At 35.2% G+C, this 110,529-nt stretch overlaps 5 protein-coding genes and 1 long non-coding RNA gene across 7 annotated transcripts; 4 read left to right on the plus strand and 2 right to left on the minus strand.

The window, feature by feature from the left end:
- Positions 1 to 4,837: 4,837 nt before the first annotated feature.
- Positions 4,838 to 12,798, plus strand: LOC102806009 (scavenger receptor cysteine-rich domain-containing group B protein-like). The gene is made up of 3 exons (XM_085508344.1): positions 4,838 to 4,925; positions 11,656 to 12,250; positions 12,362 to 12,798. The coding sequence occupies exons 2-3, from the start codon at positions 11,674 to 11,676 to the stop codon at positions 12,610 to 12,612; spliced, it is 828 nt and encodes a 275-aa protein (XP_085364470.1). The 5' UTR covers positions 4,838 to 4,925; positions 11,656 to 11,673; the 3' UTR covers positions 12,613 to 12,798.
- On the plus strand, positions 7,081 to 8,563 carry LOC146734062 (uncharacterized). The gene is made up of 2 exons (XR_014931707.1): positions 7,081 to 7,234; positions 8,472 to 8,563. It is a non-coding gene; the product is annotated as an uncharacterized LOC146734062 (long non-coding RNA).
- On the plus strand, positions 12,666 to 25,025 carry LOC100368335 (uncharacterized). Its single transcript, XM_085508515.1, has 20 exons — positions 12,666 to 12,765; positions 13,222 to 14,070; positions 14,211 to 14,305; positions 14,832 to 14,945; positions 15,105 to 15,207; positions 15,552 to 15,733; positions 15,860 to 16,063; positions 16,463 to 16,564; positions 16,791 to 17,079; positions 17,334 to 17,531; positions 17,621 to 17,864; positions 19,911 to 20,088; positions 20,457 to 20,636; positions 21,050 to 21,093; positions 22,552 to 22,584; positions 22,908 to 23,031; positions 23,179 to 23,277; positions 23,629 to 23,800; positions 24,428 to 24,670; positions 24,893 to 25,025. The coding sequence occupies exons 1-20, from the start codon at positions 12,666 to 12,668 to the stop codon at positions 24,955 to 24,957; spliced, it is 3,618 nt and encodes a 1,205-aa protein (XP_085364641.1). The 3' UTR covers positions 24,958 to 25,025.
- An 8,092-nt stretch (positions 25,026 to 33,117) lies between these two features.
- Positions 33,118 to 43,607, minus strand: LOC100368482 (E3 ubiquitin-protein ligase parkin-like). Of its 2 annotated transcripts, XM_006819158.3 has the most exons (9): positions 43,352 to 43,607; positions 40,192 to 40,416; positions 39,664 to 39,747; positions 39,065 to 39,180; positions 37,405 to 37,541; positions 36,120 to 36,181; positions 35,197 to 35,334; positions 34,533 to 34,737; positions 33,118 to 33,493 (listed from the first exon to the last, which is right to left on the minus strand). In XM_006819158.3, the coding sequence occupies exons 1-9, from the start codon at positions 43,583 to 43,585 to the stop codon at positions 33,384 to 33,386; spliced, it is 1,311 nt and encodes a 436-aa protein (XP_006819221.1). In that variant the 5' UTR covers positions 43,586 to 43,607; the 3' UTR covers positions 33,118 to 33,383. The 2 variants fall into 2 exon arrangements, with proteins under 2 accessions (XP_006819221.1, XP_085364471.1); XM_085508345.1 differs by lacking the exon at positions 33,118 to 33,493 and having other exon boundaries at positions 34,605 to 34,723.
- Positions 43,608 to 44,403: 796 nt separating this feature from the next.
- LOC100368636 (cilia- and flagella-associated protein 74-like) lies at positions 44,404 to 83,895 on the minus strand. Its single transcript, XM_006819149.3, has 35 exons — positions 83,742 to 83,895; positions 81,875 to 82,019; positions 80,217 to 80,357; positions 79,511 to 79,714; positions 79,078 to 79,251; positions 78,625 to 78,735; positions 78,356 to 78,458; positions 77,791 to 77,948; positions 76,545 to 76,788; positions 76,292 to 76,459; positions 73,174 to 73,353; positions 72,465 to 72,583; positions 72,026 to 72,092; positions 71,268 to 71,357; positions 69,874 to 69,997; positions 69,711 to 69,757; positions 68,770 to 68,920; positions 66,913 to 67,035; positions 65,573 to 65,775; positions 64,308 to 64,558; positions 62,740 to 62,827; positions 62,093 to 62,266; positions 61,503 to 61,636; positions 60,929 to 61,205; positions 60,524 to 60,682; positions 60,152 to 60,303; positions 59,575 to 59,700; positions 59,137 to 59,302; positions 55,565 to 55,684; positions 54,582 to 54,737; positions 53,248 to 53,443; positions 50,590 to 50,805; positions 47,360 to 47,490; positions 46,706 to 46,840; positions 44,404 to 45,614 (listed from the first exon to the last, which is right to left on the minus strand). The coding sequence occupies exons 2-35, from the start codon at positions 81,994 to 81,996 to the stop codon at positions 45,516 to 45,518; spliced, it is 5,109 nt and encodes a 1,702-aa protein (XP_006819212.1). The 5' UTR covers positions 81,997 to 82,019; positions 83,742 to 83,895; the 3' UTR covers positions 44,404 to 45,515.
- A 2,182-nt stretch (positions 83,896 to 86,077) lies between these two features.
- On the plus strand, positions 86,078 to 103,780 carry LOC100370942 (uncharacterized). Its single transcript, XM_085490552.1, has 9 exons — positions 86,078 to 86,171; positions 89,322 to 89,655; positions 95,093 to 95,163; positions 95,514 to 95,622; positions 96,367 to 96,494; positions 97,165 to 97,388; positions 98,311 to 98,479; positions 99,208 to 99,355; positions 101,222 to 103,780. The coding sequence occupies exons 2-9, from the start codon at positions 89,432 to 89,434 to the stop codon at positions 101,232 to 101,234; spliced, it is 1,086 nt and encodes a 361-aa protein (XP_085346678.1). The 5' UTR covers positions 86,078 to 86,171; positions 89,322 to 89,431; the 3' UTR covers positions 101,235 to 103,780.
- The last annotated feature ends 6,749 nt before the right edge of the window (positions 103,781 to 110,529 follow it).

Below are 110,529 nucleotides of genomic sequence, written 5' to 3' on the forward strand. Positions count from 1 at the left end.
GGAAGGAATAGCATCTTCATTTTGGTCAAATTCTGATTCTCCGTCAGAAAGGTCTGGATTGGTCGTTATCTTCATCAAGGTGGTTGACTTTGGCTGAAGTGAAAATGCTATTGTTTGAAAATAGCGGGCCTGTGAAATCACACCATTCATTCGGATCGTTTGGTAAACTTTTTCCACGTAATACAATTGCTTGAGACATGACAGGGGAAATTACGAATACATTAAAACTTTATAAATCGCTTGGAATAATCGCAAAGTGAAAGGCATGCCGCTGTCATTTCAAAATTTAAATGAAGTTTCATTGGTTTCTTTTGTTTTAGCTACCTAGCAGCACTTTCATCTGATTTCAAAATCTTGTTTTGATATTTGAATAGTCTTGAAATATTGTGTACTCATCATGAAAACATCAAGAAATATTTCAGAGGACGAGGCACTTGCAGAAGAAATACGAAAGTAGCCGTACGTTTACAAAAAACCTGAAGGTTACCAAGAAAATATCTTGTCAGAAATGCATGGAGAGCAGGCCTATATCAAACAGGATCAAAATTAAAGCTATCGTTACGGTATGGCCAACGTTTCTGGACCTACAAGGAGAACAACCCCCTTTTTACTTTAACGTAAAATTATAAATTCGAACATGAAAAATGGAAACAAACCGTTCTTTCGTGGAAAAATATTGAAGAACGTGAGCTGCTGTGGTTTGCGTTTGTTGGCGAGTCGCGTGTTGTTGGCATGGCTGCCACGCACGGTCGGGCGTGATGATCGGATTGCGACGCTGCGAATTTCTGGACTTTTTTCTCCCAAGCACGAGCACTTTCGCATACAAAACGCTAGACATTGCAGTGTAATTGTAACAGTACCGCCTTGGAGTTAATTTTGTCGTTTCACTAAATTGAAAATTGCTAATTTTGTTGTTGGCTGTTAAAAATAGGGGGACCGCGGCCCCCTTGCCCCCCCCCCTCTAAATCCGCCACTGTTTCAAGTTCAGCTTGATGTTTTCTGCTTTCTCGGTTGTTCAATTTGGGACACAGATAGGTTGAGGGGGTTATTAGATTCGACACCACATAGCTTGAAATGATGTGGTCCAAATCAAAATTCACTACGGCGACCTGGCCTGAAAACATGTCGTCAACATTCTTTCTGTGTATTCATTACAAATATGACGTCAGAAAATAACGGTAACAATTTGTATAGGGCGCAAGCTGTGCCACCGTGTATGTTTAATGTACTTTTTAGTCATATATTTGTTTTCTTTTTTTTCAGAGGCAGCAGTTATGTAATTTTTAGTTCAAAGCATGGTTGATTGTCAGATAGGCTTAAGTCAGGCTCAAACCAGTCCTTGGCAACTTGGCTGGCAATGTTGCTGTTTTGATGTTCGGAACAATATGGCGGTGAAAGTAAATATTTGAGATAGCTAGATTATCGCATCAATGAGCAATAGCTAACAGCGATGCTGATTGTACAAGGTATAATAATAATAACACATGAATAATATATCATCATTCCAGATACTCTGTGTTCATGAAAGGTACCGATATTTACATATCTCGATTACATAATCAGGCATCCTACAGTATACACTGAAACGTGACGCCTACCCTGGCGAGAGATTTTATATTATTTTTCATAGAAGCGGTAATAAATTTTCCGAACAATCACAGGCATGGATGAACATAATTTAGATATAATCTGGACGCTCAATCTGCATGGCAGTGGCATATCTCAACCTATCATTTGAATTTATTCTAATACGTCTTTACAAAAAATACCATTATCCATACCCACGGCTCTTGAAACATACTGTTGGTCTTCAACATTATAATAGAAATATGTGTGGAAATTCATAATCGTTATGGCCATCAGATTTTAGCCTGCAAATCGCATTTCATGACGATATATCTTGCCACAGTGTTCCACTAAATATGTGCCTGACTAGAGTGTGTAGCCCCATGATGGTAGTGATGAGTACACACCTCTCAGTGGCGCCGGCACAGGGGGCCCCCTCAGAAACCCTCTGTGTCAGCACCCCCCCCACCCCCCAATGCAGGATATCGCGTTTTAGGTGGTCTAGACCCCTTAGTAAGGTCGCGCCTTTGGCGCAAGATTTGTGAGTAGGTGAGCCTCTATGCAAAAATTGGTGCCGCTGCATTTGCCGCTTAACAGGCGACATACGCTCAGGTTGTTTGGAGTAGCAAAAAGGTTTGCCGCATGCGGTTAATACAAAAATAAATCTGTGTAGTTATTGAGTCGGCTTGACCCACATTCTAGAACCATGGGCTTCACATTAGCTACCGTTAAAAAACACCCATTTTGTTGTAAAATTTGCAATTTGGATATAAAAAAAATAATTACGAACACTCCCCATTACACGTAAATCAGGCTGCTAAACAGAATAACATATCGGACCTTTTTTTAACCAGCGATCTGTGGATGTTTGCATAGATGTACTATTATGCATTAACAATATATGTGCATTATCTGTGTTTGTGAATAGACTCAACAATTCTACTCTCAGACTGGACAGCTGTAGGCTGTCATGCGTATAATTCTCAAAAGATATTCCAGACACATTGATAACAAACACTGTGTACACTTTATATGTAAGCTGTTGCACACTGTAAACACTGGCGGGTCCAGAAATTCGGTAAGGGGGGCACTTCTATTGACGTGGCCTCTGGAGGGCTGGGTTTGTCGATTCATTTGTCATTTTTTTGCGACTGGCGCCCTTCCCCTAAACCCGCGCGTGGTAGGAGAAATAGTAATCATTTCTGCAACGACTATGCTTTCAAATTTTACTGTAGTGCTTGTTAGAATGAGGTCGCACAGTTTGATTTACGCTGTCATTTTGATTATATTTTTAAAATGATTATTCTTTTAACGTCGATAGGAACTTCGCATCACACGACATATTAATAATACCAGATTAGTTTTAGGTACGCCCGACTGTCGTCAGTCTACATAAGACAATGTTGAAATTGTAATTTCTGTCATGACATGCTATTTAATATGTATGTTTATTCACAAACCGAACTCTGTTGGTGCAAGTACTCTAGCGGTGCGTCCAAAGAACTTCATTCTAATTTGTTATCTGTCAAACTCTCAAACTGTTGTTGCTATGTATATCTCAGTTCACGCTCAGGGTGACACACTTCTATAAATTTTGACGATAATAGAGATGGTATACAGTAGAATAGGATTATGGAATGGGGCGTGACAAGAGCATTGCCACGGATGGTGTATGCACATGGAGCCCAGGAACTATGTACAACTGTACGCAGTCCCTATGAGCGTGTGTGTGTGTGTGTGGGGGGGGGGGTAGCGGCTGGTATCTTGTGTAAGAAATAGACAAGGAATGAAGGCTCCAGTGAGCTCATATTTTTTAAACTGGAAAAAAACAGACGAACAGAAAGAAAAATGAAATCTATAAAAAATACCAGGTTGAAGAGTATTAGTTGCTCTGCCTTACCTATATTTTACCTATATCTGCAGAATAAATCAAGAAAACTACACAAATTGACTCCATTTATGAATAATTAACGGTTGGCCCGATCGCCCGGCACAGTTGGAGGCGTGGCCTGTTCAAAATGTGCCAACAACCAATCACAGTACCGGTTACGAACCAGTTGAGCGAGGCTAACCGAGTCGTAACCTTGGTGTGGTTCGTAACTAAATATACAACCCGTGGTGATACTGCCTGCATAGAAGCTAACAACACCATGAGGGCTGGGGCTGGGTCTGCTGGTGAGATATTCAGTCAAACAAACGACTGTCCTCTGTGGTAGAAAGATTTCTAACGTGCATCTAGTGTTGTGTGGCAGATTACTGTGATGTCGGATGATACTGCCGGGACAGCATATGTAAAAAGGCACAGGCTGAGTTGTGGACAAATGAACTTTCAGTGAGGGGGGGGGGGAGGTATGATAATATTCCAAACTACTGCGTCTATATGCTTTACAAAAGCAACGTTGACTTGGGTAGGTGCATGGTGGGGAAACACAGAATCAACATTCTATAATCAGCTGCTCTTTCTTCTGTTTCTTCCTCCTCTATGAAATATACCATTGATGTTAGAGGTTGTGTTTGCGATAGCTCTTGACAGTGGGGGCCACAAAAATCTGGAAAAGGTGTTTCAACTTATCACAGTTCCTAGCTAAGTCTCTTTTTTGTCAACATGTATATTCCATCCTTTTCATCAATTGTTTTCTAGAAGATTAAACCTAACAATAAATCGGGTGTTCGGCCATTCTCCATAATCAGAGAAGTCAAATCGTTCAGTTCAGTTTCATAACTACTTTCCCTTGCTTAGGGATCAATGTAAGGCTGTATGCGATCATTGATTTGCTTCGTGGTTTCTTCTGGATTTATAAACAACATCACAAAACCAGTAAAAAGACTACCCAAATTAGGTTGAAATATGGTATTTTTCTTTTTACTCTTGTTGGTTTCAGTCGCCACACAAATTAATAATTAAACTTCACACTTCCAGTCATAGCTTTAGATGGCAAAAATAATATTTATAATAATCCATGACGTAAGTGGATATTTGCCATAACACATGGTTTAATTATTAGATCATGCACCCTCCTGGACACGTGGTTAGGATGATCCCTGGAAATAAATAAATTAAGCACATTTATTCAAATGCGCTGCCATATATAGAATGTTTTGAGCGCAATCAACATCTGCGTCGTACACAATTTTGGGCTAATCTGCACTGGCTCGGAAGGTTGTAAATGATTAGCTAGTTTGAATTTGCATAACAATACTGACAATGGACGTGCATTCAACGCCACAAGTTTTTTTGTTTTTTTTAGCCAATCAGAATTCATCTTCCGAGCCAGTGCAGATCAGCCGACAATTTTCATCCTCATCTCAGTGTAGCAGGGCACGGAAAGAGGTTTCCTGTGACTCGCTTGACAACTAAGGTATGTTTCGACTATAATAATACCTGGTCATACTATGAAACAAAACCGTACATTCATATTACTATGGGTATTCCATGTATTTCCAACCACTTAGCGATATGCTCTTCTCTATGAATCATTACATATGTGTTAGAGGGTGTTTTTGGAATGACGCTGGACACTGGGGTCTACTAAACTCTGGGATAGGGATTTTACTTCTGCACAGCTTGTCATCTATCTGAACTGTTTATCACTGTCAAACAGCGTTTCATATGATGTATGAAAAACGAAAAAATATGAAAAACAAATGTTAAAATATGAGCATTTAAGTTCAATTTGAAAGCATTTAAATTTAAAAGATGAAATACGGATGTTAAATTTGAGCATTTAAGTTTAAAATGTGAGCATTTAAATAACAAATATGAGAAATAAAATTTGAAAGTTATTGCGATGGTTAATTTGAACATAGGGGAAGCATAACGAAACCTGAGTTTCACACCCGGTCGAATTTCGGGTGAGGCGAATTTGCGGGCAAAATCCATGCAACGACGAGTGAACACACCCAACGGACATAGATACAAACCACGTCTATTCAATGGTAATCGTCAGTTTGATAGAAACATCTAAGTAAACGTAGCGATGAGGGTAAACACGCGGACATACAACGAACGGCATAATTGCGTGAAATTAGTTTGGAACTGTCGGTCCGTTTGATTGATTGTGCGTTTGTCCTGCCAGACATCTGGTGCCGTCGATTGCTTGTTGGCCGTTATAACTGTAACAACAAACTGGCTACATTTTAAAAACAATCAGCGACGAAAAAGCGGAGGTTAATGAGACAAACCATTTTACTCAAAGGAGTGGTAACTGTGATCTCATTTGTGTAGAAGAAACCCGGAATGTGACACGTTCGTATAAAAACAAGATTTGGATGGTAACGGTTCGACAATTTTCGAAATATACCGATAACTAAATCCTGTAATATCCTGGAGCTGCCTAACACCCCGGCCTGGCAACCCAGTCTGGCACCCATTTGAGTTCAGGAAGTAGAAGTTTCTCTGACCACGCGTTGAGTGTGTACAGTCATCATTGTTGTGAAAAACATTTGTGTGTGTGCAATAGTCCGGGAAATTTTGTTTTAACAAAATAAAAAGGTGTTTAGAGCGACTACCGTTGTCTTTAATCAGCTTCGAAAATTTTCCATATTCTATATGCTCTGCCATTGAGAAAATTACACTAGCTGACACTAGACCATTCTTCAGTGCAACGGGATATCTGTTCGTTTAGCTCAGAAAATTTCTTAGCCACCACATCCTCCAGAAAGAGATATACCGTGTTTTAACGAGGGTAACAGTTTATTCTGGGTCCGTTGCTCTTTTTTTTGTGTCGGCGTTTAGTCTTTGTGTTGTTTTTTTATAGTTGGTGTCATCAAATTTGTTGTTTTCAGACATTAGGATTTGTATCGACACAGAAGAACTATGCCCCCTATAAACTAGCCTAACACAAATGTGCGTCACCAATACAACATTCACCGTCACCTATTTATATTACGTGCAGTGGACGGTTGGGCGTTATGTTTGCTACAATGTATTTGTTTATCATAATTGTCTACTCTACTAATCAAAACATAACCGTTTACAAACCCTGTCGCCGACACTGGGACACGTTTCGATCTGACTAATTTCACGCAATTGTGACGTTTGTTGTACATTGAATACGAATGATAAACTTCCTTTTTACATTCCTAAGGAAATAGCCTTTAGAAACTCTGTGGGTGATGGTACAATTTGCATAGTATTTGTGCATATAAAATTACGACCAATTCACCATGTAAACAACACAAAACGAAGCGAAGGAAAACAAAAAAATAGCACAGTTTTTCTGACATTACCCCCACCCAGTTGCTAGTGGTCCATCCTCATTAAATTAATATGACGACCATGGCTATGGTGGTTACACGTAGCCCAATTATTCCAAAGTACTCACATTTTTGCAAGGTTATTTTACACATCGGTACGACCATAGACCCTCTAAAAGAGGGATGGGAAACTGCCGGCAAAGATCAAAGTAAGCGCGAGGGGTGGATGTACGATGTAAATTGGTACGGAGAACTGTTTATTTATTTTAACTAAGATGCTTATCGGCTGTCGTACATCCGCCTGACGTCACACTGTCAACAAAGAAGCGCCACCACAGTGATGCTATCGACACTTTCACTTGGAAGCGTTATTCCTGTTACTCAGCTACTTCGCTTGTATTCAACAAATTTTTGCAGTTCCTTGTGATATTTTCGTGTGTTATGTGTTTAACAGTCTACATATTCATATCAGGTAGGTAAATGATACATTTTATTTCAGTGAAACGGGAAAGTGTTGTTTGTGATCGTTGGCGAATGTTTTGTACAGCCCCGGGCAGTCATCATGTTAGAGCCCAACAATCAATGACGAACTTCTAACCCGTTTTCTCTGCAGTTTGATTACCAAATCGATTGACATTTCTTAGTCTCGTATTTAGATGCCTTTAACCATATTGTCCTATGCTTATTTTCGATATACAGCTACTTTTTGTGCAGCAAATTCACTCTGAAATCATTGTTGTAATCGCTCTCCCCCCATTGCTGTATCGACTTGGTACACTTATCCCAGAACGTTTATGTCCCGCAATACTTGTTTTCAATAATTTATAAGTCCACAAAACTATAAAATTTTATTTTTAGAACACATTCATGTCAACGTGAGAGATACGTTTTAAAAATACATTGCATATTTACGATTCTCCGGGGAAAAGAATATGGCATACATGTACTCAGTAATGTTGACTTTCCGTGCCGCCATCTTTTATTTTTCGATGGCTGGGGTCAATCGATTTTCGGTCTTTGTTGTTTCGCTAAAAGAAAACATGTCGGCTGCTTTATATACATGTTATTCGTGTCCCTTTAATTAAAACAGTCTTGGTTTTGGGATAATATGTGCAGCATTTTGACGACTCTGAATCTCCACGTTCGCCCTTGGTTTTTAGTGCTGTAAATGTTCATATCATAAAAAAAATGGGTCAAGTTTGAAAAATAAAATAAGGCATCTGTCAGTGTTTGGTTGGTCATTTTAAATGAAAATTGTACTTCCTTAATTGCAATGATCACCCAGGGAGAGAAATTGGGGCCTATTTTCTCTAAAATACTGTTGCTAGAATTATAAGATATAAAAATTAATAGCCCACTTGCCTTGGAATAACATTTTAAGTGTTTGCTTTATTACATCTTAGATATTAAGAGTGTGGTGTGGGTAACAGTCCAAATTGTACTGATTTAAAAAAAATAGACTCGAATCTTTCTATGGCTTTTTTTGAGAAACTGGCAATTTAAAATGTTGTTCAACTCACTATATTACAGTAACTTAGTTATCTTATACCAATTATCGTTGGTTCCATATGGTAAAGATATCTCAAAATGACCTGGTAAATATATATAGTGTTACCTTATGTAACCAAATAATGCTCATTAAACATTATTAGCTTTATGCACATTACAGTTCAATTAAAAAACAAAAACAATTTTTGTTTATTTTGTAGCTCATCATGCCATATAAAAAGGGTCTTGGGTACAGAATAAAGAATTTTGAAAAAAAGAAGAGTTCCAAGGCAAGACTGAAAAAGAAGAAAAATGTATCTAGTCAAGGTTTGTCATCTCCCCAAACATACAATCCCCTTGATGACTTTGCTGGAATTGCCATAAATCATTCTGACCATGTGCCAAACGGTCATGATATACAAGACCACACAGTGATGGAAGCAACACCACATCACAATGATATTGACATCCTGCAACCTGTCAGTACAGACAATGATGCAACTGAAGAACATCCCCTTCTCAGACAATTTGCTGAAATTGTGTGTGACCACCCAGACAGTAGACATAACAACATATCTTTGGATTCAACACCAGGACTGGATGTCGCCCATTGTTTGCTGTCCAATTCCCCCAGTGATAGTTGTACTGATAATTTTGGTACTGTGACAAATATTGCATCTTCTGTGTCTCCTCCACATTCTCATCTGCCATCTATCAGTTGTGTACCCACATATATATTGCCATATTATTACATCAGAGAAGGGGTTGAAAGATGTTCTCTCCCAATTGGTTGGGTTTACCTTGCTGATGATGAGTGTTTACAGTTATCGTACATTGTGAAGAATGCGACAAGACAACCTGAAATTACAAAGAACATATCCGTGTACAGAGATTTAAACTGGTCTGTTGCAATTCATGGAGAAGATTGTGGGAAGCGAAATATATTTTCACATGTACCACAGGTCATTACTGGGCTGTCAGCAGTCTTGGATCTTCTGAACACAGTCAATTCAGCAACTGTGTGCATTGGTAATCCTGACAGTAAATTCCACCCATTGGCAGATTCAAGACATGGTATTTTCAAAAGTTATGGAAGAAATGGCAAGATTGTTGGAAAACAGCAACATGTAACAATACAAAACAAAGCAGGGACAATGTTTCATTCCACCATTAAAGCAGCAGACTGTCAATTAATATTGGAAGGTAACAAAGAAAGATGTCTCTTGCTGCAAATTCCGAAACACTCTGTATGCTATGCATTGCAATGACAGTAAAAATACATGTGAGCAAAACAAGTCGGTCAAACCAGGTAAAACTGAACATTTTAGTCATGTACCACTTTCACAACTATCCCACAATGAATTATATGAAAGAACTAAAAATATCATCCAGGCGAAACGAAGAGTTGAGGTAAGAGAAGGGAGGCTGAGACAGAGGCTCCAGGCCTGTATTGAAGAAAACGGAGTCGGAATGGGTCTATGGTACGACGAATGAACCAGTTTTTAGTGAAATTAAAGATAGTTGCCGTCAAAATGAGTGAGTTTGTTATGTTTCAAATGGGCCTTTGGAGTAGAGGTAGAAATCAAAACAAACCACAGACCAAATGTACAGTAAAAGGCCATTCGCTATTGTTTCAAAGAGTCCTGTTATTTTAAATCTGCAAAACTCTACGCGAATATTGTCTTGTCTAGTACCAATGTTAGAGCATATTTTACAAATGCTAGGGTGGTTTTCTCAATTCTTGGTACTAGACGACTGTATAAAATCGAAATTCTGATACATTTTCTTTATTGTTAAATTGTCCCAACGCAAGACTGATCAAGAATCGCAACAGTATTACATTATCAACTGCAGTGTTTGAAATACCTCGAAATTGTTCACCAACTTTGCCAACTACCCCCACCCCTCACACCCCAACCCACGAGATTTTGGGTGGGAGTGCTCCTCAGCCAGTTGAAAACTGAGTCCAAAAAGATCGACTCAGAGAGTGCATTTTGTAAACAAAATTCTGTTTTCATCCAAAAATGCCTTATTTTTTTTCTTCTAGAATGGCCCTACAAGCAAGTTATTAGCATTGCATTGCAAATTAGTATGTTCCATGCACACCAAATCACTCTTTTTTAATGAAAGGAGACGACCACGAAGGTCTGAATAATGTCTAGTCTCTTTGATCTCGAATTTTATCTAGATCTGAGAAGTGAGTGAGAATCTAAAACATATTCCGTTTCGTTAATTAAAGCACACCGCGAACAAAATGTTACCAAACCACGGGGCATGTTAAGTTTTCTTTGTAACCCGCCAGACTGGAAAATTGTATCAACACATTTTCATCCGCCATATAAATGGTTCAACATGGCGGTGACTCGCGGTTCTAAACCATTCGTTGTGGGAAAAATATACTTGTCTGTGGGATGAACCCTGGGAGACAAATGTGTATTCGGTTGAATTGACTCTCCCTTCGGTGGAATATTCCGCGCTATACAGGCCAATCAAGTGACACGTGTAGCATGAGGAATATTCATCGCGTCATTTGCATATTATGTTCACAGGAATGCCAGCTAAGCGCTGTGTTCAAACTTACAGTTTTGAAATAAAAATAAACTGAATGGTAAAAAATGTTTAACGTTTAAATCTCATATTTTAAATTTAAATGCCCATATTTTGAATTTAAATACTCATATTTTAACATTCGTTTTTTAAATGTTAAATTTAACTGCTCATATTTTTTAATTAAATTGTCAGATTTCAATGCGTCATAGTTTTAATTATGGCTCTAATGGCACGCAATAGTTTTAATTGTAACTACAATGTGTGTAAAATTGATCGGTGTAACTTTTTGTTTCTATTTAAATATGCATATAACTTTATTAAACTGTGTGAGACAGGTGCTCATCAGTCTACTGCCTACTTTTCTCTAAATTACTAGAAATAGTTCGTTAGGTTATGCAAACAATTGCTGAAGTACGTGTAAACTTTCATTGGATGTTAGATAATGACACATCAGTTTCGCACTTTACTAATTTATTAAACATAACACGCAAATGCGCAAATTACACTTGTATTGTTTAATTGCATTTTGTGCATTAATTGCATAAGTTTCATTCCGCTGCATCTGGAAAACCTTATTTTATCCAATTTGCATAATATTAAATAGCCTGCATGTTAATACAATTTAATTTTGGTGTACCTTTATAAATTAATGACCGGATATAATTAATCGTCCATATGTCGCCATTCAAAAATCAGCATACAAGGTATAGTCAACATAGAGTATTATACACTAACTTTGTTAAGATATATTTATTTAAATGTATCCGAGTTATTATGCAATTTTGTTTAATAAAGGTGGGAGTCTGTTTGCATTTCGATTTAATTTTATTTGTAGCCCAATGTTTTGTTCTGTAGGAGGAAATAGTGTCAACGATGAAAACGTGGCCCAGGGCATTGTGCATTTTGTTGTTATTCAACAATGTGTATTGTACAACAATTTCAAGTGACATCACGGTTGATACTACACTCACACAGTCTGGGAGTCCGTATGAGGTAAACAATGATATAACTATCAATGACGGAATTACTTTAACCGTTGATCCTGGAGCAGTCATACATTTCAGCCCTGGGAAACGATTGACAGTGGAAGGGGTTTTAAGGGCTGAAGGAACGGATGTTGACCGGATTACACTATCAACGACCCAAACACATCCGGGAACTGATCTGAGTTATGACTTTGGCGTAGCATCCATTAGGTTAGTTGAAGGGGGAAGCCCTGAGAAAGGAAGACTAGAAGTCAATATTAATGGGAAATGGGGAACTGTGTGCAACAATGGATGGGGGCAACATGAAGCAGATGTGGCTTGTAAACAACTGGGTTTTGATGGAGGTGTATTATCATCATTCACTAGTGGTAGTGGTAATATCTGGATGGACAATGTGGTTTGCACTGGCGTTGAAACGTTATTATTTGAGTGTCAACATTCCGGTTATGGGCAGAACAATTGTGGTAGGTTGTGTTACTAAATATTTAAACTTTTGTGTAGGATTAGATCAGACTTGTTAACGTTGTATGCAAATAATTTGTCGGTTATATGATTGTATGCCTTGTTTGTTATAGATCACAGTCAAGATGTGGGATTGATATGTGCAGGTAATCAACAGCCCAGCAGCGTTTTACACAACTATTGGGGAGGTGTTGCTTTCACTGGTAATTCAGCAATCACTTCTTCCCTGAAACATGTTGATATAAGTTTCACATCAGGAAATGTGCCATCAGATAGATCGGGAGCAGTTGAAATTATTGGAAATCCACCAACATTTGAAAATGTTCGAATCGCAAATTGTCTGTCGAGTCGAGTGGAGTATTAGTTTCATCATTGATAGGTTATGTGGATATAAAAGATATTGACATACAAAACTGCATGAACGGAATCACAGTGTCAGGCATTGGAGGAAGTATTGATATCACGAACGTCAATGTATTGTCAAACTATGGTTATGGCATGGAAATAAATCCACAAAGTAAGAATTTTATTCATTTTTGACATTATAAAAGGTATATCAGGCTTACTTACTGAAAAAATAAATATGATTGTATTGCGTTAAGACACTAATTTATTTGAATTAACGTTCATTTCAAAAAAAATTGGCAATATATTTCAATTCAACCAATGATAAATGAAAGTATATCATCCTCATAATTAATACTCATAGGCCCTGAAAGTCTAATTGATATTACACAAAAACATATGGGCTGGAAAACAAAACAAAAGGATAACTACTTGTTACAAATCAATACAACTCGAAATAGTAAGCAGGCATCATTTGAATATATGACCGATAGAAGTTGTTCACTGGTGTTTGTTAGCAAATTTTGAAATAAACATTGAGGGCTGTATGAATACCACAGTAACATTATATTAGTTTAAGATTCATACTATTTTACATAATGCATTTCAATTGTTTTAAAACACACAGCTGTAGTGACAAGTGACCTGCGCGTGAGTATCAGTGAATGTGATATAGATGACAATGGAAGGTCAGCTATTGCCTATTACGGTAACAGTAAAAACCCCGCTGACATTGAAATAATTGTGCATCACGTATCATTACATCACAATGGCATGTTACTCTCATCATACACATATGATGGAGATGCAGCAGTATCACTAGATGCAGGTGTGACAACATTTCATATATCAACTAATGACTTCACTGCAAATAGCTTTGGTGCCATTAGAATTAACACTCAAGAAGTAAATAGTCCATATATTTTACCAACTACGTGCATCAGTAACAATCATTTTGAAGGCAATGCTGGATGTGAAGTGATGCTACTTGAATCTGAACAGGAGACAGGTGTTGTATTTATTGATGGAAACACGGTTATACACAACGTCCTTGGAGATAATAAGAGTATTGTTAGGCTGCACAATGTAGTTGCTTACGTTAACAGGAATCAATTTATTTTTAATGTTGGACTGTATCTACTTCATTGGTCACATGATTCCACGCCAAATGGTTTACAGGAATGTAACGCCAATCTTATGCTCTACAACAAAGGCATCAAGCCTGGGCGAAAATTCACCTTGGTAACGACCGGCAGTGGAATTACTTTCAAAGATAACCACTTTGAAAATCCAGCAAATGATTTTGAGTTTAGTGGGGAGAGTGGTAGCGATGTCACATCAATTGACGTTATTGATAATTGGTGGTCTATAGACTCTGCAGCAGATATCAAAGCGAAAATACGCGATAGCAGTTTCGTCAATGGGTTTCCCCATGCAGAGTTTCTTCCATTTAAAACGACATCATCTGTCAAAAGCAGTAAGTTGTGGTAAATAGTTGTATAGAACTTAGTTAGAATTAAATTTTTTCTTCAATACCAATCTTCTCATACTATACGTACTAGTTGATTATATTGACGCGGTCATTCTATAGTATTAACATATATAGGTTATTTGCAGATCAATGTCCAAATGGCTATGTTCTACTTGAGAATAATTGCTACAGTTTACCTGAAGGGTCAGTGTCCATTAATGATGCGCGACTAAAGTGTACAGTATGTTGATCTTGATTTTTTCTACATAGTCACTTGCTTTGATGTATGTTATATCTTCTAGTGTTTCGGATGAGTGAAGTTTACAATTGTTTATGTTTTACCATGGGGAAGACAATGCTTTTTTTAAGCAGAACATTCCAGAAACAATTTTCAGTAACCAATCAAGAACTCTTATAATGGAAGTTATTAATTGAATGATAAATCATACAATCCACGTACGTGGATGTTAATTGTATAATTGGTTCAGTGAGCGGTCTCGAATTTGAGACAGGGTTACGCCAGGTATATATGTCATAAACATGTAAAATGTGAAAGAGACGTATACAACCATTTTATGTAATCTATTGTCCATGGATATACTTTGAATTGATTACATATACTTGTGTCATACACTCATTTTAACATGTATAACCAGCATAAGTATCGGCCGAGTATAAAAGGACACGTACAATGATCTGTGATGAAATCCACTATATTTTTTTTTGCATAACTTTATACTATATACAATATGATTTGTTCGTAAAAGGATATAGGTGGGTCCATACCGACTTCCTCAGATGAGCTTGCTGTTGTGTCTGTCATAACCATGCAAGGGTCGTTATGTATTGAACAGTTTCAAGTATGGATCGAAGATCAACCTGTAAGTATGATTATTTGAATAGTATATGGAATGTTTAAATGTATTAAGACCGTGTTCTAAAATGCGATAATCGTTTTACAAAACGCATTTCATGCTGTGCCTGTACCAACCTGAACTAATATAGTCTGCAACACTGAAAAATACTATATTTTCATTTAGGATTGCAAGTTGTTAACAGTTACTCTAAGCACTGGTAATCATGTTCTTGGTATCATTGATTGCTCCGAGAAAATTCCAGCTATGACTGTATGTAAGATTCCAGGTAAATACGGATTAATACACAATATTTCCCGTCTTTAATGTCTTTGATGTGTCTTTACTTTTTATTTTTCATTTATTTTATTTTATTATCCAAATCTCAGAAACGATTAATCAGACACTTGTGAAACTTTGTCAACTTGTAGACCTTGAGTTAACCATTTTCTCCACTACCTTGTGGGTCATTTTGGAATGAATTGAAAGTGGTCATTGTAAACCTATTTAGAACTTTAGTGGCGACATGTCTTTTCCCTTTATATTGAATATTCCGAAAATAAGTGAAAAACCAAAAATTTGCAAATTACAAACAGCTATTCCTAACTGCCACTATTTCTATTTCGGTTATAGCAACTAACAACTGTCCTGGTCAATGTTCGTCTAATGGCGTGTGTGTTATTTACACATGTAACTGTCATAGTGGATGGGAAGGAACCGATTGCTCATTATTCCATTGCCATGACGTTAATGATTGTTCAGATGCGGGGATGTGCGTGGGTCCAAATAATTGTGCCTGTATTAATGGATGGGAAGTAAGTACAGATAAAACGCATACACTCTATACAGAGAATGACATACATGCTGAAATAAAGACACCAAATGCTTAACAAGTAAATTACCCCAGTGTGCAACACTGTTGTGCAATTCTTTGTTTGCAGGGAGAAGATTGTTCAGAAAACTCATGTGACGGACTTAGCAGCTGTGATGAGTGTTCCTTTTCTACTGGATGTGGTTGGTGCGATACAACACCGACATGTATGTCAGGAGATGGCAGTGGTCCCGACCAAGGAAGTTGCTTATCTTGGTTTTACTATTCGTGTATCACACTTGGCAATGGTCCAGATTGTAGTGCGCATATAATGGTAGTATTAATGTTTGTATTATTCGTGTAGAATAATACTTTAATGTAATGTGTATTTGAATCATGCGTGTGCAATATACTAGACATTGCATTCACAGTAAAAATTCACGTTCAGTGAGGTATATTTTATGAGCGTATGTTCTACAATGTTGGACGATGGTTCTCTTGTTTGGAGATGTTCCATTCCGTTATCCACATCTCATACAAAACTTTAAAATGTGCTTGTAATGCGATTGTCAATGCAATGGTTCTATTCAATCTATTACTGCATGTTTTAATCAGCTGTCGTTTAAGTAATTTCAGAATGGCACATTGGGTTATTAATTACATAATATTACTGGTGGTTCGATGTATACATGTTTTTTTAATCAGTCTTAGTGTGATGATTTGTTTTACATAGAGTATTGATTGCGAAGACAACCAATGTGACTCTACAACTGGGAATTTTTTCCCTGGCAGTTGTCCGACTTGTCATGATGTCGAACATTGTTACAAAGATGAAGTGAGTTAATCCCAGTTAAATTAAATAAACAAATAACTTGCTGAAATGCTGAAAATAAGGCATTGCAATTAAACAATCCGGGCGAAAAATATACGTTCTTGTCTGTTTACCTAACTTGCTTCCGGGTTATCTACATAATTCATCCCAGTATCATTTATTGTAGTGATGATTACCTATTTAATACAAATTGAAGGGATAATGCCTTCATCTATTATTGTTATTTTAGCCAAGTGGTTGCCGGAGCTGGGACGAATCTACATGTCCTGATGGTGTAATTCATCCGGATTATTCAGATCCAACTCGAATCCTGAATTCTGCATTAAAAGACAACGTTAAACAAATCGATGTGAATGATGCTGTACTGTACTCGTGCCCTGCTTTAAATGTCAATGATGAAGTCGACGATTCTCTGTTGATTGTGACTCGGGACATAATTAATGTTCAAGAAGGAGATATCATATCAAGTGCCCAATCTGAAGGAATCCTTCACGAAATATTGACCCTGGTTGAACTGAGTAAGAATAATACCATTAATGTTATATAGTGTTAATATCCATATAGTTATATGAAAATATTGTGAACCCCACTTAAAGAGCAATGTGTGGACAATGATATTTACAAATAGTTAACATAAATAGGAAAATATAGATGCAAGCTTCAGCCAATACGTTGACGAACCATATCATGTAATATCTTGTGGCCTGATTACTTTATGCTGTTTTGAAATAGAAAGAGTTTTCGTCTTTAATTACATTTTGTATATTGTTAGACCAATATGAAATCATCCTTGGTTATCCTGCGGACTTTGAAGATGTCATTGCATATGCTGACTTCAGGCAAGAACTAGAACCTGCTCCAATAGACGACAGTCTTGTACATGAGAATGGGATCAGTGATATTATTGCCTCTGAGCTGAGAACAGGAGGTATCACGGTTGATGGTGCGACTGTTCATGTTATAGATGACAGTAAGTATATATCAATTCGAACCAATGCCCAAACTCAGCAAAGTGACACATCCCTCAAAACTAAGCAAAGTTTTCATGTCTCCCTGTAGCAACTAACGTTTATAAATGTATGGGAAATTTCTATGAAGCTATTGGAAATTCTACACAACCTGTCAAATCGTATTTCATTGCTCACCCGGTCGGTTTAGTCTTTGATGAAGGAGACATCATTATTTCAAATCACAGCAATGGTTTCTTAGCAGATGTCGTAGGTATTGATGATGATGAAGTTAATGCAACTTTTGTGCGAACACAGGTTACATATTGCAGTACTGCTGCAACTTTCCAACCAAGGTGAGTTGCTAGATAGTGTTTCTTGTTCATTGCAGTCTCTTAGAGTATTTGACATTAATATAATATGTATTGACCAATGATTGAATATGTGTTCAGTATCCTCTGCTGGACCTTCAACCATTTAATTCACCCTATGTCATTTTGGACCAACGCATGATAGGTAAACTGCCAAGGTAAATTTTAGTTGAAATCACATTTTCGACCAGACAACACTGAAATGAAGGATTGCCTTGGAAGTTGTGGTGATTAGTGTAATAGACTATTGATTGAACTATTATTCCGGAAGAAGGTACTATAGTTCATAGCATCACAAACCACCCACCACCGCTATTTGATATTAATTTAATATTTAATAACTAATATCCAATAAAATAATACATACATAAAAAAACATACATTCTACTGCCATGGCTATGTTAGGCATTGCTGTCTGGGGGTCTTTCAAGCAATAGAAAATAAAACGGGAGACATTTTCAAAATAGGGCCGCCATTGTATAATCACTGTGTACTCTATATTTGAAAGGTTAATTATTCACTTAGAGCTCTCAAATCATGAATTTTCGCAGATGTTGGCTGTAGGGAAAGTATTTAAATAAGCACAACTATCTTGATATCATGGTGCAACTTGCTGGATGATATGGCAAATAAACATTGAAGACTGGCTGTCTCTGAATCCTATATGCATTAGCAACAATAGCAAAGCATTGTGTACATGACATTGGGACATGAGGTTATGATTGGAAAAGTTAGTTTTTCTGGCTTGCTCTAGCCCTAGAATGTGATTTATTATTTATTAATTGGGATGAAGAAGTGTAGTAGTGACCAGATGTACATTTTGTGTGACAAAGCCTTTTTTCTCAGATACACCTATGAGTCCACTTTGAAGAGTTGAAGTGTCATGGAGTGCAGTCTTGTGGGATTTTTCTTAACTGAGTACAAAACCTGTGATCTCAGAACTGATAGTCTAAACTGACAATGCTTTAACAGGGTTTCTTTACATACGCATTTGACTGCCAACTGCTGTGCGTATTGGAAAAACCATCCGTGGAACTAACGGAAGCACAGACGAAATCAAAAACCTTGTAGGCTGCTCTCTTCAGGATATACTTCACTGACGACTGGTGAATCATGTATAAATAAGCGTCTTTCAAATTCAAAAACACAATGAGGTCGTTTGGTTTGAATTATCTGATAACATGTGAGATGACCATCTTATTTTTTGTTTAAATTTAATAGATAGTTTGAGAGGTGGTGATATTTGGCTTTCTGAATAAATCAGTACGTATTTCAGATCCAAAGCTACCATGTAGTCGTTTGATTCTTTAATTTAATTTAATTTAATGCATAGATTGAGAGGTGTTAGTTCTACTAGCGGTTGTGCATTAACTGTTGATTTTTAAACTAGAAACAGTTGATCATAGAAAGCAAGATTACTTGATGGACACAGAATGATTACTTCCATGGAATAGATGCAGTCTCTGGATGAATTGCTCTTTTGATTGAACTGAATAGTACTACCATTAGGGGTGGTACACACAATAAAATTATTCAGTATCTCATTCTGCGTTCTATGACAAAGAGTAAACGTATGAATATGACGCTGAGATACACATAACCATGGACAAACGAACGCTGAAATGTGTGGTTGAGGCGATGGTTCCAGGCATTCTACTGACGTATAACCATTTTGCACGAAGCAATTCTGTGTAGGTAGAAACCAACTAACCTGTGCAATGTTTTGGGGGGTTTTATGTAATTATATTTACATCCTCAAACAAAGAATGTGTTTTGTCAAAAATTATCTAATAGTTTAAATAGGAAAATTCTATGTATGATAAACAGGTTAGTTGTAGCAAATTGTAAAATACAGCGCTTTATTATTTATTCTGAAATTAACACTTTTAACAGGCGACTGCAGGAATTTCGGGTGTCAAAATCCATGTTATAATGTTATGTTATAGTTCTAATTAGTGTAAACTTTGTATTTACCAAATAGTCATGTTAATGTGCATATGTTATTCCATTAATTTGCATCATGTGTTAAAGTATTAAGACTGGAATACACCGCGTATCTGATGGCGCTGAAGTAAATGTTGATCTAACATGTACTGGAGGAAATAAAATACCTGGTCTCCTTATCTTGCCAAAAGTGCATTCAAGCGACTTAGACATTTCAGTAGGTGACACAGTTGTGAGCAATCCAAGTTTGGCCTTTATTGGAAAGGTGCGTATATACATAATATCTTATTGTGAAAAAGAACTAACATTATTTGTTCACTTTCAAACAAACTTTTCTTAATTATTTCCATCAGTTTGTGATCGAAAATCCTTGCCAATGAGATATATAAAACACAATCCCTCGAGTATTTTATTATAAGTCTGTCAGTAAGAATGGCATGCTCACTTAAAAATTCTTTGATAAAATCTTTATATAGCATCGAAATATACAACATGAGCTGTGCACTGCAGTGGTTGTAACATTGACAATAAATAGTTCCAAACGCTTTTTTACAAACATGATCATTAAATCATTGACAGTTGCATACTGGAGTGAGAATGTTTACCAATGATATACCATCCTTATTGTATCAGGTCGTAAGTTCTCGTACATACAATGGACATGTATTTATAGAGCTGTTGGAAATATCCACCGACTCCGATCTCCTGTATATTGACGTGAACGACTTAGTTCCTATTTCGAGACGTAAAAGATTTGCAAAAGATCTAGTCTTGAGACCAGGGTTCAAATTAAAAGAATCAATTACTCTCTCGGTATGTTACTTACATTTATTTATTTATTTATTTATTTATTTATGTCATGTAAGAACATTTTTTTCAGATCATTCGTTTATCCCTGTAAATTTGCAGTTTACTATTTGTTAAACCCACACACTCAGTACCAAAGTATTGTGTAAATGCTACATTTTCGATAGTTGTGTTAAATATGTACAAATACGGGTGTCATTTAAACACGCACTTCAAACAGATATTTATTTCTCTTGTCAAATCTCAATTAATGCAGATTTGAAACGAGATATTCGCTATATACGAAATTGCTTCAAAGGGAAATGTATTCTTAGGTAAAAGGGCCTCCAGCTAACTCACTTGTTTATTGGTCAATCTAAACTATTATTTAAGTTGGAATTAAAAATAACCGTAGATATGCTTCTCTCTCTACGCTGAAGCACAGCAGCTCCTGGAAGGCAATGCACCAGTGTCTTGAGCAGTGGTAAGTGGTAAGTGGTAAGTATTTGGAGTGACTAATAAACTAGGGGATAGCTGGAAGCAGTTCCTGTAGTTTATGACGTCACTTCAATTACTACCAGGTTTGATAGATATGTCTAAATTAGTTCGTGTCTGTTCATGTCAGAGTTCATGTCCGAATCTAAGAAGCAAAGCAACATACACCACATCTGCCCCAAGCTCCATGCAAATTCTGGAAGAATACACACACAATCGATGGTAGCAAGGGTACCCAGTGTCAGGAAGACGTCGGGTGTAATCCCGTGGTTGGCTAAACACTCATCATTTTAAAAAAAAGAGTACATAATGTCCACTTGCCTGGTTGGTGGCATATATGGTTGGGAATATAGCGTCCAGTCGAAGGGGACATAAAGCTGTTGGTCCCATATGCTCTGTACTCGTAAATATTCACATCATCTTTGTGACCCTCACCTGAGAATTCTAATTGGTTTCCATGCCTTTTATCTGGGAATTAAATAAATTAAATAATACAAAACTGGGTAGGCGTAAGATATTTTATTCTACAAAAATGCCTACACACTGAAAAATCTGAAGTGAACAGACATAATTGAATGACAATGCCTGATTGCAAATGAAATCATAGTCTTGTTTGCCTATTGATTGATGTGACCTGCCCAATAATTTCACTTGGCTATATGTTTACAACTTTCGTTTCTCTTTTTCCATGCTTTCAAAAAAGTTTGGATGCACGTTTATTAGTCAAATACCACGTTCTTGCACTGTATGGAGTTGCTATATTATCCATTATTGTAATTTGGGACAACCCTTGATATTTGTCTCGTAGTGTAGTATAGTTGAATGAAAAAAAAAGCCTCTCATGAGGTCTTTGGTACTTTGGTACTTAGCACTGAATTAGATTATTAGTTCATTGGATGGCTAAGTCAGCTTCCTGCATCTCCTGTCCAGTCATCAATGTGCCAGTATACAAAGACGTTCAGCGTGTTGAGTTGAACTATCACTGCCATTAACACCAGCAGTGCCAAGTAGAAGTACTCAAAACAGGTACTCTACAAACTGCACAGGGGTTGGCTTACTGGGTGTATTGGTATGCGTAGATATGCATCATTGTCATGAATGGTGGTGAATGAAAGATATACAGTAACCATACAGTAACTCCAGCAACTGACACTGACTTGCCTGGTGACAGAAATTCTACTTACAGGCCTGGTAGCAGTGTTGGAAACAGTCATGCAATCACGTGGGAAAACGTGTCTGACTGTGATGCGATCCCCGTTCTTGCTTGTGATCATAGTTTGAAATGTCTCAGTGCAGTGAGTTATTTGTTTGGTGTTATGTCAGCTACACTTGATGTCACCTCTTATTTAATATGTCGATTTCATACATAACATTATCCACGTTATCCACATTAGTCATACAACATTAAATAGATAAACTAAAAATCCTATTCAATCTATTCATATAGGCTGGCCCAGTCACATACACCGTTACTCCTAAGGTGATTTTCTCGACTAAATTTTCTTTCGGGTTTGCGGCAAGTTGGTATCGGGGTCTTACACGTGTTGGAATTGGATTCGATGGAAGGCTCACAGAGTCTGTTAAAGCTGTATTGAAATGGAACCAATCGTGAGTAAATGTGTAAATAAGATGATTGTGATATGGAATTCCTTATACTCAAACGCATGTGGTTCGCAATGACATAATGTAAATTGAAGGAACTGAAATACACGTATCCATACCAATAAAAACAATTAAATAAGTTCGGTGGTTATATATACTATATCAGAATCCTGATCCTACCAAACTGCCATTTCTACATAGGGGTAGTAAAAAATGGTCGTACAACCTAGTTGATGTAAGTGTACTAACGTTCCTGATTCCAGTCATCAATATACCGGCATGTCTACATTTTGTGGTTGATTTCAAAGCAGGCATAGGATATGAGGTATGACATTGTTGTATGTGAATGATCTAATGATCCTGACTTAAGTTAGCAGCCATAAATGAATGTACCGGTACATTTTAATTGATAAATAATATGGATTTTTATGAACAAGTGTATTAGGTTCAATGTAAATTGTCCTTATTTCAGATTAAAGGGTCGCTTACTGGGGAAGTTGGAGCCTCTGCCAGTTTATCAGCTGGGGCGGAATGGAGGAAATCGAAAGGAATCCGAATAAAATTTCCAACGGTATTATCGTTTTTTAAATCTTGCAAGGAGATGCTAATTTAGAACATATATATGTGCTTTTCACTACATTTGCGTAGAGAGAAATAGGTCAAAATTGAATATAATTCAAAATAATAAAGTTCAACAATTTGATTTAAATAAATACGCAAATTGTTAAAGATGACTCACCAACATCAAGTTGAAAGAAGTAAAAACACTCAAATGTAATTAGTCTTTGTTTTAGCTGTGCATAGTAAACCCCGTGCTAAATTCACACTAACTACTCTACTAAGGTACGTGTTGTAGTTTTATCGAACATGCCATACATGCCAGAAATGTAATGCCCATTTCAATTTGCTCATTACAAAACAGCTTAACTTCAAACCTATCATTAAAGCCAGTGCATCATTTCCCGAATCCGGCCTTGCTAGTGCATTTTCTAATGCAGCTGTTATTCCAAAATTTGAAGCTCGTATTCCATCCTTCATGAAAGAATTAACGAAGCTATTGCAGAAGCTGCCTTGGTGGCTGAAAAAGATATTAGGTAAGTTACAATTACAAACACTGATGGTAAACTATCATTACAAACTATATATAATTTTGATATCGATCACTTTGTTTTGCAAATTGTGGTATTGAGAAGAACACCCATCCCAGCTTTGGTTAAGACACTTGACAGAATAATAATCTCGTCCAGTTGACAATGAATCTGGTTTTCGAAAGTTCGAGCATGATACAAGCCATGACGAACTAGTACATGCTAGCAATATTACTTTGTGATCGAGGCTTTCATTACGCAATATATATGTGATGTCATTATATTATGGATATAATGATGGTTTTTCGAAGGTTGTTCGTTGTTCTCGTAATGTCTGACTGATATTTGACTGATATTTCTGACTGTGCAATAATGACCACTGTCTAATTTCAAATCATTTGCTAGGAAAGGAAATAATGGGATTGGACTAGCTTTAAACTTTCTGTGTGCCGACAAGGTTTTCTACATACATATACAAATTTGGCATACATTTTGGGGTATATGATATTACGTATGTGTTTACACAAATTGAAACTATTTTTTTGAAAATGGTGATAATAAACTATATCAAAATCTAAGCTCAGACACAGTGTAAATATCTTTGTTCATTACATTTATTTTTGTCATTATTAGGAATCAAATCCAGTGATAAAAACGCACTTGGGATAACACTTGACATAAAAACGTCAATTGAAGGCGAAGCAACTGCGGCACTTTGTGATGGAGCGTGTGCAGATCCTAAAGAACAGATCAGAGTGGACATGGAAGGCGGAATACCTGGCATAACAAGTGATGCAAAAATTAAGCTTTTCCGATTTATCGACATAAAAAAAATATTTTTACTATTGAGACTCCAGATTGGTATGGCACGAAAGGGTAAATTTAATTTATATGACAGAGTGTCTTAACTAATTATGCAGTGAAACAATTGCTCTATGATTAGTCTGATTGCTAGGAGTGAGAGTTGTACAGTTTTGTATATTAATTGTTGGTTTTCTATTCCAAAGGAAGTAAACATGACGATGTATATTATGCATAATTGAACGATTGTACAAACAAATCTTAGTGCTAAAATGTGAGTTTAATTTTTCTGTTTAGATGGTGTCTTCCATTTTTTCCTTGTTGTCTGTGTCCTGATGGTTCACCTGGCATATTGGATTTGAAAACAAAAGAGTGTTTAGGCTGCAAGTGTTGGTGTGACCCACCACAGAATACAATTGAAGGCACATTGGTAAGGTCATACAATCTGGTTATTATAGACTTTGTTTGTTAATTAGTATTAAATGCTATCTTTACATAATTACCTATGATTTATTTTGACGATTGTTTTTGACTGAATCTGATGCTAGGATAATGCATTACAATGTCACATAGCCTTTATGATAAGAAGATGGTTTCATAGATGACTTTCTTTTTTTAGGAAAATGATATTTAGCAAATAACAGTGTTTGACCATGTGTGGCTTGGTACATGCATATTGTGTGGTGTACATTTTTGTCTTTTTTTTTTGTGACTTCGGATTACGATTGTCGAATTGATTCTTCACTTGCAATATTTGTGATAAACCAGAATAGCCAAAGATGCTATATATTAGATAATAAGTGGAGATCGTTTTCATAAGTAACTATTGAAAATAGCTAGACGTTTCGAGCAATGGGTCTTTATCTTTAGCACAGAAGGCATTTAAATGTATTAACAAAGATACCCTATGTGTCTGAATTAAATGGTGGTATTCATGGCTGATTATGTACTCAAATCAGTAGATACCAAGTTGAAGTCCAAAATGTCCACACTAATGGGTGTGACTTTGGGGATCATCGAAGATGCTGATAACAATATAGCATATGCAATAATGAGATAAATATGTATACTACATATGCACGTTTCTGCACATTGATATTTCTGGACGGAAATGTTTGTTCTGTTTTCGTCATAAAAGTTGTTATCCTGTTTCATTTTTGTTGAAACTAAATACTATACATCTGTGAACGATTCAGAATGCATCAAAGACATATTCAATGCACTGGGGTGATACGTTACATAAAAAAGTTATAGTTTATCCATTTGCAAAAGCAGCAATATATGTGGATGGCGCAAGTGATTTTATAATTGTATAGTATATATATGTTATTGTATTATCAGATAAATAATATCTGATTTTACCGGGAATTTGTGTCATATTGTAGAAGAAAAATGGAGAATGCGAGTGTGAAAAATGTCCAGATGGCACGTTGAAGAACCCAAACATTGTTCCAGAATGCCCATGTAAGTGTGAGAATGGGACTACCATGGAGATGAATGACGACAAAACATGCCCAGTAAGTATTTTAAACTATTCAATTGATTGCAAATATTTCTATGCATGGGAATAACTGTAAAATGTTCTTGATATATACATTTGCATGTGTGGATTGTACCTTGAAATTCATTTGAATACTTTCTTTCGAGTCTGTTATCTTGTTATCAATTAGCGACAGTCTGAGAGTGTAAATAACAGACCGGGAATTGACTAGACGAGACGAACCAGACCTTTACGAACCGACCCCCTAGTAATTTGGTGACTTTTAAAAAGGTCGATACTGAAAACGTTTCATATATTTAAGTTTCTTTAGGTATGTCTAATTGAGAAGCGTATTTAATAAGAACATTTGGTTGAAAATGAGCATTACTAGTATGTATTACTGTCAAACTGTGATGGGCTGCGAGATCACCTCCATAATTAGGCATATATACGAGACATAAATATGCTAATTAATATGCAGAATTTCGCATATTCTCAATTGTGTTTTGCACACAGGTATCAAAGATAAAAATCTGAGCATCATAGCATGGGCCAACTGCAAAGGGTTGTTCATTTTCTAGTTAATTTCTGTAGCTGTTGTTCATATTATAACAATAAAAGTATATTCATATTTCCTCTGATAAAAAAATCACATTTCGTAAACCCATCTACATGCACTTATATAAATGACAGGTACATTTGAGAACAACTCTTATTTTCAGCATCAATGTATACAATGAATCAATAGATTCGAGTGTTGCCTATTGAAAATGCTTACTTGGCAATTCATTTAAACAGAAACTGATGCACATCCACAGTTTTCTTTGGAAACATCAGACAACGTTAACGATTCATGCACATCTGTTAATCGTGTGAAAAAGATACATGAATGTCTGGTTTGTCAATAGTCACTGTCTGTATGTACTATGTGCCGTTTTTTGCATTTTTCTCCAAGCACTGTTAATTCAAGTATGATGCGGTTAATTATCGGTTAATTATCGTGTTGTTAAACTAATCGTTAGGTACCAGGGATCGGGGGGGGGGTTCGCAATCTTTCGACTGAGCAAAGACACACACACAGGTAGAATACGTGTCAACTTCTAGACTCAGTCGTCCGCCAAGACTCCAAGACAGAATGCCTCAGGAAAAAAGTACCCCCAAGACTCTCTCAAGGCTGACCCAAGACTGCCTTCGTCCCATAGAGATCTCTCTCAGACTGACCAAGATTCGCTTTATTCACTTCTCATGCCTCAACCAATTACGAGGGAGTTTAAAAGCTTAAGGCGTAGCCTCCAACCATTCCACTCATATAGCCAATCACACGAAGTACATAACACTAATATCTACTGATTAATCGTCTACTATATTAATAAAATACACATACCAAACTGTCAGAAATAGTTTCAGTCAATGATTTCAGTTCTGACCAAGGCGCCGCATAGGTCTAAATGGTGACAGATTATAGAAATGTGTTGAATGATATAAATCAGATATAAACTAGAACAGTTATAAGTCGTTTCAGTGGCTGATCCTTTAGACACATAGAAATAAATCATAACACAAGTTCGAGTTACTAAATGTGGAAGTCCAACAAAAACAAAACTTGAAGTTCTGTTAACTGAACCTTGAGTTACAATTGGGGCGTGGTTTCACTGAAGTGGGCGTGGTTTCCGAAATATGGGCGTAGTAATTGTTGTAACTTGAAGTTTCGTAACTCAATGTTCGTTACTCGATATCCGTAACTCGAACAATTCAGCATCTCAACATAGAGCTCATCAAAACATAAAGCAGTCGACCGCCCATCGTCCAGTACATTTATATGCACTGAATCTCGTCCAGTGATTTAATGTTATGCAAGTCAAAATAAAGGATAACAGTATTTATTTATTTATTTATTTATTTATTTATTTATTTATTTATTTATTTGCGAACATTTATAAATTTCTCATTCGGTCATACTAAAATCAACAACGAAACGCGCGAGTATCCACCGTTTAAAAAAATCATCAACGGGAACTGTTCATATAGAGTTGGTTCGTCTCGTCTCGATCCTGTTTTTACATTTTGCTTCAATAAGCTGTCGTTCATTGTGTTACAAGGAACTCACGACTTCATAAATGTCATCTTGCATGGTATTTTTATCCATTTCCAACTCTCATTTTATGTATCCCAATTCCTTACAATGTTATAGTGTGAATGTCCGTGTCCAGATGGCACTACCAAAATTGTGACTAAAGATGGATGCCCCTGTTTCTGCAAATGTCCGGATGGTTCTCTCGGTAACATAACCAGATATGGATGTGAATGTGATGATGATTGTGTATGTGAGGAAGATGAAGTTCAAGTTATAATAGATGGTGAATGTTTTTGTAGACCAAAGTACAAATGTGGCATATACCCAGTGTGTGTCCGTGGAAGAAAAGGCGAAAACTGTACTGAACCAGATTGTACACCTTGCTCTTCATATCCATATGGTACGTTGAACAACTTCTTCACATGGATTATGCAGAGTGTCTGTTTTTGCCATTATTATATCAGCAATGAACAAAAGAAATACTCATTAGGGTTGACTTAGTGCAAATTTTAAGTTACAATAATTACTATTTGAATAATTCACAACAGAATGTTCCGGACATGGTACATGTGTTGCGGGTAAAAAGTGCACTTCTAAGTGTAAATGTGATCCGGGATGGACTGGCAATTGTTGCTATAAAAAAGGTCAGTATGTGATTAAAAATTCCCGAGTTGATAACTTTTGCGCAGGTATCATTTGCGTGCTCGCTCATAATGTGTTAAGAGCAACAAACCGGAAGAAGATCGAGGCTAGAGACAAAATTTCCTTGGGCAAAAGAAATACGACAAAATAAAAGTGTCAATGTCTTTGAACTAACACTCATCAGCCTCTGACTATGTATCATCCAAATATGTCTAAACAAGAACAACACACATGTAAAATTTGTTTGACCAAAGCAGAATAATTTTTGGATTTGCGTGGTTCAAAATCTATGTAACGTCTTATTTAATCAGTAAAACTCGCACACATATATACCTTGTACTTTTCAGTTCATCTTCTCTGCAACAAATCGTCCTTTTGATTCACGTTTCCCTCTGTCTTATACAGATTGGACTGTCATATTTTGTACCCACATTCCATATTTACTCCGCATCTTTAATAAATTGTTTCAAATATTTGCAAGTAGGTTACACATGCACAAAGAGAAAAGACATTGGTCCCTGTCAATTCTCTTTGTTTACCAATTTCATTTCGTCTGTATATATCTTTTTCTCAGATGGCTCTGATGTAAGGGATCCCCATATACGAACATTTGATGGACTGAAGTATGATTTCCAGGGCAATTGTTCATATGTTCTTGTGCAAGACTGTATACATAAAAATCCAGATTTTGTAATAATTGCTAAACACCGTTCTACCAAAATGCGTCATGGTAGGCATTATGCAGTTGTTCATGGTGCTAATATTTTGGTCGGAAATGACTATGTAAAACTGCTTCAAGGCAGAGAGGTTCTGGTAAGTCTTAACGCTGTTTTTGTAATTCCAAATTTCTTATTTGCCCAAATGAATACCTTAATACTTTGCTGATTTTGTTGTACAATACCTCACTACTAAAATAAGCCAATTAATTTCACTTTCAGTCAACCACAGTGCCGAATCAACATATGGAGTAATTTGTTTCATCTCAGAATATATGTAAAATGTATTAAAACGTTTATTAAAGCGAGTTCGAAGTGTATGACCATCGCAAACAATTCTATTATTGCATTTACTTTTCAGTTAACATTTTACACATTAGCATTTGTACCAGTTTAATCTGCTCCTAACTATGACGTAAACACATTTTCTTTGAATAGTAAGTTTTAAAAGCAAATATTTATATTTCGACTGGCCAGAACAAATTCTCTTAAAGTCTGAAATTCAGTCTGAAAACATCAATCAACAAATATATTCCCGTATTACAATTGTCACAGTTTACAACACATCGATTTGTAATCTCTGAAAATGTATCTACAATTCACTGTGCTTCTTTCAGTTACATGTATGGGCGAAGTCCTTAATTAAACTGTGATAAGTAGTTTGTGGAGGTTATTTAAAATGTTGAACTATTTCTTAATATGATCTTCGTATATCATGTTTGTGCGTGTATTAGGTTAATGGTGTTATTTCCAGCAACAAATACATGAACCTCAGCTCTAACCTTGTGATATTCACTACGGACATTGAGGTCAGGGTGAAGGTGATGCAAAGTTTGGAAGTAGTATGGGACGGTGACAGGAATCTCCATGTTTCGATTTCGTCCAAGATGTCTGGAAAAGTGTGTGGTTTATTAGGGGACGATGACAATGATGACACTGATGATTTTATTAAACCTGATGGCACAATGGCTCAAACTATTGAAGAATTTGGAAACAGTTGGCTGGTGCCTGGAAGGTACGTAAACTTCTAGACTGAAAACAATATTACAGAGAACTTAATTTATATCTTCAACAAGTTCCACATCCGCGAGAAACGTGTTATCACGATCAATGCATTCAATATCACTGTTCGATTCATAGCAAAGTCCATCGATACAAAGATCCCTTTAACACGCGTACATTTAATCCTATATAGAATGTGTGTTCTCAAATGCTAATCTGGTAACGTTATTTGTATTCACAGTTGTAATGAATAAAGAGAAGACACAGGATTTGTATAACGGCTGATAATCACTACAATAGTTGCATGTGTGCATGCTTCATCCCTTTAACCTGTTAAGATTCAAGAAATATATACCCCATGCACAAAGACATATGGATATTTAATGTATTGAACACGTGTTTTATTAAAAACTACGGATGATAGTTAACACTGATGTTCATAGCAGTTATGGCTGCATGCTGAATAATTGGGGCTCGAGGGTACATGTGATAACATTTTCGAGTTTGTCAGCAACTGGCTTGCTATTACCAAATGTTTATGATATATTATATTGTTTCTCATTTCAGTGGGATTGGCACGTTAACAGAAATATAGGTTTGGCATACGGATAATTATATGCATATATATGTACAATTACTGTAACAATAAATAAATGGGGAATACAAGTAACAAAACACTTCGTGTATAATCGTGTTTTCATGTATAACCCCAAAACACAAGTGTAATGCAATTAACATAGATATGAATGAAATGTATTGAAGTAAAACTTGTGTTAAAAGTAATGAAAATATGAAATGTATGCCAGAAATCAGATAAATATCCATGTGGGTGAATTACGTCTGTATTGTTGGGGATGTTGGGAAGATTGCCGAGAAAGTCAAAAAAGGTTCGTTTGCAAGTCGGAAACATTGTGTGGGCCGGCGTGAATACTTCTCGCAAAATCTTTAAATTGGTTGCAAGTCGTAAAAACTAAGTTAGTTTGAAAGTCATGAATATTGCTTGGAAAGACTTGTAATTTCGGTGGAAATGTATAACAGATGATCTGACTGTTTATAAAACTGGGTATTCATACATGTTTTTGGGTGTCTCAACATTTTCGTGAAAGGTTGGAATTCATGTCACTAAATGCTTCTAGATAGTCATAAATGTTTGCTGGAACATCGCAAAAAATACCTGAAAATCAGTTGGCTGAAAAGTTTTAAAATGTGGGTAGAAATGTGTAAATGTTAGATCAAAGGTAGAAAGAGTTGCCTGAAATTGTTATTAAATAAAATTAAAAACATCACCGACAATCTTAAAACTTAGAAAAGTCGGAAGAGCAAAGTCGTAAGGTTGTAAACGTTCGGTGGAGGTCATATTTTTCCAATGAAATTTGGGGGCCTAAAATGGCAATTGTAAACTCGTGTTGACTGAAAATCGAAAAAATCGTAAAGCTGCGCGGGGTGTAGAAAAACTACGAAATAGCCGGTAATCGTAAAGGTTGTCTAGATGGTCTCAGCAGTCAGGTAACAATTTGTAGAAGTTGCATGGGAAAGTCGAAAAAAGATGCAAGAAAAAGCAAAAAGTTCGAAGTCGGACAAGTTGAAAATAAAATAAAAAACGTTTTGTTTGAAAGTCATAATTGTTGTCTGGAGAGTCGTTAAAATTTGGGTGCAAAGTGGAAACAAATTCCTGGGAATGGGTGATTTTCCGTACAATTGCGAGATCTCGCGAGATGCATGAAAGACGCGCGTCGAACGTCTGCCGCAAAAATCGAACGATTTGATTTTGAACTAGAATTTCTTTATTTCGTAGCTTACATTGACCGGCCGATCTTCAACAGAGAAATATTGCTTCCGAATACCCTTACTTAATCGAAATTGCCTATCAAATGTGGACAGCACATTATTAAGCATGGAAATGTCCCCGAAATACTTTCGCGTTTGTCGAATCCCACGCGATGTTTGACGCGTCTACGACGTTATGACCTTTGTTTGTCCTGTTTTACGTTCGATTTCACGCATAATGCGTGATTCTCGCAGTGAACGGAAAATGGTCTATTTGGAAAGTCGAACTGGTCGATTGTAGACTGGAATGTAGTTGTGAGGAATGATGTTAAAGTGGGGGTCAAAAGTTAATTAATTGGAAAGTCGTTCAAATGGCAGAGAAAATCGAAAAAGTTGGACGGAAAGTAGGAAATGTTGCTGGAAACTCGTAAATGTTGACTACAAAGTCGTTAAAATGTGGTGGAAATTTCATTGGAAATTCAGTTGATTTGAAAGTTGTAACTATCGACTGAAAAGACAAACGTCTTGGTTACAAAGCCGAAAAAATAGATGAATGAATAGACATATAAACTAGGCAGCAAGGTTTTGGTCTAAAAGACTTGTAGTCGAAAAACGTTATATACATGTAAGCTATACAAGTCGAGCAATTGTTGTAAAATATGTCCGAAGAGATCAGCAGTTGGTTGCCTTTTTCAATAGATTTTAGACAATGGAAGATGTAAGAAATGGAGTTTGAAACTTAAAAGGTAAAATGAGTTGTAGTAAAAAAGTTCAAGATCACATTTTAATCTCACATGCGTTTTTTTTTTCATTACAGGCAATAAAACACAGATTACCAAAATTAGTTGAACATTTCAACATTTTATTTTTTATCAAAATAAGTATGCAAAAATTATAATTTACTACAATTATTTATTACCGAGTGTAATCTAGAAAAATTTCAGTAATTTCTTTAATTCTAAGTCAAGGCTAGTGCTCAAACAAGCAAGGTGTTGATATTACGTCCCAGAGTACATTGATGTCTTCACACTAGCCTGTATGCATGATGGTTTTAACCATCGTTCACAAAGGTTATAAAATAACTTTCATCATTAAAAGCTCATCTATTTATCCAAACCAGTGATCAGCAGTACAGTTAAGATTCCATTCTTTCTGACAAATCCAGCACCATTCAAAATTGCAGTTGGGACGTGGACATGCCATATGCATACAACCACCTGATGTATGGTTAAACAGAACAAGAATGAAATCCATTAAAATGAGATTTATGCTTATGAATGGTGGATATTTAGAAGGAAAGACAACCTCTAATAAACATATTTATACAATTGAACAAAACCAATAATACGTTGAATATTTTACCAATTCTACTTACCAGTATTCGTTTTGCAGCTTTTGTTATCTTAAATATATCAGAATTGTAAACACTATGAATACGTCCAAGGACGTTTATTTCTGTATTCATTTGCATGTTGGAATATCTTTCCCTGAATACAATTTACCAACAATTTATAGCCACCACTAAGCACATTTGCTGATATCAATATATTTACGATTTTACCACATTGGTGACATTTTACTAACTTCGACAGAAGTAATTCTATCAGCAATTTTTTTACTCATTTTATTTTTATTTTTATATTTTGAGAACTGTTTTATTGATGAAACCAATCCTGTGCATAATCTAAATGAAGTTAGGAATGTCAGTATTAATTATTAGTATATAGCAAAAATTAATATTCACCAAATTCTAAACAGTTATTCGAAAAAAGAAGTATTGTCATCAAATGAGCTATGTTTTGGTATCTTTGGAAATGACATGACAATTTTCTGTTGAGTGCATCGACCAATTGCCCATTGTTGATGGATATCCAATAAGCCATATCAAATAGAACAGGCATGATAGGACAAATCCAAATAATCAGCTCAATATGTAAAATAGGACTAAAAAAATAATGGTGCAAAATTATTTTAACTATATTGAATATAGCATCTTGGTCTGTCAAGGAAGCTGAAAATTGGTACATGCACAATCTCTATGTCGACCAATAGCAGGAAAGTTTTTATAATTAGTAAAAATTACCAGCTCAAATTCAAATGTTGCTTCACATGAATGTGATGATACTACTCATTTGATTGACATTAAAATCATTATTAATATAACCAATTAAATGGCAATGTTCATTTTATAAATACATTGTAAGGATATTCTACATTGGAAAAATGCGATGAAAGTTATTGTACACTAACACTTACTATTCCTTTCAACAGGGACTTTACACTTAGGGCATGGTTTGGTGGTTTTTCTTATCGTTTCCCTTGCTTCCCTTTCCCATCTTGCTCTCTCAGCCTGAACAGGATCAATGAGGTCTCCAGCTGTGGCACCCCCTGATGGATTTTCCAATTGCTGATAACACTCCCCTGAATGGTATTCTAGTAAACAATGTCTACAGAATAAAAACTGTTAAGAGTAAATAATAATTAAATGATAATCAAAGGAAAGTAGATGTTATGAAATAAACTTAATTATGCAATTATGCCATATTTACCGGTACTCTAATAGAAGCTTGTGAACTCATTTTTATATTCATTATTTTAAGGAATCAACAAGAAATCTAAAATATAACTTTTTACCAAAAAATACAAAAATACTCATCAAAGATATCATCACAAAATGAACAAATCTTTGAGAGGTCTACCCAAGGTACATATACGTCGAGTATCAAAGCAATCAGGCTTGTAGTTTTCAAGAAGAAGCCAAAAAGTAAAACATTGACACAGACGATGGTGGACAATCACTTGTATGATAAGCTCCGCTCGACAAAACCGACAGCGGAGCTAAAAACAAATCTTGAATTTATGAAAAATACCCATCAGTGTTCTAGTAGAGACATTAGATTAAATGTATGTAAACGAATACCTTGCATGTTTTACAATGTATTTTCCTTATTTGCATATCAGGTATGGACAATCCTTCACCACATCCAGCATTAGGACACAAGACATCACCACTTTGCAATAAGCATTCCTCTGTGGCAAACCTGTGATATTTTTCATACTATGGAGATAAGCATAGACCAAAGACTTGGGAATTGAGTTATTGACGAAAAATAAACACTGACAAACACTCACAGACAACCAAACTGAAAGTTGATACGAAAGAATCAACTGGGTTTAACAGAGCAAAAAATGTTACCATGGTAACAACCATTAAGTATTTGCTCATTTGTATAGTTGTCCGAGAGTTATAAAGAGTTTAGGCATTTATAAAATCCCAAATATACAATGTGTAATCATTATATTTGTATATGTATCTCTGCCACCATGAGATCTTATGCTTGTAGTGAATTGCCATGGTGATGTCAGATTTTTAAACCCGACGAAAGCATACAGGATGTTTGCAGAATCTGGCTGTTCTCAGAATGTGGGAATCTATTTTTTTTAAGTTCCATAGCATAAATGGGTGGCAGTAAGATAAGATAGCTGTCCACAAAGTGTTTATATTATTATTTGTTGTAATTATTTCTTTGTAAATTATAACTATTTCACCATAACACGACAAAAACATGACACAAGAATATGCTTAAAGCGATGAAGTCGTCACCTGCGCATGCCTCAGATTGCCGAAGCATGTCATTGTTTACAAACAAGTGTCTACCCATGAGCCTTTACATTTTTAGCGTGAGTTGCTATCATCGCTTAGAACTGAATTCCCGCATATGCGCAGGTGACGACCCTCTCGCTTTAATAAATGCACTACAAAATGGCAGTGTGTGGTGGCAGAGAAACTTTCAGTGTTATAACTGTACGAAGCGTTGGGAAGAAGAATGAGTCTGTACATACCTGTTGTTGTCCCATTAACCTGAAATGATGAATTTCTTGGATAAAAGAGTTTTCACATCCAGCTGAAAACAAAAGCAAAATAAACTTAATATTGTTATGTTCAAAATAATATGTCAAGGAACAGTGACTAACAGGCAATACGGGATTTAAAATATTGCTTTCACACACACTTCATTGCGTATACTTTTTTTCAGCATGTTGGAAAATGTTGAGTCAATACAATTGCTGAATATGTATAGATTTAATTAGTTTAAAAAAATAATAAAAACAAGCCATGCATGGCACAGTCCCTGTTAGTTATCAAATTTAAGATATATAGTTTTGTTTGTAGTAATATAGTTAGAACATAGACATGTCAGAAGTATGGATCCAGAAGATGATACTTGATTACCGGGGGGTATGATGAATTTCTAACATTAAAATGATTGACATCTTGTATCTGATCGTCAGACGAGTACTTGTCTATATTGAGAAATATTGCTCTGGAACAGCATTAATTAAAACAAAATGGCCACCAGTCGATCATTTTGAATATGTATAACATAATGTATAATGAATTTATAAAATTTGAACGTAATCAGTAAAATCATGGCAGAGATATGGCACTAGAACTGCATTCATTAAAACAAAATGGCCACCCGTCGGTCATTTTCAATCCAATCTGAAAAATAAAATGAGGTGCATCAAGGTCCCATAATGTCCAATGTATGTACCAAGTTTAAACAAAATCCATCCATAAATGCTTGATTTTGATGATTTTTTAGCACAAAAATGGCCGTCACCCGGCCATCTTGAATCAGATCGTGAAACAAATTGATGTGCAAATGTATAATATTATGTATGATGCATGTGTGCAGTTGGATTGTGATTGGTCCAGGTATGTCTAAGATACAGGTCTGCATGCACGCATGGATGCATGGACAGGGGGACTAATTAAAATTTGTGTTCACTATGTCAAACAAAACATACTGAAATAGTTAATAAGTATGCAAATTAGCTCATTAACAATCACATATTATTGTAAAATCTTAATTGGAAGCTGCAACTTTTATTAAAATGGTACAATGCAACAAATGGGATGCATCACATATAGGAGCATGTAAACATATGAGAAATGTTGAAATTTTTTGTTCTCAATTGTTCAAAAAGAACGGGTGCAGATTCCATTATCTGGATTTAATCAGATGTAATATTGCTTGATTTAAGCATCTCACACACTATATTTTCAAATCAATATATTTGAGTATATCAGCATAGACCAGAATATAACATTATATGATCTTACCGACACATCCAATTGTGTACCCATACTGTGGTGTCTGTATAAACTGTCGCTCGTTAAGTTTTGTTGAAGAATAACTGGTAAAACATGGTATGCATATTGCATGGCTTTGTTGGCATGGAAATATCAACACTGGATCACTACAAAAAATATAATAGAACTTATATAAGCCTTGCCTGTATTAAGACATTCTTTGATGCTTTATAGGTTGTTTCAAAAATGATTCAGATATTTAATATGCAAATCAGCTAATTAACTTATGCAGTTTAATTACAAAATAACGTTAGACATTCAACAATATATCATATAATGTTTAGCCCATTTGAGCAATTAAACTGTTACTAGGATATTAACATTCTGAAAGTAGTTAATTATTACACAAATTACCTAATTTATATGCACACATTTGTACCAAAATATTACCAGATCTAGAATTGACAAGTCATTGAAAATGACACAGTCCCCGTTAAATTTTTGAAAGTTCTCTTTGTGCCTGTCATATTAAAGCGGAGGGGTTGTTGTTGTGCATATGTCCCACATAAGGTACTAGGCACATGCAAAGAATGAACGGAATCGGTCCACAGGATTCTGAAATATAACTCTGGACAGACTGACGCACGGACGAACGGACACGCGGATGGACGGACGGACAGACTCAGGAACTCACAGACGGCCGGGGACATGTATCCTAACATGTATGATCTATGTACTAAATTTGAATGAAAACTGAGCATGTCCAAAATACAACATTTTCAAAAAACAAGATGGCTGCCAGTCGGCCATCTTTGATCCAATTGTGAAATAAATCGTCATGGACAAGTATCCTAACATGTATAATCTATGCACCAAGTTTGAATGAAAACTGACAAAGCATGTCCAAAATACAACATTTTCAAAAAACAAGATGACTGCCAGTCGGCCATTTTGAATCGAATTGCTAAACCACTGCATGTGCATATGTCCCACATAAAGTACTAGGCACAAGCAAAGAATGAACGGAATCGGTCCAAGGGATTCTGAGATATGACTCCAGCCGGACGCATGGACGCACGGACGAACGGACGGAGACCGAATTATAAGTCCCTGTTTTCGGACTTCGTATCCGAGTATCAAATTGAATCCCAATTTACCTGGTAATTGATGAGATATTGGTGAAACAAGATTTGACACACACACATCAATACAGACACACATAAGTAGGACATTAGCCACCATGTGTGCTCCATAAATGGGAGCCAAAAAAATTGACAATGACATTTTACAGAAGATAAATATCTGACAAAATGTTGTATATGGATTTATAACACAAGAGTGACAAATCTAACTTCAGAATTTCAGATTTTGTTTTCTTAAATTCCTTGATATATATATTATATATTAACTGTATTTACTATTAATGGATTTCATGTTGCAATTTACACGGTAGGTTTTAATTTCACAGGTATATGAAGTAAACAATACATTCTTTTGTTAAATTTGCATCTTTAGCAATCTTTGATTTACTGTACTGTATATCTACAGCTAACAGCGGAATAACAAACAATAACCCATGCTAATAATTGTACAGCACTTTCAGATTTACATCATTACAATTTTCAAAGAACTTCAGGAAATACTAAGCACTGTACTGACAAAGAGAGACAGAAAAGAGAATATATAGTACCTTGTATCTGTACAAGTTATACAGGAAACATGTTGTGTATTCGTCTTAATTAAGTACAAAACCGCAGCTCGTTCCATTAGCGATGTCTTGTGAGAGGCACATTTGAAATAAAACTCCTGTAAATGAACAGACATAATAATCAGTCATCAGGTAGCACAATCTAGCCTTGTTATTGTTAATATATGGGATTGTTGCACTTGTATGTAATCTTGCAATAAAGACTACCGGCAATTAAATAAATAAATAATAAATCTGAGACAATCTGTGGTGATATCACTATTTTATGAAATGCTATATTTATTAGAAAAATGGTTAGTTAGCAGGGATGAAAGCACACAGCTTGGTCAGATTATTTCATGGTTTGAACCCACAAAGCATGGATCAAACATTTAAACATTGAAGAAAAAGATTTCTGATGCAAATAAAAATTGCTCCAGCATATATTATGACTTACATAAAACAAATTTAATGTGTAAAAACATCTTTGAAAGAAAATTGGTAGTTTGAATACTAGTAGACCCACAAGTAGAGATTGGTTCTGAGATATCTCCTCTAAAAATTAAATGACATCCCATTTTTCGTAACACATTTTTACTCACGGCTGTATTTCCATGACAACCATCTGACTGGCATGTACCATGAATTCTCATTGGTCGGAGCACATCATCCCAGCAGGTCGGGTCCTAGAAATATATTCAGAGTTTTACTATTTTGCAGTAACAATCAAAACACAAGATTTAAAAAAAGTGTATTTTAGTTTTTCATATATTACCATACATAACAAAACTATAATATCTAAAATAAACTGAAATAAAATGCATATAAACTGACATAACATGCCCACCTGCATGTTACTGCGAGTTCAAAATATCACTCAATGTTAAACACTGAGGGCGCTGTCTCCCATTATGATGTCATGCACATGCTTTAGATAGTAATTTTTGTAAAATTGGTATGTTTTGAATACGTGTTTTAGCAGTTAGTTTAATCATTTTAATTCCTTCTGAGGAATTTTAAGTGTTTCAATAAACTATTTACTATTTGCAACCCAGTCTTGCTACTTCCGGGGAAAATGGTCTATGCATTAAGCTTTACTTTCACTTCAGCTTCACCAGCTTCATTCTTACCTGTTCAACAATGAATGTCGCAGCCTGGCATTGCTGACAACAGACACGTAACTTTCCAAGTCTGACATCGGCACACATTTTGCAGAAGACATAAAAATGCGGTCTGTGATCTGAAATAGAGGATTCTAGACTGGTGTAACTTTTTCTTGATGGCTTTTCTATCCCTTTGTCATTTTTAACAGTAATAATTGCATGTATGATGCTATGTTGCCGGAGATTGCATTCCTGTAATGATACAAGAATATATATAGATTACTAGATGGGACTGCAAGTTCCTCAAATTTTAGCCAGGTATATGTGGCTACCATGAAAATAGGGCAAAGTATGCACAAACGCAGTACCAAGATCGTATTGACCGATGTACTGATTGAGAGCATACATGGAGGGTATAAATTAGGGTATTTAGCGAGAGAAAATACCCAAGCATAAGTAAGGTTATTTATCTGCCCCAAATATGCAAATTTTACACAGAGAAGTATCATATTTGGTACAAAATATCTGAATGTACTGTTAGTGACCTCATTATATCATGCTTACATGAAAAATGTGCTACAAAATCGATGTTTTTATCACGTTGCTATGTAAATTTCCAATTTTCCCAACGTGTTTTCTTGAATTATACTACAAATGTACTATTTTAAGAGGTGATGTCTCAAGTTTGATTTGAATGCTATGCTGCAATGATGCGCAAAATGCACAATAAATTACCATTTTTGGCAATAATAATTTGTGTTAGTACATGTACTTGTACTTGTTCCAGTGTTTCCCTGTTTTGATCAGTTAATCAACACTCGCAATCACTATGAACAGTGCTCACAGTTATGGATCTTGATTTAGTTAGACATTTAAGCTAGTTTATTAAGTTTCGGGGCGGGATCACAGTTGGAAATCAAAATCATCTAGCTTGGTGACAATTTCGGATAGAACTAATAGAAAATACGTCATCTTCAGATTTTGAAGTCTTATCAATCGCTATAAATTATCAACCAAGTTCAATTTTGGAGCAATTTTCAAGCGTGAGTGGCGCCCTCACCAGCCGAACGGCATCAGACCTTACTGTCAGAATAGTGTACGTCTCGTCTGCAAGATCAATACTTCGAATTTGCAAAGTTCACGCCTTTTTGCAATGAGTTCAATGAATATTCATTTTGGTGGTCATGGTAACACCATCAATCATGAAATTAAGGTACTTGATATGTGAATACCACTTAAAACTTGAGACAAAGCTGTGTTTGCATTGTCGGCAAAAATCATGAACTGTTTTCAACAACTTGAAGATGATAAACATTTGGTGGAAATTTTCTAGCACTCTATCACACATTATATAAACAAACAAATAAACTCTACTGTGAATGGTTTTCTTTGATGGCTGTCACTATCTGACGTTCCTGCAATTTGATTGGTACCGACAAAAAATCATCAGGGGAAGTGAAAAACTACATTGTTCTGTCAGGCGTGTGTTGGGTTTGGAGCACTGCAGAGGACACAACTCACGCAACTTGTTTGAAATTTAACTCAAATAAAATATTTGCTTGTTTGATTGTGTGTATTTTTATTCTCATTTTAATTGTTTGTTTCTATCCACATCTGTATTGCATTTTAGTCAAAATCACAATAGGGATACGCAATTATTATTATACAGCGTTGCATAGACTACCGGTAAGCTTATTTTGTATTTTTTATGATCGGCATGAGGCCGATTGGGTGGACAAACGTGAAGCTTTGGACAGCTTATCGACGAATATGAAACTGTCTAGAAATCATGAATGTTGTATCATAGAATTTACTCCGTTTTCATACACTTGTATACTACAAGCAGAGTAGGAAATCTAAACTACCGTGTAACCTGTGAGTAATTGCTCTTGCCGCCGTGATAATGAGATGCGTTCAGAACTATATACAACGTAAGTCATTGTTCTATGTGTAAATATATATATATAAACTCCGATGTTGTGTAATTTCTATCGTATATTATTTCGCCGTTAATAATTTCAAGCACTCCAATGTTATGTAATTTCTATCGTATATTATTTCGCCGTTAATAATTTCAAGAACTCCGATGTTATGTAATTTCTATCGTATATTATTTCGCCGTTAATAATTTCAAGAACTCCGATGTTATGTAATTTCGATCGTATATTATTTCGCCGTTAATAATTTCAAGAACTCCGATGTTGTGTAATTTCTATCGTATATTATTTCGCTGTTAATAATTTCAAGAACTCCGATGTTATGTAATTTCTATCGTATATTATTTCGCCGTTAATAATTTCAAGAACTCCGATGTTATGTAATTTGTATCGTATATTATTTCGCCGTTAATAATTTCAAGAATTCCGATGTTATGTAATTTCTATCGTATATTATTTCGCCGTTAATAATTTCAAGAACTTCAATGTCATGTAATTTCTATCGTATATTATTTCGCCGTTAATAATTTCAAGAACTCCGATGTTATGTAATTTCTATCGTATATTATTTCGCCCGTTAAGACACATACATTGAAAAAACATGTTACTAGTTTTTGAATGTATTACAGTCTGTCGTCGACCCCCACACCACACACTCCATCAGCGCCCCGATGGCGGACTTCTTGTCGGGTTTCAGTCAGTTTCACTTTTGATCGTGATTAATTCGATATAAATGCAGTTCTTTACCGGAAATCGCCAGTTCGTTTTCTTTGAGTTTAAAAATGACCTACAGTAGGGTCGGCATGGTTAGTCAGTCGCCGGTACGTTCGCCTCCCACTCATAGGCAGTTGTACCGGTTGCCGCTGATTAACTAAGCAGACCCTTATTTTGGGTAATTTTTTATTATCCAAGAAACGTCCCTAGCAACAAAGGGACAAAGCGAACCACACAAATGCTTAGAAATATGATCGTGGTGCAAGTTGGTTTGGTGCGAGTTGGCATTGGTGCGAGTTAGCATTGGTGCGAGTTGGTCTGGTGCGAGTTGGTTTTGGTGCGAGTTGGATCGAATAATCACAACTGTCCATAGCCGATTTGTTCAAAGGTGTCGGAACACAGGGATGTTACAATAGCAAATGCAAGTCGCACTGAAAGTCATAAGGACGCATGTAATGGTTGTATGCGATAAACAAGACGTAACTGGTGTGTTGACGATCTTATTTTAGGTCTTCTTAAAAGTATCCGAACTGTACCTGGATAGTAAATTCATCGTGAAGCTCACGACCAGACAGTACCAATCGGAGATTCGGCCACACTGCAGCGCCATCATGATCATCGCTGCGGTTTGGATCTGGAGCCGACGTCGTATCTTCTTTAACCTGTTTATTGATTTCTGTTTTCAATTTCCTTATCGTCCATGTGTCGCTGACATCAACATTCAAACAGTCGCCTGTACTGATTTGAATCTGTAGCGAAAATGTTGACATCTTTCGGTATTTCCGGCTTTGTAGAGTTCAAAGATCAAACACTGGGAATGATATTACCATAGGTGGCGCCTTTCCACGTCCATTACTGCTCGACGACTTTAATATGGGGATTTTATGTAAACTAAACTCATAATGGTTAACTATGCTTCATAATTATAGGTAATTTACGTTCAGAACTTGTGATATAGGGAAATATTGGATTTAACGAAGAATTGTAGGTTGTATGATTATATTGTTGGACTTTCCATTAATTTTGCAGGGAAGTTTGTTTTGATGATTGTTCTACTGTTTTCGACTGCAAGCTGTAGAAACCATATTTTATTTTCACTGTGTGCTACGACAAACGAATTGCAGATATTCTCTACAAAGGGTCTGTAAGGGAATGAATTATTCTTTAAAAAATGTTGTTTGTGTTAATATAAACTTTAAACTTGTCCATTGTGGTTTTTATCTTTGCCAACATATTCAATATGTTAAGTGTGTCTGGAATAGCATAAATATAATCACGTGTGAGTGCGTTGTTTTACTTTGAAGACGAGTTTTTCTTTGAAGATATGACGACAGTGTCAGTCAATCAAAACATTCAAAAATTCTCTTTATTTGTACATGTTTTGTGACACATGTAATAAAGTTTATTTTCATGATAACAATGAACAAATACATGTACGTAGAAAATAAACTTTAGTTCAACCAAAAAAACTTTGCTCATTCGCCTTCAACTGAAATTGAGGAAAACAATATGTAGTAAGTTTATTTGGGGGGGGGGGGGGCTACAGCTTATATACAGACAAGCGCACACACACACAGTACAGTAAATATTTAGTTATGTGCATTATTAATGACTTTATTTTACATTTGAATCATAAGCAACATACACTAATAATAGTAATACACATAAAATGCTTGTATAAAAACATGGAACTATGTAGAAACAATATTTATATTATTTACATATTAAACAACTGCTTCAATAATATGAGGTTATTATGAGGATACTGAAAAGTATGTACGAAGATAGTACAGCGGGAGTATCGACTGACACGTGTACTGTCTGAGTGCATACTTCGCAGTATCCTCACAATAACATTATTATTATACATCTTTTTCTCCCAATGATACATCATGGGAATGCCAAAATCCAAAAACAGAAAAAAACAAAACAAAAAAAAACAGAATTAGCGAACTTCTTTGTGTGGAGTCCGGTCAAACCCTGGTGACAGCCATGTTTGTTTTTATTATTAGAGGACACTTATGCACGTAATTATTCCATGTTTGGAATTCGCATTTCCTAATATGGTAGGATGAAAATACCCCGTAAAATACAAATAAGTATTTTTAATGTGTAAACAAATAACACATCAAGTCATACAATAGTGTTGTGTGACTGAAATGACTATACAAATACTGGTAGTGTACATGGACTACTGTCAAAGACTTTATTTTCGCTTGAAATTAATTTTCGATATTTTCGCTGAAGAAATGATTGAGTGAAAATTAAATCCAGCGAATATACCTTTATCCTATATTTTACGTTCCACACGTCAAAAATCAGTGAAAATAAATTCCATACAAAATGCCCGAAAAGTCTTTTCAGCAAAAATAAATTCCAGTTAAAATAAAGTATTTTACAGAACTACGCCATAGATGTTTACAGTGTGTTTTGTTTTACATATAGACCAACAAATTGAGTGTATGTACACACTCTGTCACACTGTCATACTCTCGGCGTCCTGAATACGAACATGCACATCCTTGGAAAACATCAACACAAAAGTCATAAGAATCAAACAAGCTTTGAAAACAAAATTGAAAGGAGCTGTCTTGTTGGGATCTTCATATATTAAAGTTTAATAGATGTATGCACAACAGTGAAAATAATTTTTAAGTATGGTGTTTATATAAAAGTTACTTATAGATACATATTAACAACTTATTCTGAAACAACCATAGCACGTAGAAGAATGTTGTATCTTTCAGCGATGTCCCCTTTCATGTTCAGTATAATGCTGGACTCCACGATCGAATTTGGCTGAAATAAACAAAACCAAAAAAAGTTAGTACCAGTATATATATTATAGATTTCATTGGCTGAGTTAACTAGAAAGGATGATTTGTTAAGTAGTAATGTTGGTAAGAAAGTTTTGTTGATACATAAGTTGAATTATGTACCTCGTTTCTTTTTTCAATTCATTTTGTACAGTATAAGTACATGTTTTCATTGACCTCTGACACAAACAGATCAATATTGTGAAAGGGTTAATTATTCACTTGGAAAATGCGCTGAATGTAAAATTGAGCATAGAACACATTATCTAAATGATAAAACTGTGAATTTAAAACCCACTGAATATGCCTGAAATGGTAAATCAGCAAAATTTGAACCCAGTGAAAATTTAGTCATTTTACAGTACTCAGTGTTTACTTTGCATACGCTCATTAAACATTTGTGTTACAACCAGAGACAGAATAGCATGATTATTTCATGCACATGCTGACTGACTTATCAAGGACGATTGTTAGAAGTGCAGCCTTGTTTGTTGTGATTGTGTCATCTACGGTTGATGTCTTGAACGGGACTTCCTGTAGTTGATGTGGAATTCAAAAAGAACACAAAGATAATATGGATAACTGACAGGTGTGTATTGTATGCATTAGCATACTTGGAACATAGATGCAACGCATACATGTTAGTTTGTCCTCAGTTGTATCAACCTATCACAGTTGTCAAAGTGTGCACATTCGAATTTCATGTAAATAACATTTTTATAGGATTTCATTTATTTTTCAATTCATAATATTGTATCACATAGCACCCATTTTGAAAGCAATCGCTCAGCGACAACTGTGGTGGTTCAGGTAACATGTAGCTGTCTAAGTCAAACTAACTAATAGCTTATTTCCCTATACAACTTATGTTAAAAGATACATGATTGGTTGTTTTTATAATTTGAGGTATCAATGTCCAATAAGTTTGCCTTATATATGCTGAGACAATTTTCTAAATTTTTGCCTCGAAATAGGTGTCTCTCATCTCCAAATTGAAGCCCTGGTAACGCCATGGAAGATGCATAAAATTAAGATACAAGTAAAAACACAGTATAACTGTACAGTTTTTCTTACATCATGTCCAGCAGGAGGTATCCACGTGATTGTAACACTCTTTGTTGCACCCGCTTCCACCATTCCTTTCTGAGTATCTATCTGGAATCCTTGTACTGCTATGGCATTGACATTGTCAAATGCAAACTCACCATTCTAGTAATAAAATAAATAAATAAATAATGTGAGATTATTAGGAATGAATGTATATATGAAAGTAACTGATGGTATTCTTGTAATATTTGTTATTTTGGATAAGTTTCGTGTTGGACAATAAAAAAAAACATGTTTTGCCGGGATTGTGATTGCTTTAGGTTATGTCTGCCATTCTGTGTATTTTGTATCCAATAAAATGAAAATTACATTTTTTGTTTGTCGCAATGACTCCATATATGTTTTCCTTTGATATAACGCAAGAAACAGAACAAAAATTATTCCAAAACAAATTGAGTTTGTATTCAAGATAGAGAGAATTACTGCTAGGAATTTCCATGGTTCAAGAATTTTATGGAATATAAAATTTTATGATTTTTATTGACATATTTTATATTTATCTAGCAAAACTGAAGAGTGATGTGCCTCTGCTAAAGCTAATCTGTGTTTATTATCTTCAGAAATTGGGCTAAGTCATGGCAAAGTCATACTATTTACAAGACAAGAATTATATATACCAACCTTTTTCTGACTGACAGCTGTTGTTCTTATTGCACCAACTTCTATGGTCCGATTTGCTGGTTGATTTCCTTCTTCCTTGCCAACACTACGAAATGAGAGCAGTATTGGAATAGCTGGCGGCTTCACTTCACCTGTGTTAAGAAACAATTTACATTATACTTTCAGATCAATTGCATTTCATAACCTCTAATGATTCAATGCAGAAAATGACATACAGTGAAACCTGCCTGAACATGCAGTAAAACTGTCTAAACTGAACACTAGTACAGTAAAACCTGTCTAAACTGAACACTAGTACAGTTGAACCTGTCTAAACTGAACACTAGTACAGTAAAACCTGTCTAAACTGAACACTAGTACAGTAAAACCTGTCTAAACTGAACCCTGGTACAGTCAAACCTGTCTAAACTGAACACTAGTACAGTAAAACCTGTCTAAACTGAACCCTGGTACAGTCAAACCTGTCTAAACTGAACACTAGTACAGTAAAACCTGTCTAAACTGAACACTAGTACAGTAAAACCTGTCTAAACTGAACACTAGTACAGTAAAACCTGTCTAAACTGAACACTAGTACAGTAAAACCTGTCTATACTGAACACTAGTACAGTCAAACCTGCCTAAACTAAACACTTGTACAGTAAAACCTGTCTAAACTGAACCCTGGTACAGTCAAACCTGTCTAAACTGAACACTAGTACAGTCAAACCTGTCTAAACTGAACACTAGTACAGTCAAACCTGTCTAAACTGAACTCTAGTACAGTCAAACCTGTCTAAACTGAACCCTGGTACAGTCAAACCTGTCTAAACTGAACACTAGTACAGTCAAACCTGTCTAAACTGAACACTAGTACAGTAAAACCTGTCTAAACTGAACACTAGCACAGTAAAACCTGTCTAAACTGAACCCTAGTACAGTCAAACATGTCTAAACTAAACACTAGTACAGTAAAACCTGTCTAAACTGAACCCTGGTACAGTCAAACCTGTCTAAACTGAACACTAGTACAGTAAAACCTGTCTAAACTGAACCCTGGTACAGTCAAACCTGTCTAAACTGAACACTAGTACAGTAAAACCTGTCTAAACTGAACCCTGGTACAGTCAAACCTGTCTAAACTGAACACTAGTACAGTAAAACCTGTCTAAACTGAACACTGGTACAGTAAAACCTGTCTAAACTGAACACTAGTACAGTAAAACCTGTCTAAACTGAACACTAGTACAGTAAAACCTGTCTATACTGAACACTTGTACAGTAAAACCTGTCTAAACTGAACCCTGGTACAGTCAAACCTGTCTAAACTGAACACTAGTACAGTCAAACCTGTCTAAACTGAACACTAGTACAGTCAAACCTGTCTAAACTGAACCCTGGTACAGTCAAACCTGTCTAAACTGAACACTAGTACAGTCAAACCTGTCTAAACTGAACACTAGTACAGTAAAACCTGTCTAAACTGAACACTAGCACAGTAAAACCTGTCTAAACTGAACCCTAGTACAGTCAAACATGTCTAAACTAAACACTAGTACAGTAAAACCTGTCTAAACTGAACCCTGGTACAGTCAAACCTGTCTAAACTGAACACTAGTACAGTAAAACCTGTTTAAACTAAACACTAGTACAGTAAAACCTGTCTAAACTGAACACTAGTACAGTCAAACCTGTCTAAACTGAACACTAATACAGTCAAACCTGTCTAAACTGAACACTAGTACAGTAAAACCTGTCTAAACTGAACCCTAGTACAGTCAAACCTGTCTAAACACTAGTACAGTCAAACCTGTCTAAACTGAACCCTGGTACAGTCAAACCTGTCTAAACTGAACACTAGTACAGTAAAACCTGTCTAAACTGAACACCAGTACAGTAAAACCTGTCTAAACTGAACACTAGTACAGTCAAACCTGTCTAAACTGAACACTAGTACAGTCAAACCTGTCTAAACTGAACACTAGTACAGTCAAACCTGTCTAAACTGAATACTAGTACAGTAAAACCTTCTAAACTGAACACTAGTACAGTAAAACCTGTCTAAACTGAACACCAGTACAGTAAAACCTGTCTAAACTGAACACTAGTACAGTCAAACCTGTCTAAACTGAACACTAGTACAGTAAAACCTGCCTAAACTGAACACTGATACAGTAAAACCTGTCTAAACTGAACTCTAGTACAGTCAAACCTGTCTAAACTGAACTCTAGTACAGTCAAACCTGTCTAAACTGAACCCATGTACAGTCAAACCTGTCTAAACTGAACACTAGTACAGTAAAACCTGTCTAAACTTAAAACATATATTTTGCCATATTATCTCCATAGATTCCAGCGTTTACAATTTTCTTAATCCCTTCGGTGTTCAGTTCAGACAGCTATATGTTTCACTGTAATGGTTTAACTATGACATGAGAAATACTGAAAGGTTATGAAATATAATTATCATGATGTCTTGCACAGAACATTGAGGTTGTCTGGAATTCTAGCTATACCTATGTATAGTATCATCTGCTGTGAAACACGATATTTCACTGATTTTATTTCAATTTGTAGTAGCAGTGCTAAGAAATATCCATCTGTTTTAGTTCCTAATATTGAATCTAGCAATGCATTTTTCAAATGCGTTACATGTAAAAGAATTTTAACATTTCTATCAAAGTTGTCTTGAACACAGCAATAAACATTACAGGATTACGATATAATGAAACAGGCTTGGTATACGAGATTCAACTATGCAACAAAGCTACCAACAGTGTTCCGATGGTCAAAAAACACATTCTGAACAACTGTGGTACAAATTTAGTTAAATCCTGATGGTTTCTTGACGGATACACATGCATATTACTTTATGCTTTGTGCTTGTGATTTATGCATCATAAACATTAATAAGACCAAGATTTACCTACTATAACTTTCATAGAAGAAATGTCAATTTGTAATAAAGCTATTCTATTCTATTCTATTCTATTCTATTCTATTCTATTCTATTCTATTATTTAAGATAAATAGAGGGTTTTGACTTCAAAATAATTTGACTTAAAAAAATTGAACTTAGGCAAGCTTTTATATGGATGAATAAACTAACCAAGTTTGATATTGTTTGGATTGAAACTACTGAAGTTATTGCACACAAATGCTGAATTATTAACAACAATACTGGCAGACAATAGCTCTGGCATTATTTCTATTAAAATAAACTGAAATACAACAATGCACTATTAGATTACCTTCCTCTTCCTCTGGTAATGGGGTGGCTGCTAATGATTCCACACATGTTGTTATTTCATCGCTTCCTAATATGTACATTGTGTGTGCCCTTGATTTGCCTTTCAGTCGTATGACATGCGTCTCATTTTGTCCAAACAATGACAACCTAGCACCATCTGAATAGTAATCACTGGAGTGATCTGGACAAAATGTCACAGTGATTTCCTTGCTACCACCTAAATTTAAATGAAGTAAAGGTTTGTAATTAATACGTACAGCAAAGCATATAAAACATGACCACATGATTAGTTAAAAACTCTATGCAAAATCTGATGGAAAATAATGACGAAGTATGTATTATATGTAAACAAATCAGTTCCCAATCTTCTTAACCGATATTATTTGAAAGTGAAATTATTAATAGAACGCATTTAGTATTTAGCCGGAAATGTGTATATTCGGTCTCGATCCCCACGCTGTCTATTGTGGTTGTTTGAAGAGTGTAAATGCTTTGTATCATACTAAACTGGTCACCAAATTTAACAACTGCTTTCTCGTTTTACAATACAATCTGAATGAGCTACGGACAAGCCGAAATAGGTCTCGATTGCATACAGCGCCAGCAGTGGCCTTTCCTGCGTCCATGGGCCCAGTAAAATACTGAAAGATTCTAATGAGGGAATAATAAGAGCACTAAGGGGCTCACAATCAATTCCTAGTACAGTCAAACCTGTCTATAGCGGCCACCCAAGGGACTTTGAAATTTTGGCCTTTATAGACAGGTGGCCTTTCTATACAGGTTCACTAATTTATTCATGAATATTAATTAGGCACTGAATGTATTAAAACGGATCTTGCAACCCCATTTGACACACTATTACACTACTGTACACAGTATCCAAACACTTTATTACAAATAAAAATGTTGATTTTAAATTGTATTATGTAAACTAAAATCATTTCACAAAAAATCGATCATTGCACAATAATGAGTAGTATGAAAATTATTTGAAGATTTGTACAGTAAAGTTGATGTTCAGCAGCAGTTTGAGTCTCATTTCCTACTAAAGAAATCACTCAGCTTGCTTTGCTTAGCTATTCTGAATTTCTTTGTTTCTTTAAATATCTATTGTGTCTGGTAACTGTTCTAATAAATCGGAATGTTTCTGGGCTATAGCAAATTCTTTCAAGGAGAAGGAAGAGGGACAGTTAGCAGTGCTTTATTGATCCCTACAACGTTACGTATACGGAAAAAACACTTATCTATTGTATCCTTCCAGTTACATGTATGTGACAACTTGAAAGTTTCCTCCCAAATCACAATTCCCTAAACATTTCGTTCATTTTTTTTCAAACATTTTCTCGACCTACCTCACTTACGAAATGGTTCATCCCTAATCAAAACATTACTTTGCGCAATCGAAATCTGTGCGACTTCCATGTTATTGTACTGGTGCAACAATAGGAACATGTGAAATATGCCTGGCGGCTTTGGCCGGCCATGGAGGTAATAATGGGCCGGCGAACTGGGGTCAATTTAACATCATTGTTAAAAGCATCTATTGTTACATGTACCGAGGCTGTAGCGACCAAAAAAAAAATTGTTGAACGAATTTAGTTTAGACAACGAGACGATACTGCACACACATTCCCTCGCAGTCATCGATACACACTAACGCACGGCTAACGGAAACGACTCTTCTTTTTGACCCGAGTTATCATAACCCCGGAAGAACAAGAACGCACATGCGCAAGGCTAATTAGCATAATTTATTTGGATGGATAAACAGGCATGGCCGTTGCGTTGATTTTTTTACTTTTTGCTATCAGTTCCAGTTACATGCGTATTTATCGGTATTTATAGGAGTTCAAAGTGAATAAATATCGATACTAAATAACAAGTGAGCTGTTATGTTTTTTTTGTTGGTAATCAATTCGATCGGGGATTTACCGTCGGCATTCCGATTCACCCCAGCCACATGCATAGGGACTGTGACTGTGTCCTGGCGACTCGCAACTTTTGCGGGTCGTCATCGTTGTGATTGCTCGATTCATTAATTGAACAAAATAGTAAGTTATTCCAATGGTATACATATTTCAACAAAACATTAATGACAGCATGTTTTTTTATCAAGACACTTTTAAATTCGTAATTATGTTTTTGGCGTTCCATAGCCATCGGTACGGTGTGCTTGCCGTGGTGAACTGAATTATAAACAAGAATAAAACATAATTGCCGAAGCCATCGGTTGAATGAAAGGTGTGAAAACGTGCTAACTTTGTCCTTTGTGAGCTTATTAGTTGTCTGAGGTGGAAGGCAGTAGTCTGCAAGACATCCGGGAACTATGTCCGTTATATGCAGTTCAACTGTTCATTGCGGCCGCTGAAGCGTGGCCGTTGGCCGCGTTAGGCAGGTGGCCGCTGTAAACAGGGTACTTTACATGTAAAATGCGTAGGGACTGTTCGGTTGTGACCGCTATAGGCAGGTGGCCGCTATATCCAGGTGGCCGTTAACACAGGTTTGACTGTAGCCTAAAAGGTTCACCATAAAGCACTATAGTAAGCTATGCATTCTAATGGCAGGAATCAAAAGTAGAAACAATAAGGGCACTGTGTATTGGTGCATGTATGCAAATGCCTATTACTAAATTAGGTTGTAAAGAGAAATCAACAATTACCTGGTTCAATAGTGCCTTGTGGTGGTGTACAATCAAAGACGCTCCTACCATTCAGATTCGCTGTGCCAACCAATGACTTCATTTGGTGGTCTTCTTTTACAAATGATGGCAAACTCTGTTGATCTTTTTGTTTTGTCAGTGACAGACTGTCCAGCTTTATTGCAAAATCAACAGATAATGATGAAGTATTTTCAATCTGAAAGTATAAAAAAACATAAATCTCATGATTATAGCGTTCGCCTCATTGCAAACAAGTTGTTTATGTATGCATATAGTTTCAATGTGACCAATCTAGCATGTTCGAAAGGTTTCACCATGTATTTCTAGTAGCCCAAAGGGTTTGCTAAGAGTTTCTAGTAACCTAAGAAGTTCACCATAAGCTTCTAGTAGTCAAAAGGGTTCACCATGCATTTCTAGTAGCCTAAGGGGTTTGCTAAGAGTTTCTAGTAACCTAAGAGGTTCACCATGAGCTTCAGGTAGTCAAAAGGGTTCACCATGCATTTTTAGTAGCCTAAGGGGTTTGCTAGGAGTTTCTAGTAACCTAAGAGGTTCACCATAAGCTTCTAGTAGTCAAAAGGGTTCACTATGCATTTCTAGTAGCCTAAGGGGTTTGCTAAGAGTTTCTAGTAACTTAAGAGGTTCACCATGAGCTTCTAGTAGCCGAAAGGGTCCACCATGCATTTCTAGTAGCTCAAGGGGTTCACTAAGATTTTCTAGTAACTTAAGTGGTTCACCATAAGATTCTAGTAGCCGAAAGGGTTCGCCATGCATTTCTAGTAGGCCAAGGGGTTTGCTACGAGTTTCTAGTAACCTAAGGGCTTCATCATGAGTTACTCGTAGTCAAAAGGGTTCTCTACGAGTTTCTAGTAACCTAAGGGGTTCATCATGAGTTTCTAGTAACCTAAGGGCTTCACCATGAGCTTCTAGTAACCCAAAGGGTTTGCTAAGAGTTTCTAGTAACCTAAGGGGTTCACCATGAGCTTCAGGTAGCTGAAAGGGTCCACCATGCATTTCTAGTAGCTCAAGGGGTTCCCTAAGATTTTCTAGTAACCTAAGGGGTTCACCATGAGCTTCTAGTAGCCGAAAGTGTTCACCATGCATTTCTAGTAGCTCAATGGATTCTCTATAAGTTTCTAGTCAAAGAGGTCCAACATAAGTTCCCTGATCACAGTTTAAAATACTTCACTTTGAGCTTACAGTAGTGTGTAAGGGGTTCATCACCAGTTTCTCATATATTTAGTAGTTACCCAAAAATTTGTAATAACTAAATGCTAACTATACAGGGGAACCATAATATACAAATATATGAAACAGTCTCAAGTCATTCAACTTACCTTGAATGTATCGATAGTTTCTTCACCAGCTAATACATATCCCATGTCTAGTACACCATTTTCTACAGATACTGTTACTTTGGGGCTGACACCTTGGCCTTGTAAATTTATGGATAAGGTAGACGTGGGAGAGCAGATGTCTAACATTTCATAAAACTGAAACAATACAAATCAAATGGTATTCAATGATTATAAATGACGACATAATGTAAAATGCAAAAATTTTCATCACTGCAAAGTTTTACGATTTCATAATTTGGGGATTGTTTGGAAGGACTAAATTTCATAAAAAGCCAGGCAAAATTTAAAATATTTCACTGACACTTGAAATTTGTAAAAATCTGTATCACTAAATTCCTGTAATACAGTATAGGGAGGAGTGAAAAAGAGACATAGTAATTCAATGGTATGCCCAATTCTTGGGGGCGAACTTCCTGGCATTTTCAGTGTCATGTTGAAAACATGGGCCGAAACTCTCAGAAAACTGTACTTTGGGTCAGTTGTTGAAACTCCCCTGAACAGTGTAACAAGATTACCCCTATATGTGCAACATATAAATTTGTTTGTTCAGGATAATATCAAAGTTGAGTTGAGCGCTGTTCTTGATTTTAACGCAGAGCCCATAGGAATACATGGTACAGTGGTGAGTGGTATAGCACCGTAGAATGTTCTGTGATGTAGCTCCACCCCGAGGATGGACCTTGGATGCTGAAGTGAGATAGAGAACTATGAGATTTGTTTTCTTCCCTCAAATAGTGTTTTTATTTCTCCCCTCATGGTATCTATTGCTCTATTGTACCATAGTAATCAGAGCAGCAGATACAATGACGAGAAAGAATGGAACACTATTTGGAAAGGAATATACAATTTTTGTGATTCTCTTGTTTTCAACATGATCTTCTTGGCCATTTTTGTCTAGCAAGGTTGAGAATCATTCTGTTCAATATAAAAAAAAAGTAAATTCTTATTACTTTTTTACTTACAATTTTTCCTTGTTTAGGCGTAAATGATATAAGTAACGTGTGCGTTGTATCGGGCGGTAATGGACGTAATGCATTCAGTAAAACAAATGGACCAACAGGATCTAATAATGATGATTTCAGCTGATGATACAGTAAAGGAAAATGTTCCTGTAAAGCTGAATGGTAGAATTCATTTTTTTTTCTTACCTAGCATTTAGCAATTTTGTCATGTGTTTTCTTATAATTTATTGTTAATTTTTGACTGAATAGACATATTTTAATAACAGTTTGCAAGTGCCTGGAAAACAGAGCAGATCTTATTTGTGAAAGGTGACCAAAAGTAGACAGTCTTCAAAAGTTTAACGCCAACCAAAAATAAAGTCAGAGAATGATTATGTCATTCATTCTATGCAAATGTGTGCTGAAAACTTTTGTGTGTGCATTAATATTATAAAAGGCTGAAAGTATTGATTAAAATGGATTGGTACTAACACATACTTGAATACCAAAGTCACTTTTGACAAAATAAACACAATTTTTCTAATTTGTTGTCATCATTTGAACAAGAATTTTGTGCATTATAGAAAAAAGTATAACGAATTTGAAAAAAATGTTTCACCAAAGTTTTACATGTAGTTCTCAATGGGAGCTAGTAGGGGGTCAGAAAATGTATCAGGATTTCTTGTTTCAAATATTACTGAAGGATTTACCACCAAACACATTTTTGAGCACAAGTATTTATTTCATCATTTTTTCAATGTAATAATAGCTGCCATAGGGAGGGTTTAATACTATGGAGATATCATTATAACCATGGAAACATGCTGTAGTACATGTGCCTGATTTTATTTAAATTTGATTTTCTCATTCTCTTTAAGTAGTCAGCAATGTGATTGAGCAATTCATTGGTGAAGCACATCGAATCTTTAAAATCAATTACACAAATACTTTATCTGCAAGTTATGCATGGTTTAAATCTTAGATCACTTACCAATCATAATCTGATATTTTGCTGAATAAACAATATAATCTAGTTGAGTCATATTTCTAGTAGATTGAGGGATCACCATTAAAACTATTTAGTCTAGAGGGTTTCAGGCATCAGGTAATAGTAGGCTAAAGGTTTCAGGCATCAAGTAATAGTAGGCTAAAGGGTTCAGGCATCAAGTAATAGTAGGCTAAAGGTTTCAGGCATCAAGTAATAGTAGGCTAAAGGTTTCAGGCATCAAGTAATAGTAGGCTAAAGGGTTCAGGCATCAAGTAATAGTAGGCTAAAGGGTTCAGGCATCAAGTAATAGTAGGCTAAAGGGTTCAGGCATCAAGTAATAGTAGGCTAAAGGTTTCAGGCATCAAGTAATAGTAGGCTAAAGGTTTCAGGCATCAAGTAATAGTAGGCTAAAGGTTTCAGGCATCAAGTAATAGTAGGCTAAAGGTTTCAGGCATCAAGTAATAGTAGGCTAAAGGTTTCAGGCATCAAGTAATAGTAGGCTAAAGGTTTCAGGCATCAAGTAATAGTAGGCTAAAGGTTTCAGGCATCAAGTAATAGTAGGCTAAAGGTTTCAGGCATCAAGTAATAGTAGGCTAAAGGGTTCAGGCATCAAGTAATAGTAGGCTAAAGGGTTCAGGCATCAAGTAATAGTAGGCTAAAGGTTTCAGGCATCAAGTAATAGTAGACTAAAGGTTTCAGGCATCAAGTAATAGTAGGCTAAAGGTTTCAGGCATCAAGTAATAGTAGGCTAAAGGTTTCAGGCATCAAGTAATAGTAGGCTAAAGGTTTCAGGCATCAAGTAATAGTAGGCTAAAGGTTTCAGGCATCAAGTAATAGTAGGCTAAAGGTTTCAGGCATCAAGTAATAGTAGGCTAAAGGTTTCAGGCATCAAGTAATAGTAGGCTAAAGGTTTCAGGCATCAAGTAATAGTAGGCTAAAGGTTTCAGGCATCAAGTAATAGTAGGCTAAAGGTTTCAGGCATCAAGTAATAGTAGGCTAAAGGTTTCAGGCATCAAGTAATAGTAAGCTAAAGGTTTCAGGCGTCAAGTAATAGTAGGCTAAAGGTTTCAGGCGTCAAGTAATAGTAGGCTAAAGGGTTCAGGCATCAAGTAATAGTAGGCTAAAGGTTTCAGGCATCAAGTAATAGTAGGCTAAAGGTTTCAGGCATCAAGTAATAGTAGGCTAAAGGTTTCAGGCATCAAGTAATAGTAGGCTAAAGGGTTCAGGCATCAAGTAATAGTAGGCTAAAGGTTTCAGGCATCAAGTAATAGTAGGCTAAAGGGTTCAGTCATCAAGTAATAGTAGGCTAAAGGTTTCAGGCATCAAGTAATAGTAGGCTAAAGGGTTCAGGCATCAAGTAATAGTAGGCTAAAGGTTTCAGGCATCAAGTAATAGTAGGCTAAAGGTTTCAGGCATCAAGTAATAGTAGGCTAAAGGGTTCAGGCATCAAGTAATAGTAGGCTAAAGGTTTCAGGCATCAAGTAATAGTAGGCTAAAGGTTTCAGGCATCAAGTAATAGTAGGCTAAAGGGTTCAGGCATCAAATAATAGTAGGCTAAAGGTTTCAGGCATCAAGTAATAGTAGGCTAAAGGGTTCAGGCATCAAGTAATAGTAGGCTAAAGGTTTCAGGCATCAAGTAATAGTAGGCTAAAGGTTTCAGGCATCAAGTAATAGTAGGCTAAAGGTTTCAGGCATCAAGTAATAGTAGGCTAAAGGTTTCAGGCATCAAGTAATAGTAGGCTAAAGGTTTCAGGCATCAAGTAATAGTAGGCTAAAGGTTTCAGGCATCAAGTAATAGTAGGCTAAAGGTTTCAGGCATCAAGTAATAGTAGGCTAAAGGTTTCAGGCATCAAGTAATAGTAGGCTAAAGGTTTCAGGCATCAAGTAATAGTAGGCTAAAGGTTTCAGGCATCAAGTAATAGTAGGCTAAAGGTTTCAGGCATCAAGTAATAGTAGGCTAAAGGTTTCAGGCATCAAGTAATAGTAGGCTAAAGGTTTCAGGCATCAAGTAATAGTAGGCTAAAGGTTTCAGGCATCAAGTAATAGTAGGCTAAAGGTTTCAGGCATCAAGTAATAGTAGGCTAAAGGTTTCAGGCATCAAGTAATAGTAGGCTAAAGGTTTCAGGCATCAAGTAATAGTAAGCTAAAGGGTTCAGCATCAATTTCTAGTAATCTAAAGGGTTCAGCATCAATTTCTAGTAATCTAGCCCTTCAGCATTAATTTCTAGTAATCTAGGGGGTTCAGCATTAATTTCTAGTAATCTAGGGGGTTCAGCATAAATTTCTAGTAATCTAGGGGGTTCAGCATAAATTTCTAGTAATCTAGGAGGTTTGGCATCAATTTCTAGTAATCTAAAGGGTTCAGCATCAATTTCTAGTAATCTAGGGGGTTCAGCATAAATTTCTAGTAATCTAGGGGGTTCAGCATAAATTTCTAGTAATCTAGGGGGTTCAGCATAAATTTCTAGTAATCTAGGAGGTTTGGCATCAATTTCTAGTAATCTAGAAGGTTCAGCATCAATTTCTAGTAAGGTAAAAGGTTCACAATTCATTTCTAGTAGAAAAACATCATGATTTGACATTTTAAAGTGATAACAAAGGATACATCAACTTGCTGATCTGATATGTTTTGTATGGTGATAGACTTGATGATATTCTGTCCAATGGAGACTTCACCAAAGTCGGTAGTTGTTCTACCGTGATTAGATATAACAACCAAACATGGCTTCACAGTGGGACAATGAACTTCCAAATACAGAGTGTTATAAACGCTGAAAAAAAAATTACATGGAAATTGAATGGAAATTCTTACACAAAATATGAAGACAAAACTGCTGATAAAGTAGATAGAGATGGAAAAAAACAACTCATAATGAAAAACAACCTGGCCACTTAGTTGCATGGACTCAAAATAGCTAGTGGAGGGCATATGTTGAATTAGTATTTTGTTATTCTGACACTGCAAAACTTTATAATTATGATACATTCTTTGGAATGTTTATGATCAATTATAACATCTGCAAGTATTGAATATTGATCTCACCTGTATGGAAGAGTTCCCGGATCACCAGGAATTCCTGAAGCCACAAAACATGGAATGGAGTAACTGCTAAAATTACCCTTGTAACTACGCAATAAGGAACTCTTAGCTGCTGTATAGTCATTGGATCTGTCAATAAAACACACAGTAAAGTAACCTTTGAGAACTGATCAATTTTCTACTATTTTTTGGTGCAAAATTTTATTTAGCAAAGTACAAAAGAGATATGTATGATGTTACTGAGTTACCAACAAGTACTGTAAAATACTTTATTTCAGCTGGAATTAATTTTCGCTGAAAAGACATTTTTGGGTGTTTTGTATGGAATTTATTTTCACTGATTTTTGACAAGTTGAATGTAAAATATAGAAAAAAAGGTATATTCGCTGGATTTAATTTTCACTGAATCATTCCTCCAGCGAAAATAGCGAAAATAAATTCCAAGCAACAATTATTCTATAGTATATGCAGGAAGACATAACATCATGAAGGTCACTGTGACATTGTACTGTCAGAGGTCATTCTATGAGTCTAACTGCAGGACTTTACAGTAATATGTATGATAGGCAAAAGTACTCACTTTGGGTCAATATCTTCGGTATTTGGTGGTGTGATTGCCCTCGGTCCTGACGATAATGTAGGACTTGGTGCTTTTCCCATCGGTATTTTACATTTACCAAGTGGTGACTTATTGGCTGCACCTTTCTTACCAGGTTTACCTTTCACTTTCCCCTGAAATACACAATAGGAATGAAGTGTATTTCACTTATATATTAGTTATATATGTTATATATAGTATAACAGCATTCATTCAATTATTATTAAGTAGTTTTCTACTTAAAATGAATTACTGTGAGATATCAGTATTGAGACAATAATCGGTATTCCAACCATGCTATACATGCAATCCAAGAGAATAAAATGTCCCTTTTTAATTGAAGTGAATACTTACATCAGCAGCAGCTTCAGCACTCCTAATTGCCGCAAGTTGGGCTTCTTCAAACTCCTTTCTAGCCTTGGCTTCAAGATTTCTCGTTATCATACGCACTGCTTCTTCTCGTATGGCAGAGTCCGTTAGTAGAGGTTGAAATTTCACAGAGATAGCTTGTTTCTACAAAAGAAAATAAATCTGTAACTCAAATGTTTATGAATTTGTTAACTTAACCAATGAATTATATATAAAGTTTGAAAAATTTTCATTTTTGTAAGTAACAGTGAATTATAATATGAGTGCCCTCAGTGGCATCCAAAATATTTCAAAAACTACTTAATGCAGGGCGCCCTCAACTTATATGTGCATGACGCACATAGTGCCATCTAGCCTCACTTTGAACTTTGATTGTATCTTATGATTTACCTTTCCAGGGTGGACAGTGCCAACTCTGGGAGACACAGTAAGCTGAGTGTCCTCTGGCAGTACAAATTCAAACGACGTTGGACCAACAGGAACAATATCACCTTTGCCAATTCTGGGTACTGGATGTGTGAATTCATTGGCACTGGTATGCGAGTTGACTACGTGGAATGAAGCAAAGGACGCATCATCTATCGCAGTGGCAGCAAAGTGGATTACCGAGTGAGAGAACTCTAATGGGGGATGCACTCCAACAGCTTTACATTTAATCTGGAAATCTCTGGAAATATACAATAATTAAAACAGAGTTTACAAATAAACACTACCAGTACTATTTCTTCAAAAGGACAACTCAGGCTTAGCACTTGAATATTAATTACATCATGAATATGCATGAGTTTATAGAAATAATTTGAATATCATACATCATGAATATTATTATTAATTAAAAGTATTGAATATGAATTACCTCAACATTATTAAGGAAAAAAGGGTTGTTTTTTTCTGGACTATCTGAAGTTAAATTTATTTATATAAATTCTAAATGAGTTATGAACAAATTTGAAGCATTATTTACCTATTAATGCCAGATTTGCAAGTTAACTCAAAGCTGTATTCCTTGGCTTTCTTGGCATTAAATATAATATCCAGTTCCAGCGTTTCCAACGGCAGTAACGTACCAAATCCATCGTTTGGCTGCACCTCTACAAACTAGGACCATATATAACATTTGTTCAGTGTGGTGGCACAATAATGAACATAATTTTTATAAGGAAATAACAAAGTTTACATTAATTCTGTTAAGTCAAAAACAATTATCCTGAAATGTTTGAAAAAATATTGCTAGTACAATGTGCCTTTTATCTCTTTTTATAATATATGAGTATTTTAGGCAAAATCATGAAAAAACAGTGTAAATCTTGAACTACTTTTTTTTTTCTTTTGCCTGATACCATGTTGCCAAAGATATAAAAAAAAATACTTTAATTTTAAAATTGCATGTAATAAATTAATATTTTAAGTGGAATTCAGAAATCTGAATCGTAATTGAGAAATGACATCCCAACATTATGATTTTATAACCATGAACACCAGTGGGCGCTGTTCAACTTTGACAATCACACACGCAATCTTCATTAAACAGACTATGATATAACAAATACTTACATCAGGCAGACTGACAAATCCAAATGGCTGTGACAAAATGGATTTATTGGTGAGTTTGACAGTAGTCACGACTGATTCATATATAGTACAGTAACCAAAGTTTATAAACTCTGTGTCAAATTCCATATCAGAGTTAGTAATTACTGCATGCACTGTGAATGGGACAGGTACAGTCTACAGAAATCAAACAAAATTAAAATGAGTCAGCAAAGCTTGTTAAAAATGTAATGATGGAAAATCGGTTTTCAAATTCAACCCAGTCACTTTTATGTACATTCAACTTTGACTATCAACATACTGTAAAATACTTTATTTTCGCTATTTTCGCTGAAGGAATGATTCAGTGAAAATGAAATCCAGCAAATATACCTTTTTTCCTATATTTTACATTCAACTTGTCAAAATCAGTGAAAATAAATTCCATACAAAACACAGTCTTTTCAGCAACAATTAATTCCAGTTGAAATAAAGCATTTTACAGTAGTTCCTTACATACATATGTAAACACTTTGAGCTAAGAGTGTAATTCAAATAATTTAGAAATTTTGGCACTTGTGAATAAAAAAATTTCAATATAAACTTTTCCTATAGGAGTAGAATATAACCTGTCACCTTTGAACTTTGAACTCATTTCTACATGTACTTACCTGGTCGGCGACACGTATTGTCATTGGCGCTTCTAATACCCCAGTCTCTTTATCAAAGTACTTCCCACCTTCTTCAATTAAAGAATGTCTGCAATAGATCAGTATGAGAGCTGAGTAATCTAAATATATAATATTAGTGCACATTTCGTCTCTAATCAGCTTGTTAGTATAGAGTGTTTTACATTATCAAAAATATGCAGAACATGCTGTGAGCATCCTACACCAACTAGGTTGATCAGTAAAATTAATAATTTTATGGTTATTATGAGAATAACACACTGTATGCACTGAGACAGTAAATGGTTGATTGACCTCCGCTATGCATCGGCAGATATTCACACTGAACAATTTTTTTTTTTAAATATTTTTTGTGCCAGGCGACAGTTTTCGGACATTCAGTGTCACTGTTGTCTCTCCTGACTTTATTTTTTGTACGTGCAAATTGCAAGTGCTAGTGACGACACCTAGTGCATTTTGCCACAGAAGTCATATTCATGTTTGGGACTACATGACAGGGCCGTGTGGCCATCTCGATGTCAAATGGCAATTTGTAATGCGCTATCCTGGCATCAACCAGGCCCGGTCGAACACAAGCACCTGCGGACCTTAACCAAGGTTCCCCCCAAAGTTGCATTCGTTAGTGAATGAATCTCAGCCAGTGGAATTGGCCTTCCCATTGAGTCTGTAGTACACTTACCCAGGGTAGGGGGTCGACCCTTTTGATGTTCAGCCTAAGGTAGGATTTGAACTTGGGTCTACCGATCATGAGTCTGATGCAACAACCACTATGCTACCAGTGACCATACTTTGCAGTAATCTGATTAAAATAAGATCTTTGTTTGGACTTTGTTTATTTTTTCTTCTCATTTTTTTTGTATTTTAAATTTGTCTTTATTCATTTTTATCTTTTACTTTATTTTATTTCAATTTACTATTTCTTTGCTGACGAATTATAGTACCTGCATAGAAACTTTGAACTGAATTGTACAATATCTTACAGAGGAAATAGCATGAAAGAAAAACACAGCCAGTCGGGTATTGTTGTTCAAGTATCTCCAAAGGAAATATGGCTTGCACCATAACCTAATATGCAAGGTCATCATACAAAGTTTGATTGAAAATGCCCTATTCAACTTTGAACTGAATCAGGCCATATCTGCCTGTTCAGCTCCAAGAAACAGTTCCGAACATGTTACAGAATGAAATTTTTTGATTTTTTGACAAAATGGTCACCATTTCGACAAATTTGATCAAATCTCAAGACCAAAAATGTTGTTGTGTTACCTTGCAGTATACTACCTATGTACAAACTTTCAAGTGAATCAGGTCATATCTTTCAGAGGAATCGGCACAAAAAAGGAAAAAAAACAAAATGGCTACCAGTCGACCATTTTGTTAATAGTCCAAAAACGGGGACTAAAAAGAAATTAAATGCACCATACAATACATCTGATTTTAATCAGACTGACTTTTGCAGCAGCAACCTTGCCAGATAACATACTGAATCATGGTTACTAGAGTAAATGGATTTGATTATCACAAATGTACTCTTAAATACATTTACAAACCTTGGCAAAAATTTCATCTGTGCTGAAAACTGTTGTTGCGCTTGAATATAACCAGTTTTTGGTAATAATTCCAGATGATTCCTGAGTTCTTTACAGACTTCAAACCTCAATCTAAGGGCAGTTGTAGCTCTGTTGTTAACCACAATGGAGTCTTGGTACAATCTATCAAACATACAAATTTTCAGGTCCACATTCTGTCTTTCAACCCATACAGGCACATCAATTGCACTAGCGATAGCTCGCACAGAAATCTGAAAAATACAACACATATTACATATATACATGATCACGTATGAACTATCACAACAGCAGTATTGTATTTGCTATACTAGAAATGTGTTACTTTATCTAAAAGCGCTGTGTGATATACTTACTAGCTCCACTGTCCTACACGGACATTGTGGTAACCAAGTTTGAAAAAATTTGTTCACAAAAATAATGTACACCTCAAATATCAAAGCAATCGGTTGGTAATGTTCAACAAGAATTCCAAAATATCATTTTTTACCAAAAATTACTGAAATATTTGCCAAAAATGGAGAATTGATGATATATATCAGCACAAAATAAACAAATCTAACAGCAGTCCACACAAGGCTCGTAAATATAACATATCAAACCAATCGAACTGGTAGTTCTCAAGAGGAAGTAAAATAACCCTTTTTTTAAAAAAAATGACAAAAATATTCACCAAAAATAGATAATTGAAAATATCGTAACAAAATGAACAAATCTGACAGAGGTCCACACAATGGTACATATCAAGTATCAAAGCAATTGAGCAGGCAGTTTGAAGAAGAAGTAGAAAATGCAATTTTGACGACGGCCAGATGATGATGGATAATAACCTACATGTATATGAAAAAATGATAGCTATGATGAACAACAATGAAAATAAAACAATTATAAAACTAGCTAAATACATATACGAATGTTTCAAAATTAGAGAAAATAACATGAAAAAGCCTTCATTCTCATCCAAATAAACAACATTATTAATATCAAGGCATATCTGCAAGGTTTTTTCTTTTTTCTTTTTTCTGTTATCATCATTTTTATGATATTTTATCTTATTTTCCTTCTTGTTTTTTCTTTCATCCACACTTTATTGTAATTTAACTCAAGATCCTATAAAGGATACGATATCAATAAAGTTTATTATTATTATTATTATTATTATTATTATATGAACAGCTCTAAAAAAGTAAATACTGTATATGCATTTCCGAGCATGAATAGGCTCCTAAATCTGAAATCAAACTCACCGTTTCTGACAGAGGATCTGTAAATCTGATGTCAAAGTCAGTCTCCACTTTACCAGGAATAGTTGGTGCAAAGATGATTTCCAGCTTGACAGATGAGAACGGGCCAATCTCATTACTGGTTAACACTCCGAGTTTCATTCCATCTAGATCAGCTATATCTTCAAAATCAACTGGATCGATTGGAACACTGCCGGTACTCGCCCCTACGGTAACAAAACAAATCAAATCAATTAGGAAAACAATCCAAACATCAGTCGTATACACATAATAGAAATGATCAATATACTTATATAATAATATTTGCTCTTATTAAAAGCATATGCGCTTATGTAAATGAAGTGGATGTGTCTATTTGTCCATAACATACAATAGTAGTGTTCACGCTACACAAAGTACAGGGGCTAAGATTTAAGCTGATTTAGGCTTATCTCACATGTTTGCAATTCAGATTTGGATTTAGACTTTTGGATTATGTATGTTTCTATTGTAGATGCACTTCTAATGAAACAGATAAGGAATTATATATGCTATATTAGACACACATGCATTTATGAAATCCTGATTTAAATTTACCTAATTAACAAATCACACATTTCTCGAAATGCAGTGCCACAGAACTTCAATATTCTGACAACAAACAGTTACCTGTACTGTAAAATCTGTTATTTTAGCTAGAATTAATTTTTGCCGAAAAGACACTTTGGGTGTTTTGTACAAATTTATTTTCACTGATTTTTAGCATGTTGAATGTAAAATATAGGATTATATTTTCATTAAATCATCCCCTCACAAAAATAAAATTCCAAGTGAAAATTTTACAGTATAACCTTTTGAAAACCATAATTGGCCGGGAAAACTTTGCGTGTAACATTTTCTTTATTTTTTAATAATTAGTTTGTTAATTTTGGACCAAATATGTAAAAAATTATGAGGTTCATTTTGTGGAAGGTGACAACGAAGCATTAAAGCAGGGGAGTTGTCACCTGCGCATGCGTCAGATGGGCATAGCGTGTCATTGTTCACAAACAAGCGTCTACCCATGAGCCTTTGCATTTTTAGTGTGTGTTGTTATCGGCGCTTGGAACTCAAGTCCTTGTGTACGTGCGCAGGTGACGACCCTCCCGCTTTAAAGAACCACAGTTGCTGCTCTGTGACATGTTCAAAAAAGGTCCCTTGTGATGAATGCAACTTGCACAAAATACCTATAAGTTGTTTATTTACAATGGTTACCAACATGCTGCAAATTCTGGTTCATCTCAAGCAATACTTGACTTCAGAAATTATTAGCTTTGGCTAAATGTCAAATTATTGCTCTTATGTAAGAGACAGATGTTACTCACCATCTTTCTTTTCCTCATCTGCAGTTATTTCACTTCTGATAGTCTTGGCAGAATCTGCTCTATCACTCACAGCAGCCTCGTCTCTTTCTTTCTCTTCAGGTTCCTGTTTACCTTCCACATCACCTGTCATAGACAGTAGTGTAATACAAGATGAAAGGATGCAATCAACTACCATTATTAACCACCACTCATTACAAGTGTAAAAACTTGTTTCTGTTTTTAGAGGAACTGTTAACCTCGATACCGAATAGTTCAATTACATGAGATCTGACATAATTGGAAAGATAGCATAAGTTATGAATTTTCTAGTGATTTTACTACAAAACAAATTATGCACACATGAAAATATTACTATCTGTGTTAACAAACTTTATTATACACAAAACACAAAAACTCATCCATCTGTAAAATGCCTTATCTTCAGCAAAACAATCCTCTAGCCAGGAGCATACAGTATTCTTACATTTTAGTTCTAGGGGGCATAGCGGCATTTCAGGTATGACCCTTTAAAGGGTGCAAGTTATATTCAGACTTGGCATAATATTTTCATTTGCACACAGCTACTTATAATTCCCATTTGACACACTTGTAATATTCCATTATTCTAGTCTTTAACGTGTGTTTTGCTTTATTTTTATTTTTTAACCTTTTCACCACCAGTTCCCTCTTTTCATCCTAAATTCATAAAATAGTCATGTTTATAGTTTGCCCTTTCCTTTAGAGGATTGGGACAAAAATAACCAAATTTGTTGTGTGAAAACTGAAAATTTACTTAAATTTTTTCTGTTGGCGCTAAAATTAGGATTAATTTCCAGAAATATTAAAGAATATGAGAAAAAAAATGATGAAAAATTTGGTCGAGAAAGTCTGGTGGTGAAAAGGTTAAAGATATCTCACTCTATTGATACATATCATTGAAGCTGGTTATTTTGTATAATTACCAAGAATTACAATTTTCTACAGATTATATTTATTGGATCTAGCAGCATAAAATTGTACACAATTGCTGGGTTGTATGTGACGTAACTGAACCCCCAAAACATTTGATTTGTAAAAATCAGCTCATATACCCGGTACTGTAAAATACTTTATTTTCACTTGGAATTAATTTTATGCTATTTCCGCTGAAGAAATTATTCAGCAAAAATAAAGTCCAGTGAATATACTTTTTTTTTCCTATATTTTACATTCAACTTGTCAAAAATCAGTGAAAATGAATTCCAAACAAAACACCCATAATATTTTTTTAGTGAAAATTAATTCCAGTATATTACAGTAGTCATTGTATTTTATAAGATACACACACAAAGCTTTTATCTTGTTATCCAAAATGAAAGTCACTTCCAAACTTTCCTGTGATTCATTGCACAACCCAGCAATAGTTTCAAAACACCAATAAACCTAAGGCCAGACTTTTATTATCCCTTGTTTCGCGTACCCGCCAAATGAACAGGAGCCGAAAATGAAATAAAAATAAAATTTTATTTCAGCGTAGTTTCTCGCGCCCGCCAACTTATAAGCGCAAAAAAATGCTAAAAAAATATTATTTTTATCTTAATTTTTTTATCGCCCGCCGCATAACAAATCCAAGTTGCATTTTCATGGGAGTATCATGATCAAAGTACCGAAGTCTCACGCAGATGAGAAACAAGGTTATACATGGAATAATATTTTATTTCATTTCTTCTCTCCAATCAATGATCTCACTCACAATTCTTTGAGAATCACACAAATCTAATGGAAAAAAAGAATTAATTTTATTTTTTTTCCACCCTCCTCAAAAAAATTGCCTTATAAAAACTTGAGAAACAAGGAATATAAACAGTCTGGCCTAAGAATAAAGAAAAATATCTGTACCCGTTGATCTGTTTTCTTCAACTTCACCATTGACTTGAATAACTGGCTCAGGTGATTTCACGCCATTTTCTGTGAGTTTCTCTTCTTTTTCTTCTTCTTCTTCTGCACCTTTAACAGTAGAACTTATTGACTTCTCTGTCTCCAAACCAGTCTAGTGATAAAGATTGTAAGAAAATACGGTACATATAAAATCAGACATTAATTTTAGTCAGAATTGTTTTATAAACTCAAATAAAATGCATTTCAAAAAGTTGTATCAGTAAGAAAATGAATCTTTGACCATCCCATTGATTTGTGTACATACAAAAGATATAAACCCTTTTGATAAGCCTGGCACCCTCTCAGTTTCATGTGGGAAAGGCATTCCAGGTGAGCTCAGAATGAGCCTCACTGGGAAGCCCAGTTTGTCCCTGCTAGGAAACTGCCTTTTCAAAGGTAAGTATCTCTGTATTTATTTTTAATTTAAACCAACAGTCTGTTCAATTATGAAAAGGGTATATGACCTACTCTTTTTTTCAGTGTCCAGCCCATGCTAGAATTTAGATCGACTGATCATGACTCAGGTGCAAAAATTTATACAATAAAAGTCCTAAATTATCTACTACATGGATAATTTAATCAAGCATATACTGTAAAATACTTTATTTTAGCTGGAATTAATTTTCGCTGAAAAAACTTTTTGGGTGTTTTGTATGAAATTTATTTTCACTGATTTTGGTAAGTTGAATGTAAAATATAGGAAAAAAGGTATATTCGCTGGATTTTATTTTCACTGAATCAATCCTTCGGCGAAAATTATTGGCAAGCGAAAATAAAGTATTTTACAGTAAGCACCAAATTAAAGCTAACTTTTTATATAAAACCTTAAGGTTCATAAATGAAGCAAGATTAAAATGATTCAACTACGTTCAACACTGTCACCATTCTATCAAAGAACTTACCATGCCTCCGATTGACGCCATAGAGGTCATCGTATGAGGTCGCACTCCTGGAAAATAAGATTAAATATATAAATGTTTAAAATAGCCATGGAATAAGCTGTATTTTTTCAATACAACACTATGCATGGGAGAAAATGTTATACATGCGTTTAGCAGGACTTACCCGATATTTTGACAAATTCAAACTGAGTTGCCAACGCTCCCTTATTTGTCAGAGTAATACTCTTCTTTAATGTTTCACCGATGACCTGAGTGCCAAAATCTACAAGATCTTTATCCACTGAAATCTGAAAATTACAAAAAATATTTTGACGTTACCTTATTAGAGAGATCAGAAATAAATATGGGATACAATAAAATAAAATAAATTGAACTGATCAGAAGACAAATCATGAGTCCTGAATACACGGTTGTCGAATTTTGGGAAATGAATGCCTAAACAAATTGCTGAACTTCCTAGTAATGAAATGATATGGTTTACAATATTTGCAAATAACCATGCATGTGATTGCTTCGTTTGTGTATAAAGCAAAGAAGGTTGCTTTACTTCTGGTTTGTATGCAGAAGTTTAACCTACCAGTCTAAGTTTTGTATCAAACATGTTAATTTTTATCGGTGGCATCAAGGCTGCCCCCTTTCAACTAAACAAAATACATGTAAATCCTGAGAAATATAATGTAAGAGCCATTTATTTTTACTGACATTTAATTTTAATCATTTGAGTTTTATATTAGGCCACACCGACTTAATTTTATGGATGACATCCGCGCGCGCATTAGTTTTAGCCTGTTCTCAAAAAAAAAAAAAAAAATTCCGACGACGATTCTCCACATATCGGTTTTCTGTCACGGAACTTGCTGACTCATAGTGTCCAAACGTGCCTATTTTGTCGTAAATGATCTTCCGCACATGGGTATTGCGTTGCCGGGAATTCCAACATGGCGACTGCGCCACCAAAATACGTGAGCATAAAAGTTCAGAGAAAAAACGGAGGGATTGTTGTTGACTGGTACGTAATTGACGTCGGCCAGGGAGAGTCCTGTGGATTTAGCAGAATTTTTTTTTTTGGCAAGATTTTTTTTTTTTTTTCGCCCTCTCGCATTAGTTTTGGGGTCTCCAGAGGATGTCATCCATAAAATTAAATCAGTGTAGCCTTACTGGAATCTAAGTTCACAAATTTGGCGATAAAACAATTCTATTCTTATTCTATATGTTCATGTGGATTTCATCTAGCAGATTCCACTTATCAGAAAAATTTAAACCAAAGAATAATTATAATAAGTATTTTTCAGTCACCAGAACCAAATAGAATGTGACATATCTTGAAGTCTACCCAAGCAAAATGAGATGGATTATGAAATCCCTCTTATTCTTTCTATCATGGAATTAACAATGATACACATTCTGTAACAAAGCATCCAGACAACTGGGAAATCGTCTATTGACGACTGGATGACAAAATCACAGTAGCTGAGACACAAATCATTATGCCACCGCACTCACATACTGAGAGTAATTTCAAAGATTGTTGCCAAGATTACCACCTTTCAAACTTACATCACATTTCTTTGTGGTACAAAGTAAAGGTATTGTGAATGGACCAGTCTGAGCAAGAAAACTGACTTGACCATCCAAGTCTTCGTTGATCTGCAAAAATAAAAAATAATACTATTAATTAACAACAGTTGAATACAGAAACGCTTCACTGTGCAAACTTGTTTGTTGAACAGTTTAAAGCAAAACTCTTTTCAGATTTTGATGTTAAAAAATGTTGAATTAAACAGTGCTTACTTTATTTTGATAAAGAATTTGAAGCATTTTATAACAATTTTATTTTAAACATCACTACATGCTGGTGATGCAAAAGTATGCTTATTTCCTGGCATACCTATGAAATCATACACGCATATAGTGATCTTAAAAAACATTTTACTATAATTATGGAATTTGGTATTTGGTATTCACATTTCATAAATAAACTAAGCATAAAAACAAAGGAAATCAGATGTCACAACAATTTAGTTTGTACTTTCAGAACCTTCCAACATACAATCTCTCCTCAGCAGCCCCCCAAAGGTGACACAACTTGATTTTTGGACTTCCATTGTGACTCAAGATCTTTAAAAAATCGGTCCTGTTAGAAGATGCACTGATTTGAACAGTTGCTGACACTACCAGAATTGACAAAACTGATTCACCAACCAGGAAAACAAACCTAATGTAATTAAACTGTGAAATACAGACAAGAGTTGACTTTAGTCTGCATATTAAGGCTGTATACATGTGTAATATATGCTTAGTCAAGGGACACTTACCATAGGTTTAAATGTAACCAGCATCTCACAGGTTAAACCAGCAGACATCTGGCCAGGAGGATCAAATCTGAAAACACACAAGGTGAATAATTTAAACCATTTTAATTGCACTAACGACACACAATTTTTCGAAATTCACACGGCAGAGAAATCATGAAATTCTGTAGGAGTGAGTATTTCATTGGGGTTATGAGACATTTGGATAATACTTAAATGAACAAAAATTTATAGCAGTGGAAATAATTACAGTTTATGGTCAAACTTTTTAAAGCACATATTTTATATATGTTGTACACGTCACATGGGAACCATATTGAGCATGATATAGTACAATGTCTATTTAGCTGAATATGGCATGCTCAATTATGGCAGCAAATATCACATGGCAGCCAAAGTTGGAGCACATGGCACATAGCAAGTAGAACGTTGAACCACTTACAATATATGTATAAAGTCCTTCAAGTGTTCTGATATCCCAATCAATTTAAGGAAATTCACGCTATATGATACATTTGTCAGGATTACTTTTTTCTTGTATGTCTTACCAACATCAAAATCCTACAAGAACAATAGCCAGAAAGTCACACATACTTGTATTTACAATTATTATAAATGATTGTTTATGAAATATACAGTAACCTTTAACCTCAGAGGTACTTATTTCTCATCACATGACACAAATTGTGAGGAATTGTACTGTTTTCCCAGGGACAATGTTAATCTCACATTAGGCTTGCTGGTTGGCCAACTGTGAATTAGAAAGCCAATAAAGGCATGTGAAAGCACAAAATGTTTGTAATGTTCCCAGGTTTCTGCCATTCACTGTATCACCAACACACTTGCTTTATTAGAAAAGCAATATAGGCACATGAAAGCACAAAATGTTTGTAATGTCCCCAGGTTTCTGCTATTCACTGTATCACCAACACACTTGCTTTATTAGAAAGGTAATAGAGGCACATGAAAGCACAAAATGTTTGTAATGCCCCCAGGTTTCTGCCATTCACTGTATCACAAACACACTTGCTTTATTAGAAAGACAATAGAGGCACATATGATTTTTGTGAGATTTTAAAGTCTACCAAACTCACACAAGTACACAAGCTTATAATAGAGCAAATATGGTACATGTTTGACTATTGATTTACCTTAAAATGTATCACATCCGGTTTACTGTAGAACGGGCACCCTTTGAACTCTTTACCGGCTGCAATCTGCTTCTTAACGATTCCTGATCTTTGTTTCTCTAATGCCTCAGTCATTATGTCTTTCTCCATTTTACTCGGGTAATGCGACAACACAAACTTCTGATCATCTTCTTTAGGAACCTTCAAAAAATTAACAAAATAGCAATAAATGGCAGTCCCCATAGTAATCCATGAGGTAGGATGTATGTTTTTCTTCGGCGAACAAGGAACTGAGGGAATATGAGGAAATGCCAGGTTACTTGGCTTGTGCTCAATATAGCATGCAGATGCCACTAGTAATTACTATACCAAGGGTTGGCAAGGGGTATTTTCGTAAGCTGTAATAAACTGTTTTTATTTTTGTAATAATCTAATTTAAATAAATGAAAAACATGGGCAAGGTGTAAAATGTAATCAGCTATTTTATTTGTCAGTAATTTGTACAAAGATATTATTTTTTGTAAGCGTATAAAGCATTTTCCAAATTAAATGTCATAATTCGTATGCAATTTCCAATTTTAATTCTTAAACTCAAATTATCAAAAATATTATAAAAATGTAAAATGTAAAAACCTACATTGTATTTTTCACTGTAAATGAAACTTTCATTTTATTTCCTGTAAAAACATAAAATGCTGTTTTTATTTTCTGTAAACTGTACCAGCTATCCCCCCTTGTTCCCCCTCTATACCGTATTTGCACTTGTTTACATACACACGTACACGTACACAGTGACTCGTTGGCAATAACCGGTCGTTCAATCTACAGCGCTTCCTGTGACGACATAATACCAGTCATTTGCTGTTTTAAATATACATGTATGTGTCCCAGTTTAATAATAAAACAACTTATAAGTATACTGCAAGCTAGTGTTGATCAGTGAGTGATATTAGTTTTCAGACATTTGTATACAGGTTGGCACACATGACGTCACAATGTGACAGCTCATTAGACATGCATGCATAAATGACAATAATGTGTCTTTGGCCAAAATAAGTCATATTTGAATATATGCGCATAAGCACGTTTATTGAAGATATATTTCTAATGAAGCTAATTCGATAATGTAATGTTTTGTTTTCCAAATCTAAAAAGAAACCAACTAAAAATGAAGACTCAATGAGCTATTCATGCAAGTTATGACATTCATCGTTTGATATGTGGCGCCCTCAGTCTTATAATAATAGTTTATTATGCAACTGTAATCTGCTGTGGACACAGAAAAGTAAAAAATAGTGTAAAATAAAATCTAAGTAATGAAACTAAAAATAACTACAAATTACAGGATGATTTTTATTTCATTTTCAAAATATGAGCAGCTCAAAAGAAAATGTTTTTCATCTTCACTATCATCTTGATCACATTTTTTACCGTCTCTTTCTGCTGCTGGTATATTTGGTTTTCTCTTTCTCCCCAGTTCAATTTCCAAAATGTGATCACTAAGCCCGAATTTTGATAACATTCTATGTAAGCTAAAGTTATTTATTTCATTTAGGTAATTTTTAAGTTCATAGTTTGTTTTAAATTGTTTATATGTCCTAAGTTTATTGCCTTCATTTTTGTATCTACTTGTGGATGTGATAGTACCTGTAGCATGATACTGTGAAAATAAATGAAAAACATAGGTAAGGTGTAAAATGTAATCAGCTATTTTATTTGTCAGTAATTTGTACAAAGATATTATTTTTTGTAAGCGTATAAAGCATTTTCCAAATTAAATGTCATAATTCATATTCAATTTCCAATTTTAATTCTTAAACTCAAATTATCAAAAATATTATAAAAATGTAAAATGTAATTTGCTTCATCTGTAAAATGTAAAAACCTACATTGTACTTTTCACTGTAAATGAAACTTTCATTTATTTCCTGTAAAAACATGAAATGCTGTTTTTATTTCCTGTAAACTGTACCAGCTATCCCCCCTTGTTCCCCCTCTATACCGTATTTGCACTTGTTTACGTACACACGTACACAGTGACTCGTTGGCAATAACCGGTCGTTCAATCTACAGCGCTTCCTGTGACGACATAATACCAGTCATTTGCTGTTTTAAATATACATGTATGTGTCCCAGTTTAATAATAAAACAACTTATAAGTATACTGCAAGCTAGTGTTGATCAGTGAATGATATTAGTTTTCAGACATTTGTATACAGGTTGGCACACATGACGTCACAATGTGACAGCTCATTAGACATGCATGCATAAATGACAGAAATGTGTCTTTGGCCAAAATAAGTCATATTTGAATATATGCGCATAAGCACGTTTATTGAAGATATATTTCTAATGAAGCTAATTCGATAATGTAATGTTTTGTTTTCCAAATCTAAAAAGAAACCAACTAAAAATGAAGTCTCAATGAGCTATTCATGCAAGTTATGACATTCATCGTTTGATATGTGGCGCCCTCAGTCTTATAATAATAGTTTATTATGCAACTGTAATCTGCTGTGGATACAGAAAAGTAAAAAATAGTGTAAAATAAAATCTAAGTAATGAAACTAAAAATAACTACAAATTACAGTAGGATTTTTATTTCATTTTCAAAATATGAGCAGCTCAAAAGAAAATGTTTTTCATCTTCACTATCATCATGATCACATTTTTTACAGTCTCTTTCTGCTGCTGGTATATTTGGTTTTCTCTTTCTCCCCAGTTCAATTTCCAAAATGTGATCACTAAGCCCGAATTTTGATAACATTCTATGTAAGCTAAAGTTATTTATTTCATTTAGGTAATTTTTAAGTTCATAGTTTGTTTTAAATTGTTTATATGTCCCTAGTTTATTGCCTTCATTTTTGTATCTACTTGTGGATGTAATAGTACCTGTAGCATGATACTGTGAAAGGATTAATTATTCACTGGGTTTTAATTTTGCTTATTTCGCTGACTGGAAATGCGCTAAATTAAAACCCAGTGAATATGTAAAATTTAGCATAGAACACATTATCTAAATGATAAAACCATGAATTTAAAACACACTGAATATGCCTGAAATGCTAAATCAGTACAATTTAAACCCAGTGAAAATTAGTCATTTTACAGAAACAACCAAAATGTTTACATATTGTACCTTGTAGGATTTATGTCTTAAATCCCATAATCCTTTAAATTCGGGTTGAGCTAATACTTCATCTTTTTCTTCACTATCACTTTCTCCTTTCTCGTCACGACTTGTTACGCCATATGGACTGAAGTCATCATCATCTGATGACACAGGCATCAATCTTGTGCTTAGCTTCTGCAAAGGCAATTTAGGAAATTCAAAGTGTTAATGCTGAATAATTTGACAGTGTGATAAACCACGGGCTGAGAAAGACACTTACAGGAGGAGCGGCTTCTTCTACATCTGCACTGTACTCCATAGATGAGGATCCACTCGTCTCATGAATAATACCAATTCTAGCTTTACGTTTAGGTCTGCCAACTCTCTTGGCTCTCTCTCTATCTCTCTTAGACTCTGGCCATAACTGAGGATACTGCTGCATACGTTTCTTCATCTGTTTTTCTTCCTTTAAAATGCGAGATGCAATCTCAACTCTGTTTTCTCTTTGAGACTCTTCAAACTCACTGTGGAAGAATGAATAATGTTTGTTTCAGGTATGCAACCAGGCTGTGGTCATGAATCCTTTTATTTATTAAACTAAAACTAATCAAAGATACAATTTATTATAACTGTGCCCTTGTGGGTATGTGGTTGGTCTGCCCAATAAAAAAAGACTAAATGTGGATATACCAACCAGTGTTCTTATTAGAAATTTAGGTAGTTCGAAATGTGCACCACAGAACATGTGATTGCACATATATGCAGTGCATTATGGGAGATCACTTTGGAAACTCACCAAGTTATGTTGATTTTTTTTCACAATAACCACGTTTATTTTTTCACAATATTTTCACAATTCAAATTGATAAAATACATCTGACTTTGTCATCCCAAGTCACAAAGCAAAATTTAGAGTTATAAAAAAATAAAATATAAAACCACTGTAAACATTTTGGCAAGTTTGACAATTTCATATGACTTTGGGGATTTTATATCTCGCCACACTGCTTTTTATTGGTTGTTTATGTTGGTATGAATAAAACTCCTATATGCATACACAGTTAGTGTAATAGCCTTCAATTATTCTGTACTGTAAAATCAGTATTAGAAGCTGCAGCTTTTATTAAAATGGTACAATGCAACTACATATATGAGAAATGATGAATTTTTGATTCTCAATTGTTCAAAAAGATTGGGTGTGGCCTTTTATTTATCGATGAATGTAAACATGATAAGTACTTTTCAAGAAAAGATTTATGGCGTACAATTTCTATTTGGGTCATCATATTAACTACATACCAGATGTAGCTCAGTGTTTATCTGTCCCAATTTTATTTTGAATTCAATTTATTATATTTTTCTTTTGGCTCAACAACATACAAGCAGAGCCAGTCATTTTTTCAACTTGCAGGCCCTAAAGGCAAACAACTCTGACACTCAACACTGGGAAGGATGCAAAACTATGGGGTGCAAGGAACATGGCAAAAAAAACAAAAACATGACACATATTATATACATGGACTTACTCCAGATCACTCTCAAACTGTCTGATTCTTTTCATCCTCAGTAGAACCTCATCAGGATTTCCCCCTGCATCCAACACATCCTGTCTCTCCATATCTTCAGCTTCAGCAGCTTGTCTAGCTAAGTATCTATCCCGTGCTTGTATAGCTCGTAAATTTTCCTAAAATTAGAAATAATACCATTACGTGTAAGCAGGCAAGAATAGCCATTTAGAAAAAAACTATGACCGAATCAGTTTAGAAAGACCTTATATCAAATGGATTACAATGACAATTTATTAGACAAATTTATGATGTATGTGTGAAGTTTGAATGTAATTGGTCCAGGCATTTCTACGATATAGGGTCTGACACACGCATGGACGCACAGATAGATGCACAGAACTCAATCCATAAGTCCCTGTTTTCGAAGTGCGTCCAAACGGGGACTAATAATCTAGCATATGTTCAATGCTAAGTGAGAACATTTTTAATATTGTGCAAACAAATGCAAATCAAGTGAATGTTATTATTTTGGTTATAGCTGTATAATCAAAAACTGGTGGGATGACACATGTATAGTCCTTACCCGATTGGATCCAATATTTTCTTTCAATGATATAATAGCTTCCATTCGTTGTTCCATCTCAGCTTTGCTTCGCTCTTCTTCCTCCAATTCCTGCTGTCTAACTCTGTATAAAGAAGACGTAACCGTGAAATTACTGGTAATGTATTACACTGAAAACCACTCAAATTCAACTCTATATACCTTAGTACAGTACATTGCTATAGTTGTCAAATAACCTACATGTAATGAATGCATATTAAGTAAAGGTGTAACTGAAGAAGCCAAGTTACCTTGCTAGTGTCTCTTTCAGGTATTTATTGGCAGCCTCTCTGCTTCGTCTTGCAGCGACAATGGCTTGTCTATGTTTTCTGTCCCTCTCACGCAGAGCTGCAATGTGGTCTCTGTCAAAACATAAAATGAGACAATAGACAATATACAACAGTTTCTGATCTTATTCAGTGATTGGTGGTTTTACTTGTAACTGGAAAAGTAGAAAAATCGAAGGATGAATTTGAAGACATGGGATAGCAAAGCATTTATTTGACATGCTTTCCCAAGCTGGGACTTTTTCACTGAATATGAATGCTTGTCCCACATGTCAGAGATACCCAAGTGTTAACAATTCTAGGGATTGCATTATTCGGTGTACTATCCCCGCAAAACTGCCAGCTTCTGTGATACAAATGTCTGCTGCTTAATTCTGGAGTGTCTCAAATATTGTATGTATTGAAAACCTTATATACCTTTCTCTGTTCTTTTTCCTTCTTTCGGCTTGGAGTGCTTTCAGCGTCTCTTTCCTGGCTCGTTGAGATGCTACCTCTGTTCTTTCTCTCTGCCACATTTCTTCATCTTTCTGCAAGTCCTCCTCAACGAGTATGAATTTTCCTTGTTCAACTTGTACCTGTGCCAACTCAAATCTGGAACATAAAAGCAAACACATGTTTTCATCAAATGAATATAAGTAATAATTCCCCCAAATCACAAGATTGTCATAAATACCAACACTATAAGTCACGTGGTTTCAGAGATACAGTCACTGTGGTGCTTGACAGACATATTACTGTAACAAATCGTTCATTTGAATATGTAGTCATAAACACATTCAGTATTTCTAATCCAATATTCCCCAAATTTCAAACAACTTATTTTTTTTTAAATAACACTACGAATACATACTGAGTTTGTTCCAGTCTCTGACTGATGTCTTTTTCCAGTATCTCCTCGGCTTCCAGTTCTTGACACAGTGTTTCGTGTTTTGCTCGAAGTCGGTACACAGCGGCCATGTTGTTGGCTTCTTCTTCATCCTGAATGGATGAGTATACCTCATCTCTTTCTTTTTCTAAGCTTTCAACTTTATCTCGACATGCTTTTAGCTCCTCTCTGTAAACAAATAATAATTACTTTTTAGTTCGATTTGACGTTTTCATATGCCATACATTTGTTCAGTGTTGTTTGAGGATATTGTAGCAAATTTCATTGAAATCTGAAAAGTTTTTTCTTGGATACTGTTCATTTTCAGAAAAATAGTATATACTCTAGGTACGAATTTTGATCATAAACAAAATACAGTAAGATGAAATAAACTACATGCCACAGAATACATCCTATTTCAGTCACACAGCAACAACTTTATTTTACATTCGCAACACCTTTTGAGAGTAAAAGAGAATCCCTGTTGTAGATATAAAATGACTACTGCCTGCAATTGTTGTGCAAAAGCTGGTGTGAAGTAATTGAAGAAAATATATTTACAAGTTACCAGCCTCTTATAGCTTTGAGCACTATGACACAAGAGGTGGAATCATGTCACAAATTTACTGGTTTTACTGGTCAATGTTAGTACACATTTAAAATATTGTAAATTTTAACCATTAATACATACCTTGTCTTTGTTACCAAATATTCCTTATCAAGTACTTTTTCACTCAGCTGGTCTAAGTGTCTCCTCAACGCCATGATTCTTAGTTTTTCTTGTTGAGTTATCTTCTGGTGGGTGGTTAGTGGATAGTCATTCTCATCTGGTCTGAGAATGAAAAAGACAAAACGAAACTAAACAAGCACTGCATGGCACAGTCCCCGTTAGTTATCAAATTTAAGATATATAGTTTTGTTTATAGTACCGGTAATATAGCTGGAATATAACCATGTCAGGAATATGATTTTTTAACATTAAAATGATTGACATTTGTATCTGATCGTCAAAAAAGTACTTGTCCATATTGAGAGATATTGCTTTGGAACAGCATTCAGAATCAGCCATTTTGAATACATGTATATATATAACATGATGTATAACGAATATATAAAATCTGAATATAATCAGTGAAAGCATTTAAGAGATATGGCTCTAGAAGCCCAATCATTAAAACAAAATGGCCACCAGACAGCCATTTTGAATCCGATCTGAAAAATAAATGATGTGCATCAGGAACATGTAATGTCTAACATATGTACCAAGTTTGAACGAAATCCATCCATAAATGCTTGATATTTGATGATTTTTTAGCACAAAAATGGCCACCATTTGGCCATTTTGAATAGGATCGTCAAACCAATATATCTGCCTATCTATGACATGATGTATAATAAATATTTAAAATTTGAACATAATCAGTGAAAGCAAGTCAGAGATATGGCACGAGAACCACATTCATTAAAACAAAATAGCTGCCAGTCGGCCATTTTGAATCTTATCTAAAAAACAAAATTATTTGCATCAAGGTCCCATAATGTCTAATGTATATACCAAGTTTGAACAAAATCCATCTGTAAACAGCCGAGAAATGCTTGATTTTGATGATTTTTTAGCACAAAAATGGTCGCCATTCGACCATCTTGAATCAGATCGTAAAACAAAATAATGTGCAAGGTCCTATAATGTCTAATGTATATACTAAGTTTGAACAAAATCCATCTGTTAACAGCTGAGAAATGCTTGTTTTTGATGATTTTTAGCACAAAAATGGCCGCCATTCGGCAATCTTGAATCAGATCGTGAAACAAATTGACGTGCATATGTATACTATCATGTATAATGTATGTGTGAAGTTTGATTGTGATTGGTCCAGGCATTTCTAAGATACAGGTCCGGACGCACGCGCAGACGCACACACGGACACACGAAGGTCAAAACATAAGTCCCTGTTTATCGGACTGCGTTTGAACGGGGACTAATAAAAGAGTTTTGTTCATAATTTATGTAGAGAGCTGATACAGTTGTATATTTGATGATTGGTATTCATCCTGTGGAAGCCCCAATCTCTACCACTTTCCTGGATTGGAAACTAAGACTATTTAATAATCTGGTCAAGCAAATTAAGCCCTTCTTGACAGGATCAAATGAAGCATCATTGCTTGAGATAATTGCATTGCATTGTGTGGAATAAAGAAATCTATCTGCCTAGTAAATCCAATTGTCTCATAAGAAATTGAATGAGACTGATTTTACATGAATCCTGTTGGATTTTATAATTTTTTTTGTAAGTATATTTATGAGAATAACCCTGCATTTGACCTTGACAGTGTGTATTGTTGACTCACCCAGTATGGGATGTTTCATCACTGTATGACCATAACTCAGGATCACTCTCATATTCTAAGGGGGTCTCTTCAGATTCCATGAAATACTGTTCTGGAGACTGTAGATCTGAACTGTCCTCCATGTTATCAGATTATAACTTGTAACCTTTTACAGAAAAATAATAGAAAAATGCAATTAAAGCAATACACTGTAATACTGTATTTATATACACTGTATATAAAATATCAGTTTGAAACGCAGTCCCTCAACCTCTATTGTTGCTGATTTGTCATTGCCAAAGTGATTCTCAAATTTTGATTTTTCTGGCATCTCTAATAAAAAAACCTACCTAAACCCTGGACTACCAAAACATTTCACTTAAAAAAACGATAAGACTTTATTTTCAAGGATCCAGGTCGTTTGGATCGGATGGTTTCTTTTCGTTTTAAGTTGGCTGTGTCTAGAAACATAGCAGCATCGTTTTTTGTGAATATGGAATATAAAAAAAATATATATATGTTTTGTTCCAATAAAGAATTTTGAAATAGCAATCGAAAAATTTTAACAATTCTTTATTGGAACAACTCCTGTATAAAGACTACAAGTCGTTTGGACTCTTGGTGTTTTGACTGCTCGTCAGTAGGAAAACCAAATGTTCTTTTTAATATCAAGCTCTGACTAAATAACCTTACCCCCATCAAAATAGTTAGGTGAATATGCGAGAAACATATTTACATCCTGGAGCTGGGTCAAAACATCCAGTAATCTAAATACCTGAGCGGTTCAGACGACAGCTGATATTCTTTGCTTAATTTAGATGTACATGCATGGTGGGTTGAAAGCAAGCCAAGTTTGCATTCAACCACATAGATATATAAATGTTAAATTACACACTGTTTTGTGAAATTTTATGGTAGTGAACATTCCACTGGAGATCTAAACAAGCAGCCTCTGGTCTGAGATGGTTCCGCTGTTAGCAATGCACATTTTAAATTAGAGAATTGAAGATATCACCACAAAATGAACAAATCTGAGAGAGTGAATCTCTCTCAGATTTGTTTAAAAATATTCATTAACATGAACAAATCTGAGAGAGTTCCAGTTGTAGTACATATATGTATAATATCAAAGTAATTGACCATGTGGTTTTCAACAAATAGTCAAAAATATTACTTTTTATCCAAAATGACAACAATTCTCACAGACGGGCTACGTCACGTTCCCCCAAATGTTGCAAGAACCAATCTGTGAGAATATTCATCTAAACTAGAGAATTGAAGATATCATCACGAAATGAACAAATCTGAGGTCTACCTGTAGTGCCTATATATATAATATCAAAGCAATCGGACTTGTGGTTTTCAACAAGTCAAAAATATCACTTTTTACAAACAAAAAACACAAAAATATTCATTAAAATTAGAGAATTAAAGATATCATCACAAAATGGACAAATCTGAGCGAGGTCTACCCGAGGTACATGTACACCAAGTACCAAAGCATTCAGGCTTGTAGCTTTCAAGAATAAGTCGAAAAAATAAAAAGTTTACGCGGACGACGGACACCGGACGAATACTAATATGATAAGCTCGGCTCGACAGCGGAGCTAAAAAAGACTATATCAGGTGACCCGCTGTTTGTGTATAACAGTGGTGGACGATCCACACATGTACAATTTATCATTGTGATTGTAATTGTGGGAGAGACTTTTCATTGTACCTCCACCCTTAATTTTTACTCTAACCATGGAAGGTATTAACGGACATGCTCTACATTTCCTACCTACATTTCCATTCCATCGGTGGTTCTCGACTTGAAGAGATGGTAGCACACAGAACAAGATGCCACCACGTTCACTTTACGGCACGGGAAATAACTACAACTTACCTAATAATGAAGGTGTCAATGCTTTAGGTCGATGGAAATGCTAAGTTTCTAGAATATTCGCGCAACTATCAAAATAATCATGTCAAATCCTAATGTTTTGGATCGGAGCTGAACGCCGCCATGTTTATAGCAACCATTCTCGTTGTCTCGCAGTGTACGAGATCTGTTTTATAAAAAATGCTGTGGTGGCGCCCTTTACCTTGTGGCACAAACAAGAAATTGACGTACTAGTATTACAAAAAATGTATCACCATCTACAGGTTGAGAGGAACAAAATAGTAGATTACGAAATCAAAAACATGATTTTTTGACAGCTCGGTCCACTCAGAATTATTCGATCATCTATTATATGAGATTAGGGACTGGACACCACAAGACTTTTACTACGCGTATCGTTTGCGTATTTTTGTTATTAGATTTATTCCTACTGGAAAACAAGTTTTAAAATATTTTATCAATAGCTGATAAAGATTTTTTCCGTAAATGCATTGTCAAGGGTGAAATAGTTATAATTTACAGAAGAAAATATTTTCATCATGGAATAATGGTTACTAATTCATGAAATCATTTCAATACAATAACATTACCTTGCAAAACATAGTCTGCGATAAAATGGTTTGTATTTACGTTTTTACTAAATTCTAACATTAATAAATAGTTCGGATGTCACATACGTTTTTTTTTTTTTTCCCACTTTTTGTAGTTCGGCTTCAAATGAAACAACCGCGGGAAAATGGCCGTGCGTAGTGAAGTGATTGACCACAAAATTGAAGACTGCCTGTGTCAGAGGTACTATTGCGTACAGCTCAAAGACCTATGGGAAGGGGATTGACCCCGTCTATTTTAATTTTGCATTTATAGCGGAACACAGACGCGCACGCAACCGTGAAGTGGAAGCGCGCGCAATTCATCGGTGGCGGCGCTTTTTTACAACCCTCATCCTCACGTACAGCGCTATCCTGGGGGGGGGCGGACATCCGGGCATTTTCTACCGCCTGGCATCCCTCGCGGTGAAAACAAAGACCAAAACTCGCAGAAAACGGTACTTTGCGATGGTTGTTGAGAGTCCCCTGAACAGTGTAACAAGATTAGCCCTACGCGTGTAACATATATAAATTTGGTTGTTCAGGATTACTTCAAAGTTGAGTTTGTGTTGTTTTCTCGAGTTTTCACCGGCTCCACCGGCGTTCCTCAGCAGCGCGCACAAAGCCCATAGAAATACGTGGTACAGTGGTGCGCGTCTTAGCAACGTAGAACGTCCGTGACGTAGCTCCGCCCCCGAGGATTGATAACTTACGACGTTCTCAATTTATCTAATACATGTACGTGTCAAATCGGCCAGGAAATTAAATATAGATATAATGGCATAGTATCTAATTTGTGTGTATATTTAATAATAATAACTTTATTAATAATAACTTTATTACACTACTAAAAAACCTTCAGAGGGTTTTTGTATGGTAAGGAACATAAATACATACAATACATAAGAGATAAAAATAAAATGTTAGTAAAATAAAAGAAAAAAATAAATTAATTACTTTCTGTGGTTTTAAAAATTGTGCTCTTTAAGTATTTTGCTAAAGCTATATTATTCTCCATAATCTTTTTAAATATGGAATTCACATCCATTGTGTAAATATTTATTGAACACTCATCAAACAGTTTTTTTCTTTGTTCTATATAGCCAGTACAAAATAGCAGGAAATGTTTTTCATCTCCTAATGCTTTAGTGTTACATTTATTACAGTGTCTATTTTCTAATTCTATTTTGGGCTTTGTTCTTCTACCTAATTCTATTTCTAAGTTGTGGTCACTCAGACGGAATTTTGAAAGCATTTTGCTGAGGCTGAAATTTGAAATGTTTTGCAAATAATTTTCCATATTATAGCTTACTTTGAATAGTTTGTATGTTCTCAGTTTTGTTCCCCTATTTTCATTGGTTTCACTGAAATTTAGTTCTTCTCTCCATCTTTGAATATAAAACTCAGATAGTCTGAGTTTTACTTTTTTTAGTATTTGATTCCAATTATTTTTTAAATCTTTTGAAGCAGAATGTATCGCTGAACCAACACTTTTGCATAAACGCCCTTGCTCTGCCTGGGAGATTGGCTGGTTCCCGCCTCAAGTGTCATGGCGTACCTGCCATTCGCAAAGGACGCCGGAAATCAGCGAACCTGGGAGATTGCAGAGATACTTTCGGTGATCTAACCGCAAGGAACTCTGGGAAGGAGAATGAACAACACACGCTAAAACGCAAAGGCTCGTGGGTAGACACTTGTTTGTAAACACTGACACGCTATGGCCATCTGACGCATGCGCAGGTGACGACTCCCCCTCCCCGTATTTGACCAAAGGAACAGCTGCGTTGCCGATCTGTTCTATAGTAGTCTGAGCCAGCCTGTGGTCTGAGCAGTAACCGTTCACAAGGTAGGACCAGTTTTGAAGTGAACAAATGGGTGAAGTGGGCTAGACGGAAAGTGGACATGTGAAACGGCATCTGACGTGTTCACATCGGGTTTCATGAAAGCGGGAGTTTGTTTTACTGTATAGAACGGCGCTGTGGATATATTTAACCTTTAACCTTTTAGATTTCTAGACGTTTCGGTTGTGGAAAATGACACAGTTCCTCAACAACGGGGCTGTGCATACGGGCGGTGATATTCGAAGTGTTAATATCTAGTATTTTATTTACATGAAATGCACAACGAAGAGTTTTAGAGTTCGTGAAAAAATGCAGCAAATTTAAAGCTCATATTTATTGCACAAGTTAAGAGCCCTGCATACTTTCTTCTCGAACGGTGAGGTGAACCAATCGTTTAATCCCAGATGTCATGTTCACCACAGATAATTTCTAGGCTAACAACCGTTCTGGCATAGTCGTATTGAACAAAATGTAATCTGAATCTGTTTATTTCAACTGAAGTATTTATTCATTCATTCATTCATTCATTCATTCATTCATTCATTCATTCATTTATTTATTTATTTATTGACATTGGAATAATATTTATTAACTCATAATATTTCCCGAAGAATATAAAAATGGTCATACATACGTCACAAAACAAAAAAAGAAAAACAATTGTATAACCTTAGAAAAAAAATACTGAGAACATTTTTGTGTTATTAAATTAGACCACAACACAACATTCATTAGTAATATTTACATCGGTACATCGTGGCCATTCCATGATGTAATCTCGATCTTACAATTAAATAAATAAAACATTAGTATATTAGGTCCATTTTATATGATATTTCAATCGTATGCATGCAACGCAAAACTTAATATATTGCCAAATATTTTGATTTCAATTATTTCCATGGGATAGCAAATTCAGTATTTTTTGGCAAATTTGTAATTCATTATCAGTATCAGTGTGTTTAAATTTTCGCGAATTAACATTATGGCATTTTACGTCTGTCAAATAACGGCCAAATAAATACATGGAATCATTAATTACTAAGTACCTGGCGTAGAATTAGAAATTACTCCAAATAAACAAATGTTCAATTCGGGAACAGGATAATAGTATATTTGGTTATTGATGAAATAGTTGGGTGCCACCAGACGGTCTGGCTTAACAAGTGCGTTGTGTTTCTCTCATGAAGTTGACGCTGATTGTGCACAAAGGAAGCCGCTCATTCCACCATTGGATGGCGGCACATCGTGCACGTGGTGTTTACAAAGGACGTGCAGATCGTGACCAATAATAAAATGATTGGTTGTCCAAATGTGGGCGTGTCTTTTTTATTTCTGTGCTAAATGTGCAACACCAAAGTCCCGCCTTTTATTTCTCATAGTTGTTCGACCATAGTCGTCTGCACCAGTATCGCGAGTTCTAAGTTTGGTTTACTATGTTGGTAAAACTGCGCAAATTCATTTTCATTCCGTTACCCAATGGCTGAAGCAATTTCACATCGACCAGACACGCCCAAAACAGATGACAACATTTGACAGGATCGGCCAATGCGCATGCGTATAAAACAGCTGGTACTAATATCCTAATTTCCTAATAACTTATTTTGCACTCGTACAATGCAAAATACATATTTGATTAGGTTGGTTGGCCATCAAGTACCATCCTATGGCATCCAATTTATATATCACCAATACCATAGTACAGAGTTATGTTAACAGCGAATTAAAAATAAGACTAATATACTAATTTGTTATTAAATTAATTGTAAGGATGAGATTACATTGTGAAATGGCCACGATGTACCACGGATCATCTTGTGAATTTGTCCTGGTCTACTTCACTGACTGGTTCACTTTTGTGTTTTGTATGGAATTTATTTTCACTGATTTTTGAGTTGAATGTAAAATATAGGAAAAACCTATATTCGCTGGATTTTATTTTCACTGAATCATTCCTTCACAGCGAAAATAGTGAAAATTAATTCCAGGTGAAAATAAAGTATTTTGCAGTATTCTATAGTGTCTATTCATGAACATGCTGCCCTTCAGACATCAAAGGAGTTATTTATATCTGGCAACTAATTTTGTGAAAATGTGCTGGCTATTCATATATATTTTGGGCAATGTAAAGTGGAAATGAGCTTTGGCGAATGCGTAAAACGGGCCTCATATTAAAAAAGACCCCTCACATTTACTCTACTTTAAAAGACTTATTCAATAAATGTATAAAAGATAATAGGGGCCTGTCACGGTCATTAGACGCAAAATATCATATGTGCAATATCCATTAAATTCCTTGTAGGGAATAAAATATCAAAGATATCCTGTTTGTGTAAGCATGAAAAAGCATGATAAATCAGACCAAGCGAATGTGGTTTAAAAGGAACAATGTTAAAATTGCATGAAACATCAACAGTTGTATAATAAGTATGTATCCTATGGTAAGTTAATGACTAAATACATTAATGAAAACTACTCGGCAGCAATTTTAACAGGCTTTATTTTTACTTGTTAATTGAGTATTTTTGTAAATGTTTTACTTGTTAGTCACTTGCAATGCATATGAAGCTATGGTGATGTATATAACTGGTACTGTAGTATATCTGTGTTCGTTAGTATCTGTCATGTTATCTAGTGATTTTATCAAAACGAATTTAAAGTGATGGATGGATAGCACTTGCATTTACTGAATTTTGCAGAAATAAGATTTCTGCCCAATTCACCAGGAACTGTCATTTTGGTGCTATATTTTTTAATGGGAGAAATCAACACAATGAATACTTTATACTTATATAACATCACTGTATTGTATCGACTCCCACCCACCCCCCACCCCTACTCCAAGTGACTGCAGCCACCCCCTTACTAGTATTCAAATTCCTTTGCTGATTCGACAAAGGAAACTTACTTATTAATATTAATGTATATTTACTATGATGTCAAACACTATTTATGGATTGATCAATTGGAATTTACCAGCTATTTTAAATTTATAAAATGTTATATGGTATTTATAGAACGCTATACGGTATTCATAGAAACACGGTGCAATACAAATCCAAAACAGTTTTTATATTGTGGTTGTAGCCCTGTGTTTGCGCTTCCTTGTTTACGAACTGTATAAAGCTTCTAATCAGATTGCTTTGGTGAACCAGGTCATATCCGTGGACTTTGCTCAGCCCTGTTATATGATCGAACCAACATTGCCAGCAACTATCTCTTTACGACTACTGCTTAGAAACTATCACTGGACGAAGAAACCATTATGAACGAGACAAAACATTTGACAAAAGTGAATTTGGCTCTTATTGGGTTTGGTAGAGCTGGTCAGTTCCACTTTAGAAATATATTTGCAGACTATCGTGTCCAGCTTAGTTGGATTGTGGAAGAAGATGTGGTTCGAGCCAATCAAGTTGTGCAAAATTATTCTCTCACATCAACAACTGTTATTAAAAGCAAGGAGATTGATCAAGTGTGGCGGGATGACAGGTAAGCCTCAGCCTTCATCATTCTGGCATGTCATTGTTTGACTGTGTCTGTATGTCTGTCATGCAAGCCTTTCATGCTCACATGAACAACAGATTATGTTCTAAGAATGTTTTCCCATGTCCCTGGACAAAAACGTGAACATCATTTTTCTGTGCACTTATGGGCATGATAGAAAATGCATTTAGGCGAGTATAAATATATATATTAGAGTACCCAAATAACATGCAGATGAAATTTATTAAAATAGAAAAACTAGTACAATGTTTTCAACAACGTAACTAAGTCACAAGATAACAAGTTGTTTGGCTTGAATAAGTAAGGTCATGATCCTTTTTCAGACGTATTTATCTTGCCCGTATCATCAACGATGAAAGGAAAAGGTATATTGAAGGGAAAATGTCTGTTGTCGTTTTTGTTGTCGTCGTCGTTGTTAATAATTGTTATTGTGTGCACAATAATTTTACTAATTCTATTCCAAACTTCATCAAACTTGGTCACCTAATTCATCAGCATAAAATCTTCCCTTAGTATGAACAACAGATGTCCTGTGTTAAAATATCATGTAAAAATTGAGAAAATCTGATAAAATATTTTGACTGTTTCTACTTGATTGATCACTGGTGATACACATTCAAAGGTCACTGTGGAAATATGCATTGTTGTATGTGTTCAATGAAGTAAATCAATCTTGTAATAATATCATTGGTAATTTATCTCCCAAATCCAATGGGAATAGTAGACTGGGTTTCAATGCCAACTCATAGAGAGAGTTGTTGCACAGTCCGATACACATTTACCAATAAAATCTTAACAAAAAACAAGTAATCTGTAGAATGTGGTGTGGGTAATATTTTTATATTGATTTTTGTTGCATTTGCAGCAAATAGTTACCAAACAATGAGAAATCTATGGGATTGAATATACATCTCAGCTGGCTTCACATGCATAGTTCAAGCCTGCCTAACCGGTGCTTATACCAGTATGTAGTTAAAACACCTAGACGGTCTGTGGTTACAGCTTCATGTTCCGAGTAATCGCAAGAAATTGACATGACAACAGAAATTCACTGGCACTCCCATGCAATTAACAGCGAGTGAAATTCCTGGGATTGAAACATATATTTTGAAGTCACTGATGTAGGCAATGAATAAATTCAAGTTGACATAAAGACGAGGTAGTTTATTTAATCAGTGCTCAACTGGAATTTATTTCAGGGGAAAAATGTTTTCAGTGATAATGAAGTATTATGACAGAACCCCATACCCTTTCCGTGGCTTTCATTGCGTATGGAAGTTATTTTCACGAGTGATGCGGCGTATCCTGCTGCCATACTTTCACGAGCGAAGCCACGGGGAGGGTGTGGGGTTCTGTTATTATTACATATGTCCCATATTTGATTATCATTATCAGACATTAAGATGCGCATACGATAACGGAACGAGAACGGATACGTCACTGCTTTGTGCATGACCTCCGCGCGAACCAATGACGTCCGCGGTTGCCCGGTCGTTCGGCAGTCGTTTTGAACGTGGTCAAGGTGACTGACTCGTAGTTGATTTCCGAGAGCTTTTCTCGCTGTCAATTTTGAACAATTTTCATTGACATTGATAAAATGTTTTATATTAGAGTGTTTTTGTATATTTATGATGAAATAAGAAATATTGGATGTATTTTAGCTGATATTTATACCCACTGAAAACGCATGATATTGATCTGCTGAAAGAGGATTGGGCAAACAGGCCTGGGACCTCAGCAGAGTGGATGGAAATAGTGAGAGCTCTGTCAAATATCTGTGAACTAACTACTAATTCAGATTCCGGACGTAAAATGACATAACAAATTTTATTAGGTAGTTATTGTTGCCCAATGAGAGACGGATTGACATGATTCTGGTTTCAGTTACGTTCCCGTTGTGGGCTGTTGTACTTAATCGTTTTCTGACACCAGAGAACGTAACGCAAACAAAATTAGAACATCACGTTACGTTCTCGTTACGTACGCAAATCTTAAACTCTCTAATAATTATTATTTTTTATGTTTGGCACAAGAACCATTCTCTATAGTTGTTAGTAAATATAAATAGTCCCATTTATAGTCTGCACTTTCCTTATTCAATAATTTATTAAAATACATAAGTTTGTCCAACTCCCTGTGATACAACACCTCAGACATAGCTCAATGTACTCGGCTTAAGTGTGGGCACAAAGTTACTATTTGAATTTTTGATATCTTTTTTTCATTAATGAGAAAGTTGACCACAAAGTTATAGTAACTGTTCACCAGGAATAGCTTTTTAACTCTTCTGTGATTTTTTTTTTTGGCTTGGCTGATTTTGTACATACTTGACAGACAGGTCGTACCATCACTAATTGGAAAAACAATCCTGACCCGCCGCTACCATGGCAACAGCCAAAATCTGTTGTTGTTTTGTTGTTTTGAATACTTTCGTCCCAAATTTATTACCTCCTACCAGTCTCGTAATAGCAGTGCCCAAATGATCATGCCTTTTATTCTGGCACTTTTATTCTTACGTCGCGCACTGGTAAGAGATCACCGGCGCCGACATTGTTGCACTATCGTAATCGTAATCCCAACGCAACTTTGAACTTTGAATAGAATGTAAATGCTGCCTCCAATCTAGAAAATACTATCGCAAAACGGTTGGAAATAATACATTTAACGGCTGAACACGTCCTAGCAATAAAATAAAGTGACTTCTAAAGACTGAATGTTATTTTGCGAACCTCGTATAAGGTGCCCGGTTTTAGTTATAAACCGACGTTAGCTTCAAGTTCATGTCCTACCATGGTAACAGCCGAAAACATATTGCTTGTTTTTTACCGGCTTGTTTTCATTGACAACCGAAGTATTTTTATTTTGTAAACAAATTTTCGTCTGCTATTTTTATCCAGTTCAAATCGTTCAGCAACATTTTTGGCATATTAGGTGTACATCACATGGAATACTACGATTGAGAGAACTTGATGTATGTTGACTGAGTTTTATCATAGTACGAAGTACCAGGAAGTTACTCAGTTCCAAATAAAGATTACCAACGCCAAATGAGCAACATTTTAACTGGTAATCAAGATTCATTTGATCCATGGCTAACAAGCAACATCACAAGCGAAGTTGTAGCATGCAGTACCGTAAGTCATCCCGTCAGTGGAGTACCACAGTAGCACCGCATGTTTGCCTTCAGCATTGTATTCAAACGAATCACGTGGTGTGCCGTTCTCGTTCAAACCCGTGATTCGATCAATAGGGGAGTTTCAGTTAAAAAACACATTGCAAATCATGCAAGTTCAACATTTTCAAACCAATATACTAAAACAGAAATGCTCAGAGATGCAAAAGAAGGATAGATATTACTTTTCACTATACACATCTCTGTTGATACTATCCCTCGCATATTCTACTCCCAATTACTCCTGCGTGAAATGGACTAGCCTTTTTCATGTTGACATTCAGAGTAAAATCATGTGACAGGCTGTTAAAATTGGCTGTTGCATACTCTTTCGCCGGTCTGGAAAATGTGTTTAATTAGCTCTCATTCAAGCAACAATGCAGATTTCCCAGTGGGAGTGAAACTATTCTACTCTGCCATTAAAAAATATGGGTGTTTTCAGCAATAAACGAATAACCCTGGAATGCACACAACATACTGAATTTCGGAATAAATCGTGCATTACTTACAGCAGCAGAATACCACAGAAATATCAGACGAAACATGAAAACACTATATATTGTATTTCAGCCTGAACCCTCTCTATTGCAATTCAAGGAATTAACCCCATATGTGCATCCATTTCCCACCTTGGTATCACCCACCCCTGAAAACAAACTCTTAATACCACGCTGAAGCGTTTGGTAACAAGATGTCAAATAATCAATATAAGCACTCTGTATGCTTTACATGCATTCCAATCACTATAACTATTTGAGTTGATGTGCATACAAAGCAGAGCTTGCAACATGATAGTTATTTCTCGAGGGCGTTTTTTACTTTACAGTAGTCACACAATGAATATAATAAGGCAGTTCATATTTGTCTCAGTAAATCATTAATTTTTGACAGACACCTATACAAAGTACTTGGGCAAAAATCCAGCTAAGATTTTCTATTATCTCGCATATTTTACGAATCTATTCACATCTAAATGCAGCACTTTTTTTTTTGAGATGAGACATATTTTTTTTATACTAAAATATCTGAAGTACTTCAAATAAAGCTGGAAATTACGTCCCGTAAAATAATTAAACAAATTAGCCACCAATGTTTTTTTTAAAATATTTACATCAATCAAGGACATTCGGTAGACTGGTTTCCAGCTGCTGTTTCAACCCCCAAACTTGTTTGTATTGCTAGATGATGAGCTCTCTGCAACATCAACTTTAAAAATCTGACACTGGAAGATGTGTTGCTATAGCAACAAACTTGTATCCCGGAAAGCTGGACATGCTATTTAAATTTTGACTGCTTTTGTCGAAGGTGACAATGCAATACACTGCATATGTATATTATCCTACATAACCTACATTTGTATCTATTATAAGCATCTTTGACCAGTCAATTTGCTATAATCGTAAGCAGCTAAATAAGGCTTATGTTTATGCTGTATAAATACACTGGGATATAAATAAAATAATATACTGAACAAATATTTTTAACTGGAATTAATTTTCTCTGAATTTTGCGGTGTTTTGTATGAAATTTATTTTCACTTTCACAGTTGAATGAAAAATATAGGAAAAAAAGGTTTATTCATCGGATAATATTTTCATTGAATCATTCCTCCAGTGAAAATAGCAAAAATAAATAACAAATACAAGTATTTTACAGTATTTATGCAACAAATGCATAGTTTCAGTATGTTAATCTGAGGAGGTGTTTGCCATGCAATAAATGCTATGATTAGACAGATAAACATGTAAATTAACAATTAAATAATATAAAAATGCTAAAATAACAATAAAAATATTACATAATGATGTAATGAAGTTTGAAAATGCTAAAAAAATAAAATAAATAACACTAATCTATAATAATAAAGATTATGTAAACATGATAAAATAATGAAATAATTTCAAAATGCTAACAAAATGATAACGATATAAAACAATAAAAATGCTAATATAATTGCGATTTGACTTAAACGAAATGAAAACAATATAATAAAACAGTGCTATAACATAGTTATGAAATAATATGAAAAAATAAATTAAGAACAATTATTTAAAACAGGCTTTGTGTAATCTAGAGCTTAATTTAAAATGACATGTTTTGTTTTGATACAGGAAATTATTGCCCTGATATGAGTATGCACTTCACATAATGTTAGAATAACGGGCAATACAAGGTACATTGTGGATATGATAAAAGCATTTAATGACCCATCAAGGAATACTTATTGTTGCACATCATTTTGTTTTTCAGTGTCAACGCAGTGATAATCTGCACACCGACTTGGACACATGAATCGTTAGTCAGAGCCGCCTTGAAAGCAGGTTGGTAAACTTTTTTTTTTTCTATTCATGCTTCTTGTGATATATTCCATATAAGGTATTTGAACATTATTGTCCAGTAAATTGTATTTCTTTTCATGTTCTGTAAGGCTGTGGCACCATATTTCAGGATTGCCTCATCCCTAATAAATGGATATACCATAAAAGTAACAAACTAGAATTGGGAAGGTTATCAAAAACAGATACTAACTTAAGCATTACATAATGCATTGACCTCCAATACAGGGAATGTAGTGGCATGGGATGAAAAATATCTGTGTTTATGCAAAATATGATCATGTTTAGATTATGTTAATACTAAATCATCCAGTGTTTATTTTTTCTTTGTCTAGGTAAACATGTGTTGTGCGAGAAACCAATCAGTCCATCCATAGATAGCATTAAAAGTCTGTTTGCCGAGGCCAGGTCTCACGATAGAGTTTTGTTTTGTGCATTTAACAGGTATCGTACAAATGAATTGGACGTGCAGAACCAAGACTTTTGCTAATACACCTTTTTCTCTAGCGATGGAGAGCTACTGGGACAGAAAAGTATTTACTGGGTCAATATTTTTTTGATCTGTAGTTCGTCTACAATGAAAAATGATGTTCGCTATAATTTAAGTGATGTACGACTACATAACCAATCACATCTGTCATTTTGAAATGCATCTATGTCGTTTTGACGACACAGGAGCGTCACTTCGCTAGAGGACGTGAAAGGTGTATTAACTGCCTGGATCTCTATTTTAGCAGTTTTTTGACACAGATAAGATGCACTGAAGATGCCCGAATGTTGTCCCGAATACACTTTTTATTTATAGCGTGCTCGCCAAATATGCAAATGATATGTATAAAATGTCATTTTAATGAAATATTTTTGACTCCATGAGTGAAACTAGCATACAATGGAAGTCTTGGCAGTTAAATGTCATGCTTATTAAGGTTGTATGTTAAAATTTATGTAGTTTTATAACATACCAGTATATTATTCAGATATGCAAATGAAATATGCAAATGAGCTATTAAAATAACAGTACCCTTCTCCATTCACAGGGGAGGTGAATGTTAATGTCGCGTACTTGAACTTAATCTTTTACATACTGTGTTTAGGTGTTATGCTATATATATATACGTATATATATATATATATATTAGATATGATTGGTCAATCAAGTAAAAATATTATCTTCCTTAATATTCCCAGGAGATTTGATCCAGGAGTAAGTTCCTTGAAATCAAGGATCAGAAATGGAGAGATTGGACAAATACAACATGTTAAGACAATAAGTCGTGACTTTCCACCTCCATCTTTGTCATACTTGAAAACATCAGGTAATTACCTCACATCTACCTTTATTAGCTCCACTGTCGACATGGTCGAACGGAGCTTATCTTATGAGTGATTGTCCATCGTCATCCGTGTCAACTTTTTACTTTTTCGACTTCTTCTTGAAAACCGATTGTTATTGCTTTGATACTTGGTGTATAGGTATCCTGGGCAGACTTCTCTCAGATTTGTTCATTTCCTTATATCTTCAATTCTCTAATTTTGATGAATTTTTTTGTCTTTTTTGGTGAAAAGTGATATTTTCGACTTCTTTTTGAAAACCACAAGTCTGATTGCTTTGATACTATACATATACGTACCTCAGGTAAACCTCTCTCAGATTTGTTCATTTCGTGGTGATATCTTCAATTATCTAATTTTGATGAAGATTTTTTTCATTTTTGGTAAAAAGTGATATTTTCGAATTCTTGTTGAAAACAGCAAGTTCATTTTCTAATGCTATCTTCAGTTCTTTAATTGAAATGTGCATTGCTAACAGCGGAGCTATCTCAGCCGACAGGCTGCTTGTCATACTTATTATATGTACCACAAGTCCATGAAGTGGTACAATTATTTCAATGCATTCCATTATTTTCTACATTTGCAATCATTCCTTAAGTACCGGTATGTACTGTATCATTGTATATATATATTTCATTCTTCTGTTTACTATAGGTGGTATATTTCATGACTGCGCCATTCATGACATTGACTTGACGAGTTGGCTCGCAGGCGAGGCACCTTGTATGGTATATGCGCAGGGACATGCATTTAATAAAAGTATTCATGAGATAGGGGATCTGGACACTCTCTCTATTGTATTGAAGTTTCCGTCTGGTATCCTTGGGACTATTGATGTCAGTCGATATGCGGCCTATGGGTATGATCAACGAACGGAGGTATATATGTATTTTACTGTAATACAACTTTTTTATGAATTGTTCCCTTTTGTGACGAACGACTGCACAACCAATCACAGTTCTCTATATGAATGATTTTGCTTTCATTCATATATGTGACTTTGATATCATAGAAGCGTTCCATCACGATTTATAGGTTGTCAAACCTGTTCATGTTTAGGATTTTGTGCGATGAATGGTTGACAAGAACGAATCAATCAAATTCAAAGATAAAAACCAGTCATTGTCAATGACATAGGACCTCGTCATGTTTTTAGGGACTTTGTCAAACACTGAAAAGCATAGTAAGATTATGTTTAAATATTGGCATAGTATTTAGCATATTAACTACAAATGGTATTTTTTGGGACAAAAATGTTCGACAGTCGATCAAAGGTCAACCAAATCAAAAATAAATCGATGTCACTGTCACAGCAGATGGCGACAGTGCTGATCAGTAAGAAGCAATTACTGCTATCAAACATTCACATACGGTTTGGAAAAAATGCAAATAAATGATGCTACACTGTGATGACCGCTACAGTGTGTTAACTCTTGTTACACTAAAAGAAATATTTCGTGTTAATTGTGAAATTCTCTGTGATTGGTGTTACATTGACCATTGTATCAAATGATACTTACCGGTATGTTTATTCATCCAACAACATATTACCTAATTATTTTTCTTAAAAATAACAATTTTTGTTTTTTGAGTACTTCTAATAGTGATGTACTTTCAATTGAGCAATTATGGTATACAAAATGAAAACACTTCATCAATAAAAATAAATTTATGTGCATAATTTCCTCCAAATTTTATACGGTGAAACTATATTTTAATTCAATTTTGAATTTCTTCATCTGCCTTGTAAAAAATATTTCATGAATGGCACTTCTCTTCTTTTACCAATTACGGTATTAGGTTTTGGGAAGTGAAGGCATGATACAGAACAACAACTGTAGACCTTGTGAACTGGCCATTCATAAAGGAGGTTCAGGGAAGATGGAAAATCCTATTTATCAAAGTTGCCCAGAAAGATATAATGACAGCTATAAACATGAATTGAATCATTTCATAGATGTTGTAAAAGGTTTGTATTGTTTCATGCAACCAAAAAAACTGAGAAAAGAAAAGATATAACTAAAATAGGTGATTTTCCGTTCATCTTGAGATATTGCGTGAAAGGTGCAGATTTAACAACTGTCACAAAGAATGAACGATTTGATTTCAAATATATGTTTCTTTTTTTATAGCTCAATGTCATAATGGCGATCCTTGAGAGGGGAATATTGAGATTACCCTACTTCATCAAAATTAATCATCATCAAATATGTCTAGCACATTATTAAGAGTGGAAATACCCACAAATATTGTCGTGTTTGAGGATGTAATATTTTATACTGCTAGGATCTTGCGGAAATAACTGCATGCTTACTTTTGAACGTGGTGGGTTCAAAGTGGATGCGCAGGCATTTTCTCGTGAACTCGTTCTATCGCCCATGTGTTAGCATAGGGCAAATTACTTAAACTGTCGTACCCCATTCAAAATATAGATACAAATACTCGTTTCATTACCAAAAAGAAATTGCAAAGATTTTTTTCTGATTGAATGTATTGCGTCACCTTAATATAATATAACGAAAAAAGCATTTCAGTTTGTACCAGTAAGTCGTCAAATCCGCCATCTTGTTCCGAATAGTTTGTAGTTATTGTGTTACATTCACTGAAACAATCTTTCCAATGATTATATATCGCAGCATCTGGTTGTTACTGTAATATTTGTAACATTTTTTTTTTTTAATTTGTATACATTTTCAGGAGAGAAGAATAAATGTGAAGTGACAGCTGAAGAGAGCATCATGGCGTCTGTGGTAGCAGAAGCATGTAACAAGTCATACAAACTAGGGAGACCAGTGAACATAGTTAATGGTGAAATAATAACATCGACAATGACTGCATTGAATGGGTACATAGAATAGTTATTATACAAGTAATAAGAGGGAGTACAGACTGGAGATAAGTTGCATTCCCACTTTGTATTATATGCAGACCAAATCGCACTGATAATTGTGATTACCATGACAACTCAGTTGGTATGGCAACAAATCATGAAATATTTTAACACTGAAGGGGTATAGTGTTTACCAAGTCAAATATGAATTTCATTTTGTACTTATTTAATTTATTATAGGGTTTCTCTAAATTTTATCTCAGATTTTTTTGTACAAGATTTATCATTACTTATGCTTATAGGGGTCAGTGAGGGGTTATAGACCATAGGGTACAAATTAAGAATGTAACTTTATCAGTAAAGTGAGCTCTGTGATAGTTTTCATTTGCGTTTAGGTGATTGGTCACATAAAAATGAAGATTAATTATGTTTTTGAGAGATTTTAATCTACTACAGTCAAACAGTATTGCTTTAACTCGCATGCATAATTTTAATATCACAGAAGCACTACGCAACTTGAGGGTTCAACTTAAGGAATGTTGTATTACATATACTACTTAATTTTTTAGTTGATATTCTTTTATTCTTATTGTAAATCATATTACCAAAATGCATAATCAAAATTTTAATAATCTTGCCTTAAGCACCTTGTTGTTAACGTAGTGAAAAAATAAACAATGCATGTAACAGTCTTGCATGACTTCATTACTTTATGCTGAATTAAAGATATTATTTCATCTTCACATTTCATGCGCTATTTAGTAAAACAAGAAAGAAAGTATAAGAAATTAGGATCACCAAACAATTTCATGAGAAATGGCTAAATTGGGGACTATTAATTTTGGGGCCGTTGCCGTCCAGGGTCATATCTCAGACACTCATTGACCAATCTCATTAAAACTTTACATATTTAGATATTGGTCATATATTACAGATACGTTTTTTAATTTGAAGATCAGAACAAAAATGGCCGACTGGTGGTCATTTTGAATGTAAAATTTGCTATTTTAATTCTCAAGCGTGTCAGCAGCTTTTTCTCGGAGATGACCAGGATAATTTTGATCAAAGTGGGCGGGTAACGCATTAAAACAAGCTGAATACTCCAGCAGCATTTAATTATAGTCTGTCATTGTTTTTAATTGACACAGTAACTAAAAACTGGACTATGTTAATGACAATGACTTGTTTTTAATGACATGAATCCTCATACTGTTAAAACATTTAGTGAAGTGAGTACTGTAAAATACTTTATTTTCGCTTGGAATTAATTTTGGCTATTTTCGCGTAGGTAATGATTCAGTGAAAATAAAATCCAGCGAATATACCTTTTTTCCTATATTTTACATTCAACTCACCAAAAATCAGTGAAAATAAATTCCATACAAAACACCCAAAAAGTTTTTTCAGCGAAAATTAATTGCAGCTAAAATAAAGGATTTCACAGTATCTAGTTTAATGATAACACAATAAGGAATTTTCTCCCATAATGCATTGCATATATGCTCAGTATTTTGAAATTTGGCTAGAACTGCCTTAAATAAAATAAAATAAAACTTGTACCCAGTTGAAGTGTTGAACTATTTCTGTATCAATTCTTTTCTCACGTATGACCTTGTATAGCAGCAAAAAGCAATCTATTTGCAAAATATAAAAAAAAATCCAAAGTTTTTCTTGAAACTGTATTGAGTCACCTTGATGTATTATAATGAAAAAAGCATTTCAGTTTGTACCAGTAAGTCATCAAATTCACCATCTTGTTGTTTACAGTTATTGTGTTACATTCACTAAAAACAGTTTTCTCAAATATTTATATATCACACCATCACCTGAGAAGTTGTTTCTGCATTATTTGTAACTTTTTTAATTTATGTATATTTTCAGGAAAGAAGAATAAATGTGAAGTTACAGGTGGAGGACAGTGAACATAGTTTATGGTGAAATAATAAAACCAACAATGACTTAATTGTAGAATACTTTATTTTCGCTTGGAATTAATTTTCGGTGAAGGAATAATTCATTGAAAATAAAATCCAGCTAATATACCTGTTTTCCTATATTTAACATTTGTAAAAAACCAGTGAAAATAAATTCCATACAAAACACCCAAAAAGTCTTTTCAGCCTAAATTTATTCCAGCTAAAATAAAGTATTTTACAGTATTGGGCCTTCTGAATTTGATCTCAGGATTTTGTTGTACAAGATTTATCATTATTTATGCTCATAGGGGTGAGAGTGAGAGGTTATACAATGTTGGTCACAGGGCACAAATTAGGAATGCAACTTTAACAGTAAAGTGAGCACTGTCATAGTTTTTGTTTGTGTGTTTAGGTGAATGGTTGCCGAAAAATTGTACTTAAAGCGTGTTGTTCATTGCGCAGCACGTGTTCGAATTTCATGTAAATAAACAATGTATTTTACATGCGTTGTATACAGGACACGGCACGACGACCACCGCCCTTTAAAAATACACCATTCTTTCAGTCTAGTGAAGAAGCACTTCTACAACATTACTGGGTGACTTGAATTATTAATTACCCTTTTAAATTGTCAATACCCTGATGTCCTGCAGTCTCCATTAATGAAGATTATGTTTTGGAGAGATTTTACTTCTTTTTTCATGATGAACGCCTGCACATGATTCTTAAAAATATAGGAACTACAGTTGTCAAACAGTATTGTTTTTACTTGTGCATCATTTTGATATCACAGAAGTGCTGCGTCACTAGATGGTTTCAACTTAAAGCGAGAGGGTTGTCACCTGCGTACATGCAGGAATTGAGTCCCAATACGCTAAAAATGCAAAGGCTCACGGGTAGACACTTGTTTGTAAACAATGACACGCTATGGTCATCTGACGCATGTGCAGGTGACGACTCCCCCGCTTTAAGGAATAGTGAAATTTAGTTCTCGAGTCAATATTTCTTTATTCTTATTGTAAATCTACCAAAATGCATAATCAAAATTTTAATCGTCTTGACTCCTTATTGTTAACTTAGTGGAAATATAAACAATGCATGTAATTATAATTAACAATTATACATGGCTTATGACTTATACGTAGACCCGTTCAGTGGAGTATATGTTATTGTAGAATCATATATATTTATTCCCCTGAAAACGACATCATTTTTGACTCCCGTGTGCGAAGCACAAAAAGGGAGTCTTTGCAGTTAGTGTGTCTGTGTGTCTGTGTGTGTCCGTCTGTTCCACTAATATCTCAAGAACCATACATCAGTTTTTGATGAAACTTGGTGCATAGATGCTCTGGGCCAATGCACAGATTTGATTAGGTTTTGGTAAAAATCCATGCATATTAATTACCTAATTTGCATGATAATTAGCTGATTTTTAGCTGTTCCATGACTGTTCCACTGATATCTAAAGAACCACTCATTGGATTTTGATGAAAATTGGCACACAGATGCTCCAAACTAATGCGCAGATTTGATTAGTTTTGGGTAAAAATCTGTGCAATATTAATTACCTAATTTGCATAATGATTAATCAATTTTCTGCTTTTCCACAGATATCTCAAGTACTAATCATCACATTTCAATAAAACTTGGTACATAGATGTCATAGGACACTGCACAAACCTGATAGTTTTTAGGGTAATATCAGTATATATTAATTAGCTAATTTGCATAATTAATTAATTTTCAGCTTTTTATATTTCAAGTAGTAATCATCACATTTCAATGACACTTGGTACATAGATGTCATAGGACACTGCACAGACCTGATAGTTTTTAGGGTAATATGAGTACATATTAATTACCTAATTTGCATAATTAATTAATTTTCAGCTTTTGATATTTCAAGTAGTAATCATCATATTTCAATGAGACTTGCTACATAGATCTTCTAGGATTATGCAGACACCTGATTAGTTTTAATTGGATATTAATTACCTAATTTGCATAATGTTCCACTGATATATAAAGAACCACAAATTGGATTTTAATGAAACCTTTAAAAAAAACTATGCAGAAACCCAATTAGTTTTTGGTAAATATTTATGCTTATTAATCACCTAATTAACATAATTTATTAACACTGATATCTCAATTACTGATCATCACATTTGAATAAAATTTGGTACATAAATGCTCTAGGACAATAGACAAACCTGATTAATTTTGATTAATATTAATTCTCTAATTTTTTTGTTCTGTTCTGTTCATATTAGTTACCTGATTTACATAATTAGTTTTCAGCTTTTCCATCAATATCTCATGTACAAGTAATTTTGAATTAATTTTTAAAGTGTCTTCAATACTCTCAGCACACGAGAGTTCTTTCTAAGCTTTCTTTGATAATTAAAGATTTAGTAGATTTGTGATAAAATTTTAATTGGTTCAGTTATTTATGAATATTTAAACATGTATGTCATGTAGATATACTGATTGGTGAAAATAAAATATGTAGGTATATGTTGTACACGTGTTTAATGTGTGTGATTCTTTATAATCAGATTTTGAAACTAAGCGATAATTACCTTGTTGTTAGTACGTTGTTTGACGAAGATTTTCGATCATCGACATTAGCAATGTAAGTCGCTAGTTCAAACACAATCAGCATAGCACTCTTAAATGATGGGCTAAAATTGTTTCTGAAATGTCATTCCCTCATGCACCATTTCTTTTGTTTTTATTTGTGTTTGGTACTTCTATGAAAAACACCTACAAAAGCAGTATAAACTACTGTAAAATTACTAATTTCACTGGGTTAAAATTTCACTAATTTACCATTTCAGGCATATTCAGTGGGTTTTAAATTCACGGTTTTATCATTTATATAATTTGTTTTATGCGAAATTTTACAGTCAGCGAAATAAGCCAAATCAAAACCCAGTGAATAATTAACCATTTTACAGTATATCAATAGAGGGCGTTATTGTGCAAAATGGCATAGGCGTGTATCCAAGAGGAGAAAAATTTTTTATTAAACTATTTTCAAGGGTGCTATGTTGTTCATTGGATAAACCACCTGTTGGCACTAATTGGTATGTTAACTCTAATCTTGCCTGTTCCAAGTACATGTACTTTTATATTGTAAGGGTTAAAGCGGTTGAGTCGTCACCCGCGCATGCGTCAGATGACCATAGCGTGTCATTGTTTACAAACAAGCATCTACCCATGAGCCTTTGCGTTTTAGCGTGTGTTATCATTGCTTGGGACTCCATTCCCGCGCGTGCGCAGGTGACCACCCTCCCGCTTTAACTCTTGCCTGTCCCATGTACTTTTATATTGACTTGTAAGGGTTAAAAAGTACAGTGATCTTTGTGCAGCAGATATACGTCACAAGAGATCTATACCATGATGCAAAGACCTTTAGCATGGCCGTTTCTATACATTTGACATTAGTATGTTGCATTTGTCCATGACAATACACCATGTAGATATCGGCTACCAATCACCGGGTATATCAGCCTTGAATCAAATCGCGCCCTTAATGTTAAACCGATACCGTGGCTGTATATACTAGTACATTTATTTTTGTTCTGTTATTTTTTATCATACTGTAAAATGACTAATTTTCACTGGGTTTAAATTTCACTGATTTACCATTTCAGGCATATTCAGTGGGTTTTAAATTCACGGTTTCGTCATTTAGATAATGTGTTCTATGCTAAATTTTACATATTCACTGGGTTTTAATTTAGCGCATTTTTCCAGTCAGCGAAATAAGCTAAATTAAAACCCAGTGAATAATTACTCCCTTTACACTATTCAGTAGGTATTAAGTTCACGAATTTGCCAGTGAAACAATGAAGTCATTATTATTTATCGTTTTTACATGGATTAAATTTTAATTAGCAGGTTATATATATCGGCTAAATACATTTCCAGCATGTGCATTGTTGCTGTGAACAAATGTCATTGACATATTCCAGGATCCTATTGAATTCCGTGTCCCTTGATATGCTGTTGAATTGAGTTACCAGGACACGTTACCGACTGTATGCTCGAGTTGGAAGTTTGTGTTAATGATTGATGTAACATTTCACTTGTATTTCAGCCTAGTAGATTATTCACATACATAGTATTTTGCATGTGACTGTGAATAAATCACCCTGACACCAATTTGATATTGTCGATCGTTTATCTCGGTTCTATTGTGGTTTTATCCCTGACCTTATTGAGATCTGATTAGCCGCTGTTGAGTTGCCAATTGATTAAGTTTGACTCGTGTAGTGGACACCACGTGATCATTACTCGAGTTTTTATATAACATATTAATTAATTAGCTGTGTAGCTCTAGTAAAAACACTAATGAGTGGGGATAACGATGTATTACCTTTTTTGACGATTTCGTCTTTTTTGGATACAGTGTTAATGTATCATCATTCTTGGAATATCGAGTAACACCTCGTGCGAAAGTGACTGTAAAAAAACAGACTCTAAAAGGGTGTTCTGTGGTAAATCATATTAAGTGGTTCCACTGGTTACTCGTTGGCGGAGAGTTCCAGTCCACTCCCTATTCCAGGCTAGAGTACTTGTCAGACTCGAAGTACCAAGTTGATAAAGCATTCCTCATTCCGAGTCTACGCAGTGGACAGTTCATCAAATAAAATGCACATGTATGTTAATTACTAGTCTGAGGTTAAAGTATCGGTGGCAGTCCTCCAAAAACCAGTCTGATTAAAATAAGATCATGGTTGGCTTATTTTTTTTTTTGTATTTTTTTTTATATAATTACTATTTATTTTAATTATTTTTGACGCTACAAGAATGATTTTGTTCGTGAAACCGGGTATAAAAAAATACAAAAAAAAAAAAAAAATAAGCCAGCCAGGATCTCATTTTAATCAGATTGCCAAAAACCTACTTGAAGGAAATGGACAATAGTAAAACAAGCATTAATTGTTATTGACAAGCGATAACAAATCGACTCTGTGCACAGACGTGTTTTGTTCTGCCTGCTTGTCGAAGCATGTTTAATTGCAGTGTTTTTCTTGGTTGGTCTAGCTGCATAGTTTCTAAATGCGTCACCTGACTTGTTTTGGTTTTAAATCATGAAGGCAAAATATACTGCCGTATTTGGTGTGCATATATTGATCTCTGCCAGCAAACCAGTATTAATTAGTTACAGCGGGGCTCAAAATAAGCTAATTAAGAAAACAGTTATCTCTTTCTATGTTACATATGTATAAAATTGAAGGGATCGAGTTTGTTGTGTCGATGGTACAAGTCTAAAATATCAAAACATCTCTTTTATACATGGCCTACGACGGGAGTGTCTCCCTATGCGTTCAAAAAATTGGGGGCACTACGATACCCTTCATTGTTAAGGTGATAGCTAAAATTTAAGTATGTACTAGACAGAATGTACTCATTCAATGGATAAATGTTGTTGACAAGGGAATGGGTTAATATCCACATTAGAACAAGTACTAAGGGAAAAACAGTGTTATGTTTCACGTGAATTTAACATTAACCTTCCAAATCATCACAATGACAATTCAACTTCACATATTCTAAGCATTCACTCTTTCATCCCTACCACCAATCAATTATTGGTGAAATGACGTCAGCTGTTAATCAAATTGGTACTCATCAATAATTTCGGGACCAAACACATATTTTTTTTCATATATAGTGACGTTGCTGCAGTTTATGCAGCTCTCTTGGTCGTGGTATACGTTGCGGGGCGACCAGCGATAACATCAAAAATAGCGTGCGCCCCGGGATCCCGGGGCGGCGAACTGTGCGGTTCTCAATGGACGCGATCTGCAGCTCTATGGCCGCAACGTAATATAAGAGCTGCTAAACTGCAGCAAATAGTGACGACACCATCAAAATATATTGGCCCAAGTGCAATCATTCCCGAGATGCCAGTGTCCACTGTGAAGAATAATGAACGTTCGGTGTAAATACCCGGATGTTATCGTCATTACAGGTGTTATTTTAGATACAAGGGAGAAGTTCAATCTGAACATGTTTTAAGGTAGAAGCCTACTCTTAATATTTGAGAAAATTGGTGATTTTCCGAACAATTGCGAGATCTCGCGAGATGCATGAAAGACGCGCGTCGAACGTCTGCCGCAAAAATCGAACGATTTGATTTTGAACTAGAATTTCTTTATTTCGCAGCTTACATTGACCGGCCGATCTTCGACAGAGGAATATTGCTTCCGAATACCATCACTTAATCGAAATTGCCTATCATCAAATGTGGACAGAACATTATTAAGCATGGAAATGTCCCCGAAATACTTTCGCGTTTGTCGAATCCCACGCGATGTTTGACGCGACTACGACGCTATGACCTTTGTTTGTCCTGTTTTTACGTTCGATTTCACGCATAACGCGTGATTCTCGCAGTGAACGGAAAATGGTCTATTACATGGCAATGTTCATTGGTTTATGTAAAATCATGAAGCCAATGTCCTATGAAACCATGTATTAACATTCTCTTGTGTGTTACAGTGATGTATTTTGAGAAACTTGTTCTAATATGTCATCAGGTTACACATTGACATATGACATAATATTTTTGCCATAATAACATATGGAAAGAGCGTAAATACTGCAAAAATTACCACTATCCACTAAAACACAATCACCATTTTCTCGGAAAATTAGTATGGTAACCCCCTACTTTTTAAGTAAATATCTGTGTATTTGCATTTATGAGTACGTTTCAAACTTAAAGAATAGTTTTAATTGAAATCTCAGAGCAAAACAAGAGAAAATATCATCTAATTGTTGAAATTAATTAAATCGTCTCCAAAGCGATCTCATCTGTTTTCCAAAGTTCAGATGCGTGGTGGTTCAAGTTCGACTCACAATCCACCAGCTAATCAATCACTTAGTGATAATAGAGTACGCGCATTTAAAGGGCAGTGTTCGTCGCGCAGCGCGTGTTCTAATTTCTTGTAAACAAAAAAATGTATTTTACGTGCGTTGTGTGTGACATTAAGAGTTCCATGTCGGACAGGGCGCTATGAGACGACCAGCACCTTTTAATTCTGTATTGAAAAGTTGCTTAGTCTGATGACGACATCAGAAGAGATACTAGTATACACAACAAATACTGAGGATTATTCCAGAGAGGCAGGTGGGTAAGTATTATAGTTGACGAAGAAACTTGGAAAACTCCACTGAATTGACATCTTTAGTGCAGCTGAGCGACCGTCGCTATCATAACTGTCGAAGGATATGTACTAATACATTACCAATGTAAACCGGGATCGCTTGCACATTCATTCCAGGAACACACGAGATACAGTTTTTGTCGATCTTTAGTCAGAATCACTTCATCCCACCCCGCAGTATATCAATAACAAGTGATACAATGGAATTCTGGGGCGTACACTCCATAACACTTTATTGCACAATCACAAAACAGTATTAGACCGGATCCAATCAGATCTAATCATATGAGTTTGACGTTAATTTTTTGTTGGGTCGAAGCACATAGCTTCCCATATTTATATGATGGGGACATTCTTCTCCTCTGGGTTTCTTCAACACGTGTATGTTATCAAAGCAGATTCTGATATAGTGTTCATCAGCAACCGGCATTTGTTATCAGAGATGTAAAATGTAAACAAGTGACGTCACAGTGCGTCTTATGCTAAGCATCAGCAACGTAACGTAATGTTTTCTGGGTAATCTACGGTGAAGCATAACTACAATTATACGACTGCTTCCGCGATATTATGCGATTGTCGGAAATGTTCTCAAAATATACGATTGTCGGGGATGTTATACGACTGGTTACACCATATTATACGATTTTCGGTATTTTAGTGAAAGGTTGAAATCCATGTATATTAATTATCTAATTTACATAATTTTAACCTCAACTTATTACGATCTTATCATTCTTTTCATTGTCCATATATCTTCGCGTACGAATGGGGTTTTTAGTTCATTATTTTCTACAATTTCCGGTTCACATTTAACTTTGTCTCTAGTAGACCACTCGGACCATGCCCTGTGTAACACAGTCGGCCTTTGGGGAGTCATAGACACGGAAAATAAAATTAGGAGGACTCATAAAGCACTGAAAAAGAACCAAATTGCCTATTTAATGCCGGGTACTGCTGTACATAGTAACAAATTAATATGTAATAGAGCATATTAGTAGAGCATGTAAGTTTAGTTAATAACAAAGTAACGTTGACTCTTCCAAAATAAGTAGTTTAAAGATAAAAAAAAATGTGAAAAGCATAAATTTTAAAAACTTGGCTGTAAAGTTGTGCTAATTGCAAATCTGCCATGCACAAAAATTAGATTAAATTAACTGTTTTCAATATTATAAAGACAAATCATTGTCAGAGAGATCCGCAATCGGGCAGATGAAACCTATTTGATGCACATTACCTAGAAATGAAAATTGCTGAGGTTCCTGACAATCGCATGTATCCGTTGATACTGTGCATTATCTAATTCATGGATGAACTCGTGTACTGAAACAAGGATGTCCTCAAGAGCAACCCCAGTTTCTTGATGCTATGAAATAATATAAAATATTAAATAAGTTTGACATATAGTGCAAACAATTCGTCCAACAGTCAATTTAAAGTTCTTAAAGGGCGGTAGACGTCGCGCCACGCATGCGCGAGATATATGGGTCTCATATAAACAAAGATGGCGACTTTGGCTGTTGCGCAGATCAACGCGTACAAACTGGGACGTTACCAAGCTTTATTAAGGTATTTTTAGGTGATTGGAAGGTATCGAAGGAGTCACTGGCGGTAATTAGTGCAAGACGCGCCCAGATCAAACCTCATACTTGTGATTTCCATTAGAAGAGCGCATTGGATTGTGGGAAAATCAATGTTTATCAATACAAACAGGAACATAATAGAGTGCTAGTGCAGGGGGCTTCGTCTCGCTTGGCAGATAACTCTTACACTTTTACAGTAGATCTACCAGGTTCGATCTAAAGAAATACACACTTGAAATAATCCCAGATAGACTTTATTACTAGTCAGACGGACAACAAGGTGCCCAGCTTCCAACTTCAACTGTATATAAGTATGTAGGCCTGTGTTAAATACTGCAAAACACACTGGAATAGCTACATGCCATTTTAGCGGATTTGACTCAATACATGAATTAACAAAATCTTAATTTAACTAAAATGCCAACAATCTCATTGTGAGAATATACTTTGTTCTAAATTAGCGACATCTTGAATTAGCGAAATTACAGGTTAGCTAAATTAGCTAAAAA

The sequence above is a fragment of the Saccoglossus kowalevskii genome, chromosome 15 (assembly GCF_978046115.1).
Source record: "Saccoglossus kowalevskii chromosome 15, keSacKowa6.1, whole genome shotgun sequence".
NCBI lineage: Eukaryota > Metazoa > Hemichordata > Enteropneusta > Harrimaniidae > Saccoglossus > Saccoglossus kowalevskii.

Bases quoted from the DNA above. Each gene is read 5' to 3' on its own strand.
- LOC102806009 (XM_085508344.1), top strand. From the start codon at position 11,674: ATGAAAACGTGGCCCAGGGCATTGTGCATTTTGTTGTTATTCAACAAT. The intron at 12,251-12,361 runs GTAGGTTGTGTT...TGTTTGTTATAG, and splicing joins TTATGGGCAGAACAATTGTG to ATCACAGTCAAGATGTGGGA.
- LOC100370942 (XM_085490552.1), top strand. From the start codon at position 89,432: ATGAACGAGACAAAACATTTGACAAAAGTGAATTTGGCTCTTATTGGG. The intron at 95,623-96,366 runs GTATCGTACAAA...TAATATTCCCAG, and splicing joins TTGTTTTGTGCATTTAACAG to GAGATTTGATCCAGGAGTAA. The intron at 98,480-99,207 runs GTTTGTATTGTT...ATACATTTTCAG, and splicing joins TTTCATAGATGTTGTAAAAG to GAGAGAAGAATAAATGTGAA.
- LOC100368335 (XM_085508515.1), top strand. From the start codon at position 12,666: ATGAACGGAATCACAGTGTCAGGCATTGGAGGAAGTATTGATATCACG. The intron at 15,734-15,859 runs GTAAGTACAGAT...CTTTGTTTGCAG, and splicing joins CCTGTATTAATGGATGGGAA to GGAGAAGATTGTTCAGAAAA. The intron at 23,801-24,427 runs GTAAGTTACAAT...TGTCATTATTAG, and splicing joins GTGGCTGAAAAAGATATTAG to GAATCAAATCCAGTGATAAA.
- LOC100368636 (XM_006819149.3), bottom strand. From the start codon at position 81,996: ATGGAGGACAGTTCAGATCTACAGTCTCCAGAACAGTATTTCATGGAA. The intron at 72,093-72,464 runs GTAAGTGGTTCA...GTGTGTTTTCAG, and splicing joins AAGGACTTTATACATATATT to ATTTGATCCTCCTGGCCAGA. The intron at 47,491-50,589 runs GTAATCTAATAG...TTCTTAACACAG, and splicing joins ATTACCAGAGGAAGAGGAAG to GTGAAGTGAAGCCGCCAGCT.
- LOC100368482 (XM_006819158.3), bottom strand. From the start codon at position 43,585: ATGTCAACATTTTCGCTACAGATTCAAATCAGTACAGGCGACTGTTTG. The intron at 39,181-39,663 runs GTGAGTAAAAAT...GTTCATTTACAG, and splicing joins GTTGTCATGGAAATACAGCC to GAGTTTTATTTCAAATGTGC. The intron at 33,494-34,532 runs GTAAGTGTTAGT...ACCATACATCAG, and splicing joins AGTCCCTGTTGAAAGGAATA to GTGGTTGTATGCATATGGCA.